Raw genomic sequence first — 144,179 nt, 5'->3', positions numbered from 1 at the left:
GGGGAGGTTCGTTAGCAGCCAGTACTGTGTGACTGAGCATAATAGACAAGAGTGACTGACACTGTCTGACACAGATATAATATCAAGCAGAACTACTGGGTTTGGCATCTTAAATGAACTATTTGGCAAAATTGGCACTTTTGCAATAGGGATTGTCACTTAGGAGGAGATTGTCCACTTACCGCTCAAATCAATCAGGAATGGATGGCGTGGAATATGGATGTGCGTCATGCCTGCCTGGGCCTGGCTAACTCAGCTGGCTGGGACTGGTCCTGGACCAGGGACCTCCTGACCTGACCGGGTTAGTCCCTGAGTGTGTAGTGCAGGAAAATAGCAGTGGCACGTAGATAACAGGCCTGGTGGTAAAAAAAAATGACAGGTCAACAGTGGGCCCCCAAAATAAATGGGGCCTGAGCAGATGCCCACTTTGCCCATTTATTAAAGTGGCCCTGGTTATGTGTATTGTGTTATAGAGCCTGGCCTGGAATTATTTGCTCTCACAGTGGGGTCACATGCCAAGGAATGCTGGCTGGCTACACTTAACATTACATTTAGAAACGTTCTAAATACAATTAAATATTCTGTAGTGTTTCTGAAATAATCAAGTTTATCTTCACTATTCCTCTCTCAGCATCTGTTTCTCTTCATTCTCTCTTCATGCAGCAGTTGGGTGTCAGATATTCACTGACAGTTAGATCCAATATATCTTATACGGGGGCTCCTTTTGCCTAGAAGATGTATTAGAGGTCACTCTATTAAACTCACCAGACATCATGTCTCTCTACATGCAGAATTTGTGCAAAAAGGCAGTTATTTTGTTACATTTTGTTTGTACTGGAATCAGTTATTTGAGTGACCTCTAATACATCTGCTAGGAAAGGAGCCCCCCTATAAGATATATTGGATGTAACTGTCAGTGAATATCTGACACCCAACTGCTGCATGAAGACAGAATGAAGAGAAACAGATGCTGAGAGAGGAATAGTGAAGATAAACTTGATTATTTCAGAAACAATGCAGAATATTTAATTGATTGTATTTACAAAGTTTCTCATTTCAGTATGATGCAGATTATATTGAATTTTCATTTTCGCAATAGTTCCCCTTTAAAGTCATTAACTGAATCGGCATCACAACATCACCCGGCAGTGCATTCCCCAACCTCACTGTCCTGACTGTGATGAACCCCCGACTGTTCCTTTAAATGAAACTTCTTTTCCTCTAGTCTGAAGGGGAGGCCTCTGGTACGTGATTCTCTTTATGGGTAAAAAGGTCCCCTGCTATTTGTCTATAATGTCCTCTAATGTACTTGTAAAGTCTAATCATGTCCCCTCACAAGCGCCTTTTTTCCCCCAGAGAAAACAACCCCAACCTTGTCAGTCTCCCCTCATAATTTAACTCTTCCCTCCCTCTAACCAGTTTAGTTGCACTTAGTCTCTGCACTCTCTCCAGCTCATTTATATCCCTCTTAAGGTGGTTGTTCCCCTTTTAATTAACTGTTAGTATGATGTACAGAGGGATATTCTGAGACAATTTGCAATTGGTTTTCATTTTTTTATTATTTAAGGTTTTTGAGTTATTTAGCTTTTTATTCAGCAGCTCTCCAGTTTGTGAGAGAAGGTTTGAAAAGGTACCCTTAATTGTTTGAATTATATTCCCTTAGCTATAACCAATGTCTGACAAAGTCAGTATGAAATGCTTGAATAGGAGTTTTCTATAGAAAGAAGAAAGTACCCCGCATAAGCTAATTACTAAACCGTTGGTCACATCCAAACTTAAGTCTAGGTTTCCTCTCACCTACTAAATTTTCCAAATTAGTGCGATTAGCGATCAACGAATTGACAAAGCACTTATGCGAAACGCACGTCAGCGGTTTCATTGCTTTTAACCTTGATATTTAATTAGCATTTTTTATAAAATGAATTGTTAGGATTTGGTCCTAGAGCGTTGGTGTTTCTACAACCCATTGCGTACTTCATATTCATATATATCTCTAGTCTTTTGCTATAACCAATCTATGGGGCCGACGATTTGTGTTTTAGGGATGCACCGAATCCACTATTTTGAATTCGGCCGAACCCCCGAATCCATTGTAAAAGATTCGGCCGAATACTGAACCAAATCCTAATTTGCATATGCAACTTAGTGGTGGGAAGAGGGAAAAATGTTTTACTTGCTTGTTTTGTGACAAAAAGTCACACAATTTTACTCCCCACCCCTAATTTGTATATGCAAATTAAGATTCGGTTCAGATGGGCAGAAGGATTCGGCTGAATCCAAATCCAGCTGAAAAAGGACGAATCCTGGCCGAATCCCGAACCGAATTTTTGATTCGGTGCATCCCTAGTTTTTTTTAGATTAAGTCTCTTCTACAGAGAAAGAATTTGCTAAAAAACGAGACCACATTCCCAGTTACCCTGACTGCATTTACTTTGTGGTGTCCCAACTTTATTTAATGAATTTGTGAATCAAGGAATAGGGAATTAATTGACTCCCTTTTAGGTTTTGAGGAATTAACTTAATTTGAAAGTGATTTAATTAGTATAAACGCACTGCACTTTAGCTTAACAGCTGGAATATGACTGAATTTATATGAAAGTTGCGTAGTAAACATTCGATCTAAATTTATGTAAGCGCAGCACTTTGCTTTATGAACTTGGAGTTAATTGGTGATTATATAAGGTAATAATTGTTGCCATTAAATGAATTATTAAATCAATTGATTAGAAGCTGAGTAATAAAATTGCTAATTTAATTTTAATCCATGTATTTAATTATGGTTTACCTGTAGTAAAAAAAATAGATTTGTTACCCAAGTTGAGTTTTAATTATTCATCACTAATTGCACTAATTTTCTTATGCGGGGTATATATATATATATATATATATCTTTTTTCTAAGGAAAACTCCTGTTGCAGCTCTCCAGTTTGTAGTTTCAGCCGTCTGGTTGCTAGGGTCCAAATTCCCCTAGCAACCATGCACTGATGTGAATAAGAGACTGGAATATGAATAGGAGAGGCCTAAATAGAAAGATGAGGAATAAAAAGTAACAATAACAATAAATGTGTAGCCTTACAGAGCATTTGTTTTTAGTTGGGGTCAGTGACCCCCATTTGAAAGCTGGAAAGAGTCAGAAGAAAAAGGCAAATAAGAAATAAAGACCAATTGGAAGGTTGTTTAGAATTGGCCATTTTATAACCTACTAAAAGTGAATGTAAAGAAGAAAAAGAATCGATTTAAGGAGTGGAGGAAGTTACACTGGATAATGTGTGAGATCTAATTCCATGTGATTATTTAGTGTGAGAGAAATTCAGGCCTAGGAACAATCAGGATCATTATCTCCCTCATGATTGACAGCTCTAGACATGTGGGCGGGTTCTACAGAGAGGCCCCTCCCCCTGGGCACTAGTAACTGTTATCAGTTTGTATAAAGGTCTGTGTGTCGCACAAACATGTCCGTTACATCCGGTCCCACTGCTGGGGCTCCTCCTCCCTTCACTTGAGTACTGGAGAGGCGGAGCTTGTGGAGACATGAGCCCTTGCGGCTGCCGTAGTTTCACTCGCCCCAGTGTAACAGTGAGCTGAGGGTTTATACAGGGCAAGTAGCAGCCAGAGGAGCAGTATAATCAGCTGGTCACAATGTGTAACGGCCTCTCCTGCAGCTCCTCCCCCACGTGACTGCACTTGTCCCAATATACCGTGAGGGGTCATTATTTAATTATGTCCCAATATACAGTGAGGGGTCATTAATGAATTATGTCATAATATACCGTGAGGGGTCATTAATTAATTAATTATGTCCCAATATACCGTGAGGCTACAACTGAGCGATAGACAATATCACTACTGGAATATAAAGTTAAGGGGAGGTGAATGGAAGGAGCGGTGCAGCAGCCCCCCCTATCCTGAGTGACAGTGGTACGTCCCGGGCGCTGGTTAAACAAGGGCCAGGCAGAGAGTGGGTAAGTTCCATTGATGAGCAGAGGGGTCTGTGACAAAAGACCAGAGGAGGCGGTAAGTACCATTCCCTGGATGTGCGGGGGTCGCTCTTATCCTTTTCCTCACTGACTGGACAAACATAACGGTCCGCACAGAAGGCCCTGCCCCGCCCAGCAACAACAACAGCTAATGAATAACTAATGAGCTGTCACAGCTATCTGTCACTCTTGCTCCGCCCCTCTGTCATTCTCCCGGAGACCCCGCCCCATTACATGAATAATTCTCCGTGTGGGCGGGGCTCCGCTCTCCAGCTCCTACTGAGATGTGAGGACTAGCCCCGCCCCCTGCTAATGAATAATGTAACAGGGCTCCGGAGGCGGAAGCGACCAGTGAGTCAGTCAGTGCCGGGGGATGAGGTGAGGGAGAGGCACCGAGAGTACGACCGACTGTACCGCCCGCAGCCGCCGCTCATACGGCTCCGACCCCCTGACATCCAGCGACCCCACCGCTCCCAATACACTCGCAGCCATGATGGAGGAGATAGACCGATTCCAGGTGCCCACAGTCCGCTCTGAGATGCAGCCCCTGGTGAGCCCCGGCCCTGCTCCTCTGTGTCACTCACACTGGGGGAGGGGCCATTGTCTGTGGGGCCGGGCACCTGCATTTATACTGTTACATGACATCATTATATGACATCATTATGTTACATCCTTATATTAGATCATTATATGACATCATTATGTTATATCCTTATATTAGATCATTATATGACATCATGTGTCAATACATCACTATATGACATCACTGTGCGTGGGGGAGGGGCCCTTCCTGGCTGTTACGTCATTGTATTATTATTATTGGGGCCACTGGGACTTTATCATAAAATTGTGGTCGAGTCTTAATGTGTCAATTCCCCCCAATCTGTTGCCCCTTATATTATCTGATACTGATGGGACTGTGGCTGTTCTTATGTCTAAATGACACTGTTGAAGATGGTGCCCAGGCCGGACTGGCAATCTGTGGGTTGTGGCAAATGCCAGAGGGGCTGCTATAAGGTCCCATAGAAAGTCACTATTTAGTGGGCTGGTGGGGGCTGTTTGGGCCTCTGTGTAGCTGAAATGCCAGGGCCTGTTTAATTCTCAGTCCAGACCTGATGGTGCCCGTGAGCTCTGATGCTGAATCTGCACCGAGGGGTAAATAAAGAGTCTGGGGCATTTGCCCAGGCTAACACTTAGGCTACGGGGAGGGGGGACTATGTAGGGTAGAGGGTTTTTAACTTTAGGGTTGGATTCTCCTTTAAAGGTGAAGGAATAATAGTTCAGAACTGGGAAATTTAAAAGTAGCTATTATTCTGTTTCTGGTAAAGTTGGCCATACATGGGCTTAGTGCCTCCAAACTGTGTCATCATCTTATTGATGCATATGTGATAGGGACGTTAGATTGTAAGCTCACTGGGACAGGGACTGATGAGAATGTGATATGGACCTTAGATTGTAAGCTCACTGGGACAGGGACTGATGAGAATGTGATATGGACCTTAGATTGTAAACTCACTGGGGCAGGGACAGATGAGAATGTGATATGGACCTTAGATTGTAAGTTCACTGTATATAAATATATAAGAGCAGTAACTTCTAATATCCTTATCATTTACAGTAGGGGGTACATTATCCCTTATAATACATGAGTGATACTCAGAGTTCCCTGTATAACTCAGCCTGCAGCCTTGTGCCTTTATATGGTCACAGAACAACCCCTCAGTGACTTCTAATATCCTTATCATTTACAGTAGGGGGTACATTATCCCTTATAATACATGAGTGATACTCAGAGTTCCCTGTATAACTCAGCCTGCAGCCTTGTGCCTTTACACTTGAGGTTTCAGTGGTGTAATTTAACAGAGCCCCTAACAAGAATTACTGTATGATAGTTATACCATTCTGTGTCACTACTTAGATTGTAAGCTCTTATGAACAAGGCTTCTTTCTCTCCTTTACCTCATTTGTATGTAATCAGTGTTTGATGTAAATGCCTTTTAATGTACAGCACTGCAGAATATACTGGCACTTTTTTAAATGCATGTGAATCATTTTAATTTCATTGCCTTTTACCTTTATATGGTCACATAACCCCTCAGTGACTTCTAATATCCTTATCATTTACAGTAGGGGGTACATTATCCTTTATAATACATGAGTGATACTCAGAGTTCCCTGTATAACTCAGCCTGCAGCCTTGTGCCTTTATATGGTCACAGAACAACCCCTCAGTGACTTCTAATATCCTTATCATTTACAGTAGGGGGTACATTATCCCTTATAATACATGAGTGATACTCAGAGTTCCCTGTATAACTCAGCCTGCAGCCTTGTGCCTTTATATGGTCACAGAACAACCCCTCAGTGACTTCTAATATCCTTATCATTTACAGTAGGGGGTACATTATCCCTTATAATACATGAGTGATACTCAGAGTTCCCTGTATAACTCAGCCTGCAGCCTTGTGTCTTTATATGGTCACAGAACAACCCCTCAGTGACTTCTAATATTCTTATCATTTACAGTAGGGGGTACATTATCCCTTATAATACATGAGTGATACTCAGAGTTCCCTGTATAACTCAGCCTGCAGCCTTGTGTCTTTATATGGTCACAGAACAACCCCTCAGTGACTTCTAATATCCTTATCATTTACAGTAGGGGGTACATTATCCCTTATAATACATGAGTGATACTCAGACTTCCCTGTATAACTCAGCCTGCAGCCTTGTGCCTTTATATGGTCACAGAACAACCCCTCAGTGACTTCTAATATCCTTATCATTTACAGTAGGGGGTACATTATCCCTTATAATACATGAGTGATACCTACAGCCCAGTGATTGGAGATGTAGGTAGAGTAAAGGTAGAACCCCCAGTGCAGCACTGACAGGATAAGTAGGTGTGTGGATACATGGGGCAGTGTGAGACAAAGAGATGACAATTAAAGGGGCGCTGGGGGGAGGGGTGTAGTCACAGTTGGGATTCAGGAGAGTTCTGGGCAGAAGAGCTGACTATTACTGTCAGTATGTTAGTGGGCAGCATTATATTATATATTTATAAGTGGAACGTAATTAAAAGGAAAGATGTTTTTGGGTGGGAGTGTGAGTGTGAGTAGGGGGTGAGGAGGAGGATGAGGGTATGGGTTATGGGGGGTCAGACGTGAGTGTGAGTGGAGCAGCATCCTATGGACTAGTCCCTATTTATATAAAGACATGCGGGGCCAGTACGTGGGCCAGACAAGCTGTATATAGGACTGGACATACAGCACTTGCTACAGTTGCCATTTACTAACGTGTCTGTGACTCTCACACAAACCAAGGACACACACACCTGCTAGCTACAGCAGCCAATCAGTGCACAGGGGCTTTGCTGATTGCAGTGGTGGGGGAGGAGCCAGTAGAACCGTGATCCCCAAGCAGTGGCTTATGGGTAACATGTTACCCCCCCCCAATCCTCCCAGTGGCCCCAAATCAGCATCTTATTTATGAATCCCAGACTTGGGGCAAGTTTTGGTGCATAAATACCAGTTGTACTGCCAAACACATAGTCCTGTAGCTGCCAGTCCTTATTGGGCCACCAGTAGCCAATCACAGCTCTTGTTTTGTACCCCCAGCAACTGTGTTGCTCCCCAACTCTTTACATCTGAATGTAGGGGCCCTGCCATAAAGGATCACAGAACAGCATTATTGTGTTGCCTTTGAAGAAGCCAACATACTGTTCTACTAGTTCAGCTCCTTATTCTTATTATTAGCGCCCCCCATTTTTTTAAACGCTACTCCTCCTACAGTTTTTGGGGTACAAGCGCCAAACTTTCCACACCTATTGGCCTTATAGCAAAGTGTGTTGCTTGTGCTTTAGTAAGCGATCCCACCCACTGCGCCCGTGCGGCGGACCACCGAAGACGCCTTTTTTCCTATTGACTTTGACAGGGAAAATGTTCAAATCGCTGCCGCTCGTACAGTTTTGAAGCGACACTCCCCAAACTCGGACCACATATTGTTGGTGCCACCCCGAATAAAAATATGTATTTTGGGGGGGCACCCCAAAGTGGGCGGAGCTACCAACAGCCAATAAAATTTTAGCAATTTTCTAAACGCTACTCCTCCCACAGTTTTAGGAGTACAATTATGAAACTTTGCACACTTGTTGGGCTCATACCCGAATAGGTTGCTTGTGCTCTGTTAAGCAATCCCACCCTCCGTGCCCCTGTGGTGGCCCCCCAAAGACCCCATTTTTTCCCATAGCATACCTCCCAACATTTTGGAAGTAAAAAGAGGGACAAAAAATTTTTTTCCGCATGTAGCGCAGCAATTTTTTTGACCACACCCCTTTCTGTGGATACACCCCTTAATTACCATGTTTGTTTTACAACATTTGGCAGGTTATGAAAGTGAAATAATTCTCCTTATCTAAACTGTTTTATTGTGTCTCAAAATTGTTACAAAGTATCTTATTTGCACCTGTTAGCTGTTCTGGGCTCTCTGCTAAAAGCCAATTAAGTGAGAAACTTTGTTTCTTTTTCTGGCTGTTCAGTGCAGAGAAAAGAGGGACTTTCCAGTACAAATGAGGGACTGCGGGTTGAGCTGTCAAAAGAGGGACTGTCCCTCTGAAAAAGGGACAGTTGGGAGGTATGCCATAGACTTTCATTGGAAAATGTGAAACTTTCACATTTTAGGGACTCCAAAAAGTGGGCGGAGCAACAAACAGCCAATCAGATTTTCCCTATTGACTTCAATGAGAAAATGTCAAACACTGTCATTCCCACAGTGTTAAAGCCAGAGACCCCAAAGTTGGCACCATGGGTCATAGGGGTTAAAATTTGGAAAAGTGGGCGGAGTCTACCACAGCCAATCAAATATTAGCCATTTGTTTCAATGGGAAAAGTTAAAACTGTCGCCGCTCTTAGATTGTTCATGGGAGGGGCCTCAAACTTGGCACAGTTGGTCACTGGAGGACCGGGATCAAAATCTGGAAAAATGGGTGGAGCCAAAAACAACCAATCAGATTTCTTTGATGATTTAAATGGGAAAAATTAAAATTGCTGCCATTTGCACGTTATTGATGTCATGGACCTCGAATATCACAAATGTGCTCACTGGGTGTTTGCACTTCAAAGTTAGGAAAAGTGGGTGGAGCCACCAACAACCAATCAAATGTCATTCATTGATTTTCAAGAGAAAAACATAAAATTGCTGCCATTTTTACATATTAAATGTCATGATTCCAAAACCTTAAAGTGTTAGTCACTTGGTGACTCTGGTTCAGAATTAGGAAAAAAAGGGGGCGGGGCAACAACAGCCAATCGGACTTCAGCCATTGACCTTAATGAAAAACGCCAAATTGCTGCTATTATTATGGCGTCCATGCCAAGTGTCCCAAACTCAGCACAATTACTCACTGGGTGACTGTGGTCAAAATTTAGGAAAAGTGGGCGGAGCCAATAACAGCCAATCAGATTTTACCTATTGACTTCAATGTAAAAGTTTCAAATACTGCCATTCTCACAGTTTTAAAGCCAGAGGCCCCAAACTTGGTACAGACCATGACTGGGGTTAAAATTCGGAAAACTGGGTGGAGCTTAAAACAGCCAATCAAATGTTACCTATTGCTGATCAATGTCAATATATAAGTTGCTGCCATTCTTTCACAGTTAATGGCAGGGACATCAAACTTGGCACAGTCGCTCACAGGGGGACTGGGATTCAAATTTTAAAAGTGGGTGGAGCCAAAAACAGCCAATCAGGTTTTTTGGATTGATTTTAATGGAACCATTTGATCTGCTTCAATTTTCACAGTTTTAAACCAGATTCTACCAACTTTGTGTACTCTCTATGCACCAGGGGCGACTGGCCCCAACACCTCTTGCGTTTCAAAGCCAACATCTTGTGGTTTCTTCAGAAACGACACCATCTAGTTGTTACTTATTGATTATTGTTACTTATTGATTATTGTTACTTATTGGTTATTGTTACTTATTGGTTATTGTTACTTATTGATTATTGTTACTTATTGGTTATTGTTACTTATTGGTTATTGTTACTTATTGATTATTGTTACGTATTGATTATTGTTACGTATTGATTATTGTTACGTATTGGTTATTGTTACTTATTGGTTATTGTTACTTATTGATTATTGTTACGTATTGATTATTGTTACGTATTGATTATTGTTACTTATTGATTATTGTTACGTATTGATTATTGTTACGTATTGATTATTGTTACGTATTGATTATTGAAACCTATTGATTATTGTTACTTATTGATTAATGTTACGTATTGATTATTGTTACATATTGATTATTGTTACGTATTGATTATTGTTACTTATTGGTTATTGTTACTTATTGATTATTGTTATGTATTGATTATTGAAACATATTGATTATCGTTACGTATTGATTATATGTAACAATTGATTATTGTTACATATGGATTATTGTTGTTAAATATAGGCCATGTTGTTGTTGGGGGGCATCAGTGAGATGTAACTGTGGCCCCGGCTGTTGGACTTGTTCTGTTCTAAGGGTCAGTGCTGTGTTGAATTGAATGAGTGGGGGCCACTGCTACAGTATGTGGGGGTCACACTAGGAGGGAACATGTTCCCAATATAACACAGTGGTCACTCTACCCCCCCCCCCAGGAGCCACAATGAGATGCCAATCAGCCTCTGCTATTGGTCAGTCAGAACTAGCTGTGTCCCCCTGGATCCAGTCCTGATTATTCAGCACCCAGTCACCTAATCAGGCAGCTTGGCCCTCAGTAGCATTAGTCTGAGCCGATCTGCTAATTAACCCTAATCCCCTGTCCAATAGTATCCTTGCCTGCCTGCTCCCCATTTTCTCACTCACCCACCCCTGGTGCTTTCTCCCCCTCCAGTTGCACCCAGGACACATGCCTCCTACCCCTAATTCTGCCCTCCTCATTGTTCTTACCCTTCAGTGATCTCCAGCAAACTCACTGGGAAGTTGCCCCTTAGCGGGGCGCCTCCTTCCCCCCATCTGTCCTTAGCTCTGATTTGCCCCAGACACAGGGATCATGGGGGTATCTGCACATATAGGGCCAGCGCTTGTACCATTAGGGCTCCTGGTATTGCCAATGTGGGGGCTCTCTCTTACCTCTCTGTGAATGGTTTGGGGGAGTCTGCTGCTTTTATTATAGGGGGAATGACTGTGGCACCAATGTGCAAGCAGGGATTTATTCTTATATTACCGTATATTGTCCCCCACAATGTCCCCCCTTAGGGTATCGCCCCCAGAAGGTTCTTTGCTGACCCCTGCCCCCCTGTTCCTACAGGACCCCGCGGCCGCTGCCATATCTGACCCCGACTGTGAAACCAGAGAGGGGGAGACCGTGGCCATGAACTACAAACCTTCTCCTCTCCAAGTCAAGTTGGGTAAGTCTTCCTGAGACTCTTATTGGCTCTTCCTTCTGAGGGTGGGGCTTCTCTTTCTGAGGGTGGGGCTTCTCCTTCTGGGCATGGGGCAGGGCCCAGGGTGAGTCTCTTCCTTCTGGGTATGGGGCTGGGTTTAAGATTAGGCTCCTCCTTCTGGGGATGGAGCTGGGCTCAGGGTGAGGCTCCTTCTTCTGGGGGTGGGGCTGGGCTCAGGGTGAGACTCCTCCTTCTGGGCTTGGGACTGGGTTTAGGATTAGGCTCCTCCTTCTGGGGATGGAGCTGGGCTCAGGTTGAGGCTCCTCAGACCCCGACTGTGAAACCAGAGAGGGGGAGACCGTGGCCATGAACTACAAACCTTATCCGCTCCAAGTCAAGTTGGGTAAGTCTTCATGAGACTCTGATTGGTTCTTCCTTCTGAGGGTGGGGCTTCTCCTTCTGGGCATGGGGCAGGGCCCAGGGTGAATCTCTTCCTTCATTACTTACCCCTCGGTGCAGATTCAGGGCATCAGAGTTCACGGGCGCCATCTTCTTCTCTTCAGTAATCTTCGGGTCTTCTTCTGGTGCTTCAGCAATTTCCATCACAGTTGTCACAAAACAGAAGATTTCTCTATGCTGCTCTATTCCCAGAGCTTACTGAAGAGAGGAAGATGGCGCCCGTGAACTCTGATGCCCTGAATCTGCACCAAGGGGTAAGTAAAGAGTAAGGGGCATTTAACAGGGGTACCACATAGGCTGGGGAGGAGCAGGGAGGGGGGGTCTATGTAGGGTGGGGGGAGGGGTTTTTATTAGCAAGGATTTGCTTCTCCTTAAAAGGGACAGTATCCCCTTTGTGCAATATGAGTGCAGTGAATAGGGCTGGGATTTAAAGGGGCAGCGGCGTTGATTTCCCTAATACATTGTTTTTATGTGAGCAGGGGTTGATTCTGATGGTCTCTGATGGTGTGGGGGAGAATTTGGTTCCTTTGAGGCAGGGGCAGGGTATTTCTTGGTGTACATGGTGGGGGAGTCCAGTGGTTGTGTGTATTACAGTAGTGCAGGTAGGTGGCTGTGGGTGAGTGACTTTCTTTGCTGTGTTGTTTGTGCAGAGAAGCAGCGGGACATCGCAAGGAAGGGATCCCTAAAGAATGGAAACGTGGGGAGCCCAGTGAACCAGCAGCCTAAAAAGAACAACGTCATGGCACGGACCAGGTATTGCTCATCTGTGGTGCACAAAGCATGCTGGGAGCTCAGGTAAAGGGGAGGAGCCACAGGTTTCTCATATGTCTCAAGCAAGAGGATGTGAGACGTTGCCCCTGCTGGCCTCGGATACCCACATTCTTCTGGCACATATTGGCATGATCCCTCCACTGGCACAGCAATAGCTTTAACCCTTCATCTGTTTGTGTTGAACACTTATCTGTGATTACTTTGTGTTTACCCAGGGGGTTCTTATGCCATTGTGCCATAGTGGGTTATTCCTGCTCCTATAAAGTTCCTATGTAGCTTGTTCTGCACAGATCTCTCACCCTCTCTGCCCAGCCAAAGTCTGCCGTGTTATTCACCCCCCCCCGTACAGGTCAGTGCACATTGCTCTTTGGAATATGTGCCCCCGTGTAGCAGAGACCCAATCAGAATCATTTGTTATGTGGGCACTGCCTGACTCGGGGCTTTTATAGGGGCAGTGCCCCCTGGTGCAGTAAAGTAGGAGGGGCATTGTGCACAAGATTGGCCGGCCCCCAGGTCTGGGGTGTGTTACTGGGGATGAACAATATGTTCCCTTCTTTCTCCGCAGACTGGTGGTCCCTAATAAAGGCTATTCCTCCCTCGATCAGAGTCCCGATGAGAAGCCGCTTGTTGCTTTGGACACAGACAGGTAAGTCATTTTCCTATAGCCACAGTTAGTAGTTAGCCTGTAGGGGCATCACATGTGCAAAGTTATCCTCTAACATTTCTCTAATATTTGTTTCTCCCCCTCCCCCAGTGACGATGACTTTGATATGTCCAGATATTCGTCCTCAGGTTACTCCTCCGCTGAGGTGAGTCACTGCCTTTTTCTAGGGTTTATGCCCCGCCTTCTCTTCCATGTTACTGTACAGCATGAGGTACAGCAGTGTTCTTGCCACACCCATTGCATGAGCCACAGACTCCCTGACCCTCCCCTGAAGTAGCCATCAGAGTGAGTAGAGCTGCTGTGGGTATCAGTACCCAATCCTGTGCCACATACTAGTGCAGATTAGAGTGTTCCTCCCGGCACTCGAGTGAGACTGAAATGTACCACTTAAGGCCAATTTCTTATTGCTGAAAGCCCTCCGGCCAATGAGGCTCGTGGTTCCCCGAAGCTCCTCCCACCCAGTGGTTAATTGTCATTATGGTTCCCAATTCACAGCAGATCAACCAGGACCTGAACATCCAGCTGCTGAAGGACGGCTATCGATTAGATGAGATTCCTGACGATGAAGATCTCGACCTGATCCCCCCAAAGTCTGTGAACCCCACATGCATGTGCTGCCAAGCCACCTCCTCCACTGCCTGCCAGATCCAGTAATGAGGGGCCCCTGATTCTGCTTCCCACCATAACTCTAATACCCAACAGCCATTGCTTCCTCCTATGGTAGGACATGCACCTGTTTGTTTCTCAGAGCCAGAGAAACCCAAAACCCATTTGCTGCGTCACTCACACATTGGGGCTGCTGGGATGGGACTACAGGCATCATCATGGGGTCATTTGGGGGTAAGTAAGACTGGGGGTACAGGGAGAGGATGGAATGCAGCTCCTGGGGGGTGGATCCTTGGGGGAGGGGCTTGTGTCCCACTGTCTGAGTGGCACATTTCTTCCCGAGGGGCATTAGCAGTAATAGACCATGGAGAAGGGGATCATGTCTGGAGCATATTCAGTAGCCTGGCTCCGCCTCCTTCCCTTAACCCTGCCCCTCCATTCATAGTGCAGTTTGCCAAGCAGTGTCCCACAGGCAGGCAGGCATAACTAGTTACCCAAGTGCCATGCTGTGTCCAGACATAACTAGTTAGTCATGTTTGGTGCTATGGCCAGACATAACTAGTTACCCAAGCACTGTGATATAGCAAACAGTACTAGTTATCTAAGCATGGTATGAGCAGATATTACTAGTTAGCAAAGTGTTGCGGTCAGACATAACTAGCTAGTCAAGCACAAAGCCCTAGCTATACTTAACAAGTACAGCCGGACTTAACTAGTAAGGCCAGACATATCACACTATCCTGCTGTCATTCGTATGTATATAAGTGAGGGGATCTGTAGAATTGGTAAGGACTCCCATTAGCCACTGGCATCCAGTCATGCGTGAAGAAGGCCAGTAACTTGTAGCCCATTATACTCATTTAGTTGCCTTGTAATCTGCTTTTCTGGCTAGAAACATCGGGGGGGGGGACAGCAGTGGCTTGTGGGTAGGAACTAATAAGGTGCTGTCCAACAAAGTGAATCAGGGGGACCTACCCCAGGTTCTGTTCCATTTCCTGGTGTCAAGTGGAGCCCCGTCCCCTTACTCCTTAGGCACAGACTCGGCCATGAGCCACAGAATTATCCACTGATCACAGGCTCCCAAGGGCCCCACGTGCTACAGAAATGGCTCCTTTAATAAACACTTCAATGACATCTCCAACATTGACTTCAATGAGATCCAATCAGCATAAACCATAATAACCCCAGCACATAGACTCCTCTGATACTCCCATTCATTCCCTGACACTCCCAGCATTCCCTGATACTCCCAGCACATAGACTCCTCTGATACTCCCATTCATTCCCTGACACTCCCAGCATTCCCTGATACTCCCAGCACATAGACTCCTCTGATACTCCCATTCATTCCCTGACACTCCCAGCATTCCCTGATACTCCCAGCACATAGACTCCCCTGATACTCCCAGCATTCCCTGAAACTTCCAGCATCCCCTGATACTCCCAGCATTCCCTGATACACCCATCTCATATACTCCCCAGATACTCATAGTATTCCCTGATTCTCCCAGTACACAGATTCCTCTGATACTCCCAGCATTCCCCGATACTCCTAGCATTCCCTGATACTCCCAGCACATAGACTCCCCCGATACTCCCAATACTCCCTGATATTATTCATTTCTGTCAAGAGTAACCCCTCAAAAGCCACATAGCCCCCTAACTCTCTCTCTCTCACACACAGATCAATGTCTCATTCTTTCTCACTTTATTCTTGTGATCCGAATCGTCTCTGACTCAGTGGTACCATCACATTCTGTTCCCATTCACCCCGTGTCCCTCATAACCAGAGCCAGGTTTTCCCATTACAGCTTCCATCTCTCATCTAGTCCTAACCCCTACACCCCAGAGAGAGAGAGGGGTACCATGTGCCAGGGCCTTAGGAGACCTGTCAGCACTTCCTGGTCAGGTGTCTCATAATCACCAATCAGGTGTCAGAAAGAGACCATTGCCCCAAAGGAATATTTATGTGTTGGGAGGAGGCTGATCTGGGACACTAGATGGGGACATGGGTCTATTAGGGGAGGGACAGTAACAAGAGTGATGTTGGTGCTGCCATACAGTAAAGTGAGCCTCACTGCTGGCATATTGGCACCAGGACTTTGTGCACAAATCTTGCCAATACACTGGCATCTTGCCCCATGAGATCCCTGATGTGCATCGTTACATACAGGTCTGGAGTGGGAGTTAAAATAGGCCTTGCCATTTCAAGTACATAGAGGCCAAAACAGCCCACTAAATAGTGACGTTCTATGGCATCTTACTGCAGCCCCTCTGGCATTTGTCAGAACCCACATATTGTCAGTCTGGGTCTGATTACATAGTTATATAGTTACATTGGGATGAAATAAGTCCATCAAGTCCAACCCCTCCAAATGAAAACCCAGCCCCATACACACACCCCTCCCTACTGTCACATAAATGATATATACCCATATCTATACTAACTATAGAGTTTAGTATCACAATAGCCTTTGTATTATGTCTGTCCAAGAAATCATCCAAGTCCCTCTTATAGTCATTAACTGAATCATCACCCGGCAGTGCATTCCCCAACCTCACTGTCCTCACTGTGATGAACCCCCTACTCTGTTCCTTTAAATTAAACTTCTTTTCCTCTAGTCTGAAGGGGAGGCCTCTGGTACGTGATTCTCTTTATGGGTAAAAAGGTCCCCTGCTATTTGTCTATAATGTCCTCTAATGTACTTGTAAAGTCTAATCATGTCCCCTCACAAGCGCCTTTTTTCCCCCAGAGAAAACAACCCCAACCTTGTCAGTCTCCCCTCATAATTTAACTCTTCCTTCCCTCTAACCAGTTTAGTTGCACTTAGTCTCTGCACTCTCTCCAGCTCATTTATATCCCTCTTAAGGACTGGAGTCCAAAACTGCCCCCATACTCCAGATGAGGCCTCACCAGGGACCTATAAAGAGACACAATTATGTTTCATCCCTTGAGTTAATGCCCTTTTTTATACAAGAACTTTATTTGCTTTAGTAGCCACAGAATGACACTGCCCAGAATTAGACAACGTTTTATCTACAAAGACCCCAATATCCTTCTCAGTTAAGGAAACTCCCAACACACTGCCATTTAGTGTATAACTTGCATTTATATTATTTTTGCCAAAGTGCATAACCTGCATTTATCAACGTTGAACCTCATTTTCCAGTTTGCTGCCCAGTTTTCCAGTTTAGACAAATCTCTGTGCAAAGTGTCAGCATCCTGCATGGAACCTATAGTTCTGCACAATTTAGTCTCATCTGCACAAATAGAAACAGTACTTTCAATGGCACCTCCAGGTCATTAATAAATTATTGCCTCTGCCCCAGTGACCCTGAAAGGGATTCCAGAAAATTCTATCCCTTGTTATTAACTCCCGATATCCAGATTCCACGCAGTTCCCAGTAATGGCTGCTGCCCAGGCCCAGACCGGCAATTTGTGGGTTGTGGCAAATGGCAAAGGGGCTGCTGTAAGATGCCATAGATACTGTTTATTGGGCTCGGGGGGCTGATTGGGTCTCTCTGAACTTGTAATGCCAGGGTTTAACCTTCAGTCTGTGCCCTCCCAACCCACACTTATCCCTGGCATTAACCTTCAGTCTGTGCCCTCCTAACACACACTTATCCCTGGCATTAACCTTCAGTCTGTGCCCTCCTAACACACACTTATCCCTGGCATTAACCTTCAGTCTGTGCCCTCCTAACACACACTTATCCCTGGCATTAACCTTCAGTCTGTGCCCTCCTAACACACACTTATCCCTGGCATTAACCTTCAGTCTGTGCCCTCCCAACCCACACTTATCCCTGGCATTAACCTTCAGTCTGTGCCCTCCCAACACACACTTATCCCTGGCATTAACCTTCAGTCTGTGCCCTCCTAACACACACTTATCCCTGGCATTAACCTTCAGTCTGTGCCCTCCTAACACACACTTATCCCTGGCATTAACCTTCAGTCTGTGCCCTCCCAACACACACTTATCCCTGGCATTAACCTTCAGTCTGTGCCCTCCTAACACACACTTATCCCTGGCATTAACCTTTAATCTGTGCCCTCCTAACACACACTTATCCCTGGCATTAACCTTCAGTCTGTGCCCTCCTAACACACACTTATCCCTGGCATTAACCTTTAATCTGTGCCCTCCTAACACACACTTATCCCTGGCATTAACCTTCAGTCTGTGCCCTCCCAACACACACTTATCCCTGGCATTAACCTTCAGTCTGTGCCCTCCTAACACACACTTATCCCTGGCATTAACCTTTAATCTGTGCCCTCCTAACACACACTTATCCCTGGCATTAACCTTCAGTCTGTGCCCTCCCAACACACACTTATCCCTGGCATTAACCTTCAGTCTGTGCCCTCCTAACACACACTTATCCCTGGCATTAACCTCTGACCAGTTTCTCTGTGGCACTGACCAATGATTTTGCCCACAATTCTGCCCCTTCAGCCCAGAGCAGGGCTATTACAAGAGAATCTGCTAAACTGGGCCATTCCCGGCTTCCATCAGTAGTGGCACTGCTGTGGCCCAGTGGTCCCGTGACTAATAATTTAGGATATAGATATTGTGCCAGTTTCCGCCATATTGTATTTATTTGCACACTTGTGCCAGGGGCCACATTACCTTTGCCCCATTGCACTTACAATAATGTAGGATTTTGCTCTGACCCCTCCAGAGAAAGATGCAGGTGGGTGGCACAGCCGGACCTTCTGCTCCTGGGGGGGTTCCCTTCTCTGCCAGTCTTGCCCGTAGGCATTAGAGACATGCGTGGCATGGAAGTGGGTACCCAACTTGTCTGTTACTTTATGTTTATTTATTTGAGATGAAGATGTGAAGTTTCCCTTTGGGACATGACACACGTATGATATTTTGTACCATTTCCATGCAGTATTTATCCATGTTCTTGGTGTGTAGTGGAACTATATTAAAGGCATAACCATCACACGCGTGTGCCCATTCTTTCTTCTGCAGGTACAATGGAGACTGGGGTGGAGCCCCATATTCCCAGGATTGGAGTTTAGAGTGATTGGTCTCTGCAGGGGCGGGACTTATGCTTCCTATACAAATAAGGACACCCACAATTAGGAGTGGGGTACAAGGCAGTGGCCAGTGTGATCTGGGTGCTCTGCCCCTTTTGCAAATTCTGCACCAGAAGGGCCCCCAGTGAGCAAATCTCTGCCCTGCTGCCCCCCAGCTGAATGGGAAACAATCCCAGAATGCAAGTGGTCTGAATGTTGACTACTTGCCCCTCCAGTCAGCAGTTTATTGTGTATGTCTATGGGCAGCTCTGACAATCCTGTTGGGCAATGACCGGTCCCTGTAGGGCCACTCAATGATCCAATGATTGGATCCCAGGATAACGATTGGATCAGCCCAATGTACAGATGCTCATATTGGCCAAAGATCTGAAGGTGTTTGGGCAGTGAAGGGTGAGATCTGGGTTGGGAGGTGCCTCCCCCATAGAAGCACATTCCCTGGTGCTCATTGGTCTGTACAGTGAGATCCATTTCCAGCACTGGGATCTCTGGGTAATGAGACTGTAGATGCCCATACTGAGGGGTGGCAAGACTGATGGGATGATGCCAAGGAACCGACTCAGAGTGAGATCTTCAATATGTCCATGTACTGCCCAATCACTGCCAATTGTGGGACTGCTGCAGTTTATAGAAAAAAATCCTAAAAGAAAAGAACCGCCAATTCGAGTTCTTAACGTCGCACCATCCAAGATTGTGAATGAAGAATAATATGTGGGGAAAGAGGAAAACCCTGCTGATAGTACTCAATCCATTACTGGGAAAAGCTCATTGGGATTTACTATAAATTTCATGTGATAAGAAAAAACAATGTTTCAGATTATTTGATCATTTGTGCAAACAAAACTTTAATTTAGTTGTACAAATTCATTACAGAATTAATCATTATAAAGAGCCAAAAAGTGTCAAATCTATAGTAGGGAGTTCTCAATGCACTGGTACCAAAATAATGGACTTAATTAAATCAGAACATTTAATAGCTCAATTAAAACGTAATTCATGAGGGGAAAATCAATTATATTAAAAACAATTAAAAATATTTGATGTGTATCGATCTGGTATAAAGTATTTGACAAAAGCCCTGGTGGCGAAACGGGCGTCAGGCGTTTAGCTCCGGTTAGACTGAAAAACTTGTGTAATACAAGTAGAGGGAAAGAAGGGGTGTAAGGGTGGTGGTTAACCCTCCGTGGTGAATTGGTGTGATGAAAATATTTGATGTGTATCGATCTGGTTTAGAGTATTAGGGATACTCCGTGTAAACAGCAGTAAGTACACTGGCCCCACCACGTTCTTACATCAGACCTATAAACCCTCTAGAATAAATTGTCATTGATAATAAGTTAGTGGGAAATTGTTGGTAAGATGTTGTTATACAGCCCTTGTGATTGTGTTTAATTGTGGAGTCAGATGTTCTATATTGTCACATAGTCTGTAACTGTAGCAAATGAGGCAAGATAAACCAAATTTGTGTTCCAATGTAAGTTTCCTATCGCTGTGTCCTCTCAGCGGCACCTATAGTAGTGTGGCCCCTGTCGCTAGTGAATTCAAGGTCACCTGACGCGTTTCGCTATGAGGGCTTTTGTCAAATACTTTATAACAGATTGATACACATCAAATATTTTCATCACATCAATTCACCATAGAAGGTTAACCACCACCCTTACACCCGTTCTTTTCCCATGTCACACAAGTTTTTTAGTCTAACCGGAGCTAAACGCCTGACGCGTGTTTCGCCACCAGGGCTTTTGTCAAATACTTTAGGGTAGGACGACATGGCCAACTTTGATGTAATCCAACACTGGGCGACAAAACGCACGCGTCAAGTCGGATGTGACAGGAACAAGGTAAGTAATATAAAGTCGAATAGTGTCTCAGCGGTAATCCGGCGCGACACAACTGTAGTATGCAAACGCTGCGTCTGTATCTGACAGTCGTGTTGCGATTTTTGTATTAATTACCTTGTTCCCTGTCGCATCCGACTTGACGCTTGCGTTTTGTCGCCCAGTGTCGGATTGCATTAAAGTCGGCCGTGTAGTCCTACCCTTATACCAGATCGATACACATCAAATATTTTTAATTGTTTTTAATATAATTGATTTTTCCCTCATGAATTACGTTTTAATTGAGCTATTAAATGTTCTGATTTAATTAAGTCCATACATTAATTTGGTACCAGTGCATTGAGAACTGCCTACTATAGATTTGGCTCTAAAGCCCTTTATAACGATTAATTCCCTAATGAATTTGTACAATTAATGAACTAACCGCCAATTAAAGTTTTGTTTGCACAAATAATCAAATAATCTGAAACATTGGTTTTTTCTTATCACATGAAATTTATAGTAAATCCCAATGAGCTTTTCCCAGTAATGGATTGAGTACTATCAGCAGGGTTTTCCTCTTTCCCCACATATTATTCTTCATTCACAAATCTTGGTGCGACGTTAAGAACTCGAATTGGCGGTTCTTTTCTTTTAGGATCTTTTTTTCTATTTGTATATTCACAGTTGTCAGCACATTCATTAGTGATTGGACTCAGTAATGACATTGGGGGTTGGGAGGAGGTGCGGATACCCACAAATAAATCCCAATTCTAATGTAGTTTAGCAACATCCTTAAAGGGGAACTGCACTCCATCACTGTTTGTTATAAAAGAAAAGGTCAATCTAAGCAACTTTCCAGTGTCCATTGATTATGTCTGTCTCCTGTCTGGTTCTGACTCCTGAATCAATTTAGCAGAGAGTAACCGACCTGAATAAAAATGGACTTTAGTTACATTATTCCAAGTCAGAACTAGGAAATCATATAGGTTTCCATACATGTTGCAGCAGTGACACTTGAATTTACCCCCCCCCCCTGGGGTTTTAGCCAATGGGCAAGTGACTCTGCACCAAAATATCAGATAAACCATTGTGATGTTTATTATCTCCCCTTTAAATTTAGTAGCCAACCCATTGCCTCTCCCTGTGCTGGGGGTTCTCTTGGGGCCAGTGTGGCCCTGGGGCTCGTAGCCAATTACTGCTGCTGAAAGTCACAATTTGATGCTCACAGACGGGCACAGGGGCTTTATGGTAGTGATCCGCACACTCTCACCAGCAGCCTCTGTCACAGTTACTTTGGGGCATTGGCAGAAAGTGAGGATGTAACTATAAATCACCGCAAGCCAATACATGTGAGGGGAACAAAACAATCTAAAGCCCCCCCCTCTCCACCAGCCTAAAAGTAAATGAGCACAGCAGGGGACACACTTGCCCCCCAAATGTAAAAGAGACAAAATAAACCAATTCAAGTCTTTTCTTATAACACAATTAAAGAGCAACAAACTTCCGGGTGCCACAATCACAGTCAATAGGCAAATCCTCCCCCATTGTCTTTACCAAAACTCTTAAATCTTTTGCCAAACTCCCTCCTGTAGCCTCTCCAATTAGTCTCATGTTTCTCTAACGAGCGACACATTCCTTCCATTAATCATCCACAAACATCCACATGTTGCACTAACACCATCTATACCATTAATTACCATCTATACAATTAATTACCAGTTATACCATTAATTACCATCTATACCATTAATTACCATCTATACCATTAATTACCAGTTATACCATTAATTACCATCTATACCATTAATTACCATCTATACCATTAATTACCAGTTATACCATTAATTACCAGTTATACCATTAATTACCATCTATACAATTAATTACCAGTTATACCATTAATTACCATCTATACAATTAATTACCAGTTATACCATTAATTACCAGTTATACCATTAATTACCATCTATACAATTAATTACCAGTTATACCATTAATTTCCAGTTATACCATTAATTACCATCTATTCCATTAATTAGAATGTATAAAATGAATTGGCATTTATACCAGTAATTACCAGTTATACCATTAATTACCATCTATACCATTAATTAGCATTTATACCATTAATTACCATCTATACCATTAATTTCCAGTTATACCATTAATTACAATGTATAAAATTAATTAGCATCTATACCGTTAATTACCAGTTATACCATTAATTAGCATCTATAGCAGTTATTAGCATTTATACCATTAATTCGTATTTATACCATTAATTAGTATTTATACCATTAATTAGCATCTCTACCATTAATTAGCATTTTTACCAACCATAATTAGCATTTATACCATAATTAGCATTTATACCATTATTTAGAAGCCTGAGGCTCCCACAAAAGTCCCCACAGCCTGTGTGAATGAATATTGATAGGGTAGTAGGTGGCCACCAGGTGGCAGCACAGTAACAATAATAACAAGTGTGTAACTGAGTGTGTAAGCGAGTGTGTAACTGAGACAAATCAAGTGCAGAAGTGACACAAGGTGACAGTCAGGAGTGAAAGTGGCAGTGAGTGCACAGGGGGTGCAAGGAAATCAGAATGTCTGGATCCTCCCTCCTCCTCCTCCAGCACCTGATTCCTCTGAGGCAAACGTGTCTGGGCAAGTGGGGCCACCAAGTTTATTCCCGACGTCCCACATCTCAGTGTCACCTGGAATGGATTGTTGTGAAACAAATAGAATCAGGTCAGAAGCATGAGATACAGCAGCCACAGGCCCACATGATCAGGCTGAAAGGTGAAAAGGTGAAGTTGAAAGGGTCAAGGTGAGAGGAGGAGGAGGAGGAGATGTAGGAAGAGGTTGAGGGGCACCATGAGCTCAGGGTACAAGAGGCAGAAGCAGCTGAAACACTTCAGTCCTGGAGAGAACAGAGACCCCGATCCTCAAGAGACCCCACTATTGCAGATCTCGGGCTCATTCAATTGGCCACTGAGGATGATGCTGAATCCTAAATCACCATGTTGGAAAGAGTTGCCCAAACCTGCCATCTGGCTCCGTATTTAACTGGCACAGAGTCGTTAGAATGGGAAAGAGCCCGGGGTCACTGATATGAGTGAAATGTTGGAATATTCACATGAGGATCCAGGGCCCAGCACAGACGTATTGGTAGCCACACGGGGAGCAGAGAATCCTGTGCCAAACAGAACCACAAGCCCAGAGTCCATCCTCATTGCCACAGAAATGGCACAAGTGTGGGGAACGTGGGCAGGTTGCCAAACTAAAGTCACTGACTAATGTTGTAACGGCAATGGGGTTACCTGGCTGAAGTACATGTGAATGGGCACAAAGTGCAAGCTCTTCTGGACAGTCCAAGTCCCAAGATCCCCCTTAAAGCTCCTTATCCATCACAACTGAAGTGTAACAACTCACCCTGGTGGTCCACTGGTGCGGCGGGGACGCCCGCCATGTGCTTCCTCTTCCTCCACCATTGCCGTTTCTTAGGGCGCGCGCCTGCGTCTCGTTTCTCTTATTGATGGGGACGCACTGGCGTGATGACGCCAACGCTCAAAGGGGCGCAATGGAGCGAAATATCTAGGGTATTTAAGGGGAGTTCAGTCTTGTGCAAACTGCCCAGGAAAGGTTTCCCCTGTGGTGTTTTTTGAGCCTTGTGCTACCTGTGTGTTCCTGATTGATTCTGGTTTTGACCCCTGCCTGGCTACTCGACTATCCTGACCTCTATATCTGACCCCTGCCTGGCTATTCGACTATCCTGACCTCTATATCTGACCCCTGCCTGGCTATTCGACTATCCTGACCTCTATATCTGACCCCTGCCTGGCTATACGACTATCCTGACCTCTATATCTGACCCCTGCCTGGCTATACGACTATCCTGACCTCTATATCTGACCCCTGCCTGGCTATACGACTATCCTGACCTCTATATCTGACCCCTGCCTGAATATCGATTACCTCTTCTGCTGAACCCTCCTGTGTGATTGACCTCTGCCTGCCTTGTTACGATTGACATCTGCCTTGACCCGGCCTGTTCTAACGACGATTCTGGTTCATGTTCTCTCGGCCTTAAGACTCTCGCTAACAGTCGTGCCCCCCTGTGTCTATCCAGAACCTCTAGTCTTGCACCTCTCGTTTAAGTCCTGGTGGCATCCAAGTAGCTGAGGCTCCTCCCGAGGCCAACGGTGGTCACACTACAGGCGAAGCACGAGCCCAGACCAGGGTGCTTGGCGTTTGTTCTGGTGTTGGGTGCCGACCGTGACATGAGGAAACTGGGGGGCACTTGGGGCAGGTAGCAATTGCCGGGGGTATCAATTAAAAAGGAATGTTAATTAAGTGGGATGTTAATTAAGATTTCGTGGGGAGGAGACAAATTGCCGGGACTGAACTGCGCCATTACATTTTCCATGGGGAGGGAAGTGTGGGAGTGCGACAGTTAAAGGATTGTGCCAGTTACACAGACCCAGTGCAGGAGGGGTTAAATCGATGCTGTTGATTTTTTTTACTATTTCTATAGAAAGTTCTTTGTGTTTAAAATATTTGATGATTTTGACATAAACAGGAACATGAGTGGCAGCAGCAAATAACATGTAACAATAATAGAATACACTCAAATGGGGTTTTTCAAAGAGCAATAACATTAAATGTAGAAACCGACATAAGAAGAAATAAATAAATGTTAAATAAACCAGTGGATTTAAAGGGAAAATAAAGTTCTTTGTTGCTTTGAGTTTTATTTCCCTAGTGGAATTTCCTTGAGGTTTATCCCTCACTGGCCACTAGGCGGCAGCACAAACTCACTCATTTGTATTTAGTGGGGTGTCTGTGTGTCCCCCAGACGTTGAGGAACTGAATCAGCGACTATTGTTGGACAATAGACTAATGGGGGTGCAGTGTATAGAGCGGCCTATAGAGTCCAGGATGGGGGAGGTGACATATAACAGTCCTGTGTCTCTCATACCCCAATGCTGTACTATAATACTAATTGTCTATTTGGGGGGTGCATATCATTTGCAGGGGGGAGGGGGTTCCTTTGTTCCCTGTACATTTGCCCCATGAAGTGCAGCTGAGTGACAGCTGGAAGTGACACTTTATGGACTGGGAATAGCAACTGCCACTTGTTTTCTATAAGGAGAATCATTAAGGGAAATGTTCCCCCGGGTGGGACAGGATGGAGATACTACTCAATGTACATGTGCAACTATTCTGCCCCCCCTGTGTCTTAATACCCCCCCCATGGGCAGCAAATCAGCTGGGGTATCACATGGACTGGCACGTAGTTTGGGGGTAGGTGGTAGTTTGGTTCTCACACGTTACACAGTAACAGCAATAAAGTCCTTCTGTTCTGCAGTATGGCAGCTCCCGCACAGTCACACAGATCCAGAAGCTCATACTGACCCTCCCTGGGGCCTGACATGAGTATTATATATTAGTGTATTTAATTATTAGTATATTTATTTATTAGTGTATTTACATATTAGTGTATTTAATTATTAGTATATTTATTTATTAGTGTATTTATATATTAGTGCATTTAATTATTAGTATATTTATTTATTAGTGTATTTACATATTAGTGTATTTAATTATTAGTATATTTATTTATTAGTGTATTTATATATTAGTGTATTTAATTATTAGTATATTTATTTATTAGTGTATTTATATATTAGTGTATTTAATTATTAGTATATTTATTTATTAGAGTATTTATATATTAGTGTATTTAATTATTAGTATATTTATTTATTAGAGTATTTCCATATTAGTGTATTTATTTATTTATTAGTATATTTCTAAATTTGCATATTTATTTATTGATATATTTATTCGTGTATTTATTAATTAGTATATTTATATATTAGTGTATTTATTAATTAGTATATTTATATATTAGTGTATTTATGAATTAGTGTATTTATTAATTAGTATATTTATATATTAGTGTATTTATGAATTAGTGTATTTATATGTCACTGAGCAGTTACAGGAATATCAGACAAGAGTATTGGGAATATTTCCAGCAGATTCACTACAGGTGCCGGGAGTCCTTAGTGATCATCAGACTCAGACTAATCTGAGGGAATTAAAGGGACAGCAGGCTGGGGGGGAGGGGGATTCGCAGCGTCAGCTCGGGGCAGATTAGGCAGATGGGGGGGGGGTCAGTGCCAGGAGAGGGGCCACAAGCTGACAACTGATACTGAGTCTGACACTGGGGCCCTGATCTGCGAAGATGCTCCGGCCTCTCCTGCTCCTCATCAGCCTCCCTGTGGCCCTAAGTGCCCTGGAGTTCCCAGTGTATCGTTTGCAGGAGTACAGCCTGAGGGGCCACACACACGGTGAGTACACACGGACATCCACCCTCAGCCTGTCATCCTCAACCCCCGGGACCCTGTACAGACCAGTGATCCTCAACCCCCGGGACCTTGTTGTACTGACCAGTGATCCTCAACCCCCGGGACCCTGTACTGACCAGTGATCCTCAACCCCCGGGACCCTGTATTGACCAGTGATCCTCAACCCCCGGGACCCTGCACTAGTCAGTGATCCTCAACCCTCAGGACCCTGTTCCGACAAATGATCCTTAACCTCCTGGGGGACAGTAACTGGATTGGTTGAATAAATTGGTCACATGATGTCTCACAGGCTGCAGGAATGCGTTGGTCCAGGCAGAGAGTCGGACGCTGGAGGCGGAGCTACTGAGCCGTCACTGCGTTATCATGAGATTGACAGATTTCTCCACAGACAAATGGCACCAAGTTCTCAGCCAACCAGCGGGTGCCCTGCTCATTCTGGTTCCAGAGAACATCTCAGGGGCCCCGCAGGACCCACAACAGGTAAGTAGTGACTGGTGAACCTCTAGCCCCCCGTCTATTGTGTCCCAACTCAGACGACTCATGGCGTCCATGTGTACAGATAGAAAATGAACTGATTGGCCACTGGGTGGGATTGTTTGGCTCCTGAGCCCCATATTCCTGCCAATCACTTGAGCACCACTGCCCCCTAGTGGGGAATATTCACTCCTATAGAAACAGTAGGACACAGGGGCCCTTGGGAGCAGAGTATCTTGGGGCCAAATCTATCAGAGCAATTTAAGCTGAGGTCGGTGACTTGGGGGTCAGTGACTTACTTGGGGGTCAGCGGCTTGGGGGTCAGTAACTTGGGGTTCAGTGACTTACTTGGGGGTCAGCGGCTTGGGGGTCAGTAACTTGGGGGTCAGTAACTTGGGGGTCAGTGACTTGGGGGTCAGTGGCTTGGGGGTCAGTAACTTGGGGGTCAGTTACTTGGGGGCAGTAACCCCTCCCCATGGCGCCCCACAGGCCAGTGAGTTGTTTGTGTTGTACAGGGGTTCCTGGAGGGAGAGAGTCAGATGCTGAGGAACGACACGTGGCTCCCCATTTACTTTGCGCTGGAACAGGAGGAGCTGCTGTGGCTCTATGAGGAGAGTAAATCCGTGTCACAGTCTCTAAGCTCCTCCTCCGCTCTGCAAGGTAATGATGTCATCACCCAACCCCACCCCTGCATTAGTCCAGCAGCCAATCAGAGCGTGTTTCTGTAATTAGCTCCTAATCATGTGAGTGTCAGCAACCCCTGCCCCCCTATTTCAATTTACTACTGGTACCCGACGTGTTTCTATTTACTACTGGTACCCGACGTGTTTCTATTTACTACTGGTACCCGACGTGTTTCTATTTACTACTGGTACCCGACGTGTTTCTATTTACTACTGGTACCTGAAGTGTTTCTATTTATTACTGGTACCCGGGGAGTTTCTATTTATTACTGGTACCCGGGGAGTTTCTATTTATTACTGGTACCCGACGTGTTTCTATTTACTACTGGTACCCGACGTGTTTCTATTTACTACTGGTATCCGACGTGTTTCTATTTACTACTGGTACCTGACGTGTTTCTATTTACTACTGGTACCCGACGTGTTTCTATTTACTACTGGTACCTGATGTGTTTCTATTTACTACTGGTATCCGACGTGTTTCTATTTACTACTGGTACCCGACGTGTTTCTATTTACTACTGGTACCCGACGTGTTTCTATTTACTACTGGTACCCGACGTGTTTCTATTTACTACTGGTACCTGATGTGTTTCTATTTACTACTGGTATCCGACGTGTTTCTATTTACTACTGGTACCCGACGTGTTTCTATTTACTACTGGTACCCGACGTGTTTCTATTTACTACTGGTACCCGACGTGTTTCTATTTACTACTGGTATCCGACGTGTTTCTATTTACTACTGGTACCCGACGTGTTTCTATTTACTACTGGTACCCGACGTGTTTCTATTTACTACTGGTACCCGACGTGTTTCTATTTACTACTGGTACCTGAAGTGTTTCTATTTATTACTGGTACCCGGGGAGTTTCTATTTATTACTGGTACCCGGGGAGTTTCTATTTCTTCCCAGTGTGGTGGGAATAACCCCAGTTACGGTGACCCCAGGAGTCAGTGTAATATCAGTTTGTTAATGTGCTGCGGTGGGGGTATTTGTGTAGGTCACTGAGGTGCCCCCCGCATACAGTAAAACTAACTCTAAATGCTTCCCCCAGTTATATTCGGACTGGTTATGGGCAATGGATTTCAGATGGTGACTGGTGAGACCCAAAGCCAACCAATGAGCAACGCAGCCATTGTCACCATAGAGGTAAGTGCCCTTCATTGTTACTCATTTTGCATTAGAGTAAAGCTGTATGGCAGCTCCTCTTTGCCCTGTACCCCAAACAGATGTACCCCAGGTAACATGAAAATACAAGAGACAGTCACACAAGTACCAGGAAATACACTCCCCCGTGCAAAGGAAGTAGAGACAGTCACATGAGTAACAGGAAATACACTCCCCCGTGCAAAGGAAGTAGAGACAGTCACACGAGTACCAGGAAATACACTCCCCCGTGCAAAGGAAGTAGAGACAGTCACACGAGTACCAGGAAATACACTCCTTGTGGAAAGGAAGTAGAGACAGTCACATGAGTAACAGGAAATACACTCCCTGTGCAAAGGAAGTAGAGACAGTCACATGAGTACCAGGAAATACACTCCCCGTGCAAAGGAAGTAGAGACAGTCACACGAGTACCAGGAAATACACTCCCCCGTGCAAAGGAAGTAGAGACAGTCACACGAGTACCAGGAAATACACTCCTTGTGGAAAGGAAGTAGAGACAGTCACATGAGTACCAGGAAATACACTCCCCGTGCAAAGGAAGTAGAGACAGTCACATGAGTACCAGGAAATACACTCCCCCGTGCAAAGGAAGTAGAGACAGTCACACGAGTACCAGGAAATACACTCCTTGTGGAAAGGAAGTAGAGACAGTCACATGAGTAACAGGAAATACACTCCCCGTGCAAAGGAAGTAGAGACAGTCACATGAGTACCAGGAAATACACTCCCCGTGCAAAGGAAGTAGAGACAGTCACACGAGTACCAGGAAATACACTCCCCCGTGCAAAGGACGTGAGTACTGTAGTACATAGTATTTAGTAACTGCCCTCACTGACATCACATTGTGTCCATACAGGGGCAACTGAGAGGCCGAGGGGATCCTGGAGAACTTCCCACTGTGGTTATTGTAGCCCATTATGACTCTGCAGGAGCCGCTCCAGTAAGTGACCCATTATCTGCCCTGGGTGACACTAGTGACCCTCAGAAGAGGCCGATCATTGTGTGAGGGAAATAAGACTGGGATATCCACCCTATTCCTGAACTGCAACTCCCTCATGCTGAGAATAGCATTGACTAGAGTTTTGTGATTTCTGGTGTAATTCTAGAGGTACATGTGGTGCTGGGGGCTCAAGCAACTCCTCATAAACACATTACATGTGACTCAGGTTGGGGTCTTGGGGAGTTAGTGGATGAAGGGTGTTGTAGAATTATAACTCTCTGGTTAATTAATGTACTTATAATGTACCCCCATTGTCAGGTCTGTTGTGCTTAATGGAGCATGAGATGCTGGCACTATAGAAACAGATGGTGATGATGATGATGACTGAATTGGGAAGGGAAACCCTGGGAAATTAGAGATATTTGTGAATAAAGTTATTATATTTGCCAATATTAATGCCATAAATGTGTGTGGTGCCCCCCAGTGGTTGGCGTTTGGGGCCGACTCGAATGGGAGTGGAGTGGCCGTACTTCTGGAAATCATGCGCCTCTTTCACCGGCTGTACAGTGACCCGCTGAGCCAGGCCAGGTGAGTACTATGGATTGCAAGCTCTTTGAGCAGGGTCCTCTACCCAATGTATCAGTTGTTTATTATATGGATTCTGTATGTTTAATGTATTCACCCATTTATTGTCCAGCACTCCGCTCTCTTGGTAGTGAATCCCATAACCTGACTGCCCTTACAGTAAAGAACCCCTTCCTATGCTGATGGTGAGATCTCCTTTCCTCCCCACCAATGAATCACTCATTCCCCTCTCTTGGTAGTGAATCCCATAACCTGACTGCCTTTACAGTAAAGAACCCCTTCCTATGCTGATGGTGAGATCTCCTTTCCTCCCCACCAATGAATCACTCATTCCCCTCTCTTGGTAGGGAATCCCATAACCTGACTGTCCTTACAGTAAAGAACCCCTTCCTATGCTGATGGTGAGATCTCCTTTCCTCCCCACCAATGAATCACTTATTCCCCCTCTCTTGGTAGGGAATCCCATAACCTGACTGTCCTTACAGTAAAGAACCCCTTCCTATGCTGATGGTGAGATCTCCTTTCCTCCCCACCAATGAATCACTTATTCCCCCTCTCTTGGTAGGGAATCCCATAACCTGACTGCCCTTACAGTAAAGAACCCCTTCCTATACTGATGGTGAGATCTCCTTTCCTCCCCACCAATGAATCACTCATTCCCCCTCTCTTGGTAGGGAATCCCATAACCGGACTGCCCTTACAGTAAAGAACCCCTTCCTATGCTGATGGTGATATCTCCTTTCCTCCCCACCAATGAATCACTCATTCCCCCTCTCTTGGTAGGGAATCCCATAACCTGACTGTCCTTACAGTAAAGAAGCCCTTCCTATGCTGATGGTGAGATCTCCTTTCCTCCCCACCAATGAATCACTTATTCCCCCTCTCTTGGTAGGGAATCCCATAACCTGACTGCGCTTACAGTAAAGAACCCCTTCCTATGCTGATGGTGAGATCTCCTTTCCTGCCTATAGAAGAAAAGTCCATTATATGCAGGTTTATACTGTTTATATACAGGTTTATAGTGATACATAGAGAAGTATGTATTTGTTCATGTTGATCACATACATGTAAAACAAGGTTTCTGGCAGGGTTCGTTGGTTCTATGAATCCCCCCAATAACCAGTGTCATGTCTGTTCCCTGTAGGTACAACCTGCTCTTCTCTCTCACCGGGGCTGGAAAGTTCAACTATTATGGGAGCAAGCGGTGGATAGAGGAGCATCTCGATCATTTAGGTAAGGAATTGCCCCTCATTACTAACTGCACCCCAGAACTCTAGAAGCACATTCAGTCTCTGGGCTCAGAATCTGTCCCAGGAGCTGCCATATTGCTGTGATGTTCAGGAATCAGACCTGTTAATTGCCAGTGTTGTTATTGCAGAAACCAGTCCATTGCATGAAAATGCGGCTTTTGTCCTTTGTCTGGACTCACTGGCCAATGGGAACGAGCTGCACATCCACGTTTCCAGGCCTCCCCAGGAGGGGACTGCACAGTGGCAGTTCATCAAGGACCTTGAGTCGGTAAATTGGCTGCTGTGGGTTTGGATGGTGCCGGGGTTCCTGGGGTCCATCAAGTTCAACTGTTCTGTGTGATACCCCAGCATCACTGACCCTATCTCTCTAAATACCAACCAATATATAATACTCACTCACACTCTCATACACTCACATTTCTTCTCTACTCAATTGTGCTCCGAGTTGCCATTACATAACACACTTTCTAATATTAAATATATGAGGTCAATAAAGCAGCAGAAAAGTTACAAGATGGGAAAAGGGAATTGCAGTTAGGAGTAAAAAAGCAAAATGATGTAAATAGTAACAAAATGAAGCAGGGGTGGAACTCTTAATATCAGAGGGGGATGGAATCAGTTGGCTCAGGGGAACAGGGAAAAAGCAGAGATTCTAAACTGCTACTTTTTTAGAACCAGCAACTTAAGGTTTGCTTTTTTAATACCCAATTCTAATAATATAAGTATTTATAGATGGGTCAATCAGGGGAAAATTCAAAAGAGACTAGAACATGTTAAGATAAACAAAGGTCAGGGCCGGATGGTATTCATCCCAGGGTACTGTGATTGCCAAACCTCTTTACTTAATTTCCCAGGGTTGAATGAGGTCTGGCATTGTGCCAAAAGATTGGCAAATTGCTAATGTGGTGTCACTATTCAAAAAAGGATCCCGTTCTCAGCCTCAAAACTAAAGGCCGGTTAGCCTGATGTCAGTTGTAGGAAAACTATTTGAAGGGTTAATAAAGTATAAGATACTGGACTTCATAGCAAATCATAATACTATGAGTGTGTGCCAGCATGGTTTTATGCCAGACTAACTTAATTTCTTTTTATGAGAAGGTAAGCAGGGACCTTGATTCTGGGATGGCAGAGGATGTGATTTATTTAGACTTTGCTAAAGCATTTGATACAGTGTCACACAAAAGGTTAATGGTTAAATGAAGGAATGTTGGCCTGGAGTTGGGTCCTGGAAAATGTTCTAATTGGACCAGTGTTGTTAGTGCAGTACATAAAAAAGGGCATTAACTCAAGGGATGAAACATAATTGTGTCTCTTTATAGGTCCCTGGTGAGGCCTCATCTGGAGTATGGGGGCAGTTTTGGACTCCAGTCCTTAAGAGGGATATAAATGAGCTGGAGAGAGTGCAGAGACTAAGTGCAACTAAACTGGTTAGAGGGAGGGAAGAGTTAAATTATGAGGGGAGACTGACAAGGTTGGGGTTGTTTTCTCTGGGGGAAAAAAGGCGCTTGTGAGGGGACATGATTAGACTTTACAAGTACATTAGAGGACATTATAGACAAATAGCAGGGGACCTTTTTACCCATAAAGAGAATCACGTATCAGAGCCCCCCCCCATACCTTTAGAACTGAACAGAATTTTCAGCTGAAGAAGTGTGGGGGGTTTTCACCAAGTCCAGTGAGGTTGGGGCTGTTCCACGACGTCTCATTCCCAACCCAAGGTGATCTGTGCAGTTGCCCCTCCCTTTGCTGCTATAACTGCCCCGGTGCTTCTGGGAAGGTTCCCACTAGATGATGGGACATTGTTGCTGGGAGTTGTTGCTGGGAGTTGCTTCCATTCAGACACAAGAGCATTAGTGAGGTTGGGCACTGGTGTTGGGGATCAGGCTCACAGTTGGGGTTCCAGTTCATCCCACAGGGGTTCAGTTGGGTTGAGGTCAGGTTATTCCCATCTCAGCAACCCCATTCTGTATGGCCCTGGTTCTGTGCATGGGGGGGGCATTATTGTGCTGAAACAGGGAAGTGCCCCCCAAACTGGAAGCACTGGATTGTCAGGAATGTCATTGTACCTGTAGCCTTAAGCTTTCACTGGAACCAGGAGCCCAAACCATGGAAACAGCCCCATTATTCCTCCTCTACCCAGGGCTGTAGTCTAGGGGCCCAGTGTGAGCATACCTCCTAACATTTTGGAAGTAAAAAGAGGGACAAATTTTTTTTCCACACATAGCACAGCAATTTTTTTGGCCACACCCCTTTCTGTGGCCACACCCCCTAATTACCATGTTTGTTTTACAAAATTTGGCAGGTTATGAAAGTTTGAAAATATTTCTCCTTATCTAAACTGTGTTTTTGTGTCTCAGAATTGTTACAAAGTATCTTATTTGCACCTGTTAGCTGTTCTGGGCTCTCTGCTAAAAGCCAATTAAGTGAGAAACTTTGTTTCTTTTTCTGGCTGTTCAGTGCAGAGAAAAGAGGGACTTTCCAGTACAAATGAGGGACTGCGGGTTGAGCTGTCAAAAGAGGGACTGTCCCTCCTGAAAAAGGGACAGTTGGGAGGTATGTGTGATCAGGGGCCAAGCCTAGGAGGGGGGCCTATGTATGTAGCGTAGGGGCCCCACTTCTCATTAATCCTCCACATACGTTGCTGTTGGAATTATGTATTCAGCCACTGCCCAAACCAGACTGAGACGCCATTTATAACTCCAGAGGGTTTTTAGCTGCTCCAGAAGCCAATAATGTTGGTGCCAGTTGTATCTCTTCAGCTGATACTTCATGCCCATGTGTAGGTACAATATGTCCTCTGATCCCACATAAGATTCCAAAACTCACTATTAGGGTTGCCCCTGACCACCAAACATGGAAAAAAGTTGGTTCCCTATTCCCTATGGATAATCCTTCTGATGTGGGAATGTTCCACCCGACTATGTGCCTTTGTTGTCAGAATCTGTAGTGTTTATATTATATACATTATATTTACTATATTTATTATATACATTATATTCATTATATACAGTATATTTATTATATACATTATATTTACTATATTTATTATATACATTATATTTATTATATACATTATATTTATTATATACAGTATATTTATTATATACATTATATTTACTATATTTATTATATACATTATATTTACTATATTTATTATATTTATCATATACAGTATATTTACTATATACATTATATTTATTATATACAGTATATTTACTATATACATTATATTTATTATATACATTATATTTACTATATTTATTATATACATTTTATTTATTATATACATTATATTTATTATATTTATTGTATACATTATATTTATTATATTTCTATATACAGGGGGTGCTGAATCTTCTGCTCAGGAATCCCAATAATAACACAAATATGTTTTTCTTGCCCCATCATGTCGCAGGTCATCAAGTTTCCCCACTTTCAAGGGGTTAATGTGTCAGTGATCCACAAGAAGATAAATTTGGGGGAAGACACGTTGTCATGGGAACATGAGCAGTTTAGCCTGCGGCGTATCCCAGCATTCACTGTGTCACATCTGAAGAGCCACCGGCACGGCCTGAGAAGCTCCATCTTGGACACCAGGTACTGGCACTGCCCCAGGGGCCACATAAAGTTGGGGGTCACAGTCTGGGCTCCAAATGGGTGTTGGACTGGGGAACAGCAATAGGTTCTACAACTAGAAATGATCTTTGGTTCCAGGGGATGTAGAAACAGAACAATTCATCAGCTACACCAGGTATAATGGGCCCAGATTTTACTCTTGCGTGTGGCTAATAAAGTGGCAAATGGCACAAATTTTATTGTCAGTTGAGTCTCTTTTTTTTTTGTTTATAAAATGAAATGTAACTTGTAGTAATGAGAAGTAAATGAGAAGTATTTATAACAAGGGGGAGGGTCCCAGAAGGGGTGAGAGAATTCTGATTGGCTGGTACCTGTGTCACTATGAGGAATGTTCCGCCCTTAGATCTCAGGTGGATACGGAGAAACTGAGGAGAAACACTCACGTCCTGTGTGAGGCGCTGCTGAGATTCCTGTATAGAGACTCCCTGAAGGTACGGCCTGACCTTATCTACATCCCAAACCCTATCTGCCCCCTAAACCCTATCTGCCCCCTAAAGCCTATCTGCCCCCTTCCCCTAACTGCCCCCTTCCCATATCTGCCCCCTAAACCCTATCTGCCCCCTTCTCCTAACTGCCCCCTTCCCATATCTGCCCCCTAAACCCTATCTGCCCCCTTCTCCTAACTGCCCCCTTCCCATATCTGCCCCCTAAACCCTATCTGCCCCCTTCCCCTAACTGCCCCCTTCCCATATCTGCCCCCTTCCCCTAACTGCCCCCTTCCCATATCCTACATACAGGAGCCATAGCAACAGTCCTGCCAGGGTCACTATCCATGGAAAGAGATTGGCCACATCCCTCTACTGCCCCTTCTGGCCATTTGCACCTCTACAAGCAGCTAATTGCTCATTATTTTACTCTTTTTAGGAAATTCCAAAGGATTTTCTGGTGTTTCAGGGGGAAATGGTGAGTTTTCCTTGTTTGGAAGAGTCGATTAATAGGGAAAGTTGTTAATTACTGAGTATTTATAAATATACCACTTCAATGTAGCAAGTTCTGTTTCTTGATTGAACCCAAATAATAAATACAATTAGTTCCACCGTGCCCATATTAGTGTCATATTAGTGCCCATATTAGTGTCATATTAGTGTCATATTAGTGACATATTGGTGACATATTAGTGACATATTAGTGTCATATTAGTGACATATTAGTGACATATTAGTGCCCATATTAGTGTCATATTAGTGACATATTGGTGACATAATAGTGACATATTAGTGTCATATTAGTGTCATATTAGTGACATATTAGTGACATATTAGTGCCCATATTAGTGTCATATTAGTGACATATTGGTGACATATTAGTGCCCATATTAGTGTCATATTAGTGACATATTGGTGACATATTAGTGACATATTAGTGTCATATTAGTGTCATATTAGTGACATATTGGTGACATATTAGTGACATATTAGTGTCATATTAGTGTCATATTAATGACGTATTAATGACATATTAGTGAAATATTAGTGACATAATAGTGACATATTAGTGCCCATATTAGTGACATATTAGTGACATAATAGTGACATATTAGTGACATATTAGTGACATATTAGTGACATATTAGTGACATATTAGTGACATATTAGTACCCATATTAGTGACATATTAGTGACATATTAGTGACATAATAGTGACATATTAGTGCCCATATTAATGACATATTAGTGACATAATAGTGACATATTAGTGACATATTAGTGACATAATAGTGACATATTAGTGCCCATATTAGTGACATATTAGTGACATATTAGTGACATATCAGTGCCCATATTAGTGACATATTAGTGACATACTAGTGACATATTAGTGACATATTAGTGCCCATATTAGTGACATATTAGTGACATACTAGTGACATATTAGTGACATATTAGTGCCCATATAAGTGACATATTAGTGACATATTATTGACATATTAGTGTCATATTAGTGCCCATATTAGTGACATATTAGTGACATATTAGTGACATATTAGTGCCCATATTAGTGCCCATATTAGTGACATATTAGTGCCCATATTAGTGACATGTTAGTGACATATTAGTGTCATATTAGTGCCCATATTAGTGACATATTAGTGCCCATATTAGTGACATATTAGTGACATATTAGTGCCCATATTAGTGCCCATATTAGTGACATATTAGTGCCCATATTAGTGACATATTAGTGCCCATATTAGTGACATATTAGTGACATATTAGTGCCCATATTAGTGCCCATATTAGTGACATATTAGTGCCCATATTAGTGACATATTAGTGCCCATATTAGTGACATATAAGTGACATATTAGTGACTTATTAGTGCCCATATTAGTGCCTATATTAGTGACATATTAGTGACATATTAGTGACATATTAGTGCCTATATTAGTGACATATTAGTGACATATTAGTGATATATTAGTGCCCATATTAGTGACATATTAGTGACATATTAGTGATATATTAGTGAAATATTAGTGCCCATGTGTTGCGCATGCTGCAGACTGTACTGGTTTCCATATAAAGGGACTGGGATTCAGCATGTGGCTTATATTTGCCCCATTTCCATATGGACTGGTCAGACTGGCCAACCAGATCCCTATTATCAATACCCCCCCTAAATAATCTTTATGAATCACTGGCTCTGTTGTTGTAGCAACAGCTCCAAAGGCATCAGGGCAAAGACATGGGGCAACATAAACACAAATGAATTAGCCACTTTGCACCAGTGGGAATAAATAACCAGTTGCCCCAACACTGGTTGTGCTGCATCTGTGCCCCCCTCCCCCCACAGTGTGAGTGGCAAGTGGTTGGTTCCCTGCACAGGACTGAGCCTGGGGCAACTATAATGGGGGGTATTTATGAGTTTCCCTTTGCAGGAGGTGGATGAGTCTCGACTAATGGCCACCCTGGATTGGTTGGTGTCCCAGCCTCGTGCCGCCCAACTAATAGGGGAGAAGCACCCACTGCTCAGCACCCTGGAGCATCAGTTCAGGAAACACCTGAGGGACACCAAGCGCCATGTGTTCCGTCCTGATGAAAGGTGAGTGGAACTCCCTGCAGCCCTCATACAGTACCTGCATTTCTGTGATGTATCTGGTTCCTCAGGGGCGGTCCTACAGGAAGCATTGCCCATCCCTAGAGATGATCCTATCACAAGCCTGGCACCTCCTTATTTATATCCATAGGCCAATTCTCTTCTCCTAATGAGTCAAAGATCCTTTAATCTCATATACAGGGTGTTGACTCCCCATATTACTGCTGCTATTAGTTCTTTACTGACTGGTAACCAGTGCGCCCCACATTCTCTCTTACAGTGACCCCGAGTTTGTTTTCTATGATCAGCTGAAACAGACTATGACGTCCCACAGGTAAGGAGATGGGCCAAGAGCTTGTTGTGTTCTACACACTGGCACCTTCCCCTGCTGCCAACTCTAATGCTCACGTCCTACTGGTACCACTGACCCAATGGGCAGAATAGTATGTCAGGGTGCAAGGACCCCAAAACTTGGTCAGGAAGGGTGTGACTGCTAAACACTGATTCACTAACAAACCAGATCCACCATTCAACAGTGTTTTCTGCCCACACTGGTGCCTCTCTAACTGTCACATCACATTCCCATCAGTCCTTGCACCAGTGAGCTTACAATCTAAGGTCCCTATCACATTCCCATCAGTCCCTGCCCCAGTGAGTTTACAATCTAAGGTCCCTATCACATTCCCATCAGTCCTTGCACCAGTGAGTTTACAATCTAAGGTCCCTATCACATTCCCATCAGTCCCTGCCCCAGTGAGCTTACAATCTAAGGTCCCTATCACATTCCCATCAGTCCCTACCCCCAGTGAGCTTACAATCTAAGGTCCCTATCACATTCCCATCAGTCCTTGCACCAGTGAGCTTACAATCTAAGGTCCCTAACACATTCCCATCAGTCCCTGCCCCAGTGAGCTTACAATCTAAGGTCCCTATCACATTCCCATCAGTCCTTGCACCAGTGAGCTTACAATCTAAGGTCCCTATCACATTCCCATCAGTCCCTGCCCCAGTGAGCTTACAATCTAAGGTCCCTATCACATTCCCATCAGTCCCTGCCCCAGTGAGCTTACAATCTAAGGTCCCTATCACATTCCCATCAGTCCCTGCCCCCAGTGAGCTTACAATCTAAGGTCCCTATCACATTCCCATCAGTCCTTGCACCAGTGAGCTTACAATCTAAGGTCCCTAACACATTCCCATCAGTCCCTGCCCCAGTGAGCTTACAATCTAAGGTCCCTATCACATTCCCATCAGTCCTTGCACCAGTGAGCTTACAATCTAAGGTCCCTATCACATTCCCAACAGTCCTTGCACCAGTGAGCTTACAGTCTAAGATCCCTATTACATTCCCATCAGTCCCTGTCCCAGTGAGCTTACAATCTAAGGTCCCTATCACATTCCCATCAGTCCCTGTCCCAGTGAGCTTACAATCTAAGGTCCCTATCACATTCGCATCAGTCCCTGCCCTAAAATGGGTGCATTACCCATTTATTTAGCTATTACTGACCCTCCCACATGAGTTTGAGTGTGTGCAGCTCCTGTATTACAATTAATTAATACAGATTTCCGGGGTGCAGCACCACCAAGTTAGTGTGAGGAGTGAAGACCCAATTGGTCAGACTGTTCTGCCCAATCACATTGGCAATATTATCAGGAGCCAATAAACCTGCCTGTATGTATTCGGGGTGTGGGAGAAAACTGGGGTACCCAGAGGAAACTGTTCCGAGGACCCCTGTGCCATTGTCCTTTCTATTTAACCCCCCCTTTGTTGCAGAGTGAAACCCGCGGTGTTTGACCTGTTCATGGCATTTCTCATTGCCGGGTACTTGGCACTGACCCACCTGGCCATTCAGGTAAGTGCAGAGACGATGCTCAACAAGGAACCAATGAATAAACCAGTCATTTTGTTTTTGTTTTCAAGATATTATCCCTTTTTGCACTGCTGATATAATGAATCTGAAACAACAGCGCCACCTGCATATTAGTTACTGCCGTATTGAGTTTGTGAGAGGAGGAAAGTCTGCTTAGGATATGACATTAGTGGGAGGAGTCATCAGACCTTTCCCTGGTCAGTTCTAAACAACATCACATGACTTACCTCTGCTCACAAATTTCACTCTCTGTTGATTGTAGAAGTGCACGGCAGGTGGTGCTGAAGTTAATAATGAGAATTGATGTAAAATCTCAAAACCCTTCCTACCCACTCTGTATCTTTATATAAAGTCAGAGCCCCCGTGGTAAGGCACAAAGTTAGAACCGGGGCTCCCGAGGGCCACTCCTTGTGCTTCTCAGATCCTGCTCAAAACCTTTCTTTTCTTCCAGAGCTTTGGTCCCCTGTACAGTAAATTTGCCCAGCTGGTTGGCAAACAGAAGAGACAGTGACCCCCATGGGGCAGAAGAGAAATTGTGCCCTTGGCTGCCATGTTGGAAGAGATGGACAAGCTCTGTACAACCCTAGGACTGGACTTGTTGGGCTACACATTAGCACTATGGCAGCACCACATACTCACTGCTGATAGGCCCCAGACTGGCACAGACCATTGGGCACACTGGCACCTGAGAGGAGGCGGAGTCTGGCCATTTTGTGTGGTTCTCACAGGCCACAACAGCAACTGAGAATTCTCCAGAATAAAATGGCCGACCTGTTACCCAGAATTCCTGCAGTGCCTGTGTACATGTCCTGATGCTCATTGGCTGTTCCTTTAGAACAAATCAGAACTGGGTCCAATGATAAGGGCAGTGCCGTGTGTCCCTTTCCCAATAGAGCAGCAGAACCTACCAGTTCCCATCTGATTTCTCTCCAGTCCTAATGGGGGCCCACCTTCTCCTGAACTGCCCCTTCATATAGGGGCCACACATTGGACCTGCCTCCCCTAATATAGAAAAATAGAATTTAATGGCAGAAAAAGACCAGGTGGTCTGTCTATCCTGTCCATTAAGTTCTCAGCACTCATATACTTATTGATCTTTTAGTAATCAATGTCTCCACCACCCCTGCTGAGAGTCTGTTCCCTGTATCTCCCCTTTCATTATGTTCCCTAATGTCAGTTGTCCTCCCTGCAGCACCGTGCTGGGCCCCTGGATATTGCTGGTTCCTTGATTGATGATGAAGATCAAGATGAACCTTTTAGATCTGGTTTCTTTGTATTTTTCATGATTACACATGTCCCTCTAAATATTGTGTGAATAAAGAATCTTTGCTTTCGACTTCCCCATCACATTTTAATAGACATTGTGCAATGCTAGACTTAGGGGCGGATTTATCAAAGGTCGAGGTGAATTTTAGAATTCAAAAAATTCGAAGTTCAAGCTATTTTTTTGTGTATTTCAACTAGGGTATAGTCCAAATTCTAATCGAATTTATAAAAATTTGAAAATTCTAATATCGAAATTTATCATGTACTGTCACTTAAAAATTAGACTTCACCATTGGAAATCTAAAACCTGCCGAAATGCTGTTTTAGCCTATGGGGGACCTCCTAGAACCTATTTGGAGTCAATTGGTGGACTTTGAAAAATCTAAGTTGTTTTTGGGAAAAACTTAGATTCTAATTCAATTGAATGCATTATTGCTTCGATTCATATGATTCAAATTCGGCCAAATACGTACCTATTCGAAAACTGACCTAATTTTTTTAGATAAATATGCTCCTAAATCTCCTGTATAAATCACAGGCTGCTTCTCACAATCAGATGAACATGTGCTACACAATCTGGAGTAAACTGTGAGAATGAACCAAATTGGATGATGATCCCAGCTAGTGTATTTAGGGATGGGCCTGTCTGCCAGGTAGACTAATATATCATTGGCATACATAAAGCCCCTCTCTTCTACCAGTCCCAAATTCCATCCCTATAAACTTGTCGAGAGTCTTATCAGGGTTGCAAGGGGCTCTATAACCAATGCAAATAGTAGTGCTGAGAGGGGGCATCCCTGTCTGGTGAAGGGATTTGATAGCACTCCATTAGCCCTAACCATTGATATTGGGGCTGAATACAACAATTGAACCCAGGCCCAAAAATATGACCAGGGAATCCAGGGAGACTCTGGGACCAGTGTTATCATGAATTGTTTGAATGTAAAGCAATGGTCTCCTCAGATTTACATCATTCATTTTGAACCAGACTGACGTGGATGGATAAGATCTGCTATGATTTGTATCAGTTGTGTGCCAGTTGCATTGAGCAGGAATATCATTTATCACAAGGACAAGTCAAAGAAGAGGTAGGGGAGCCTTTTGATAGGTCGGAAGTAAATGAAAAGAAATACAGTATAAATAATAGATAGAAATACATAATCATTTGAGTGTTGCTGGAAATACAGCAGAGCTGCAACTAGAACAGACACAGGCAAGTGCCCGGAGTCAAAACTAATGTGACAAGAATAATAGAAAGGGGCAATGAGACTGAGAATAATAAAAGCACAAGAGGAAGTACAGGTCAGAAACCCATTTTACAGACAGCTCCACATTACAGGACAGTTTTCTCCCATGCACTCTATTTTAATCTAATAATTCAAAATTTGAAAATGATTTCCTTTTTCTGTGTAATAATAAAACAGTCGCTTGTACTTGATCCCAACTAAGATATAATTAATCCTTATTGGAGGCAAAGCCTATTATCTGAAAAACCCCAGGTCCCGAGCATTCTGGATAACAGGTCCCATACCTGTAATAATAAAACAGTCGCTTGTACTTGATCCCAACTAAGATATAATTAATCCTTATTGGAAGAAAAACCAGCCTATTGGCTTTTATTTAGGGGCCGATTCATCAAGGGTCGAATATCGAGGGTTAATTAACCCTCGATATTCGACTAGGAACTAAAATCCTTCGACTTCGAATATCGAACGATTCAAAGGATTTAAATCCAACGATCGAAGGAATATCCTTCGATCAAAAAAACTTAGGCAAGCCTATGGGGACCTTCCCTATAGGCTAACATTGACTTCAGTAGCTTTTAGCTGCCGAACTAGGGGGTTGAAGTTTTTTTTAAAGAGGCAGTACTTCGACTATCGAATGGTCGAATAGTCGAACGATTTTTAGTTCGAATCCTTCGATTCGAAGTCGTAGTCGAAGGTCGAAGTAGCCCATTCGATGGTCGAAGTAGCCCAAAAAACACTTCGAAATTCGAAGTTTTTTTACTTCGAATCCTTCACTCGAGCTTGATGAATCGGCCCCTTAATGTTTACATGATTTTCTAGTATAGAGATCCAAACTACAGAAAGACCCCTTATCCAGAAAACCCCAGGTCCCAAGCAGTGTGGATAACAGGTCCCATAACTGCAGTAAAAAAGGAAGAAAAAGGAAAATGGGAAGAAGTAGTGACTATTTATCTAGTGTACAGATTGCCACTCTGGGCCGGCACCAGACTCTAAACTCAGGAGAGACGAGGCTTTAGGATTTATTTCAGCTTCACTGATTGGACCATTTGCCGCAGCTCATGTGACTAGTTATTAATAATGCAGGTTTGTCTAACTGAGACAACATAAGGGGACAATTCATGTGTCTCTTCTCACTGTTCCAGCCACTGCATAAATATCTCTTACTCCACATGTTAAAGGGGAACTCCACCCCAATATGTTTGGCCTAATGAAAGAAAATACAATTCTGAGTAAATTTCCAATAGCCAATCACTTGTCTTTCTCACTGGGTTTAAATACAAATTAGTACAGACACCAGTGTGTGCCCATTGCTTCTCTCTGCTCTGTCAGACTTCAGAAACAATGTACCAGCTCTCCCCCAGCCAAGACTTCAGTTCCCACAATGCTTTGCACACTCCTGTTATTTTCCTTCTTCTCAGGCACATGCAAAGCATTGTGGGAAATGGATAACCGAGTGAAAAAAGAGAGCAGGCACTTCCAAAATCCAATCTATAAGGTTGTATACTAGTGCACTGAAATACAATACCTTGTATTCGACAAGTCTAGGGTCGGATTGGGCCGGCCCAGACCCACTCCCCTGATCTGCCAGGCCCCATGCATGCTGGTTGCACCGGTGTTTGATCTGGCGTTGGTGCATGTGCCCCTCAGAGTTTGGAACCACAATTGTGGAGTCGGACCCTGGACAAGTCTGTCTGGAGGATGGGTCTTTGGAAGTGCCTGGTCTCTTTTTCTACTCAGTGATCTGCTCCATCAGCTGAAGCTTCAGGGCGGTGCACTTGGACCTCTTCTCCAAATTGGTGAGTTTTTCCTTTGAGATCTAAGAACTTCATTGTAAACGGTTACCAACCAGTGTTTTTATTCAATTGTGGGAAATGGAGTCTTGGCCAGAGAAGAGCAGGTTTCTGTAGTCAATAGCAAAGGAGAAAATGGCTTTCAATAATAATTTCAGTGACATATAAAGCTATGAAGGAGCTGTGAGTCCAGCTAGAGTTACTATTGGGCCTATTAATGAAGGGAACACTGTTTTATAAGAGAACCCCAACTTTCACAGGTGTGCCCCAACTTCTTGAAGTTTTTTGGGACCCTAAATAAATCAGCACATAGGCCCGGTACCAGAGCTGCCATAAGAAATCATTGGGCCCCCTTACAACTTAATTCTCAGGGCCCCACACCTATTGGTTTTGTCCTTTGCTCTCATTACTCCAGCCTGTTGGGCACTGGATGTACTAAGACATATTTATAATCCAACCAGTGGAGCTATCATTGTATCTACTTATTTCTTTTGTTTTATTCACTTTGATGGCAGGGAGCAGATCCATGTCTGTCAGACTGCAGAAATTGTCAGGTGGAGGCCTCAGCCTGTGGGCCCATAGTCTTATTTACTGTTGAATAATTTGGAGGAGATGTGTCCGTTTCTCCACTTCCAGGCAAATGTGCAACAACTCCAGTGTATTATTATCACATGTATTTGTACAGATAAAGGGAATATTCCTGATCATCACTCAGTGAATTCCTGTAACAATATAATAAATATTTCTTTATATAGTGAATAAAGTACCCCATTTTGTAAATGATAAGGATATTAGAAGTCACTGAGGAGTTCCATGACTGTATAAAAGCACGAGGCTGAAGGTCATGGAACTCCGAGGTAACTTCTAATATCCTCATATTTTCCAACAAGGTTTCCTTTAATTGTTATAATACACAAGTTTCAGTGAGTCACGTAGCAGAAATTACATCACTAGTCACTGTTTATTACTGATGACATCACTAGTCACTGATTATTACTGATGACATCACTAGTCACTGTTTATAACTGATGACATCACAATTCACCGTTTATAACTGATGACATCACTAGTCACTGTTTATAACTGATGACATCACAACTCACCGTTTATAACTGATGACATCACTAGTCACTGTTTATTACTGATGACATCACTAGTCACTGTTTAGAAGGATCTAATGTACAGGATCTTCATGGCTCTGGTGTATTATAATGACATGATTGTATTATTATTCAGTGGAGTTGTTACAAGTGGGGTTTATAGGAATGATAACGGGACAATCAGTAGGAAAGTGTAAGACTAGGGGGACATTTCATGGGATAAGTCAGGTTGTTACAGTGACAAGTGATCAGGGTTCTCAGGTCTAATTTTCAAAACCAGCCAAAGTCGCTACAAAACCAGCCCAGAGGCAGTTCAACAGTAGCCCAGAAATAGCCCAAGATGTGCAGTGAAAAAAAAGTCTAAAAAATAAATAAATATAAGTGAAAATGTCACAGTTTTGTAAATATTTCCATGAGGCAAAATGGGGCAGATTCACTGGTCACCAGGGGGGTAAGTACAGGGGGTAAGTACAGGGGGTAAGTACAGGGGGGTAAGTACAGGGGGGTAAGTACAGGGGGTAAGTACAGGGAGGTAAGTACAGGGGGGGCAGGAGGTATTGGGGTCACATAAACATACCTCCCAACTGTCCCTTTTTCGGAGGGACAGTCCCTCTTTTGACAGCTCAACCCGCAGTCCCTCATTTGTACTGGAAAGTCCCTCTTTTCTCTGCACTGAACAGCCAGAAAAAGAAACAAAGTTTCTCACTTAATTGGCTTTTAGCAGAGAGCCCAGAACAGCTAACAGGTGCAAATAAGATACTTTGTAACAATTTTGAGACACAAAAACACAGTTTAGATAAGGAGAAATATTTTCAAACTTTCATAACCTGCCAAATTTTGTAAAATGAACATGGTAATTAGGGGGTGTGGCCACAGAAAGGGGTGTGGTCAAAAAATTGCTGCGCTACGTGCGGAAAAAAAATTTTTGTCCCTCTTTTTACCTCCAAAATGTTGGGAGTTATGCATAAGGCCTAATATAAATACAATTTCATTAAATATTGGTAAAACCTCTAGTCATTTTAGTGACCAGCAGATTTTTGCCCCATAATTGTCTGAAATTGAAGAAAGTGAAGGGAAAATGTGAGAATGTTATTGGTCCAAAATCTTGACTTGTACATGTCCCAGTGCATTCTGGGTATTGTAGTCTTACTCTCTACTTGCCAAAAACAACATTACCCAACATGCACCGGGAGACTTGGCACAAAGCAGCCAAAGGCCAATCAGTGGCCCAAATCCGCAGCTTGGCTACTTAGTACTCAGGGCAGTGAGTGAGTAATTAGTCGTGCAGCTGTAAGTGATAATAATAAAGCGAGTGCGGGTGCAGAGGAGTCTCAGACTCAGTGACACTTTATCCAGTCAGGGAATCCCATTTGTACCAGTGTCACCGGCTCCCGGGCTGAGGCTGAAGGGAACACACGGTGGGAGGATTAACAAATAAACACTGGGCCCCTCCTCACTGTGTCTCCCTGAACTTTCAGCCGAACCACCAATCAACGTGCGGAACTATAACCAGCGCCCAGTTACAGACGAGACAGTAATCTTGCTGTACCGTCACCATAGCAACACCTGACAACTTCCGGCCTGGCTGCACGCTGTATCCTTAGGAACGCCAGCACGCTTCCGGTTCTACTGCCTCACTGTAACTATAGCAACGCTATGAAAACTTCCGCTCCTCAATAACTACAGGGGCTGACTGACCGGCACCGGCATCTTCTGTGCGGAACCGAATCTCTGAGTCTGAGTGGGACAGTGGGAGCGGGTGGGTAAGTGAGACACAGTGGCAGATAAAGGGGTGGGAGGGGAAGAGAAGTAGATGAGCATTTGGGGGGCTGGGGGACAGGAAGACAGTTACTGTGAGTGAGTAACATGGGGGTAACAGATAATAAATACATCCAGACTGAGGGGCAGCAGCTCAAGGTAAGTCTGTTACACTCAGGGACCTCAGTCATGTGACTCCTGACTGTACAACTGATCTGTAGTTACTGTCTCCTGATCACATGACACTTACACTGTGTGACATCACTATTCCAGCACCAGAGTGAGACCAGTCCGACCCTGAGAGAGAGAAGCCTGAGAGAGACATGCCGACTAAACAGCGACAGGTAACACTGTCTGTCTATAGAGATCAGACCCACACACTGCCCCCAGCTCTGCTCCCCTTATCCCTTCCATTCCCTTTATTAACTTAGTCTCTATTCTCTATTTCATTACTGTCCCTTATATATTTATATATAGTGATCATATCCCCTTATATATTTATATATAGTGATCATATCCCCCTTATATATTTATATATAGTGATCATATCCCCTTATATATTTATATATAGTGATCATATCCCTCTTATATATTTATATATAGTGATCATATCCCCTTATATATTTATATATAGTGATCATATCCCCCTTATATATTTATCTATAGTGATCATATCCCTCATATATTTATATATAGTGATCATATCCCCCTTATATATTTATATATAGTGATCATATCCCCCTTATATATTTATATATAGTGATCATATCCCTTATATATTTATATATAGTGATCATATCCCCTTATATATTTATATATAGTGATCATACCCCCTTATATATTTATATATAGGGATCATATTCCCTTATATATTTATATATAGTGATCATATCCCCCTTATATATTTATATATAGTGATCATATCCCCTTATATATTTATATATAGTGATCATATCCCTTATATATTTATATATAGTGATCATATCCCTTATATATTTATATATAGTGATCATATCCCCTTATATATTTATATATAGGGATCATATCTCCTTATATATTTATATATAGTGATCATATCCCCCTTAACTGTCTCTTCTCCAGTGTAACCAATCCTAACTTGACCAGCCTTGTTGATCTTCCTTTTCTTTCCTTCCAGAATGTGGCAGCTGTGGGTCAGATCCAAAAGCCAAATATGCCAAAACCTTCAAAGGCTGCATCCAAAAAGAAGGTGAGTGAGGCAGAAGAATATGCTGTGGGGGTCGGATGACTCTGCCAGTACAAAAGCTAACCTCCTACCTTGGTATCCCCATTGCATTATAGTAGTAGTAGTGCAATATCTCCCCAAGTGCCACTGTCCTGTCCATCTGAGATCTGAGGGGTCACTTACAAAGCACAGGATTCATAGTGTAAAAAACAAAAAAAAAGGTGCATTTTTGCTCCTCTTAGGGGTTAATGTAATAAATATAGAACCCTTGCGACTAGCACTCAACGGATCAGTCGGTGACAGTGAAGTTTAAGTTTTTGGGGCCGATTCACAAAGGGTCGAATATCGAGGGTTAATTAACCCTTGATATTCGACTGGGAATTAAAATCCTTCGAATATCGAAGTCGAAGGATTTAGCGCAGATAGTATAATCGAACGATCGCAGGATTATTCCGTCGATCGAACGATTTAATCCTTCGAATTGTTCGATTCAAAGGATTTTAATCCAACGATCGAAGGAATATCTTTCGATCAAAAAAACTTAGGGAAGCCTATGGGGACCTTCCCCATAGGCTAACATTGAGTTCGGTAGCTTTTAGATGGCGAACTAGGGGGTCGAAGTTTTTTTTAAAGAGGCAGTACTTTGATTATCGAATGGTCGAATAGCCGAACGATTTTTAGTTCAAATCCTTCGATTCGAAGTCGTAGTCGAAGGTCGAAGTAGCCCATTCGATGGTCGAAGTAGCCCAAAAAACACTTCGAAATTCGAAGTTTTTTTACTTCGAATCCTTCACTCGAAGTTAGGGAATCGGCCCCATAGTGACGCCTTTTCGTGTGATTCCACACGTACTCATAGGAGTCCTATGAGTACGTGTGGAATCACACAAAAACGCATCAGGAAGAGGATTGTCCGGTAAATAAAATTGCTTTTAAACTTCACCATCACCGACTGAGTGCACGTCGCAAGGGTTCTATATTGGCTACGAAAGTCTCCCAAAGCTGCGGGTTCGGGGCGTTGCACCTGGGCCAGAGATCCGGAGTGGTGAGTGACCTGGTTCCTTTTGATGCATATTGACCTTGGGGAACAAAGTGAAAGGTCGGGGCTGTTGCACTTGAACCCACCCAGGAGAAGGATGAGCATTGCAGGGAATAAACTAGTCTTTAATTCCAAAATAAATTTTGCAAAGGCGTTAGGATTTGAACGCACCAGTATACAGTGTGAATTCCGGTAATAAAGTTTACAAAGAGAACAAACTTGCAAATAAAAATTTGCATGTTTCAATGTAATATTCTTCATTAGGCTTTTATTGCTTTGCACATCTTAATTGCACATGGCGAATCTTGAACTGCTTGAAGGTGGTGTAAATTTTTGGAGCAAATGTAACAACTTATTCATTAAGGAGTTTTATTACGTACACAGTGCAAATGATAAAATTTGGAAGCAATATCCTACTGTCGTGTGAGGGGCAAAGTGGCACTTTGGAAACCTTTATTCGCATTGCAAGTGAATTGCACACCCCCCTTTGTGCACTTGCACTTACATTCAGAGTCATAGTAAATCACCCCTCTAATATTTGTGTTTAAATGAAGGTCATATTTAGGTTTTTTTTCTAAAAATATTTAAATATCTCATCAGTGCTCTCAGTAGGAGTAGTGCAGTGGGGTTTATGGGCCCATCTTGTACAACTGTAAGCAATTAAATTAACAATAATTAAAAAGCAGTTGAATCCTATCTGGACCTGCAGCTGTTAACTGTCACATTCACTTATTAGAGATGTGTGAGATGCCACTTGAGAAGCCTCCAAAACATTCTCCCTCTGGTCACTTTTCGGGTTAGTCATGACTGGCTGCTGGAGGGATATCTCTGAATTGGTACCAGAGGGCAATCACTGATCAGTCCACTTCTCACCTTGATTTCTGTACAGAGAATTTAGTTTCCCAGTGTCATGCACTATACTGGTCTGTGGGTTGACCCAAAACATGTGGGGACCCGTGGGTTTACCTCCAGTTGGGTGACTTTGCATTGAAATTTGGGTGAGCATTGCAGGTTAGGGTTGGATGTGGGTCAAATAGGGGACATCCACTCCTACACTGCAGCTAAATATTCCCTGTCTTGGAACCAGAGGTGCACACAAGTGACATACAGAGCAAGAAGAAATTAATATGTTGCACAACTGCAACATTTTGCGTTAGGATCAGATGTAGGTGAAGGTTTTGCATCTTAAGGTCAGTGCAGGTAAAGTTTTTCTTGACCTGAACATCAGTAGGGCACAGGCAGGTTCTCAGTTAGAATACAGCAGATAATTTATTTACCACACAGTTAGAGTAACAGGTCAGTAAGCACATGCTCTTGGCACTTCCGAACAGGTCATTAAGACATGCTCTGGGCACTTCTGAACAGATGGGGTAACAGGTCATTAAGGGCATGTTCTGGGCACTTCTGTAACAGGTCAGTAAGTGCATGCTCCAGGCTCTGGGCACTTCTGTAGCAGGTTGTGTAACAGGTCAGTAAGGGCATGCTCTGGGCTCTAGGCTCTTCTAACAGGTGGGGTAACAGGTCAGTAAGGGCATGCTGTGGGCACTTCTGAAGAGGTGGGGTAACAGGTCAGTAAGGGCATGCTCTGGGCATTTCTATAACAGGTCAGTAAGGGCATGCTCTGGGCTCTAGGCTCTTCTAACAGGTGGGGTAACAGGTCAGTAAGGGCATGCTGTGGGCACTTCTGAACAGGTGGGGTAACAGGTCAGTAAGGGCATGTTCTGGGCATTTCTATAACAGGTCAGTAAGGGCATGTTCTGGGTATTTCTATAACAGGTCAGTAAGGGCATGCTCTGGGATCTGCGCACTTCTGTAACAGGTCAGTAAGGGCATGCTCTGGGCTCTAGGCTCTTCTAACAGGTGGGATAACAAGTCAGTAAGGGCATGCTCTGGGCACTTCTGTAACAGGTCAGTAAGGGCATGCTCTGGGCTCTGAGCATTTTCTGAAAGAGAATTCATCTGTGATGATGTTTCTTTAGGAAGAAGATGACTCCACAGATATTGGGGATGGAGTTGAAGAATGGACACAGGCCAAGACTTTGATTAAGCCTCGAGACCAGCTGGAACTGACAGAAGCAGTAAGTGCCCTATTGGATCAGTATATATTGCTGCTGTGAGATATGGAAATAGAGGTGCCTTATTGCATAAGTGACTCTTCCTGCCTGGGACTCTGATGAATGTGCTTTGTTTTTGTTCTTCCTGCCCATCACTCACTTTGGGGCTTATTTATGAACCAGTGCAGTTAAATTCTTATTGGGTCTGTGAGTTATTACTGCGCTTGTGAGAAGTTGCCCATTGAATTCTGTCACTCACTGGATCACTGATGCCCATGACCTTGTTTTCCCAGGAACTGAATGAAGAGTTCACACGAATTCTGACAGCTAATAATCCTCACGCTCCACAGAACATCGTCAGATACAGCTTTAAAGTAAGTACCAGTCGACTTTCCCTAGTGCAGTCAGTGTAATTGGTGCTGCATTAGGTGCCCCCAACTTTCTGACATGCAGGGTTTCAATTCTGTATCGTACAATCATCCCTTGACCTGATCCATCAGCCTGAAACACAGAGTGGCTGCAGTATCTTATATAAAGAAATATCCCTCTGAGTCTTTATACAGAAGAACACAAGACTAGACTGCTGCCCCCTTCATTATAGTTGCTTGTGTGACCAGTAGAACAAATGTCAATGAACAGTATCACCAAAAACTGAAAGTTTATCTAAGTAATTAAAATATATGTTCTGTTGCTCTACTACTAAAACTGTTTGTTTGCTTCAGAAATACCAATATATTTTATATAAACAAGCTGCTGTGTAACCATGGGGGCAGCCATTCAAGCACAGGATACACAGTAGATAACAGATAAGTACTACTATAGTTTATATAAACAAGCTGCTGTGTAGCCATGGGGGCAGTCATTCAAGCACAGGATACACAGTAGATAACAGATAAGTACTACTATAGTTTATATAAACAAGCTGCTGTGTAGCCATGGGGGCAGCCATTCAAGCACAGGATACACAGTAGATAACAGATAAGTACTACTATAGTTTATATAAACAAGCTGCTGTGTAGCCATGGGGGCAGCCATTCAAGCACAGGATACACAGTAGATAACAGATAAGTACTACTATAGTTTATATAAACAAGCTGCTGTGTAGCCACGGGGGCAGCCATTCAAGCACAGGATACACAGTAGATAACATATAAGTACTACTATAGTTTATATAAACAAGCTGCTGTGTAGCCATGGGGGCAGCCATTCAAGCACAGGATACACAGTAGATAACAGATAAGTACTACTATAGTTTATATAAACAAGCTGCTGTGTAGCCATGGGGGCAGCCATTCAAGCACAGGATACACAGTAGATAACAGATAAGTACTACTATAGTTTATATAAACAAGCTGCTGTGTAGCCATGGGGGCAGCCATTCAAGCACAGGATACACAGTAGATAACAGATAAGTACTACTATAGTTTATATAAACAAGCTGCTGTGTAGCCATGGGGGCAGCCATTCAAGCACAGGATACACAGTAGATAACCGATAAGTACTACTATAGCTAATATAAACATGCTAACAGATAAGCCCTGTCCAATATTGTTTTATCTGTTATCAACGGTATATCCTGTGCCTTTCTCCAGCTTGAATGGCTGCCCCCATGGCTATCTGTTAACTACTGTAATTAGAAAAACTTTACTGTTCCTTTACAAAGGGGTGTGGCTCCAAATTGTTGCTGTTTTCCCCTAACTAATAAAGGGATGTCCGTGCTGTCTATGCCCTGTGCGCCAGTGAATTGGTTCTACTTGTCTCTGGGGAGGGTGCTGGTCCCTGAGTACTGGGCTCTTCAATTGTTGGGAAGGAAAGGGAGTGCTGTTTTTTTATCTTTCTGTGAGACCCAAAGATACAAGCGGGGTGTAAGGATTGGGAATGACTAATGTGGAACTCGAGATTGGCTGGAAGTCCAGTCAGGGCCCACCTTGGTTTATTCTGAATGAGGAAAACACCTTTATGTCTGTCTACTTATCTCAACTATGTGCCTGGTTTAAAAGTGGTTGTTCACCTTTAAGATGACTTATTATAGACTGACCCTCTCCTTAGGGACTTTTCATTTGGTCTTTATTCTTTATATTTGTATAGTTTCTGTAGTTTTTTGTAATTTCAACTCTTGCTCTATGAGGCTACAATATTCTCTCTATAGTTACGTTTTATTGCTGATCTTTCTATTCGGCCTGTCCTGTTTATCTCCCATTCTCTCATTCACATCCCTGCCTGGTTGCTAGAGGACTGAGTGGCTCCCGCCTTCAGATGGGTGTTCTTGCCTTCCTCTGGATCAACTGGCAGACAGGCAGGTTAAATAAAGTAAAAAGGTTGAACTTGATGGACATGTGTCTTTTTTTCAACCTAACTTACTATGAAACTTTAAATTATGAGTTGAATGCACAGATAGCATATAGTTCATTCATTCATTCATTAAGGGCAAACTGTCCCCATAATTCTTTGTTCTCCAGAATTCCAGCATTTCTGCAAACTCAGCAATAATCTGTATTCACCACTGGGAACAAGCTTTGTAGCAATGTGTGTGCAAATATAAAGCCCGCTACCACGTTTCCTTGTGGATATGAAACCTTGTACCCTAAAGCACATCTTAAGTGTAGTAATGCTGCTTTTCTACTGTACCCAATATTACTTATTCACACTATAATCTCCACAGCAACACAAATAGCCCCCACTGTTCACTGTGTGCTCCCTGCTTTATGGCAGCTGAGATTCTAGCTATCTGTATAACAGAACATTCTGTCCCAGTGGCTGCACAGATCCTATCTGATCCCCATTGTAAGCAGCAGTCCTGTCCTGCTTTATGGCAGCTGAGATTCTAGCTATCTGTATAACAGAACATTCTGTCCCAGTGGCTGCACAGATCCTATCTGATCCCCATTGTAAGCAGCAGTCCTGTCCTGCTTTATGGCAGCTGAGATTCTAGCTATCTGTATAACAGAACATTCTGTCCCAGTGGCTGCACCGATCCTATCTGATCCCCATTGTAAGCAGCAGTCCTGTCCTGCTTTATGGCAGCTGAGATTCTAGCTATCTGATTAACAGAACATTCTGTCCCAGTGGCTGCACAGATCCTATCTGATCCCCACTGTAAGCAACAGTCCTGTCCTGCTTTATGGCAGCTGAGATTCTAGCTATCTGTATAACAGAACATTCTGTCCCAGTGGCTGCACAGATCCTATCTGATCCCCACTGTAAGCAACAGTCCTGTCCTGCTTTATGGCAGCTGAGATTCTAGCTATCTGTATAACAGAACATTCTGTCCCAGTGGCTGCACAGATCCTATCTGATCCCCATTGTAAGCAGCAGTCCTGTCCTGCTTTATGGCAGCTGAGATTCTAGCTATCTGTATAACAGAACATTCTGTCCCAGTGGCTGCACAGATCCTATCTGATCCCCATTGTAAGCAGCAGTCCTGTCCTGCTTTATGGCAGCTGAGATTCTAGCTATCTGTATAACAGAACATTCTGTCCAGTGGCTGCACAGATCCCTATCTGATCCCCATTGTAGCAGCAGTCCTGCCCCTGCTTTATGGCAGCTGAGATTCTAGCTATCTGTATAACAGAACATTCTGTCCCAGTGGCTGCACAGATCCTATCTGATCCCCATTGTAAGCAGCAGTCCTGTCCTGCTTTATTCCTTTCTATTCCTGACAGCAGTGCATTCTCCCTGTTCTAGGAACGAGCCTACAAACCAGTGAGTATTGTGGAGCAGTTGGCTATACACTTCTCCCTGGATGGGAACATGCTGCACAAAGATTCGGACGAGGCCCGACGGCAGAAGCTGCGCATGGGGGTGCTGGAAGGTGAGTCTTTTTATTCTAAGAGCAGAATGTTGTTACTGAGGGATTCTGTGCACTTTCAGCAAACCCTCCTTGTATCCCTGGTGTGTCCAAGTCAGCAAGAAATCAAAAAAAAAAAAAGATTTGCCATGTAAATATCACGTTGGAGACACTGTTGGGGGGTGCAAAAGTGTGGGGAGTCTATGGTTATATTCCTAACAATGTTTGTGTCTTCCCCAGGTTCCACTCAAACTGACACCACTGCACCAGAACCAGGAGACAATATGGAGGCAGAAGAGCACCCAGAAACTCCTGTACTGTATCTGGGTTTTCTTTACAAAGAGTACAGTGCAGTTCTCATGCTATGCCTCAGTGTGATTATAAGAGACAGGCAACAGCCTAAATACAGCTGGAACCTACCCTCTTGGTTGCCTTACTGTGTGGCCCAATGGGGTGTGGGTATAGCTGGTATTTATACACATGGGAGGGGGGGTTGTATGGTACAAGCGGGATACAGACAGAGTACAACAGTGTGTGGCTCAATACAGAAGGGCCCAACAGACACTCCAGAGCCAGAACTAGGGCAAGAGGCACGTGCCTACCTACGGCTCAACTGTTTTGGTGTGAGACTCACCTCTCCTCTATCTCTGTCATTTCTAATAGTGAGTGTAGATGGGATGTGAGTGAGTTGTGAGTGGTAGGGAGGATCAGCAGTGACAGAAGAGGGGGTTGAGGAGGAGGGAGAGAGGAGTTGCCAAGCAGGGCATGGGGCGGTATTAGGTCTGGGGCTTACCTTGGGTGCTTTCTTTTTATTCTTGGCTTGCCTCCGACACAAACCATGGGGTTGAGAGAGTAATTAGCCTGAGATAAAATGAGATTGGGATGGTAATTAGTCTGAGGTGTCAGCTGATATTAAGCAGCTCATTTCCTTTCTTCTTGCAGGTGGCAGGGGAGGAAGGAGCAGATAGAGAAGATTCCACCAAATCCCGAAAGGAACGAAAACTGACCAACCAGTTCAACTATAGTGAGAGAGCCTCCCAGTCTTTGAACAACCCTCTGAGAGTAAGCCCACCCTCTGCTACAATGTGTTGGGGGCAGCTGTGGTGAAGGGGGGTCATTAAATACTTAATCATTTGTTGCAGGAATGCATTTGTCAGACAGAACCAGGGTACAAATAAACACTCACCCCAAATCTCCCCCTAACTGACCTTCAGACTACTGACCTTCAGACTGGGCCCCCTTAGCTCATAAAAAGGTTACAGATATATAGAAACATTGGGGTGTCACCTTGCTATAGTTCCAGGAGTACTCAGGGTACAAATAAACACTCACCCCAAATATCCCCCTAACTGACCTTCGGACTGGGCCCCCTTAGCTTATAACAAGGTTACAGATATATAGAAACATTGGGGTGTCACCCTGCTATAGTTACAGGGGTACCCAGGGTACAAATAAGCACTCACCCCAAATCTCCCCCTAACTGACCTTCATACTGGGCCCCCTTAGCTCATAACAAGGTTACAGATATATAGAAACATTGGGGTGTCACCCTGCTATAGTTCCAGGGGTACCCAGGGTACAAATAAGCACTCACCCCAAATCTCCCCCTAACTGACCTCCAGACTGGGCCCCCTTAGCTCATAACAAGGTTACAGATATATAGAAACATTGGGGTGTCACCCTGCTATAGTTCCAGGGGTACCCAGGGTACAAATAAGCACTCACCCCAAATCTCCCCCTAACTGACCTTCAGACTGGGCCCCCTTAGCTCATAACAAGGTTACAGATATATAGAAACATTGGGTGTCACCCTGCTATAGTTCCAGGGGTACCCAGGGTACAAATAAGCACTCACCCCAAATCTCCCCCTAACTGACCTCCAGACTGGGCCCCCTTAGCTCATAACAAGGTTACAGATATATAGAAACATTGGGGTGTCATCCTGCTATAGTTCCAGGGGTACCCAGGGTACAAATAAGCACTCACCCCAAATCTCCCCCTAACTGACCTTCAGACTGGGCCCCCTTAGCTCATAACAAGGTTACAGATATATAGAAACATTGGGGTGTCATCCTGCTACAGTTCCAGGGGTACTTAGGGAATAAATATGTTATCATGTGTTGCAGGAACGAGCGTGTCAGACAGAACCACCTCCGAGGGAAGTCTTTTCTGCCACTGCAAATCAGGTAAGCAGCAAAAAGCCAATGACACAATTAGGATGTTCCTTAATCAGCATCATTTATTTATAGAGACCAGGAATCAAGAACAATTTGCCCACAAGCCACCCAGACTCAGGGCTAACTGTAAATTGAGGCTTAGAAAGTTTTTTTTCTTTATGTTTGGGGAGAGCTGGTTACTACTGGCATTTGAGTGAGGTACACAAGAGCACACACATTTTATTTAGGCAATAACATTAATGAACAACACAACTAAATAGTAGAACATGTCACAAATATACAGAATTTGGGGGAGACATTAGCATTGCACTGGCAATAATATTATGCCTTTGCAAGACGTGTCAGTCCCTATCTCTGGTGCCCTGGCCAACAGACATGAGTGTTTGTGAGACACAAAGAAGAATTGGAATTACACAGCAGATCTATGAGGAGTCCATAATGTCAGATTGATGCATGGTAACTGAGCTTTGGTTAGAAATGGTTGCTGACAGAATGATTCACCTGCCTTCCTTGTCTGTTACCAGGAAATCAAGTAAACATTAAATAAGCCCAATAGTCTGGTTTTGCTTCCAATAAGGAGAGAAAAAGGAAATCATTTTTAAAAAATTGTATTATTTGGATAAAATGGAGTCTATGCGAAACATCCTTCCCATAATTCACAGCTTTCTGGATAATAAATCCCATACCTGTACCAGAAGTTCAAGGTGAGGTCCACTGTCATTCTAAGCAACCAGGAGTAATCAACCTACATACTGCTTTACCCCTGCATTCCTTTTCACCCCTGCTTGGTAGAAACACTCACCCCAAATCTCCTCCTAACTGGCCTTCAGACTGGGCCCCATTAGCTCATAACAAGGTTAAAGATATATAGAAACATTGGGGTGTCACTCTGCTATAGTTCCAGGGGTACCCAGGGTACAAATAAGCACTCACCCCAAATCTCCCCCTAACTGGCCTTCAGACTGGGCCCCCTTAGCTCATAACAAGGTTACAGATATATAGAAACATCGGGGTGTCACCCTGCTATAGTTCCAGGGGTACCCAGGGTACAAATAAACACTCACCCCAAATCTCCCCCTAACTGGCCTTCAGACTGGGCCCCCTTAGCTCATAACAAGGTTACAGATATATAGAAACATTGGGGTAACAGTCACCCTGCTATAGTTCCAGGGGTACCCAGGGTACAAATAATCACTCATCCCAAATCTCCCCCTAACTGACCTTCAGACTGGGCCCCTTAGCTCATAACAAGGTTACAGATATATAGAAACATTGGGGTTACCTGCTATAGTTCCAGGGGTACCCAGGGTACAAATAATCACTCATCCCAAATCTCCCCCTAACTGACCTTCAGACTGGGCCCCCTTAGCTCATAACAAGGTTACAGATATATAGAAACATTGGGGTGTCACCCTGCTATAGTTCCAGGGGTACCCAGGGTACAAATAAACACTCACCCCAAATCTCCCCCTAACTGACCTTCAGACTGGGCCCCCTTAGCTCATAACAAGGTTACAGATATATAGAAACATTGGGGTGTCACCCTGCTATAGTTCCAGGGGTACCCAGGGCACAGATTGTCACTAAATGAATGTAATTAATAGTGTTGAGGGGTTTGGGTTCTGTTCTGCTTGAGGGCCCTATCTTGTGCACCTCTGCCCCCCCCCTTCCCCTGGGGCCTGACCCTGATGTTACAGGAGTAGAATGAGACTGACTGGAGGCTTTTCTGGGTGCAGTGGGAGATCTATGATGCTTACGTAGAGGAGCTGAAGAAGCAGCAGAAGCTGAAAGAGAAGCAGAAGGCTCCGGCCTCTAAGAAGGAGGAAGAGGCATGTTCCCGGCGCAGACTGGGTGCTACTGAATCTCAGGTGAGTTACACAAATGACTGCACCAGGAATGTGTGGGTGGCACAAGCAATGTGAGGTGTATCCCTGTTATATTCCCTACTCTTCCACTATTTGCTCTATGTTTGTGTTCTCTTTTGGATTTATTTTACACAGAGTGATGACCTCAGCAAACTGGTGAAATCGTGCAAGATAATGGAGAGAATGGTGAATCAGAACTCTTTTGATGATGTCACTCAGGGTACGTGAATGGTTTGGTATTTGCTATTCTGCTCTTATTTGGCACTGCATGAATATATTTCTATGGCACAGTTAGGTAGAGGCTCAGAATACAATGTTATGTACTGAGTGCACTAGTGCAGGGGCATCTTGTTCTTGTTGCTAAATAACTGCCTGTAAGCTCCACCTTCCTGCTGCTAAGCTCCACCTTCCTGCTGCTATGCTCCACCTTCCTGCTGCTATGCTCCACCTTCCTGCTGCTATGCTCCACCTTCCTGCTACTATGCTCCACCTTCCTACAGGAGAATAATGGAAGCTCCTACCATTGAGTGTCTACTTGTACTTGGAGGTATCTCCATTTTTGACCCAAAGAACTGCCTCTGGGTTTGGGATCGGCAGATGCTTCCTGCAGCCCTTACCACTGCTCCTAAAGCCACTCCCTGCATCTCTCTCCCCATACTCCTGTGGCAAAATACATGTCTCCTAGAGGCTGTCTCTTACACGGCTGAAGGGGATTCTGAGAGTTGTAGTTCTGTCAGTGCTCAGTGACAAAAGAACTGATATGAGGGAGTAATTAAAGCAACTACAGTATCTACTACTACTGGATATAGGATTTAAAGGAACAGTACAGACAAATGATGCAAACAATTTAACCAAATTCACATTCAATCGTGGTTGTGATTGCCAGTGAGTTTGTGACCAGCTCTGGTGCTGGCAATCACAAATATTGGGCACGTGGCAGTGCCACCCTAATCACAAACAAGGGCATTATTAGAGTCTATTCATTGTTTTTCTTCTGTTGAAGACTTCAAATATTTTGAGGATCCTGCGGATGAATTCAGAGGCCAAGAGGGAACATTAATGCCTCTGTGGAAGTTCCAGAATGACAAAGCCAAGGGGTTGTCAGTGACTGCCCTCTGCTGGTAGGTACAAGCATGACAGTAAGTCTGACATACACGGGGTCTCGTATATGATGCTTGAGTATTTATCTCTGTCATGTGATGCTAATAAAAGGCACAGCATGGTGTAAATGTGCACATACAACATGCTGGAAGGACACTACATATACATAGTCTGCAGATTAGGGGGGATTCTGTACCCATGAAGCTGACAATCAGAAATCAATAGTTATTAAGGGAGTAGCTGTATCTCCTCCCCACATGTCAGTACTCCTCATGTCTCTGTTTTGTTATAGGAACCCAAATTACAAGGATTTCTTTGCAGTCGGCCAAGGCTCTTGTAAGTACCTGACTCCTTCTCCATATGAATACAGTGTGGGTTACTATTGCCATGTAATGTGAATAAATACATACTCCTATCCCATAATAACTTACCATGTTGGCTTAAGAAGTGGTTATTGGGCAGGTGGAAAGTGGGTTTGAGGCAGGGCAAGGCTATCAGAGGAAAGTCAGTGGCACAATAAATGACTGGCCCCTTGCACCTGTTCACCACCTCCTTCCAGCACCCAATGTTTGGTACAGGGCCCAATCCTGTGGCTTCTGCTGCTGCTTCACACTGGCTACCAGCTTAGGAAGAACTCGGGTATATGGCAGTTCAATTAATCCTCATACATCCAGTGACAATAGTGGCTCTGTGTTCTGCAGGGGAGGGGTCTGTACCTTTGGTTAATCCACCCCTTCCCTATGGGCTGTACCACTCTGTGCTCTAGGGGTGTGACTGTGTTCTGCAGGGGAGGGGTCTGTACCTTTGGTTAATCCATCCCTTGCCTATGGGCTGTACCACTTTGTGTCTGTGTGTGGCCCTGTGTTCTGAAAGGGCAGGGCTAGTGCCTTCTCCTTTGGGCTAATCTTTGTGATGGTAAGTGTGTGTTCTGTTCTATATGTCACTATGTCAGGCACATAAACACATTGTGTACCATATAATGATCTCTGTGTATAACTGTGTGTATAACTGTGTGTATAACTGTGTGTGTGTAATGACTGGGAGCTGACACATGAGGGCGCTGTTGGAGAGAGCTGGAGGAGTAACTAAATGAGATTTTTGCATGTGAAGTGAAATATGTGATAGAATTGTATGTGAGGAGCATGTGCTTTTATTAAGGATTCCTATGAGTCAGGCACAACGTATGGGCTGCCATGCTGATTTGTGTCAATTACATGCCCCCCTTTAGTATAGGGAATTGCACCCCATCATGTGATAAAACATAGCACTGGGGGGGGGCTGCTACTCTCCAGGGTTCAACACTGGGAACTGACAGAATTGGGAATAGATATACGTATTTAACCGTTGATATACATATTTAACCGTTGAGCTGCTGGATCGCTGGGGGGTATTATTTATAAAGAGTGAAGTTCCACCACTAGAGTGAAATTCCGCAGCTCTCAATTCATTTCTATGGGATTTTGAAAGGCATATTTATCAATGGGTGAAGTGAAAGTTCACCCTTTGATAAATACACATATAAAAATCCCATAGAAATGAATGGATAGTTGCGTAATTTCACTCTAGTGGCGGAACTTCACTATTAACTTCACTCTTTGATAAATATACCCCTGGGGGTTACAGAGTTTTTGGGGGGCTCATGTATATTTATAGTATTGCCATTTAATGTGACTACTTGTACCCCACAGATGACTTTGTGAAACAGAACCGAGGGATGGTGCAGTTCTACTCGCTGAAGAACCCCTCATTCCCAGAATATGTATTCAGCACAGATACAGGAGTCATGTGCCTGGACATACACAGGGAGCACCCCTATCTGCTGGCCGTGGGGCTGTATGATGGAAATGTGGCCGTTTATAATCTCAAAGCCAACACACAACTGCCAGCCTTCATCAGTTCCGCAAAATCTGGCAAACACACCGACCCTGTGTGGCAGGTCAGTACGTAACAATGACTTACTGGGGGCAGAGAATTTGTACTTCAGTCTGTTCAGCAGAGGAGACACAGGGGGGCACTAAATCCCCTCTCATTAACCTGCACTCACACTCACATTATACTCACACTCACATTATACTTACATAATACTCACACTCACATTATACTCTCACTCCATTATACTCACACTCACATTATACTCACACTCACATTATACTCACACTCACATTATACTCACACTCACATTATACTCACATTATACTCACACTCATATTATATTCACATTATTCTTACACTCACATTATACTTACACTCACATTATACTCACACTCATATTATACTCACATTATACTCAAAATCACATTATACTCACATTATACTCACACTCACATTATATTCACATTTCACATATACTTACTCACATTATACTCACACTCATATTATACTCACATTATACTCAAAATCACATTATACTCACATTATACTCACACTCACATTATATTCACATTATTCTTACACTCACATTATACTTACACTCACATTATACTCACACTCACATTATACTCACACTCATATTATACTCACATTATACTCAAACTCACATTATACTCACATTATACTCACACTCACATTATACTCACATTATACTCAATCTCACATTATACTTACACTCACATTATACTCACACTCACATTATACTCACATTATACTCACACTCACATTATACTCACACTCACATGATACTTACACTCACATTATACTCACATTATACTTAAACTCACATTATACTCACACTCACATTATACTTACACTCACATTATACTCACACACACATTATACTCAAACTCACATTATACTCACACTCACATTATACTCACATTATACTCACACTCACATTATACTCACACTCACACTCACATGATACTTACACTCACATTATACTCACATTATACTTAAACTCACATTATACTCACACTCACATTATACTCACACTCACATTATTCTCACACTCACATTATACTCACATTATACTTAAACTCACATTATACTCACACTCACATTATACTCACACTCACATTATACTCACACTCACATTATACTCACACTCACATTATTCTCACACTCACATTATACTCACATTATACTCACACTCACATTATACTCACACTCACATTATTCTCACACTCACATTATACTCACACTCACATTATATCCACTATTTATTTTTGTTGTTTTTTTGTCATGTTTAGGTGAAATGGCAGAAAGACGACATGGACAATAATCCAAACTTTTTCTCTATCTCGTCTGACGGGAGGGTGGTGTCCTGGACATTAGTAAAGGTACTTTATCACTGGGACTGCCCTTTCATACTGTGCAAGTGATTTGCTGTGGGTGAGGATGAGGAGGATGAGGGTGAAGTAGCACAAGGGAAGGCAAGTCAACTTGAAGCTGAAATATCTGTCCCTGAGAAGCTGTATAGCAGCTCTGTCCTCTCATACAAAGCAAATGAAACTGGTTTTAGTTACCCTTTAGTGCCAGTATAGTATGTGCCCCCAGCATTCATATGCCACTCACTGTACCCATGTCATTGTGTGACACTGATTGTTGTGTACATGAGACATGTGCCACTAATTCTTCTTCTTCTCCCCCCCCCTCACGCCAGGACGAGTTGCTTCACTCAGACGTCATCAAGTTGTCACTCAATGGAACAACAGCAAGTGGACCTGAGGGACTCAAACTACAAATACACGGTACTGGCGCTCCTCCTGCCCCTTATACATATACATAGTGCTACATATACACAGTACTGGTGCTCCCCCTGCCCCTTATACGTATACATAGTGCTACATATACACAGTACTGGCGCTCCTCCTGCCCCTTATACATATACATAGTGCTACATATACACAGTACTGGCGCTCCTCCTGCCCCTTATACGTATACATAGTGCTACATATACACAGTACTGGCGCTCCTCCTGTCCCTTGTACGTATACATAGTGCTACAAATACACAGTACTGGCGCTCCTCCTGCCCCTTATACGTATACATAGTGCTACATATACACAGTACTGGCGCTCCTCCTGCCCCTTATACGTATACATAGTGCTACATATACACAGTACTGGCGCTCCCCCTGCCCCTTATACGTATACATAGTGCTACAAATACACAGTACTGGCGCTCCTCCTGCCCCTTATACATATACATAGTGCTACATATACACAGTACTGGCGCTCCCCCTGCCCCTTATACGTATACATAGTGCTACAAATACACAGTACTGGCGCTCCTCCTGCCCCTTATACATATACATAGTGCTACATATACACAGTACTGGCGCTCCCCCTGCCCCTTATACGTATACATAGTGCTACAAATACACAGTACTGGCGCTCCTCCTGCCCCTTATACATATACATAGTGCTACATATACACAGTACTGGTGCTCCCCCTGCCCCTTATACGTATACATAGTGCTACATATACACAGTACTGGCGCTCCTCCTGCCCCTTATACATATACATAGTGCTACATATACACAGTACTGGCGCTCCCCCTGCCCCTTATACGTATACATAGTGCTACATATACACAGTACTGGCGCTCCCCCTGCCCCTTATACGTATACATAGTGCTACAAATACACAGTACTGGTGCTCCTCCTGCCCCTTATACATATACATAGTGCTACATATACACAGTACTGGTGCTCCCCCTGCCCCTTATACGTATACATAGTGCTACATATACACAGTACTGGCGCTCCTCCTGCCCCTTATACATATACATAGTGCTACATATACACAGTACTGGCGCTCCTCCTGCCCTTATACATATACATAGTGCTACATATACACAGTACTGGTGCTCCCCCTGCCCCTTATACGTATACATAGTGCTACATATACACAGTACTGGCGCTCCTCCTGCCCCTTATACATATACATAGTGCTACATATACACAGTACTGGTGCTCCCCCTGCCCCTTATACGTATACATAGTGCTACATATACACAGTACTGGCGCTCCCCCTGCCCCTTATACGTATACATAGTGCTACAAATACACAGTACTGGCGCTCCTCCTGTCCCTTATACATATACATAGTGCTAGATATACACAGTACTGGCTCTCCTCCTGCCCCTTATACATATACATAGTGCTACATATACACAGTACTGGCGCTCCTCCTGCCCTCCATTACATACACTTAGTGCTACATATACACAGTACTGGCGCTCCTCCTGCCCCTTATACATGGTGCTACATATACACAGTACTGGAACTCCCCCTGCCCTCCATTACATACACATAGTGCTACATATACACAGTACTGGCGCTCCCCCTGCCCCTTATACATATACATAGTGCTACATATACACAGTACTGGCGCTCCTCCTGCCCTCCATTACATACACTTAGTGCTACATATACACAGTACTGGCGCTCCTCCTGCCCCTTATACATGGTGCTACATATACACAGTACTGGAACTCCCCCTGCCCTCCATTACATATACATAGTGCTATATATACACAGTACTGGCGCTCCCCCTGCCCTCCATTACATACACATAGTGCTACATATACACAGTACTGGCGCTACCCTCCATTACATACTCATAGTGCTACATATACACAGGCTACATATACACAGTACTGGTGCTACCCTCCATTACACACACATAGTGCTACATAGTAGGGGCGCTCCCCCTGCACTCTGTATATATAAACATGGTACTAGATATACAGGAAGTATTTCTTGCAAGCAATATAAAGCATAATTGAGATGGTGGTTGCAAAGAATAATTAGAGATAATAAGTAAAGGACTTTGGGGTGAGAGGAACATGGGGTCAGTGACCCTGCAGGAAGTAATTGTGTTGCACATAAGCTTTACCCTCTTTAACCTCCTGTTGCCTCCAGGTAGCGGAACAGCCTTTGATTTCCATTGGCAGATTGATTACCTGTACCTTGTTGGAACTGAAGAGGGGAAGATCCATAAGGTAATATGGGCTCAGGATGGGGGGCATCTGTTCTATAGGGAATAATGCACAGGCCGTGGTGCCCTCCAGCAGGGGAAGTCAGTTCCCTTACCAGTTAGATTAGGGTTGCAGTGAGTTCCTTGCATTGTGTCTGACTGCTGCCCCTCAGATCTCTGAGAATGGTACAGACCTGTCTATGGATCTTCCCTTTATATACACCCCCTAGGACTCAGCTTGGCTAATCCTGTGATTATTCTGCCCTTGTGTAGCCCACTGTACCCACTGTAATGTGTCACACAGGAGAGTAACTAGTCACACACATTATGTGCAGCTCATGGAACTGCTTCTGTATGGATGGCACTCAGGGCAAATATACATTGTAGGAACAGGACACACCGGCACAACATGGGTAATTTCAGCAGGTAAAACCTTGCTCGTTTATTGCGGATGCAACGTTTCGGGGCGTGACCCCTTTCTCAAGCATGCTTGAGAAAGGGGTCACGCCCCGAAACATTGCATCCGCAATAAACGAGCAAGGTTTTACCTGCTGAAATTACCCATGTTGTGCCGGTGTGTCCTGTTCCTACGTTGTTTCTGAGGTTGCCCATTCCCTCTAGCATCGAGCACCTGGGAGTCGCTGAAGTCTGGACGGCCAGGGTGTGCGAGTGTAAGTCTTTCTTTCTGCAAATATACATTGTGCCAGGGACACGGGTCGTACAGAAGGGGCCAGCAGAGAACATTAGGTGCTGAGAGAGCAAGACTGCCCCCCCCCCGTCAGTATAAAAGAGCTGGAATGGACCCAGATCATGTCACTGAGCCGCTGGTATTTGTACAGTGGAACTGCCCAGATGCTCAAGGGTTTCCATGCCAAGCTCAGAGCTGCTCTAGGTCTCATCTACGTCTTGGGCTCTTCCCTTATGCCCTGGGCTGCCCACAAGCACCCACTCTGCTGATTGAGCCGTATGCTTGTACTCACACACGTTTATTTCCAGTAGTATAATTATATGTCAGCCAGCTAACTGCCCCCATGTGCTTGAGCATGTTCCCTAACAGCCTGCCATTCCCTCCTCTGTGCCTGAAATCCATGCACTCTTTTATACATCATTGTATGATCCAATTCCCTCAAAACTTCTCCGCAATACCAATCCTTGTCTAATCAAAGCCTTAACTCACCTATTTAATCTTTCCCTCTCAACTGGACTGTTTCCTTCTCAACTAAAACATGCTCTTGTCACCCCCATTCTGAAAAAACCCTCTCTTGATCCCTCCAATCTTGACAACCTCCGACCTATCTCTCTGCTACCTTTCATCTCTAAACTACTTGAGCGCCTAGTCTACAACCGACTTACCTCATTCCTCTCTGACAATAACCTGCTGGACCCCCTACAATCTGGTTTTAAGCCACAACACTCCACGGAAACTGCCCTGACTCGACTGACTAATGACCTTTTAACCGCTAAAGCCAACAATCACTTCTCACTACTAATACTGCTTGACCTCTCAGCCGCATTTGACACTGTAGATCACCCTCTCCTCCTCCAGTCCCTCCAGTCACTTGGCCTTCGTGACACAGCCCTGTCTTGGTTCTCTTCTTACATCACCAATCGTTCCTTCAGTGTCTCCTACAATGGAGTAGCATCTTCTCCCCTACCTCTTTCTGTTGGAGTTCCCCAAGGCTCTGTCCTGGGACCATTACTATTCTCCCTCTATACTTCCTCCCTTGGCAAATTAATAAATTCTTATGGTTTCCACTACCACCTCTATGCTGACGATACTCAGATCTATCTCTCATCTCCTGATCTCAACCCAGAACTCCTAACTCGCGTCTCCTCCTGCCTGTCCGCTATCTCTACCTGGATGTCACAACGCTACCTTAAATTAAACCTCTCTAAAACTGAAATGGTTCTCTTTCCTCCAACTAACACCAGTAGCATCCCCCAAGTATCCATCATAGTTAACAATTCCACTATCACCCCTCTCCCCAGGCCCGGTGCCTTGGGGTTATCCTAGATTCTGCCCTGTCATTCACTCCTCATATCCAGTCACTTATTAAATCTTGTCACTTCCACCTAAGGAACATATCCAAAATACGATCATTTATCACCCAAGACGCTGCCAAAATTCTTATTCACTCTCTCATCATATCGCGTCTAGACTACTGTAACTCTCTTTTAATTGGCCTCCCCCTCCAGAGACTGTCACCTCTCCAGTCCATAATGAACACTGCTGCGAGGCTCATACACCTCAGCAACCGCTCCTCCTCTGCCTCGCCATTCTGTCAATCCCTGCACTGGCTTCCGTTACCTTTCAGAATCAAATTCAAATTAATGACACTGACTTTCAAAGCACTTCATAACTCTGCCCCACCCTACATCTCTAAACTCATCTCTATATACTCACCCACTCGCTTACTACGCTCCTCTACTGACCTGCTACTCAACTCTTCTCTCATTACCTCCTCACATGCTCGCATTCAAGACTTTGCAAGGGCTGCACCCCTCCTCTGGAACGCTCTCCCACGGTCTGTCCGACTTTCTCCCAACCTTTCTACTTTCAAGAAATCTCTGAAAACGCACTTCTTTCGAGAAGCCTACCCTCACTCTGCTTAACTACCAAACGCAATACCACACTTCTCACCCACTTAATTCGATCTTGCCCACTCCCACACCTTGTGTATTACTCCCTTCCCTTTAGACTGTATGCCTATGCATAGGGCCTTCCTCACCTTTTTGTACCTGTATTGATTGTGATGCTTGTTACTCCATATATTCTATGTATGTAATTCATGTGATGTAGTTGTATAATCACATTTACTTTACAGTGCTACGCAATATGTTGGCGCTATATAAATACATGTTAATAATAATAATAAATACTCACACACGTTTATTTCCAGTAGTATAATTATATGTCAGCCAGCTAACTGCCCCCATGTGCTTGAGCATGTTCCCTAACAGCCTGCCATTCCCTCCTCTGTGCCTGAAATCCATGCACTCTTTTATACATCATTATTGTTATTCTTACTAAAATATTATACCTGTGTATTAGGCCCAACTGTGTATTAGAGCCATTAGATATTTAGAATGTGTTGCTCACACTGAGTATTACAACTGTGTATTAGAGCCATTAGATCCCCATTGTAAGCAACAGTCCTGCCCTGCTTTATGGCAGCTGAGATTCTAGCTACCTGTTAAATAGATTTGGTGAATATTTAGGATGTGTTGCTCACACTGATTGTTACTTGTTAATGTGCAGTGCTCTAAGGCTTACTCCAGCAAGTTTCTGGACACGTATGATGCACACAACATGGCAGTGGATACCGTGCGTTGGAATCCGTTCCATCCTAAGGTCTTCATCTCCTGCAGTTCTGATTGGACCGTCAAGATCTGGCAACATGATGTAAAGTAAGCGTGTTTCCATGGAAATGTACCTGTCTGATATTCACTATTATCTCCATATTATATATTCTTGCTGAGTTTTATTCTATCGTGGTGTATAGGAGTAATCCATGGATGTTTGTTCCTTCCTAGGACCCCAATGTTTGTTTTTGATTTGAACGCCCCAGTGGCAGATGTAGCCTGGGCCCCATTCTCCTCCACAGTGTTTGCTGCGGTCACCATTGATGGGAAGGTAAGGACTCCAAACTCAGGTGGGGGTGGGACGTGGCTGGAAATGATCACATGACTCTCCTGTTCATTTCAGGTCAAGCAGGTAAATTCAGGGAGGAATTCTGCCATTGAAATCTGTGCATACAAAGTGACACCTAGTATTGCTGCTTATAGGGGGCATTCTGTGCTGGTGTGGGGAGTATTTATTCTCCATTATTTTAACATGGCTTTAAGGAGGGGGTGCACTTGTTACTGTGATAAGTCCAAAATATGGTTTGTGCTGCAAGAAAGAGATGAGGACGCAGCAGACTGCACGGGAGGTGCGGGGAGTCTGTGTATGTTCTGTGTGTTATTCCCTGGGCCTCGGGCCCTGTCACTCCTCATAAGGATCATGAGATTGTTCAGCCAATTGGACAGAGCTCTCTGCACCTTATGTTCCTTCTAATTCCCCTGCAGCTAAATGGCACAAATAGACTGCAAACGACCTTCTTATTCAGCAGGGAGGTGCAGGGAGTTGTTAGTATATCAGTGCAGGTAACTCACTGCTGACACAGTTAAAGGGGAACTATCGCAAAAATGAAATTTTAATGCAAGCTTCATCATACCGAAATAAGAAGCTTTCAAAATACAATCAATTAAATATTCTGCATTATTTCTTAGATAGCGGGGGCTCCTTTTGCCTAGATGTATTAGAGGTCACTCTATTAAACTCACCAGACATCATGTCTCTCTACATGCAGGATTTGTGCAAAAGGCAGTTATTTTGTTAGATTTTGTTTTTACTGGAATCAGTTATTTGAGTGAGCTCTAATACATCTGCTAGGAAAGGAGCCCCCCTATAAGATATATGTCCGTGAATATCTGACCGTGAATATCTGTCCGTGAATATCTGACACCCAACTGCTGCATGAAGACAGAATGAAGAGAAACAGATGCTGAGAGAGGGATAGTGAAGAGAAACTTGATTATTTCAGAAACAGTACAGAATGTTTAATTGATTCTATGTACTTCAGTATGAGGAAACGTATATTCAATTTTAATTTTTGTGATCGTTTCCCTTTAAACTTGCCCATGCCAGGCCTTTTATTGGCTGGGGGCCCAGTTGGCAGCTTATTGGCCTGTGTATGGAGCTTGTCTGGCTGTGTATATATATATATATATATATTATATAGAGAAAGGGATCAGAGGGCAGGAGGGTTGGTTTAGGAGGTGAGTGAATCACCCAGTAGATCTGCAAGAGCCTTTCCTTCATCCTTTCCAATGATACGATCATCTGGGTGTGTGTATGGGACCCACTGATCCCAAGTAATATCCATGTACTGGGAATATTGCTTTATTCTTAGATCAGACCTGGATGAGAGAGAGACATAGAGAAAAGACCTGGTTGAGAGAAAGACAAAGTGAACTTAGAGCATAGAATTCTATTTACCTGTTCACACATTGTTACCTGACGAGATCTGTAATTCTTGTGTATTTTGGTGTTTCCTGCTGTATTTACTTAAAATAAAAGTGATTTATTTTTACTGTTCTGCTGCCATTGCACATGGATAGGAAACTGGCTACAGGATCGGGTACAGAGGGTGGTTGTTAATGGGACATTCTCTACTTGGAGTAAGGTTCTTAGTGGGGTCCCTCAGGGCTCGGTATTGGGTCACTGGGAAGAGCTGGGAAGTGAATCAGTGGTACAGGCTGATACATTAGATAGGTACAAGGAAGGGTCGGATGCTTTATTCACCAGTAGCTCCTCCCAGCAGACAGGAGGGAGCCAATGAGATTAGAGGAGGGAAAGGGGTGTTACAGGGAGAGCTGGGAAGTGAATCAGGGGTACAGGCTGATACATTAGATAGGTACAAGGAAGGGTCGGATGCTTTATTCACCAGTAGCTCCTCCCAGCAGACAGGAGGGAGCCAATGAGATTAGAGGAGGGAAAGGGGTGTTACAGGGAGAGCTGGGAAGTGAATCAGTGGTACAGGCTGATACATTAGATAGGTACAAGGAAGGGTCGGATGCTTTATTCACCAGTAGCTCCTCCCAGCAGACAGGAGGGAGCCAATGAGATTAGAGGAGGGAAAGGGGTGTTACAGGGAGAGCTGGGAAGTGAATCAGGGGTACAGGCTGATACATTAGATAGGTACAAGGAAGGGTCGGATGCTTTATTCACCAGTAGCTCCTCCCAGCAGACAGGAGGGAGCCAATGAGATTAGAGGAGGGAAAGGGGTGTTACAGGGAGAGCTGGGAAGGGAAGTAGATAGGTACAAGGAAGGGTCGGATGCTTTATTCACCAGTAGCTCCTCCCAGCAGACAGGAGGGAGCCAATGAGATTAGAGGAGGGAAAGGGGTGTTACAGGGAGAGCTGGGAAGTGAATCAGGGGTACAGGCTGATACATTAGATAGGTACAAGGAAGGGTCGGATGCTTTATTCACCAGTAGCTCCTCCCAGCAGACAGGAGGGAGCCAATGAGATTAGAGGAGGGAAAGGGGTGTTACAGGGAGAGCTGGGAAGTGAATCAGTGGTACAGGCTGATACATTAGATAGGTACAAGGAAGGGTCGGATGCTTTATTCACCAGTAGCTCCTCCCAGCAGACAGGAGGGAGCCAATGAGATTAGAGGAGGGAAAGGGGTGTTACAGGGAGAGCTGGGAAGTGAATCAGGGGTACAGGCTGATACATTAGATAGGTACAAGGAAGGGTCGGATGCTTTATTCACCAGTAGCTCCTCCCAGCAGACAGGAGGGAGCCAATGAGATTAGAGGAGGGAAAGGGGTGTTACAGGGAGAGCTGGGAAGGGAAGTAGATAGGTACAAGGAAGGGTCGGATGCTTTATTCACCAGTAGCTCCTCCCAGCAGACAGGAGGGAGCCAATGAGATTAGAGGAGGGAAAGGGGTGTTACAGGGAGAGCTGGGAAGTGAATCAGGGGTACAGGCTGATACATTAGATAGGTACAAGGAAGAGTCGGATGCTTTATTCACCAGTAGCTCCTCCCAGCAGACAGGAGGGAGCCAATGAGATTAGAGGAGGGAAAGGGGTGTTACAGGGAGAGCTGGGAAGTGAATCAGGGGTACAGGCTGATACATTAGATAGGTACAAGGAAGGGTCGGATGATTTATTCACCAGTAGCTCCTCCCAGCAGACAGGAGGGAGCCAATAAGATTAGAGGAAGGAAAGGGGTGTTACAGGGAGAGCTGGGCAGTAAATCAGGGGTACAGGCTGATACATTAGATAGGTACAAGGAAGGGTCGGATGCTTTATTCACTAGTAGCTCCTCCCAGCAGACAGGAGGGAGCCAATGAGATTAGAGGAGAGAAAGGGGTGTTACAGGGAGAGCTGGGAAGTGAATCAGGGGTACAGGCTGATAAATTAGATAGGTACAAGGAAGGGTCGGATGCTTTATTCACCAGTAGCTCCTCCCAGCAGACAGGAGGGAGCCAATGAGATTAGAGGAGGGAAAGGGGTGTTACAGGGAGAACTGGGAAGTGAATCAGTGGTACAGACTGATACATTAGATAGGTACAAGGAAGGGTCGGATGCTTTATTCACCAGTAGCTCCTCCCAGCAGACAGGAGGGAGCCAATGAGATTAGAGGAGGGAAAGGGGTGTTACAGGGAGAGCTGGGAAGTGAATCAGGGGTACAGGCTGATACATTAGACAGGTACAAGGAAGGGTCGGATGCTTTATTGACCAGTAGCTCCTCCCAGCAGACAGGAGGGAGCCAATGAGATTAGAGGAGGGAAAGGGGTGTTACAGGGAGAGCTGGGAAGTGAATCAGGGGTACAGGCTGATACATTAGATAGGTATAAGAAGGGGTTGGATGGTGTTTAGCAAGTAAGGGAATACAGGGATATGGGAGATAGCTCATAGTACAAGTTGATCCAGGGACTGGTCCCATTGCATCTTGGAGTCTGGAATGAAGTTTTTCCCCTCTGAGGCAAATTGGAGAGACTTCAAATGTTTTTTTTGCCTTCCTCTGGATCAACTGACAGTTAGGCAGGTTATATATAGACTTAAAGGAACAGTTCAGTGTGAAAATAAAAACTGGGTAAATAGATAGTCTGTGCAAAATAAATAATGTATCTAATATAGAATGTATAAAGGCTGGAGTGAGTGGATGTGTAACATAATAGCCAGAACACTACTTCCTGCTTTTCAGCTCTCTAACTCTGAGTTAGTCAGTGACTATAAGGGGGGCCACATGGGACATTTCTGTTCAGTGAGTTTGTAATTGATCCTCAGCATTCAGCTCAGATTCAACAGCAACAGTTATGTCCCATGTGGCCTGAGACTGAGACTGTGGGTCAGTGGGTGAGTATGACGGGCGCATGTGGCTAGTGGGTGAGCGGAGACTTAGTGCAGCCGTGAGGGGACTACTAACTGATCACTTCTCATTGCTGCTGTTTGTCTTACTGGAGCTGGAGGGCCCCTGCCTCTTATGTGTTGGGCTTCACTGGGTGACGACAATAAGGGGAGTCAGTTAATTGTTTGTGCCCAGTTTATTCCTTAGTGATGTACAGACAGTGGCCCCCTAGGGCCACACAAGGGTTTCAGGAATAATTGTTTGGGCAGCACCCATTAAAGGAACTGTAACACCAAAAATCAAAAGTATCGTTAAGTAATGTATTTATAATGTACTGTTGTACTGCACTGGTAAAACTGGTGTGTTTGCTCCAGAAATACTGTGTATCATGCGCTTGAATGGCTGCCCCCATGGCTACCCAGCAGCTTGTTTATATAAACTATAGTAGTACTTATCTGTTATCTACTGTGTATCCTGTGCTTGAATGGCTGCCCCCATGGCTACCCAGCAGCTTGTTTATATAAACTATAGTAGTACTTATCTGTTATCTACTGTGTATCCTGTGCTTGAATGGCTGCCCCCATGGCTACCCAGCAGCTTGTTTATATAAACTATAGTAGTACTTATCTGTTATCTACTGTGTATCCTGTGCTTGAATGGCTGCCCCATGGCTACACAGCAGCTTGTTTATATAAACTATAGTAGTACTTATCTGTTATCTACTGTGTATCCTGTGCTTGAATGGCTGCCCCATGGCTACACAGCAGCTTGTTTATATAAACTATAGTAGTACTTATCTGTTATCTACTGTGTATCCTGTGCTTGAATGGCTGCCCCCATGGCTACACAGCAGCTTGTTTATATAAACTATAGTAGTACTTATCTGTTATCTACTGTGTATCCTGTGCTTGAATGGCTGCCCCCATGGCTACACAGCAGCTTGTTTATATAAACTATAGTAGTACTTATCTGTTATCTACTGTGTATCCTGTGCTTGAATGGCTGCCCCATGGCTACACAGCAGCTTGTTTATATAAACTATAGTAGTACTTATCTGTTATCTACTGTGTATCCTGTGCTTGAATGGCTGCCCCCATGGCTACATAGCAGCTTGTTTATATAAACTATATTAGTGTTTCTGAAGCAAACACAGCAGTTTTACCAGTGCAGGGCTCTAGTACATTATATTCTCTTTCCTTTAAAACACTGTAATTTTTTGATGTTACTGTTCCTTTAAGTATTGCAAGAGAATGGATCAGCTATTGGCTGCTGGGATGGACCCCTGAGATGAGATGACCCTAATAAAAAATAGGGTTAAAATGAGTTTAGTGGTGATATTAACCCTCTGGTGAAGCACCATGGTGAGTCGTGTGACCAGTATGGCAGCGCTGTGTCCAAATGTAAAATTGAAGTTCATTAACTCTCCCATAAAACAGCCGTATATCAACGAATCTGTTCATTTTCTTCTCAGGTGCATGTGTTTGATCTGTCTGTAAACAAATACGAGGCTCTGTGCCAACAAGCAGTGGTGGCCAAGAAGAAGACCAAGTTAACTCACGTGGAGTTTAACCCTGTCTATCCTGTACTCATCGTGGGGGACGATCGGGGATACGTCACCAGCCTCAAACTGTCGCCTAATCTACGCAAAATACCCAAGGTACATGTCTCTTGTACTTCAATCTCTCCCTGCTGCACTACAACTCCCACAATGCTCAGATACTCACACTTACATACAAGGAGGGGCTCATGGGTACAACATCACATGATCACTGCAGACTTCTGTATTTGGCCCTTTAACACTTAGTGTCTCCTGCACAGGGATTTGCTAGACTGTCAGCTCTTTAGAACAGGTGCTCATGGTACCAGGGCTGAATAGAATGGATGACAAATCCATGGTTGTGTTGATCCGAGGAAATTGTGGGATACTGATTGTTGGATTTAGTAGTGATTATCACTTTACATCTTGTCCTCCTGTCCTGCAGGGGCGCTACTGTATATATATATATATATATATATATATATATATATATATATATATATATATATATATATATATATATATATATATATATATATATATATATATATATATATATAAAATACAAAAAGCCATGAATATCTTGTAAATTATATCCTTATAAGCGGTGAGTTCTGATGTCATCAGTTATAAACGGTGAGTTCTGATGTCATTTCTGTCACATGACGCACTGAAACTTGTGTATTATAATAAATAAAGTACCCCCAGTTGCAAAATATGAGGATATTAGAAGTTACCTCGGAGTTCCATGACCTGTATAACTCAGCCTTCGGCCTCGTACTTTTATATGGTCATGAAACTCCTCGGTAACTTATAATATCCTCATATTTTCAAAAGAGGGGGTACTTTATTCACTATATATATATATATATATATATATATATATATATATATATATATGGCTTTATTCACTCTGTACCTTTATCTCTGTATCATGTCAGGCAGAATCATCATATAAATCAGCCTGGAGCCTGCCCCTTTATCCCACTCAGATATCTCCTCTTTGCTCTCCTTCCTCTGTATAAGGACTCAATATGTTCCCTACACAAGCAATGGAATGGCTCCTCGTAGCCCCCCAGTGTGCAAGAACTGTGTGTGGGGGCTCAGTACATATGGGTGCCTCTGCTGGACAATATGGCACTTAGAGGGTTAAGCTGACACAGACACACACAGACACACACACACAGACACACAGACACACACACACACAAACACACACAAACACACACATACACACACACACCCCCACCTGAGGGTTTGTTTCTATTAGTGTGCAGTAGATATCAGCATTGATAGGGTTAATCTCAAGTACTTGCACTCAGCTGCCCCTTTAAGGAAATCTTGTAGAGACAGAAAACAGTAGGTGCTGCCATGGAGCTGTCACTGAGAGCCCATTGGTACAACGGGGGCATTCTCTTGTCATTGCTCTACAATGATTCATGTGAATGTTCCCCCGGGGGGTCACAGACATCAGTATAAAAGATCTCAGAGCAACAAGAGGGGTGAATGGGGGAATATAAAGGATGTTTCATTCCCACCCCTCCCCTCCAACAGGAATAAAAGGAGAAGTAAAACAGGCCTTTGTTGTGTGGGAATAATAGGGAGGCCCTGGCAGGCCCATGCCAACTTGCCCAGTCCCACACTGTAATGTTACATTGTAGCCCATACCATAACACACTCACTATTCATACAGTTTGGCTCCTTCATTCATTCATTTTAATTGCCAGTCTGAACCTGAAGCACAAGCCCTGCCCCAGTTTCCTGCAGTCACCCCTGTATTGGGAGCTAGAGCTTCTCTCAAGGGTTAACAATCTGGCCCCCAGAGCCTGACCCATAAATAATAGGGATTTCCCTGATTCTTCCACTTGTTACTGGTGTTTTATAATAAGCCCCAAGCCTGGCACAGTTGTAGCAGTGCCCATCCCTTGTATAAATATATATATATATGTGTGTGTATATAAACAGCCGACACTCTGTGTCCCCTCTGCTTCACCAGCAGTCAGTGAGCTCTATAGTAACGGCCACATGTCCTGCTGCCTCAATCTCTCCTGAAGTGTGGCCCCTTCAGGGGTGTAAGATGTGCTCCATCCCTACAGCTGGCACATATAATAACCACAAGTAGCATGGCAACTCCTACTTCTATCATTGTGCTCTATTGTATTGGGAATGGTGTCCCTTACACGCATACCTTTGTTATTAGATATACAGTATATATATATATATATATGTGTATATATTCATTAGATATACAGTATATAGATATATATTTATATTCATTAGATATACAGTATATAGATATATATTCATTAGATATACAGTATATAGATATATATATATTCATTAGATATACAGTATATAGATATATATATATTCATTAGATATACAGTATATAGATATATATATATTCATTAGATATACAGTATATATATAGATATATATTCATTAGATATACAGTATATAGATATATATATATATTCATTAGATATACAGTATATAGATATATATATATTCATTAGATATACAGTATATAGATAGATATATATATATATTCATTAGATATACAGTATATATATATAGATATATATTCATTAGATATACAGTATATAGCTGATACGTCTGTTGTATAATAAAAGCTCCAGCGCAGGGAATGCGGCCGCAGTTATCGTTGTGCTGCAGGCGCTGGAGGAAACAAACGCATTGAACTCTCCATTGTGTTGCGCAGCAGCAATTCAGCTACTTTTATCTGCTGATCTTTTGTATTGAGTCTCATCTCAGCGCTTTCTGCTCATTACTGAAGCCTCGAGGCTAATCCACTCTCTGTGACCCCCCCAACTTACCCACTCCTATATCACTAGCCACAACTTACCCACTCCTATATCACTAGCCACAACTTACCCACTCCTATACCACTAGCCACAACTTACCCACTCCTATATCACTAGCCACAACTTACCCACTCCTATATCACTAGCCACAACTTACCCACTCCTATATCACTAGCCACAACTTACCCACTCCTATATCACTAGCCACAACTTACCCACTCCTATATCACTAGCCACAACTTACCCACTCCTATATCACTAGCCACAACTTACCCACTCCTATATCACTAGCCACAACTTACCCACTCCTATATCACTAGCCACAACTTACCCACTCCTATACCACTAGCCACAACATAACCACTCCTATGTCACTAGCCACAACTTACCCACTCCTATATCACTAGCCACAACTTACCCACTCCTATATCACTAGCCACAACTTACCCACTCCTATATCACTAGCCACAACTTACCCACTCCTATATCACTAGCCACAACTTACCCACTCCTATATCACTAGCCACAACTTACCCACTCCTATATCACTAGCCACAACTTACCCACTCCTATATCACTAGCCACAACTTACCCACTCCTATATCACTAGCCACAACTTACCCACTCCTATATCACTAGCCACAACTTACCCACTCCTATATCACTAGCCACAACTTACCCACTCCTATATCACTAGCCACAACTTACCCACTCCTATACCACTAGCCACAACATAACCACTCCTATGTCACTAGCCACAACTTACCCACTCCTATATCACTAGCCACAACTTACCCACTCCTATATCACTAGCCACAACTTACCCACTCCTATATCACTAGCCACAACTTACCCACTCCTATATCACTAGCCACAACGTACCTACTCCTATATCACTAGCCACAACTTACCCACTCCTATACCACTAGCCACAACTTACCCACTCCTATATCACTAGCCACAACGTACCTACTCCTATATCACTAGCCACAACTTACCCACTCCTATACCACTAGCCACAACTTACCCACTCCTATATCACTAGCCACAACTTACCCACTCCTATACCACTAGCCACAACTTACCCACTCCTATATCACTAGCCACAACTTACCCACTCCTATATCACTAGCCACAACTTACCCACTCCTATATCACTAGCCACAACGTACCTACTCCTATATCACTAGCCACAACTTACCCACTCCTATACCACTAGCCACAACGTACCCACTCCTATATCACTAGCCACAACTTACCCACTCCTATATCACTAGCCACAACTTACCCACTCCTATATCACTAGCCACAACTTACCCACTCCTATACCACTAGCCACAACATAACCACTCCTATGTCACTAGCCACAACTTACCCACTCCTATATCACTAGCCACAACGTACCTACTCCTATATCACTAGTCACTCCACCCCTGAGCTGGCCCAGACAGGCCCACGGGCACGAGACTGGCACACACTCCTTGTTCTGTCCCTGTAACCCCCCCAGCAAGTGATTTATATTGAGCTCATGTGTAAATGATCAAGTATAATGTCTAATCGCAGAAAGCAGGACAAATCCAGTGACTGCAAAGTGATTTTATTGGGGAAAACTGCACCACAACATGTTTCGGGCTGGGCCATTTATGACCATGTATTTTTGGGGTGTGGACACAGGACACCCCTACAGCAGATTCCACCTACATCTGTGAATGGTGAACTACATTATACTTTCATTTGTGCAATTGCTCCTCTGTAAATGTAATTGGGGGCTAATTCATATCTTCACCACAATATGTGATACACCTGCCTCTTCATTTCACTAATAATAACATTCCTCTAATTGGGGGAATATGTTCCTGTAATTGGGGGATACATTCCTCTAATGGGCGATATGTGCCTCTAATTAGCTGGGGAATACGTTCCTGCTATAGGGGGGATACATGCTTCTAATTCGGGGATACATGTCTCTAATCGTTGGGATTCCTGCCTCTAATCAGGGGATACATTCCTCTAATCGGGGGATACATGCCTCTAATTCGGGGGTACGTGCCTCTTATCGGGGGATACGTGCCTCTAATCATTGGTATATGTGCCTCTAATCTAGGGGGATATGTGTCTTTTATTGCTGGGATACATGTCTCTAATTGGGGGGGATTCCTGTCTCTAATCGGGGGATACATGTCTCTAATTGGGGGATACATGCCTCTTATTCGGGGACACGTGCCTCTAATCGGTGGATTTGTGCCTCTAATCATTGGGATACATGCCTCTTATCGGGGGGATATGTGTCTTTTATTGCTGGGATACATGTCTCTAATTGGGGGATACGTGCCTCTAATTGGGGGGGATTCCTGCCTCTAATCGGGGGATACATGTCTGTAATCGGGGGGTACACGTCTCTAATCGGGGGGTTCCTGCCTCTAATCAGGGGATACATGTCTCTAATCGGGGGATACATGTCTCTAATCTGGGATACATGCCTTTAATCGGGGGGATTCCTGCCTCTAATCGGGGGATATGTGCCTTTTATTGCTGGGATACATGTCTCTAATTGGGGGGATACATGCCTCTATTCGGGGGATACATGTCTCTAATCAGGGGGATACGTGCCTTTAATTGCTGGGATACATGTCTCTAATCGGGGGGATACATGCCTCTATTCGGGGGATACATGTCTCTAATCAGGGGGATACGTGCCTTTAATTGCTGGGATACATGTCTTTAATTGGGGGATACGTGCCTCTAATCAGGGGATACATGTCTCTAATCGGGGGATACATGCATCTAATCAGGGGGATACGTGCCTTTAATTGCTGGGATACATGTCTCTATTTGGGGGATACATGCCTCTAATTGGGGGGATATGTGCCTCTAATCAGGGGATACATGCCTCTAATAAGGGGATACGTGCCTCTATTCAGGGGGATACGTGCCTTTAATTGCTGGGATACATGTCTCTATTTGGGGGATACATGCCTCTAATTGGGGGGATATGTGCCTCTAATCGGGGGATACATGCCTCTAATCGGGGGGATGCATGCCTTTAATGGGGGAGTGGGGGGAGAGATGTGCCTCCAGTCAGTGTGGGGGGGAATTTTCCTCTGCAGATCAGTGGATTTATTTCTGTAGATGACGCTCCTCATTAGGGGTCTCCAGGGACCCTCAGACGGGAAGCTTGATACGCACTTGCAGCTGTTCGCACTGCGCCGGATTCCCTGCATCTTATCAGCATTTAGCAGCGCCGCAGTCACATCCCTCGTTCTGCATCTGTGCAACTTGTCTGGCCACATCCCCTGACAATTAAAGGGCAACTACACTGCCATTATCTGATGCTATACACCAGGGCTGCCCAAACATTTTGCAACGAGGGCCAGATATGGTGAGGTGAAAATGTGTGGGGGCCGACCATTCAGCCCGACATTCTTTCATCCATTAACATTAAATTACAAGAATCAAGTAATCGTAGCAGTAATATTTGGGCACATTAGTGATCTGCCACTTGGTCTATACTGTGTCTGTGTGTCTGTATTGTGTCTGTGTGCTGAAGTGTTAGTAATAGACACTTACTGACACATAGTGACGTCATACTTCTTTACTTTACTGTACTGACACATAGTGACGTCTCACATACTTCTTTACTTTACTGTACTGACACATAGTGACGTCATCCTTCATTACTTTACTGTACTGACACATAGTGACGTCATACTTCTTTACTTTACTGTACTGACACATAGTGACGTCTCACATACTTCTTTACTTTACTGTACTGACACATAGTGACGTCATCCTTCATTACTTTACTGTACTGACACATAGTGACGTCATACTTCTTTACTTTACTGTACTGACACATAGTGACGTCTCACATACTTCTTTACTTTACTGTACTGACACATAGTGACGTCTCACATACTTCTTTACTTTACTGTACTGACACATAGTGACACTCACTTACTTCTTTACTTTACTGTACTGACACATAGTGACGTCTCACATACTTCTTTACTTTACTGTACTGACACATAGTGACGTCATCCTTCATTACTTTACTGTACTGACACATAGTGACGTCTCACATACTTCTTTACTTTACTGTACTGACACATAGTGACGTCTCACATACTTCTTTACTTTACTGTACTGACACATAGTGACACTCACATACTTCTTTACTTTACTGTACTGACACATAGTGATGTCTCACATACTTCTTTACTTTACTGTACTGACACATAGTGACGTCTCACATACTTCTTTACTTTACTGTACTGACACATAGTGACACTCACATACTTCTTTACTTTACTGTACTGACACATAGTGACGTCATCCTTCTTTACTTTACTGTACTGACACATAGTGACGTCATCCTTCATTACTTTACTGTACTGACACATAGTGACGTCTCACATACTTCTTTACTTTACTGTACTGACACATAGTGACGTCTCACATACTTCTTTACTTTACTGTACTGACACATAGTGACACTCTCACATACTTCTTTACTTTACTGTACTGACACATAGTGACACTCTCAAGTATGTGATAGTGTCACTATGTGTCAGTACAGTAAAGTAAAGAAGTATGACGTCACTATGTGTCAGTACAGTAAAGTAAAGAAGGATGACGTCACTATGTGTCAGTACAGTAAAGTAAAGAAGGATGACGTCACTATGTGTCAGTACAGTAAAGTAAAGAAGGATGACGTCACTATGTGTCAGTACAGTAAAGTAAAGAAGTATGTGAGTGTCACTATGTGTCAGTACAGTAAAGTAAAGAAGTATGTGAGACGTCACTATGTGTCAGTACAGTAAAGTAAAGAAGTATGTGAGACGTCACTATGTGTCAGTACAGTAAAGTAAAGAAGTAAGTGAGTGTCACTATGTGTCAGTACAGTAAAGTAAAGAAGTAAGTGAGACGTCACTATGTGTCAGTACAGTAAAGTAAAGATGTATGTGAGAGTGTCACTATGTGTCAGTACAGTAAAGTAAAGAAGTGTGTGAGACGTCACTATGTGTCAGTACAGTAAAGTAAAGAAGTATGTGAGATGTCACTATGTGTCAGTACAGTAAAGTAAAGAAGTAAGTGAGACGTCACTATGTGTCAGTACAGTAAAGTAAAGAAGTAAGTGAGACGTCACTATGTGTCAGTACAGTAAAGTAAAGAAGGATGACGTCACTATGTGTCAGTACAGTAAAGTAAAGAAGTATGACGTCACTATGTGTCAGTAAGTGTCTATTACTAACACTTCAGCACACAGACACAATACAGACACACAGACACAGTATAGACCAAGTGGCAGATCACTAATGTGCCCAAATATTACTGCTATGGGATTCCTGATCTCACTGTGCTGGGGGGCCTCATTATTATTCATTTCATGATGGAGGCTGAGGGCCGTTGTCAATTTGAAAACAGGCTGCAATTGGCCCCCGGGCCGCACCTTGGACATGCCTGGTATATACAGTATATATATATATAGGGTACGGCATGATTATGTCCCAGTTACACATTAGGCTTGGGGGTGAGATGTTCCATGTTCAGTCTCCGTGTTACACATCATTGTATGTAAGGCGTGTGTCACATGTGCTGCACCTCAGCTTCTCTCTGCGTCTCCTGTGCCCCCCCCGCTCTGTCTCTGCACTCACACGTATGGGGGGCTCACACTCACGGATATGGGCAAGAATTGTGTCTTTTCTCATAGCCACCTCCTGTCATAGCCTCTCACTGTGGGACCATGGCCTGTGTAACTGGGAGATATATATATATATAGTGGCCCCGTCAGACACCTCCCTGCACTCACATCTTTACATGGAAATAACAGCTCTGGCTCTTTAACACTTATTTTTGGAAAATAAAAGTATTTTTAATATTATTTTGGCATCAGTCTCTCCTTATTGGCCCCTGTTACACGCAGGGTTAAATCATTCTCTCAGAAAATAAGAGCAACTGCAGGACTGTGCCCCCCCCCCCACTTTATTGGACTCGAGATCGTTATATGGGAAGAACTTTTGTTCCTCATCATCAGAGCAATTCATTGCCTCCCTCTCATTAGTGACAGCATTTATATAGACTGGGGGCACAAATACCTTACCTGCTCCATTTCCAGCAACGTCAGCTCCGCCTCTCCCTAATTACTCCCATCACCCTAATTACTCCCATCACCCTTGCACCAGCTCAGCACATTCACACTGCACCAGTCATTGTATTTCCCCTACCCACCAGCAGCCCCATACCAACCCCCGGGTAATTACCCATAATGCAATTATACACTGAATCATGTACCCCCTACTGTAAATGATAAGGATATTAGAAGTCACTGAGGGGTTGTTCTGTGACCATATAAAGGCACAAGGCTGCAGGCTGAGTTATACAGGGAACTCTGAGTATCACTCATGTATTATAAGGGATAATGTACCCCCTACTGTAAATGATAAGGATATTAGAAGTCACTGAGGGGTTGTTCTGTGACCATATAAAGACACAAGGCTGCAGGCTGAGTTATACAGGGAACTCTGAGTATCACTCATGTATTATAAGGGATAATGTACCCCCTACTGTAAATGATAAGGATATTAGAAGTCACTGAGGGGTTGTTCTGTGACCATATAAAGGCACAAGGCTGCAGGCTGAGTTATACAGGGAACTCTGAGTATCACTCATGTATTATAAGGGATAATGTACCCCCTACTGTAAATGATAAGGATATTAGAAGTCACTGAGGGGTTGTTCTGTGACCATATAAAGGCACAAGGCTGCAGGCTGAGTTATACAGGGAACTCTGAGTATCACTCATGTATTATAAGGGATAATGTACCCCCTACTGTAAATGATAAGGATATTAGAAGTCACTGAGGGGTTGTTCTGTGACCATATAAAGACACAAGGCTACAGGCTGAGTTATACAGGGAACTCTGAGTATCACTCATGTATTATAAGGGATAATGTACCCCCTACTGTAAAATGATAAGGATATTAGAAGTCACTGAGGGGTTGTTCTGTGACTATATAAAACTATAAGACAAAACTGCCTGTATAGCAGGTTCCTGGGAGTTACACTGATAAAATTGTCTGTATAGGAGGTTCCTGCGAGTTACACTGATAAAACTGTTTGTATAGGAGGTTCCTGGGAGTTGTGTAAGGTTCTTCAATGAAGGGTCACTTAGGGATACATGTTAGGGGTTCCTCAGGGGCATATGTTGGTAGTTCGTCACATATGGGTCTCCTCAGGGACACATGTTGGAGGTTCCTCAGGGACACATGGAGGTTCCTCAGGGTACACAGTGGTTCGTCAGGTTGGAGTCACCTCAGGAATATATGTTGGAGGTACCTCAAGTTGGGGTCATCACAGGGATACATGCTGGAGGTTCCTCAGGGATACATGCTGGAGGTTCCTCAGGGATACATGCTGGAGGTTCCTTAGAGCTACATGCTGGAGGTTGCTCAGAGATACATGCTGGAGGTTCCTCGGAGAGAGGTTTCTCAGGGATACATACTGGAGGTTCCTCAGAGATACATGATGGAGGTACCTTAGAGATACATGCTGCAAGAACCTTCGAGATACATGCTGCAAGTACCTTAGAGATAAATGCTGGAGGTTCCTTAGAGATACATGCTAGAGTTTCCTCAGAGATACATGCTAGAGGTTCTTCAGAGATGCATGCTGGAGGTTCCTCAGGGACAGGTTGTTCAGTCATGATCAAGGAGATATTGGGCCAAACAGATGAGAGGTGGAAAAAGACCCATAAATTATTGCCCTCACCACCCCTTTATTGAACTTGTTACTTTGCTTTCTCTTCAAGGAAAAGAAAGGCCAGGAGACCCAGAAGGGACCAGAGGTGGAGGTGGCCAAACTGGACAAATTGCTTTCCCTTGTAAGAGAACCAGATACCAAACAAGGGAAACCCGAGTCACAGACACACAGAGCAGAATTTTAGGACTCCAGCTCCGATGTGGATAAATCCTCAGGATGGACACCTGTCATTGATTTGCACCACATTAGCCAGAAGCTTTTCTTTTCCAACTCTAGCCCTGCTTATGGGCAACCGTTGTATAATGTTATATTTCTGTGTCATACATTCCTTTCTTTCATATAAATATGTTTGGTTTAGTTGCCCTTGAATAATTACAAGTTGTGAATACAATTAGCAGTAATAGGATAAAATTATCTGAGCTTTGTTGTGCCCGTCCCATGGGAAGTGCCTCTGGGGAACAACGAAGGAAACTAGACATTCCCTATGGATACTGGCCACATTCCTGCCTGACTCCACCCATATTTATGTCAGGCCCTGGATCCTGCTCCTGTAGTGAGCCCAGTAACCTGTAACCCCCATCTATTACCCCTGAAATATCTGTACTGTGACTGATGTATCACTAGGACACCTTGGCATATTGTCACCATCTTGTCCTACTCTCTCGCTCTTACCCTATTTTCACTCTTTTGTCCTACTGTCTCCATCTAGTCCTATTGTCTCCCTCTTGCTATACTCAGGGGTGCTTCGCCAATGAGGCAAGATGAGGCTGTCGCCTCAGGCTGCATCGCCCCACTAGTTACCAGGGGCAAAAATGCTTCCAGGGAAATTTCCAGGGGAGGGGGGGGGCAGCAGCAACTGCTGCTGCCTCAGGCGGCAGAGGGGCCAGGATTGCCTATGGCTATACTGTCTCCATCTTGTCCTACTGTCTCTCTCTTGTCCTACTGTCTCCCTCTTGCTATACTGTCTCCATCTTGTCCTACTGTTCCATCTTGCCCTACTGTCTCCATCTTGTGCTTCCGTCTCCATCTTGTCCTACTGTCTCCATCTTACCTTACTGTCTCCATCTTTTCCTACTTTCTCCATCTCATCCTACTGTCTCCATCTTGTCCAACTGTCTCCCTCTTTTCCTAATGTGTTCATCTCATCCTTGTGTCTTCATCTTGTCGTAATTGTCTCCATCTTGTCCTACTGTCTCCATCTTGTCCTAATGTCTCTATCTTGTCCTACTGTCTCAATCTTGTCCTACTGTCTCCATCTTGCTTTTCTGTCTCCATCTTGTTCTACTGTCTCCATCTTGTCCTACTGTCCCCATCTTGTCCTACTGCCTCTTGGTGCTAAGGTGTAGGGAGTTCTTGCTCTCTTTTGTTCTACTGTCTCCATCTTGTCCTACTGTTCCATCTTGTCCTACTGTCTCCCTCTTGTCCTACTGTTCCATCTTGTCCTACTGTCTCCCTCTTGTCCTACTGTCTCCATCTTGTCCTACTGTCCCCATCTTGCCCTACTGTCTCCATCTTGCCCTACTGTCTCCATATTGTCCTACTGTCTCCATCTTGTCCTACTGTCTCCATCTTGCCCTTCTGTCTCCATCTTGTTCTATTGTCTCCATCTTGTCCTACTGTCCCCATCTTGTCCTACTGCCTCTTGGTGCTAAGGTGTAGGGAGTTCTTGCTCTCTTTTGTTCTACTGTCTCCATCTTGTCCTACTGTTCCATCTTGTCCTACTGTCTCCCTCTTGCTATACTGTCTCCATCTTGTCCTACTGTCTCCCTCTTGTCCTACTGTTCCATCTTGTCCTACTGTCTCCCTCTTGTCCTACTGTCTCCCTCTTGTCCTACTGTCTCCATCTTGTCTTACTGTCTCCATCTTGTCCTACTGTCTCCCTCTTGTCCTACTGTCTCCCTCTTGCCCTACTCTCTCCCTCTTGTCCTACTTTCTCCATCTTGTTCTATTGTCTCCATCTTGTCCTACTGACCCCATCTTGTCCTACTGTCTCTTGGTGCTAAGGTGCAGGGAGTTCTTGCATGTTGGGCTGTTGTGACCCTTCTGGGCTTATTTATTAAGACAAGCAGAAATGGAGTTGTGCCCTGAGTAGTGTGTAATAGTGCCGGTTGGTGCCAGGAATTAGTGGCACGGGGTAAATCCCATTGGGTGTCACACACTTGGTGCACAGTCCTACTGTTCCATCTTGCCCTACTGTCTCCATCTTGTGCTTCCGTCTCCATCTTGTCCTACTGTCTCCATCTTACCTTACTGTCTCCATCTTTTCCTACTTTCTCCATCTCATCCTACTGTCTCCATCTTGTCCAACTGTCTCCCTCTTGTCCTAATGTGTTCATCTCATCCTTGTGTCTTCATCTTGTCGTAATTGTCTCAATCTTGTCCTACTGTCTCCATCTTGTCCTAATGTCTCCATCTTGTCCTACTGTCTCAATCTTGTCCTACTGTCTCCATCTTGCTTTTCTGTCTCCATCTTGTTCTACTGTCTCCATCTTGTCCTACTGTCCCCATCTTGTCCTACTGCCTCTTGGTGCTAAGGTGTAGGGAGTTCTTGCTCTCTTTTGTTCTACTGTCTCCATCTTGTCCTACTGTTCCATCTTGTCCTACTGTCTCCCTCTTGTCCTACTGTTCCATCTTGTCCTACTGTCTCCCTCTTGTCCTACTGTCTCCATCTTGTCCTACTGTCTCCATCTTGCCCTACTGTCTCCATATTGTCCTACTGTCTCCATCTTGTCCTACTGTCTCCATCTTGCCCTTCTGTCTCCATCTTGTTCTATTGTCTCCATCTTGTCCTACTGTCCCCATCTTGTCCTACTGCTTCTTGGTGCTAAGGTGTAGGGAGTTCTTGCTCTCTTTTGTTCTACTGTCTCCATCTTGTCCTACTGTTCCATCTTGTCCTACTGTCTCCCTCTTGCTATACTGTCTCCATCTTGTCCTACTGTCTCCCTCTTGTCCTACTGTTCCATCTTGTCCTACTGTCTCCCTCTTGTCCTACTGTCTCCCTCTTGTCCTACTGTCTCCCTCTTGTCTTACTGTCTCCATCTTGTCCTACTGTCTCCATCTTGTCCTACTGTCTCCCTCTTGTCCTACTGTCTCCCTCTTGCCCTACTGTCTCCCTCTTGTCCTACTTTCTCCATCTTGTTCTATTGTCTCCATCTTGTCCTACTGACCCCATCTTGTCCTACTGTCTCTTGGTGCTAAGGTGCAGGGAGTTCTTGCATGTTGGGCTGTTGTGACCCTTCTGGGCTTATTTATTAAGACAAGCAGAAATGGAGTTGTGCCCTGAGTAGTGTGTAATAGTGCCGGTTGGTGCCAGGAATTAGTGGCATGGGGTAAATCCCATTGGGTGTCACACACTTGGCGCACAGTAATGAGTCAGTGATGCACGGCACAAGATGATTGGCTGATGTTTTGGTGCATTGTACCCAATGGTGATAGGCATAACACCAATGATCCTGATATTGTGAGGAAAATATTGCAAATTGTGTCCAAAAATGCCCCCTGCACTAGTGATTGGCTGGTGATCTGGTGATGGACAGAGGGGGCGCCATACAGACTCATGGGGTACTTGTGGGTGTCCCACATACTGGTCACTTCTGGGTACATAGGTGGGTACATGGGGTACACGGGTGGGTCGGACAGCTCGATGGCCCATGTTACACCCAGGAGTCTCCTGTAGATGAATGAGGGGTAAATTCCCAGTCCTGTGGGGCAACTGCATGTGACAGATGTTTCTCGGGGTTCAGACAGACTCACAGACATGGGGTACAATTAACACTTTATTGCAGAGTGATCACATGGTGCAACGTGAGCAGGTTATTGGGGTCCAGGTTGTGCCCCCACTTTGCACAAATCTCAGCCCTTATAGGATGTGGATTCAACCCGCAAGGTCACGTGACTTTAAGGCTTTGGATAAGTGATAATGACAAATTTATATTCACGGCTGAAATCTGAATATGCAAATGAGGGGGTGGAGTCAGTGTTGTGCAGAAGTGGAGGGTTTGGTGCATGTGTGGGGTCTGCTGGTGAGATTAGTGAATAAAGTGAGTGAGTTGTGTCTATTGGATACAGAACTATGAGTGAGAGCCCCACCTGGGCACATACTGGGCACACGCAGCTGAACTAAAAGTTTATTGCTTTACTGTACTGGGGCATTTCCCTACTTACCCCCGGCACTGCTACAACTACAGCTCTCACTCATTGTACAGCATTGGATCCCTACATGGGCCCCAGGGCCACACAAAAAATAAGCCACATCCACATGTGTTTGTCGTAACTACACTATTGTTTTTACCCCACCCCCTCAGTGCTACTGTGTCTCTGGCTTACAGATAAGGGGGTGATGATTATACGGGGACATAACTGGGAGGAAGAATCTGCCTAAATACCTTCCCTAATTGTGCCGAGAAGAGAATTAAGTGTAAAATGAAAGTGCTCTCGGCCTCACTGTTCTGCACAGTTTTCAGCTGAGGCTTCTACTCAATCGAATACAAGAAGAAGAGCAGCGGGAGGCAGTGCAACAGTGAGGGCCCCGGGCCCCGGATCTCTGCAGCGGGTCCTGTACTTGCAGGTTGGTTTGACTGACTGGGATCCCATTGTCTCTGCAGGGTGTAAGGTGCATGAGGCCTTGATATTGGGGTGCAGACATGTATGTATGTGTAATGAGCACTCCTGGGTGAATACCCCACTCCTGTGCAACTGCCGCACTGTATTCATGGCCGCGTGGCACAAGTGCCAGTACTGAGTGTCAGTGATTGGTTACTACTAGCAACTGCTCCGGTGCACATTAGCACTAATCCAACACTAAATAAATGTGATTCTGTGACACCTCCACCTCACTCTGGCCTGGGCCCTTCTATTAAGTGAAGAATGGGGCCCCTACTGGCCTGGCCCTCCTGCTGCTGCACCCCCCCCAAAGGGAAAACCTGACACATTTACCCCTTGTAGTGTTCTTTAGTGTATGAGCCGGGGCTCACCCCTCCCTGTATCCAAGGGCCCAAACTTCATACTCAGTGGCCTTTACTGGTACCAGAACCATCTCATTCTCATCAATGCTGGGGGGGGGGGGTTGGTAAAGCTCACACCAATGCCTTTACCCCCCGGGCTCTTCCTCTGCTCTCATTGGCCGATGTAACATCAACTGATCACCCCCGGGATGTGGGGAGGGTGGAGCCATGATAGTGGGCGTGGCTAGTAAGTGAATCTGGTGTTGGGGTGACTGGGGCGCAGTGAAAAGATTCAGTGCAAATATGGGGGTTCCTGCCCCTATGGCTGTAGGAGGTATCGCTCCTCATTCCTGTGATCCGACTCTGAGCAGGGCATGGAGGGGGGGCACGAGGGGGTCTGACAGGCCTTGCACAGGATCAGGAACAGAATCACTATCAGTACAGCAATTACACAGTTAAATGAAATGGCCACAACCGCCCCAGTCGACAGCCCAGAACCCATTGCCCCTCAAGGATCCAACAGAACACGGCACTGAGTTACCCACCCATGGGTGTCATAGGTCACTCCTGATGCTCGGCCACTACAACTGGGCCCATAGTCTCAGCACATGGGGTGTCAGTAGTCTCAGCACATGGGGTGTCCGTATCCTCGGGCAGATGGGGTATCAGTATCCTTGTGCTGAGAGTAGAAGGTAAGTGCACGTGGGGGAGCAGGTACCTTTGGGTCAGTCAGTAGAACCTCTCTGTTATTTCCCTCCAGATGGGACAGAGCAGCCACAGCCCAAAAGGAGCCATAGTGAGACCCGACTCTGTTACTGACCCGTGTGACACCAGAACCTCCGATACCTGCAGGAAATAGTGACATTGTTACCTGCCAGAACAGAACCAGGACTAATGGGCCAATTCTAACACACAGAAATGAACATTCCCTGACCCACTATAGTGACCCACAAACATGTCACTGCCATTAGTATACTTTGGGCCTAGGAGGACTACTACTCACTGACGCTCACTGATGGTCACTATTACTCACTGATGGTCACTATTACTCACTGATGGTCACAACTACTCACTGACGCTCACTATTACTCACTGATGGTGACTATTACTCACTGACGGTCACTATTACTGATGGTCACTACTACTCACTGATGGTCACTATTACTCACTAACGGTAGCTTTTACCCACTGACAGTCACTACTACTCACAGACGGTCACTATTACTCACTGATGGTCACTACTACTCACTGATGGTCACTACTACTCACTGACGGTCACTATTACTCACTGATGGTTACTTTTACTCACTGACAGTCACTACTACTCACTGATGGTCACTATTACTCACTGACTGTCACTACTACTCACCGACAGTCACTTTTACTCACTGACGGTCACTACTACTCACTGATGGTCACTATTACTTATTGGCGGTCACAACTACTTACTGATGGTCACTACTACTTATAGACGGTCACTACTACTCACTGACGGTCACTATTACTAACTGATGGTTACTTTTACTCACTGTTGGGCACTATTAGTCACTTTTGGCACTACTACTCATTGTTGGGCACTATTAGTCACTAACGGTTACTATTACTCACTAATGTCACTATTACTCAGCAGCATACAACTCCCAGTGTTACACTATCAGTCCCTCTACAAACAGTAGAATTCATTTATTTACACTATCAGTCCCTCTATGTACAGTATAATTCAGTTATTTACACTATCAGTCCCTCTATGTACAGTAGAATTCATTTATTTACACTATCAGTCCCTCTATGTACAGTAGAATTCAGCTATTTACACTATCAATCCCTCTATGTACAGTAGAATTCAGTTATTTACACTATCAGTCCCTCTATGTACAGTAGAATTCAGTTATTTACACTATCAGTCCCTCTATGTACAGTAGAATTCAGTTATTTACACTATCAGTCCCTCTATGTACAGTAGAATTGATTTATTTACACTATCAGTCCCTCTATGTACAGTAGAATTCAGCTATTTACACTATCAATCCCTCTATGTACAGTAGAATTCAGTAAATGAGAAGAATAGGGACCGCACACGCTCACCGTTTTTCCTCCGGTTCAGGTGCTCAGTCCCACAGTGTCCCCACTGTGAATACAGCAAAAATTCAAGAAAGCAGACGGCACTTCTGAAACTGGGGTTTATTGGAGTACCTGCTGGTAACACCTGACGCGTTACCAGCAGGTACTCCAATAAACCCCAGTTTCAGAAGTGCCGTCTGCTTTCTTGAATTTTTACAGTAGAATTCAGCTATTTACACTATCAGTCCCTCTATGTACAGTAGAATTCAGTTATTTACACTATCAGTCCCTCTATGTACAGTATAATTCAGTTATTTACACTATCAGTCCCTCTATGTCCAATAGAATTCGGTTACTTACACTATCAGTCCCTCTATGTACAGTAGAATTCAGTTATTTACACTATCAGTCCCTCTATGTACAGTAGAATTCAGTTATTTACACTATCAGTCCCTCTATGTACAGTAGAATTCAGTTATTTACACTATCAGTCCCTCTATGTACAGTAGAATTCAGTTATTTACACTATCAGTCCCTCTATGTACAGTAGAATTCAGTTATTTACACTATCAGTCCCTCTATGTACAGTAGAATTCAGTTATTTACACTATCAGTCCCTCTATGTACAGTAGAATTCAGTTATTTACACTATCAGTCCCTCTATGTACAGTATAATTCAGTTATTTACACTATCAGTCCCTCTATGTACAGTAGAATTCAGTTATTTACACTATCAGTCCCTCTATGTCCAGTAGAATTCGGTTACTTACACTATCAGTCCCTCTATGTAGAGTAGAATTCAGTTATTTACACTATCAGTCCCTCTATGTACAGTAGAATTCAGTTATTTACACTATCAGTCCCTCTATGTACAGTATAATTCAGTTATTTACACTATCAGTCCCTCTATGTCCAATAGAATTCGGTTACTTACACTATCAGTCCCTCTATGTAGAGTAGAATTCAGTTATTTACACTATCAGTCCCTCTATGTACAGTAGAATTCAGTTATTTACACTATCAGTCCCTCTATGTACAGTAGAATTCAGTTATTTACACTATCAGTCCCTCTATGTACAGTAGAATTCAGTTATTTACACTATCAGTCCCTCTATGTACAGTAGAATTCAGTTATTTACACTATCAGTCCCTCTATGTCCAGTAGAATTCGGTTACTTACACTATCAGTCCCTCTATGTAGAGTAGAATTCAGTTATTTACACTATCAGTCCCTCTATGTAGAGTAGAATTCAGTTATTTACACTATCAGTCCCTCTATGTAGAGTAGAATTCAGTTATTTACACTATGAGTCCCTCTATGTAGAGTAGAATTCAGTTATTTACACTATCAGTCCCTCTATGTACAGTAGAATTCAGTTATTTACACTATCAGTCCCTCTATGTACAGTAGAATTCAGTTATTTACACTATCAGTCCCTCTATGTAGAGTAGAATTCAGTTATTTACACTATCAGTCCCTCTATGTACAGTATAATTCAGTTATTTACACTATCAGTCTCTCTATGTACAGTAGAATTCAGTTATTTACACTATCAGTCCCTCTATGTAGAGTAGAATTCAGTTATTTACACTATCAGTCCCTCTATGTACAGTATAATTCAGTTATTTACACTATCAGTCCCTCTATGTACAGTAGAATTCAGTTATTTACACTATCAGTCCCTCTATGTACAGTAGAATTCAGTTATTTACACTATCAGTCCCTCTATGTACAGTAGAATTCAGTTATTTACACTATCAGTCCCTCTATGTACAGTAGAATTCAGTTATTTACACTATCAGTCCCTCTATGTACAGTAGAATTCAGTTATTTACACTATCAGTCCCTCTATGTACAGTTGAATTCAGTTATTTACACTATCAGTCCCTCTATGTAGAGTAGAATTCAGTTATTTACACTATGAGTCCCTCTATGTACAGTAGAATTCAGTTATTTACACTATCAGTCCCTCTATGTACAGTAGAATTCAGTTATTTACACTATCAGTCCCTCTATGTACAGTAGAATTCAGTTACTTACACTATCAGTCCCTCTATGTACAGTAGAATTCAGTTATTTACACTATCAGTCCCTCTATGTAGAGTAGAATTCAGTTATTTACACTATCAGTCCCTCTATGTACAGTAGAATTCAGTTATTTACACTATCAGTCTCTCTATGTACAGTAGAATTCAGTTATTTACACTATCAGTCCCTCTATGTAGAGTAGAATTCAGTTATTTACACTATCAGTCCCTCTATGTAGAGTAGAATTCAGTTATTTACACTATGAGTCCCTCTATGTAGAGTAGAATTCAGTTATTTACACTATCAGTCTCTCTATGTACAGTAGAATTCAGTTATTTACACTATCAGTCCCTCTATGTAGAGTAGAATTCAGTTATTTACACTATCAGTCCCTCTATGTACAGTATAATTCAGTTATTTACACTATCAGTCTCTCTATGTACAGTAGAATTCAGTTATTTACACTATCAGTCCCTCTATGTAGAGTAGAATTCAGTTATTTACACTATCAGTCCCTCTATGTAGAGTAGAATTCAGTTATTTACACTATGAGTCCCTCTATGTAGAGTAGAATTCAGTTATTTACACTATCAGTCCCTCTATGTACAGTATAATTCAGTTATTTACACTATCAGTCCCTCTATGTACAGTAGAATTCAGTTATTTACACTATCAGTCCCTCTATGTACAGTAGAATTCAGTTATTTACACTATCAGTCCCTCTATGTACAGTAGAATTCAGTTATTTACACTATCAGTCTCTCTATGTACAGTAGAATTCAGTTATTTACACTATCAGTCCCTCTATGTAGAGTATAATTCAGTTATTTACACTATCAGTCCCTCTATGTACAGTATAATTCAGTTATTTACACTATCAGTCCCTCTATGTAGAGTATAATTCAGTTATTTACACTATCAGTCCCTCTATGTACAGTAGAATTCAGTTATTTACACTATCAGTCCCTCTATGTAGAGTATAATTCAGTTATTTACACTATCAGTCCCTCTATGTAGAGTATAATTCAGTTATTTACACTATCAGTCCCTCTATGTACAGTAGAATTCAGTTATTTACACTATCAGTCCCTCTATGTACAGTAGAATTCAGTTATTTACACTATCAGTCCCTCTATGTACAGTTGAATTCAGTTATTTACACTATCAGTCCCTCTATGTACAGTAGAATTCAGTTATTTACACTATGAGTCCCTCTATGTAGAGTAGAATTCAGTTATTTACACTATGAGTCCCTCTATGTAGAGTAGAATTCAGTTATTTACACTATCAGTCCCTCTATGTAGAGTAGAATTCAGTTATTTACACTATCAGTCCCTCTATGTACAGTAGAATTCAGTTATTTACACTATCAGTCCCTCTATGTAGAGTAGAATTCAGTTATTTACACTATCAGTCCCTCTATGTACAGTATAATTCAGTTATTTACACTATCAGTCTCTCTATGTACAGTAGAATTCAGTTATTTACACTATCAGTCCCTCTATGTACAGTAGAATTCAGTTATTTACACTATCAGTCCCTCTATGTACAGTATAATTCAGTTATTTACACTATCAGTCTCTCTATGTACAGTAGAATTCAGTTATTTACACTATCAGTCCCTCTATGTAGAGTAGAATTCAGTTATTTACACTATCAGTCCCTCTATGTAGAGTAGAATTCAGTTATTTACACTATGAGTCCCTCTATGTACAGTAGAATTCAGTTATTTACACTATCAGTCCCTCTATGTACAGTAGAATTCAGTTATTTACACTATCAGTCCCTCTATGTACAGTAGAATTCAGTTATTTACACTATCAGTCCCTCTATGTACAGTAGAATTCAGTTATTTACACTATCAGTCCCTCTATGTACAGTAGAATTCAGTTATTTACACTATCAGTCCCTCTATGTACAGTAGAATTCAGTTATTTACACTATCAGTCCCTCTATGTACAGTAGAATCAGTCCCAGTCCCTCTATGTAGAGTAGAATTCAGTTATTTACACTATCAGTCCCTCTATGTAGAGTAGAATTCAGTTATTTACACTATCAGTCCCTCTATGTACAGTATAATTCAGTTATTTACACTATCAGTCCCTCTATGTACAGTAGAATTCAGTTATTTACACTATCAGTCCCTCTATGTACAGTAGAATTCAGTTATTTACACTATCAGTCCCTCTATGTACAGTAGAATTCAGTTATTTACACTATCAGTCCCTCTATGTACAGTAGAATTCAGTTATTTACACTATTAGTTTCATTACTCAGACTATTACTATCTCTACTCACTTTCTCACAGTATTAGTGGCTCTACAGCACATTACTCACTATTACTGACTCTTCTTACACTTTTTCACACTTGATAAAGGGCTTGTCCCGAAACATGTTGTACACTTCCCAATAAATGGATTTTTTGCAGTTTGACTGCCGCCTTGGATCTGTTCCACATCTACACTACAGTTCTACATATTGATTTGGGTAATCGGACACAGGATACCCGTGGACGGGTCTGATCTAAGTATGTGGTGAGCTCCTTTCATACTAAATTGTACACTTTTTCACAGACAGGAACATTCTGGAAGAACTTGTGGGGACATTGGGGTGAGTGTGTCGGAGTAAGGAGACCAATGGGAAACCTGGTTCAGCAAGACCCCAAACCTGCCCCTATGAGTCTTTATACAGGGTGACTCAGCCCCCCTGCCAGATTCTTGACATTACCTTAAACTTGACTTACCTTTATAAGTAGCAGCAGCGTACAACTCCCAGCAGAATACAACTCCCAGCAGAATACAACTCCCAGCAGAATTCAACTCCCAGCAGCGTGCAACTCCCAGCAGAATACAACTCCCAGCAGAATACAACTCCCAGCAGAATACAACTCCCAGCAGCAGTAGCCGAAGTCCAGGCAGAATTAGGATTTGAAAGTGTCAGGAGGCGGCGCCAGTATCAACTACTCCTGTGAGGGTCTGTGAGTCCCAAGTGAGTGAGTATTGGGGGTCAGTCCCAGTTACAGACACAAAGGGGATGAAGAACACAAGTGGGGGGGGTAAGTACAGGGGGTGCCAGGCTGATATAATGGGGGGGGCTGAGCTGTGAGTAAGTTTGTCAGTGGTGGGGCCCCTGATGCAGTTGGTCTCTGTGCTGCTGTCAGTGAGTCTCCTGTGGGGGCCGCTGGGGGTGTCTCTGAGCTGAGAGTGTCCGGGTGCCACGGGCTGATGTGACTCCCAATGTCCCTGAGTCTGAGCCGCACCCCCTCATTAACCTTGTGTGCCCCCCCCACGTGTGATTGGTCCGTCTGCGTCTGACTCACAATAGAGACGACTGCCCCCCCCAGTGGTCACTTCTGGGAATGACACAAAGTCCATTGAGTCAATGAGAACGAGACGAGGACTTTACTCTGGGGGGGGGCAAAGTAGAGACAAATGTGTCAGTGAGTTCCATGGAGCCCCCCTCCCCCGTATACTCAGGATTATGAGTGAGACAATAAATAGAACAAATAATCCCCATGTCTGAGTCTCACTGATCTTATTATACAGGGGGGGGGGGCATGAAATTCCCTCATGAGCCAAATAATCCCCCCCCCATTATACTAAGGATTCTGCACAGCCGGGGGGGGGGGCAGGTGAGAGAAGCTGAGCGACCCCCCGAGACTAAAGGGCCCCAACTCCTAATTACATTGGGGAAATAATGAGCCAGAGACTTTTTAACCCTTTGTGTCCCGGACTGGCAATCTGTGGGTTGTGACAAATGCTGGAGGGGCTCCTATAAGGTCCCATAGAAAGTCACTATTTAGTGGGCGGGGGGGGGTGATTGGGCCTCTGTGTAACTGAAATGTCTATTTTACTTCTCAGTCCCGACCCACAATCCTGTGTTTTCTCTTTCCCAAGGTCACTGGGGCCCAAATAATACAAATAAAGGGCCCCCCCATATGAAATAAAGTCACTAAATCTCTTGTCTGTGACTGACACAACTGGGGGCTCCAGCAGCACAAGGGTTAAACCCCCTCCCCACTGAGCAGAGAATTCTGGGAAAGAGCCGGGAGCTTCTAATATTAATTATTTAGGGGGGAGGAAACGCTGAGCCAACGAATTTGCCCCCAAATGCTCTGACTATTGATTTTTTACTGGATTTCTCTCAACAGTGCGATGGGGGGGGGGAATTGTTTTTGCCCCTCTGTGTCCCTGTGTATATGGGGGGCCCCTCAGTGTCTCAGTGTATATGGGGGGCCCCTCAGTGTATATGTGAGTGGGGGAGACTTTAGAAAGAGCCGAGAGACTCGGGGAATGAGCAGGAATTGGACTGTGGGTGTCGCCGGGGGGCCGAGCTCTGGTGCAGCTGAAGTAAATGTGCAGTGACATGAGATGTTGTTTATTGGAGCACAAACCCCCGGCTCATTCTCTCTATAAACTCCCGACTGATGCTGCATCTCACTGGGAACGATCAGTTGTGTACTGAGTGTTGTAGTTCAACCTCCACAGGACTGATTCAGGCTGGACATTTCCTACTTAAACTGTAAGAATACGGGGTCACAATGGGCCACAGGCACCAGGAGCACAGATACTAGCCACTGGGCCACTAACAGCTGCACCTCCTCATGGGACAATGGGGGAGAGTAAGGCCAAACAGTTGGGGGAGAAAAGGAAAGGGGATGATAGACAGATATAGAAGGGGAACAGTAAAGGAGAGAAATAGCAGGAGCAGAGGACGGGATATAAAGGAGAGAAGCAGAGACTAGTGGACAACATTGGGCTGATTTACTAACAAACCAGCAAATTTGCTGCTGGGCAATAACCCATAGCGACCAATCAGTGATCAGCTTTATTCAGGCAGCTGCAGGTACAACAATAAATGCAACAAACTGATTGGTTGCTGTGCGTTACTACCCACAGCCAAATCTGCCCAGTGTTGATATATAACCCCAGTAGTGTTTATAGGGTATGGGGGGGTTGCTTAGAGGGAAAGGGGGGAATATGGAACCCCAAAAAGTTGGACATGGGGAGGGGGTGTTGTCTTGTGTTTCCCACTGCTCTTGTCTGACACATCCATCTGTTCATGTGACGCTGGTGGGGCCCCGGCTGTTCCCTATTAGTTCCACTCCCCCCCCCGTATCTGCTGTGCCAGAATCCTGTATAACTCAGGCTGGGGGTGAGAAGCCCAACGTGGGAACAGACTGGAGAGACTCACTGATACCCCCCCCACTGATCCCCCCTCAGTACCTGATCCAACACCTGCACCTCTGGTACTTCCCAGCTCTCCCTGTAACACCCCTTTCCCTCCTCTAATCTCATTGGCTCCCTCCTGTCTGCTGGGAGGAGCTACTGGTGAATAAAGCATCCGACCCTTCCTTGTACCTATCTAATGTATCAGCCTGTACCCCTGATTCACTTCCCAGCTCTCCCTGTAACACCCCTTTCCCTCCTCTAATCTCATTGGCTCCCTCCTGTCTGCTGGGAGGAGCTACTGGTGAATAAAGCATCCGACCCTTCCTTGTACCTATCTAATGTATCAGCCTGTACCACTGATTCACTTCCCAGCTCTCCCTGTAACACTACTTTCCCTCCTCTAATCTCATTGGCTCCATCCTGTCTGCTGGGAGGAGCTACTGGTGAATAAAGCATCCGACCCTTCCTTGTACCTATCTAATGTATCAGCCTGTACCACTGATTCACTTCCCAGCTCTCCCTGTAACACCCCTTTCCCTCCTCTAATCTCATTGGCTCCCTCCTGTCTGCTGGGAGGAGCTACTGGTGAATAAAGCATCCGACCCTTCCTTGTACCTATCTAATGTATCAGCCTGTACCACTGATTCACTTCCCAGCTCTCCCTGTAACACCCCTTTCCCTCCTCTAATCTCATTGGCTCCCTCCTGTCTGCTGGGAGGAGCTACTGGTGAATAAAGCATCCGACCCTTCCTTGTACCTATCTAATGTATCAGTCTGTACCCCTGATTCACTTCCCAGCTCTCCCTGTAACACCCCTTTCCCTCCTCTAATCTCATTGGCTCCCTCCTGTCTGCTGGGAGGAGCTACTGGTGAATAAAGCATCCGACCCTTCCTTGTACCTATCTAATGTATCAGCCTGTACCACTGATTCACTTCCCAGCTCTCCCTGTAACATGTGAATTTCTTCAAGTTTGAGCCCCCCCCCATTGAAACTAATGCTGTGACTTTGGCAGAAGCTGCTAATGGGCGACTGGCAGAAATGTGGGTGCAACAAATTTCCATCAGCAACGGAGAATTTCCCATTTAATTAGACATTAATAATAAGAAAAGGGGGGGGCAATGCTAATAATGAACAGAGAGCAATAAACACACAGAACTGAGGAGCAGTCGGGTAGTGGGGTACAGAATGATCCCCCATGGGGAGAAAATAAACTCACTGTTACAGGGGCAGAATCTGGGGCCAAACTGATTCCCGACCCATAACACTGGGGCCCATATTAGTTATTATTAGTTATTATTATTATTAATAATCCTGAACTAATTGACTGGCAAAGTGGTTTCCAATATAGAAGACTGGGGGTGCTCCTGATGAAAGACTTTGGGGTACGTGGGTAGAAAGTGGTTCCTCTGGAGTTTGTGGGTCACGTTGGTACAAGGGGCTGTCGATACAGGGGATTTGTGGGTTCAGTGTGTGGGGGCCAAATGTGAGAGACACCCTGACTAGTTTCTCTGAAGATGGGACTCTATGGGGGCTGCTTCTAGAATTGGGGCCCCTCTTTTCTTGCACTTTTCCAGGGCCCCTGCCTGTTCCATGATGTAGAACTAGAACTGGGAGTCTCTAGGGTGCGACTGGGTGTCTATAGGGTGCTGGGAGTCTGAAGGGTGCTAGGAGTCTATAGGGTGCGACTGGGTGGCTGTTGGGTGTGCCTGGGAGTCTCTAGGGTGCCGGGAGTCTCTAGGGTGCGACTGGATGTCTAAAGGGTGCCGGGAGTCTATAGGGTGTGACTGGGTGTCTATAGGGTGCTGGGAGTCTAAGGGTGCTGGCTGTGAATGGGTTAATGGGATAGAAGGAAAGGCCCATGGAATGAATGAGGAGCTGCACATAATCCCGTGGCCCCGTGGCCCTAAGTAGAAGGAGGGAGAGAGGAAAGAACAAAAGCTGCATTGTCCCCCCCCCCACAATCCCCCTGTGTCTGACCCAAAGCTGCAGCTGGAGGGGGGGGGGCTCATATCCAGCTTCTTGTGGGGCCCAAATGGCAGAGAGACGTGCCAGCCCCCCCCCCCACTCTTTCACAGACGTAGGGAAAACATTAAAGGGCAAGTAAACCTGAACAAGTGGATCCGTTACCCTGGGACTCGTCAGTAGGAACCAGAGCCAAACTCAATGGAAGTGCCTATGTGGCCCCTGTAGCCCCCGCAGGAGTAGGATTGGGGGCCAGAGATTTGTACCTATTTCTATTCACCCTCGGGGGCAGCACATTCTAATTACACACGGGGCCAGTCTGTGTCTGATCAATCAGTGAGGGGCCCAGTCAGGAGGAGGAGGAGCACAGAGAACATCTCCTCGGGGGCGGGGCTTGTAATAATGATAAAGCGATTGTATTGGCTGAGTTACAGGATAATGATGGGTTGTCATGTGGGGGTTCCACTCTCAGGAATTGGAGCTCCCCCCAAGTCTCAATTAAAGGGGTGTGGGGGGGGGGATGATTCAAACACACAATAGGCTTGTACCCCCCAAACTAATGGGAACACGGGACATCAGGATGGGGAGAACAATTAAAGGGGTTCTGCAGAGGAATCGGGTTTAATCCCCTTTGGACACCCCCAGAAACACAAGCAGTGCCCCCCCACAACATACAAATATCCCCCCCCTACACACACTGAGCCCCCGGTGCTGGCGGGTCACGAACCAGTGTCTCATGTTCTGGTACAAAACTGGGGGGAGACACTGATACAATGCAGAGCCCCCCACAACACAGAGGGGGCCACACACACAATGAGACCAGTTATGTCTTTCTGTGCCCCCTGGACTGTTTCCTCCCCTCCCCCCCTAGTCCTGGTGGTGCCCGGGGGCCAGCGCTTGTGCCGGGGGGAGTCGTAGGTGCTGGGGGGGGGGGCTGCTAGTGGGTGGGGTGTGAGCTGAGCAGGACACAGGTAGTGGGACACTTCACTTCACAGTCAGGGGGTCGAGTCCAACATCAGACACATTGGGCCCCCACATCTCCTGGTGACCTGGAGCTTCACACAAGATGGTCTTGCCCAGAGCTTTGCCCCACCCACTGAACAACATCTGCCTCACGCCCCCCCCATCTTCCCAATGGTAAAGCCCAACAGCTGGAGCATCTCAGTTACTGTATGTCCTGAGGGAGCCCCGGGATTGGCTCAGCCAACGGCAACTCCTCCCCTCGCACCTTCTTGTAGTTCTGCATCCGCTGTCCCACCTGCAACACAGGCTGTAAGTACTGACCCCCCCACATGTAATGACCCCCCCCATGTACTGATCCCCCCCACATCTACTGACCCCCCCAATCTACTGACCCCCCCCATGTAGTGACCCCCCCCACATCAACTGACCCCCCCCATGCGCCAGACACTTATAGTGACACCGGATTGGGCAGCAGCTCAGTGACAATTTCCAGCTGAAAGTCCCACCTTATTTATTGACATTTTCCTTTCCTGGAGTGTCACATGTCAGTGGCACCAGTGAGTTACGTCCCCATTATGTTACACCCCATTATGTTACCTCATTAACAAACACTCCCCAACCAATCAGAGACCCCGTGTAGCTGCAGAATCATTAATAGAAGCTTTTTGTATTGACTAAATAAAGACACAAACACAACGTGGCAGTTGTACAATACAAAGACCCCGTAGGACTGACTCACAACTGACACTTGTAGCTACACAGGCTCTGCCTCAAGGACATTTATTTACTTACAGTTTTGGGAGGTGAGACAGATCACGTCTTCTAACAGTAATTCCCTATATTTATCCCTATATTTATCCCTATATTTATCCCTATATTTATCCCTATATTTATCCCTATATTTATCCCTATAATGTATAAAATGTACCGATATAGCAACTTCTCAATGGTCTCTATTGCCTCTAAGTACCGCAGTAGTATCTTACGGACGACTTTCAGTTACCGCAGGAAAATGGACGTCTGAAATGAATGTTGTTCAGCTGTTTCTATTATATCAGTGAGTATCAACGCCCTCAATTTAAATTTACCCCAATATCTCCTCATACCATTGTACCGTATGTAATTGTGTAGTTTTATTCACGTTACTGCAATGAAACAGATCTGCTACACGGATGTCTATACTGTATAATAATCCAATAGACGCTCTGAGCAGTGTCGTCTAGTGATCTCTAGTAAACTCCCCATACTCACACTTATGTGTGCCGACGTTATAGCTGCTTAATTGCAAATACGTGGAATTGATGACACTAACCCGCTACTACCAGTTTCTGGTAAATACAATATAATGCAGGATAGTATAGGAATTGATGGGTTACAATCCTTCAGACAACTATAAACTAAACTATAAACTATAAACTATAAACTATAAACTATAAACTATAAACTATAAACTATAAACTATAAACTAAACTATAAACTAAACTATAAACTAAACTATAAACTAAACTATAAACTAAACTAAACTAAACTAAACTACTACTACTACTACTACACTACTACTACTACACTACTACTACTACTACTACTACTACTACTACTACTACTACTACACTACTACTACTACTACACTTCTACTACTACTATACTACTACTACTACTATACTACTACTACACTACTACTACTACTACTACTACTACTACTACTACTACTACTACACTACTACTACTACACTACTATACTACTACTACTACTACTATACTACTACTATACTACTACTATACTACTACTATACTACTACTACACTACTACTACTACTACTATACTACTGCTACTACACTACTACTATACTACACTACTACTACTACACTACTACTATACTACACTACTACTACTATACTACTACACTACTACTACTCTACTACACTACTACTACTCTACTACTCTACTACACTACTACTACACTACAACTACTACTATAACTATACTATAACTATACTACTATACTACTACTACTATACTACTACAACTATACTACTACTACTATACTACTACTACTATACTACTACAACTATACTACTACTACTATACTACTACTACTATACTACTACTACTTCTTCTACTATACTACTACTACTACTATACTACTGCTACTACTGTACTACTGCTACTACACTATTACTGCTACTATACTACTACTACTATACTACTATTACTACTACTATTACTACTACTACTACTATTATAATGAAACAAGAAGCTGCATCATGTGAGTAATTAATGACTGTAGGATTAATAGGATAATTGCAACACCTATACACTCAGAATTCCAATGGTTTCCTGCACATATCAGAATTAGTACTCGGCCAGGTCCTCATATAATGATGATGAACTGTGATGCTGTATAAAATAATACTGTGTGGTGGACAAGGTAACAATAGTAGCGACTATGAACACGTAAGATGCTGAGAAGCCATAAAACAGGAGCTATAAACTACACTCCATTATTAATATGCTCTTACCTAAAACATATGTAAAAGTGCAGTGATGAGCACTCTATTGAATTTACTTTGAAGCAATAGTTGTAACTATAATAAGCCTAAAGTTAACGTACAATTGGGAAACTGTATCATGGGAATAAGACACCACAATATCCAGCCAGTATCAATATATTTAGGAATTACCAGATACCATCATAGAGTCGCACCAGTAGGTGAAACAGTAATTGTTGACATGCTGAGCTATTGAACCTACTTAGCATGACCTACAGAGTTAAGCTATAGGACATAGCAACATGTTACTCACGAGCTACTGGTTGGGGATCACTGGGATAGAGGAATGGTGAGGCCCCAACAACAGGGATGTGTCCCATATGTTACAATATAGAGGCTTGATGAGCTTCAGTAATCAATTGCATGTCATGATAATTACTGGAGTAAACTAGTAGCTGAAGTTACACGGAGGACAAACTAAGATGTAGAAGGGAATACAATGAAGAGCCGTGTTAATATGGTGCATGAACCATAACATGGAGAATATTATCATGAAAGTAATTGAGAAGCTGAATAATCATCGACTGCCGGGAGGTAATTCGTTTAGATTTTCAACATGACTATATGGAAATAGTATAGTTACCGGAGTTGTTATATAGTAACGTGTTAAACTATCAGGGTCTCCTTTGTGTCCATGAGCTGGAAGCTAAATACAGATAGTGCTAGTGACTAATGATTACAATATGGTAGTATAGTCAATTGTAAGAGAACACAGACACCCTGAATGGCCATACACGGATAGCTTTAGTAGTTACACAAGTAGTAATAGAGTAAAAAGAACTGCATTTAATATCCATATACTGAATGGCTATACAATGAAAGCTTTAGTAGTTACACAAGTAGTAATATAATAAAAAGAACTGCATTTAATATCCATATACTGAATGGCTATACAATGAAAGCTTTAGTAGTTACACAAGTAGTAATATAATAAAAAGAACTGCATTTAATATCCATATACTGAATGGCTATACACTGATAGCTTTAGTAGTTACACAAGTAGTAATATAATAAAAAGAACTGCATTTAATATCCATATACTGAATGGCTATACACTGATAGCTTTAGTAGTTACACAAGTAGTAATAGAGTAAAAAGAACTGCATTTAATATCCATATACTGAATGGCTATACACTGATAGCTTTAGTAGTTACACAAGTAGTAATATAATAAAAAGAACTGCATTTAATATCCATATACTGAATGGCTATACACTGATAGCTTTAGTAGTTACACAAGTAGTAATAGAGTAAAAAGAACTGCATTTAATATCCATATACTGAATGGCTATACACTGATAGCTTTAGTAGTTACACAAGTAGTAATAGAGTAAAAAGAACTGCATTTAATATCCATATACTGAATGGCTATACACTGATAGCTTTAGTAGTTACACAAGTAGTAATAGAGTAAAAAGAACTGCATTTAATATCCATATACTGAATGGCTATACACTGATAGCTTTAGTAGTTACACAAGTAGTAATAGAGTAAAAAGAACTGCATTTAATATCCATATACTGAATGGCTATACACTGATAGCTTTAGTAGTTACACAAGTAGTAATAGAGTAAAAAGAACTGCATTTAATATCCATATACTGAATGGCTATACACTGATAGCTTTAGTAGTTACACAAGTAGTAATAGAGTAAAAAGAACTGCATTTAATATCCATATACTGAATGGCTATATCATGATGGGGCTGGATAAATGCAGATGTTGTAGTGGGGTAACAAAGGTGAAGTGGAGGGGTGCCCAGGGGTGCAACTACAGAAGAAGCAGACCCCATAGCTGCAGGGGGGCCCAGTGGGCACAGGGGCCCAACCCACGTACAATCCCAATACATATAGGCAAAACAGGTCGACCCCTAAACACCCCGGAGGCCCGAAAAAACAACCCGCCATGGGGTCCAGACACATGTAGCCATGTCACTGAGGGTGCCCTTAGTATAATAAGCTGCTAGTACTGGTTGGAAGCCATAGTATAGAGGGCTATAGGTGAGCACTTAGTACAACACACTGAGTTGTTACACACAGATAGCTTTAATCATTAATAAAGTTGCATAGTAATTATGAACTGCAGAGGTGCATTTAAGCATTACTTCTGCTCAATGGCTAGTATCATGGCTAGTATCATGGCTAGTATCATGGCTAGTATCATGGCTAGTATCATGGCAGAACTGTTTAATGAACATGTTGCAGTACAATAGCCTGGTGGACTACAAGGTAGTGATTAGTACAACACGCTGAATGGCCATGATAGTACTGAAGTCTGCAGACCTATAGTAATAATGAACTGGGGAGATGCACTTAAGTTCTGCTTGGTAAATTCTGCACATGTTACAGTATATCAGCATTGTCAGACATATAGGAATAGTGAACTTGCCAAAGTGCAATAAGAATCAATTTGCTGAATGGACATTCCCACTAGTACTGGCTAAATGCACACATTGCAATATAGTAGTATAAAACTGCAGGTGAACTGAGTGTCGATATAGATAAACTATATAGTTATAGCTTTGATAGCAATAAAGAAATAATCACCTGCAGAATTGCACTTAATATATACGTATGTCTACTTTATGGTAGCGCTGGTGAGGTAGTAAATAAGATGTGCAGACATGTACTTAGTAGAATATATATATATATATATAAGTAGAGTATATAATGGCTCAGGAGAGAACGGTTTAATGCAGGAATTGCACTATTGTGGCCTGGTAAGTGCAACGGTGTGATTAGAACAACACACAGGATCTGCAGACATATAGTTATAGTACGACATAGTGTAATAGTAAGACATATAGTAATAGTAAGACATATAGTAATAGTAAGACATATAGTAATAGTAAGACATATAGTAATAGTAAGACATATAGTAATAGTAAGACATATAGTTATAGTACGACATAGTGTAATAGTAAGACATATAGTAATAGTAAGACATATAGTAATAGTAAGACATATAGTAATAGTAAGACATATAGTAATAGTAAGACATAGTGTAATAGTAAGACATAGGGGCAAATTCATCAAGGGTTGAATTTCGAGGGGTTAAATCCCTCGAAATTCAACTGGGGAATAGAATCGAATAGGCAATTCGGGCGAATTTACGCACTGGCGAATAGTCAAATTGGCGAATATTCGTCAGGCGAATAGGCGCTCGATCAAATATGCGCTCGAAGGATTTTCATTCAATCGAATGCCTCTTTATCCGATCAAAAACTTGGAAAACAAGCCTATGGGACTTTCCCATAGGCTTTTTAAGCAATTCGGTAGGTTTTAGGTGGTGAAGTAGGCAGTCGAAGTATTTTTAAAAGAGACAGTACTTCGACTATCGAATGGACGAATAGTCGCAGCGTTTTTGCGCTCGATCCAGTACTTCGACTATCGAATGGGCGAATAGTCGCATAGTTTTTGCGCTCAATCTATTCGAATCATTCTACTCAGGCAAATTTACGCCAATATGAGAGTCGAGGAGCACAAAAAAAAACTACTCGAAATTCGAGCTTTTTTCCCCTCTATTCATTCACCCGAGCTAGGTGAATGGGCCCCATAGTGTAATAGTAAGACAGAGTAATAGTAAGACAGAGTAATAGTAAGACAGTGTAATAGTAAGACATAGTGTAATAGTAAGACATAGTGTAATAGTAAGACATAGTAATAATAAGACATAGTAAGACATAGTGTAATAGTAAGACATAGTGTAATAGTAAGACAGTGTAATAGTAAGACATAGAGTAATAGTAAGACATAGTGTAATATTAAGACATAGTGTAATAGTAAGACATAGTAATAATAAGACATAGTAAGACATAGAGTAATAGTAAGACATAGTGTAATAGTAAGACATAGTAATAATAAGACATAGTAAGACATAGTAATAATAAGACATAGTGTAATAGTAAGACATAGTGTAATAGTAAGACATAGAGTAATAGTAAGACAGAGTAATAGTAAGACATAGTGTAATAGTAAGACATAGAGTAATAGTAAGACATATAGTAATAATAAGACATATAGTAATAATTAGACATATAGTAATAATAAGACATATAGTAATAATAAGGAGTTTCTTGTGATCATTTACCCACAGCTTGATACTACCCATCTCCAGCTAATGACTTCAATAGATCCTTAGTAAGGTGAAACATAGTGTTTAGGAAGCAATGTTACTGGGTGTGTCCCTGGGATTTTGTTTAATAAACATTAGCGCCATTGGATGAAACAATTCTCGTTGTATGTAAGATCCCTCACTAGTATCTCTGGACAATTTGCTACTTGTTGCTCATACACCTGTAGTAACATTTCCATGCCGGAGGCAATTAGTGTAAATCATTCTCTCTTTGCATTAGGAGCCTTTGCCTTAAGGGACGGGCAGTTTCGGGGGGGGTTCAATTTCCGATGTCGCCCGAAGTTTCCTTGAGAGGCAACTTGGAAATTGAATTGCTGCGAGTGCATTGGCCGCTAGTGTTTTGTCATTATACCTGGCGGCAGGTACGGGGGAAGACAATTTGGGGAGATTGTCGCCCCTCAGAAGAGCCGATTGCCAGGCGACTAAATCTCCCCGAATCTGCCCGTGTGCTAATTCCCTATAGGGGCAGCGCAGGTAAAACAGCTCATCTGTTCCATCAAGCTGGTAACTATAGCACAGGGGCGGGTAACCAAATCACTCACTGGCACTTACTAAAGCTGCACCATCCTCTGTTAACATTGAAAACTTTCACTTATGTGATATAAAGAAATATATAGTCATACGCCTTACCATTCCGATTAGAAGAAAAGAGGTTCCAGCTAAATATTGGGAAGGGGTTTGTTACAGTGAGAGCTGTGAAGATGTGGAATTGTCTCCCTGAATCAGTTGTACAGGCTGATACATTAGATAGGTACAAGGAAGGGTCGGATGCTTTATTCACCAGTAGCTCCTCCCAGCAGACAGGAGGGAGCCAATGAGATTAGAGGAGGGAAAGGGGTGTTACAGGGAGAGCTGGGAAGTGAATCAGGGGTACAGGCTGATACATTAGATAGGTACAAGGAAGGGTCGGATGCTTTATTCACCAGTAGCTCCTCCCAGCAGACAGGAGGGAGCCAATGAGATTAGAGGAGGGAAAGGGGTGTTACAGGGAGAGCTGGGAAGTGAATCAGGGGTACAGGCTGATACATTAGATAGGTACAAGGAAGGGATGGATGCTTTATTCACGAGTAGCTCCTCCCAGCAGACAGGAGGGAACCAATGAGATTAGAGGAGGGAAAGGGGTGTTACAGGGAGAGCTGGGAAGTGAATCAGTGGTACAGGCTGATACATTAGATAGGTACAAGGAAGGGTCGGATGCTTTATTCACCAGTAGCTCCTCCCAGCAGACAGGAGGGAGCCAATGAGATTAGAGGAGGGAAAGGGGTGTTACAGGGAGAGCTGGGAAGTGAATCAGGGGTACAGGCTGATACATTAGATAGGTACAAGGAAGAGTCGGATGCTTTATTCACCAGTAGCTCCTCCCAGCAGACAGGAGGGAGCCAATGAGATTAGAGGAAGGAAAGGGGTGTTACAGGGAGAGCTGGGAAGTGAATCAGGGGTACAGGCTGATACATTAGATAGGTACAAGGAAGAGTCGGATGCTTTATTCACCAGTAGCTCCTCCCAGCAGACAGGAGGGAGCCAATGAGATTAGAGGAGGGAAAGGGGTGTTACAGGGAGAGCTGGGAAGTGAATCAGGGGTACAGGCTGATACATTAGATAGGTATAAGAAGGGGTTGGATGGTGTTTAGCAAGTGAGGGAATACAGGGATATGGGAGAGAGCTCATAGTACAAGTTGATCCAGGGACTGGTCCCATTTTGGAGTCAGGAAGGAATTTTTCCCCCTCTGAGGCAAATTGAAGAGACTTCAAACAGCGAGATTTGCCTTCAACTTTACATGCGCTAAAATTATCTGTGACTGATGTGCCCCCTCTACTGATGACTTTTGCCATTACACACACATACATATATACATATATATAGTGGATAATGTACCCCCTACTGTAATTTATAAAGATATTATGTTACCGAGGAGTTATGTGACCATATAAATGGACGAGGCCGAAGGCCGAGTGCTTTTATACAGGTCACATAACTCCGAGGTGACTTCTAATATCTTTATAAATTATAGCAGGGGGTACAATATGTATTATAATCTACATTTTCTAGGTGCAGTGTCTTGATTCCTAAAGATGTCTGGCTTTGCTTTATGTACTACAAAATGAGTCTGTTTTGCTTCTGTTCGACAGCACATGTAGTTGAATTCCTAGTTTTTTCTCCCCTTGCCTTCTTGCCTGCCATGGGTAACATCTTAGGAGAAAGGCCAGGGAAGGAGGGAGATTGAAGGTGGGAGAGAGAGAGGTTATGCAAAAACTGGGAGGGTCGGTGGAAAGAAGGGGGGGCAAGAACAGAGAGAGACCATGTGAGGGGAGGGAGATTGGAGAGGGTTCCAGAGTGAAAAATGGAGAGGTGGGTAGTGAAACTTGAGACAGGGGGGTGTGAGAGAGATAATATGAAGAGGAAAGGGAGAGCAGTAAGGCATCATAGGATGAGGGAACAGACGTGGATGTGCAGGGGGGAGCGAGAAATGAGACCAAAGCAATAAGAGGCAGTATCCGAGGAGTGAGAAAGTTTCCATTCTTAGGGGATAGAGGGCTGAGTTTTGTTCGCTTCTGTGAGACCCCCTCAATCCCAGCCTATCCCTCCTGTGCCCAGGAATAACCTCAGCGCTGATCATTCCCACGCTTACTTGTCTTTTAGAACACAAGCCTTTCTGCTGCTGTTTCCCTTCCCTGCCTGCGTTGCCATTTGTTTCTTATTAGATTTATTTGGCTGAATGCAAAGTCCATTGGCTGCTGATATATATATACAGTACATCCCCCTCCATGCATTAGAAACAGCAACAACAGCAGCAGGGCTACTTGGCAGCCCGAGCACTGTGTTAGGCTGCAGCAGTCACTCGGCACTAAACAAGCAGCGCTGCTCCTAACAGGAGGGGGAGGGTGATTAACGCCATATTAGGTCAAAACCGCACCTCCTTAGATGTCTCCGACTGAAGGTGGCCATACACGGATAGATCCGCTCGTTTGGCGATGTCGCCAAACGAGCGGATCTCCCTCCGATATGCCCACCTTGAGGTGGGCAATATAGGGCTAATCCGATCGTGGGCCCTAGGGCCCAACGATCGGATCCTAGCGTTCGCCAAACGGGCGGTCGGATCGCGGGACCGCATCAACGAACAGATGCGGCCGCGATCCGACGGGATTTTTAATCCCATCCGATCGAGATCTGGCCGACTTTCGGCCAGATCTCGATCGGGGAAGCCCGTCGGGGGCCCCCATACACGGGCCAATAAGCTGCCGACACGGTCTGTCGGCAGCTTTTATCGGCCCGTGTATGGCCACCTTGACAGTGCTGCTCCCCTGGCTGGGCTTAGAGGTTTGGCTCTCGTGAAAGGAGGAGCGCTCCGTGCTGCGTGTGCTGCGTAAGTAACATTTAATCCTGGCAGTCACATGGGAGGGGGGAAAGAGCAGAGGGAGAGCTGCAGGGAGACGGAAGTGCTGACTCAAAGAAACGGCACGTTCTGACGTCAGAACGCGCCGTTTATAAGGATATAATTTACAGTCTGGTCCCATAGGGAAAGGACCAGACTGTAGATTATATATATATATATATATATATATATATATATATATATATATATATATTTATACTGAAATAACCCCTATTGTTTCATTCACTTCAACCCCTTCTGAACCCCAACGCTTCCTCGTGGGACCCTTAATCATAACAAGGTTACAGATATATAGAAACATTGGGGTGTCACCCTGCTATAGTTCCAGGGGTACCCAGGGTACAAATAAACACTCACCCCAAATCTCCCCCTAACTGACCTTCAGACTGGGCCCCCTTAGCTCATAACAAGGTTACAGATATATAGAAACATTGGGGTGTCACCCTGCTATAGTTCCAGGGGTACCCAGGGTACAAATAAACACTCACCCCAAATCTCCCCCTAACTGACCTTCAGACTGGGCCCCCTTAGCTCATAACAAGGTTACAGATATATAGAAACATTGGGGTGTCACCCTGCTATAGTTCCAGGGGTACCCAGGGTACAAATAAGCACTCACCCCAAATCTCCCCCTAACTGACCTTCAGACTGGGCCCCCTTAGCTCATAACAAGGTTACAGATATATAGAAACATTGGGGTGTCACCCTGCTATAGTTCCAGGGGTACCCAGGGTACAAATAAACACTCACCCCAAATCTCCCCCTAACTGACCTTCAGACTGGGCCCCCTTAGCTCATAACAAGGTTACAGATATATAGAAACATTGGGGTGTCACCCTGCTATAGTTCCAGGGGTACCCAGGGTACAAATAAACACTCACCCCAAATCTCCCCCTAACTGACCTTCAGACTGGGCCCCCTTAGCTCATAACAAGGTTACAGATATATAGAAACATTGGGGTGTCACCCTGCTATAGTTCCAGGGGTACCCAGGGTACAAATAAGCACTCACCCCAAATCTCCCCCTAACTGACCTTCAGACTGGGCCCCCTTAGCTCATAACAAGGTTACAGATATATAGAAACATTGGGGTAACAGTCACCCTGCTATAGTTCCAGGGGTACCCAGGGTACAAATAAACACTCACCCCAAATCTCCCCCTAACTGGTGCTGTACATGACCACAATGAATGTTAAATGAAACAAGTCAGATGCAGTTGAACTGCAGACTTTCAGCTTTAATTCAGGGGATTGAACAAAAAGATGCATAAAAATGTGAGGCTCTTACAGACGAGTGTTTCAAGCTGCGCTCCACCGCGTTCCGTTTTTCTGCGTTCAGCCGCAGGGGAGCACAGGAGTAGACACATTCAGTTTTTGTCAATGGGGCTGTACTCACACAGGCGCATGTAGGTGCATACGCAGGATAAATGCAGCATGTTGAGTCTCAACCTGCGTTCGGCGTGCAGGAGAATGGCCCAGTGAGCTTGCAATCTATATAACACTGTAACAATCCCCAATATGTAAATAATGTGCAAGAGTGAGCTTGTAGTGAGCCCCAAAGGATTGAGTCGGGGCACTGTAGTTACATGGAGTTTATTGAGCATATCCATATGAATGACTTACAGGGGGTTTATAATATCAATAAATAAAGCAGGGGGGTTCAGGGTGTGGCCTCTGATATGATATTCATTTCCCAGACTTCCCTGCTGGACTAAAAGGAGGCTAGGGGCCCTGGCACACAGCACTGGAATTCTATGCAGACTGGGTCAGTACTAGTAATGTGACCCCCAAGCTTTACATACAGCACCCCATCTACTGATCCCACCCTGTAAAACTGGGGGCCCCTTGTAATCAGAGAGACCACTGTCGGATGTGGACTCTCTGTATCCCCGGGGGCGGGGCCATGTGCAGGGGGAGGTGCCACAGGACAGTCTATAGGTTATAGTGCAGCAGTAGCAGATATAACCAGCAGGGCGGCGCTCATTCAGGAAGGTTGTTGGGTTGCTTGGCAGCTTCCAGCTGGGACAGAGTCTCATCCCACAGTACAAACTGCTTGGAGAGGAGAACAGTCTGGGTCAGAAGGTTAAGGTCCAGCACAGAAATGTTAGAACCCCTCTATTCTCACCGACTCAAACTCTGATTAACCCTTGCCCCATGTCTGGGCTCAGTGCTGGGCCACTATCTGCCAGCAGGTACCCCAGCAAGAATACTGGGAGTTATAGTTTGATCACAGCTGGGGACCTCCACTCACTATATAGAGGCAAATATCACAGGAACCAGCACCCTACTCCCACATGTCTTTCTCCCTCAGCCAAAAGGTGGGCGCACGGGCAGGTAGGGTGGGCAGGTGTGTGAGGATAAGTTGGAGGCATCACACGTTTATAAGATTGAGTTTCATTGTTTGATGTTAATAGAATGACAACATACAGGCTTAGGAATTATTAACTTATAATACACAAAAGTCAGGAATATTTTGTCAGTTATATTCTTATAAACAGTGACTAGTGATGTCATCAGTTATAAACGGTGAGTAGTGATGTCATTTCTGTCACAAGACGCACTTAAACTTGTGTATTATAATAAATAAAGTCCCCCTTGTTGGAAAATGAGGATATTAGAAGTCACCTCAGAGTTTTATGACCTGTATAAAAGCACCCAGCCTTCAGCCTTGTACATTTATATGGTTATGGAACTCCTCGGTAACTTCTAATGTCCTTATATTTTACAATAAGGGTTACTTTATTCACTATATAAACGCTGCTTAATGATGTCATCAGTTGTAATCTGAGTTTAGTGATATCATTTCTGTCACATGACTCACAGATACTTATGTATTATAATTAACTACCCCATTATTTCTGTTTTGGCCGCCCCTAAGCCAGAGGGTGTAATGTGCAGGTAGGTAGGTAAGTAGACAGGTGGGTGTATATGGAAAGGATACCATCTTGTTATAATCCTCTAGCAGCCGTTTTGTTTCACTTGTGATCTCCTCGCTCTGATCCTGGGGAGAGACAGGAAGACAGGAGGGGTAACAGGGGGTTAATGGGAGGGCAAAAGCCAGTGGGTGAGTGGGAGTGTGGGTGAGTGGGAGTGTGAGTGAGTTTATGATGGGAAAACCACTGACCTGCTGCTTGATGTGGATCTGGGAGAGAGTCTGGAGCCGAGAGGCCTGGCCTGGAACTGCTGCAGAGACAAGAGCAAACGTTTATATTCACCACTCATACCCCGTCGCCTTCTACTCCCCGTCGCCTTCTACTCCCCGTCGCCTTCTACTCCCCGTCGCCTTCTACTCCCCGCACCCTCTGTCATTGGATCAGTGTTACTGGATCAGTACATTGTATCAGAATCAATACCTGCAGTGTATAGATATATAGATCATGGGCCTGTAGGGCTGCACTTACCATACAGGCTGCAAAGGACCCATGTTCAGCTTTATGGTTCCCCTATAAATAATATCCCCCCTCACCCCCGAGCGCTCAATAGGGGGGAATTCATAAAAGTGGAGAGAGACTATTGTTGGAGTAAAAGTGGTGGTAAACTGGTGTAAAATACTTTCTCCATATTCACAAACAGAAATCCACCTAATTCTGACTCAATCGCCACTTTTCTTATTTTAGTAAAGGAAAGAAAGTTTTACTGACACTTTTATGTATTTGTCTTTCAAACGACATAAAAATGGTGCAAAAACATTTTCTCCCAACATTTTAAAAATAGAGTAAAGTTCATGTGTCAGATCAATTGTAAAATAATCTTCTTTGGTTCAGCAAATCTTCATTTCACACCTGGTGTAGGTGCCCCATTGGGGAATTATTATCATATTAATAGGGATTAATAACAGGATTAATAGAGATCAGCATTTTATAGTCAGGGCACAAGTTTGTGTCTAACCCTTTAGGTGTAAAATCCTCATTAACAAAACAAGTAAAAAACTGATTAAACAAAATAAGTGTATTTTATACAATTTTATATGTAAAAGGTTTTTAACTCACACTTGTGTTATTTTACTAGTTTAATCTTAATGAATGAGACAATATTAGCAATTTGAGTTAATATATTATCTAAAGGAAAAGTAAAGCCTCGCAGCCATTTTTTAGTTTTAGCAGCAATTAGACACTTGCCCTGAGATAATAAAACATATTTCTGATACAAATCCCAATATTATACAAAATAGCATTTCTTGTATTTAGACCCTTATATCTCGTTACACAAGTGGAATTACACAAACATGTAGCGGATTTAGAAAGTCCGGGTTATCCTGAAACAATTGATGTATAATTTTCCTAAGTAAAACCCCTTCCCTGAAATTACAATTTGATGTATGACTGACAGGTGTAGTAAGAGCTGAAGAAAAATTCAGAAAAAAATTCTATAAAATGTTGTGCAAAAGACAAAATCTGAAAAGTGGAGATAGAGGTTTGTGAATTTGGTAGGAAATCCCACATTTTTATCTGCACTTTTATTTTGTCTCAATATAAGGACTTTTGTGAATTCCCCCAGTGAGTCTTTGCTGCACATGAGTGGAGAAGGGCAGAGGTGAGTGCCCAAGGTGCTACTGCCATGCTGTGTGCCCGTGTCCTTATAGCAGAGACCCTTGGGCAGAGGCAGTTCCTATTTGAGAGTGGGGTGATTACAGCACTGCTGCCCGGGGGTGTCTCTGGTAGTTGTATGAGGTGTGACTGGTAAAGTGCCAGTAAATAACAGGAGGTGAGTGTGGAAGTGAGTAATTGTATAGGAGAAGAAATACGAGACCTGTGGGGACATTACCTGTGATGTGGTCACTGTCCAGATAAGAGGTGAGACTGTGCAGTTGCTCCAGCAGCTCCGCCTGTGTCATGATGTACTGCTCCTCTGCACAAGGGAAACACTGGCGTTACATGGAGCATTACATTGGGCATTACACAGGCACTACATGGGCATTACACGGGCATTACACAGGAACTATATTGGCATTACACAGCCATTACATTAGGCATTACATTAGGCATTACATTAGGCATTACATTAGGCATTACATTAGGCATTACACGGGAACGACATTGGCATTACATAGGTCATTACATTGGGCATTCCATTAGCATTCCCAGCATTACATAGGTCATTACATGGGCACTACATATGTCATCACATTGGCATTACGCGGGAACTACACAGCCATTACATAGGTCATTACACGGACATCAAATTGGCATTACACGGGAACTACATGGGCATTAGACAGTATGGCAGCACAGCTCCGTGCCCACTATGTAATAAGCCACACACAGTGCACTTCCCATTGGATGCCAAAGTGGGGGCTTTATAGGCCTGGATCCCCCAATGAATGTATTGCCACTCACTTCCCTGGCACCTCCTGCCCCCACACTGCTTTTATTCTGCCACCAATTGGCAGTGGCTGCCGGCAGGTGTCGGGAGTTGTAACTAGCCGGAGCCGAAGGGTCACAGACTGAGCCGCACTACATGTTACCCCTTATGGGAACCCCAAAATTGTGTTTAGCAATGAGGTACCTGCCAAGATGAACTCCAGCTTCATGGCATCGGGGAGGGCGATTCTGTCAATGTACTGGGGCTCCAGGTACTTCATCAGGTCTTCAACTAATAGAGAGAAGAGTCACATGAGCCTGGCACCCGCCCAATCAGCACTGAGACGGGACCCCCAAAACCCTGGAAATCCGCACAACTGGAAAGGGTCTGAGTTACACAATTGTATCTTCTCTATAACAAGGGAACCAATGAAATCCAGAGGGAAAATCAGCCAATAGGAGCAGCACTTACTTTTCTTATACAGAGTCTTGACTCGCTCACGCTTGCCTGCGATATTCCCAAGTGTCATCTGAGCCTTCAGCAGCCCATCTGTCACCTGCACATCAAATACACACACACACAGACAGATATATATATAGATATATATATATATATATATATATATATATATACATATACATATACATATATAATACACAAAAGCCATGAATATCTTGTAAATTATATCCTTATAAACGGTGAGTAGTGATGTCATCATTTATAAACGGTGAGTAGTGATGTCATTTCTGTCACATGACTCACTAAAATTTGTGTATTATAATAAATAAAGTACCCCCATTTGTAAAATATGAGGATATTAGAAGTTACCTCGGAGTTCCATGACCTGTATAAAAACACTCGGCCTTCGGCCTCGTGTTTTTATATTGTCATGAAACTCCTCGGTAACTTATAATATCCTCATATTTTACAAGAGGGGGTACTTTATTCACTATATAATACACAAAAGCCATGAATATCTTGTAAATGATATCCTTATAAACGGTGAGTTCTGATGTCATCAGTTATAAACGGTGAGTTCTGATGTCATTTCTGTCACATGACTCACTGAAACGTGTATTATAATAAATAAAGTACCCCCAGTTGTAAAATATAAGGATATTAGAAGTTACTAATTTTTTTACCGACAATTTTTCAGACACATTAGACTCTCCAAAATGAAAATGTCGGTCAAATTGTCTTTTGAAAAGTCTTGGTAAATGTCGTTTGTACAATGCAAAGTTATACGAGATTTTAGAAAATTGTTGGACTTACGAGACATTCAGAGACGGTAACATCTGCCTTTGTGAATTTGCCGTTCGTACAACATTTTACAAATTTGTCAACCGTCACTTCTGGGGTTACTTATTATACCGACACTTTTGTAAATTCCCCCCATGCAGTCTGTACATATTTGGTGACTCCAACTCCCGCTCCCCAAAATTGCTCCTGACTCCAATGGCTAATTCTAAGCAACTTTTCAGTTGGCCATCATTTTTTTATTTTTTATTATTATAGTTTTAATTATTTGCCTTTTTCTTCTTCACTGACCCTATCTAAAAAACAAATGCTAAACAAAGGCTACAAATATATTGTTATTGGTACTTTTTATTACTCATCTTTCTATTCAGACCTCTCATATTCCAGTCTCTTGTTTAAATCAGTGCATGGTTGCTAGGGGAATTAGGATCCTAGCAACCAGATGGCTGAAATTACAAACTGGAGAGCTGCTGAATAAAAAGCTAAATTAGGAAAAAAAACACAAATAATAAAAAAATGAAAACCAATTGCAAATTGTCTCAGAATATCTCTCTCTACATCCTACTGACAGTTAATTTAAAGGGGAAAAGGGGGTGCTGGGAGTTCCACTAGAGGCTGAGAATGATGGGAGTAGTAGTAGTAGATACAGAGGACAGGAGGGAATGCTGGGAGTAGTAGTAGATACAGAGGGCAGGAGGGAATGCTGGGAGTAGTACTAGATACAGAGGACAGGAGGGGATGCTGGGAGTAGTAGTAGATACAGAGGACAGGAGGGGATGCTGGGAGTAGTAGTAGCACAGGGGCCAGAGGGAATGCTGGGAGTAGCAGTAGATACAGAGGACAGGAGAGAATGCTGGGAGTAGTAGTAGCACAGGGGCCAGAGGGAATGCTGGGAGTAGCAGTAGATACAGAGGACAGGAGGGAATGCCGGGAGTAGTACTAGATACAGAGGGCAGGAGGGAATGCTGGGAGTAGTAGTAGTAGATAGAGGACAGGAGGGAATGCTGGGAGTAGTAGTAGGTACAGAGGACAGAAGGGAATGCTGGGAGTAGTAGTAGGTACAGAGGACAGGAGGGAATGCTGGGAGTAGTAGTAGATAGAGGACAGGAGGGGAATGCTGGGAGTAGTACTAGATACAGAGGGCAGGAGGGAATGCTGGGAGTAGTAGTAGTAGATAGAGGACAGGAGGGAATGCTGGGAGTAGTAGTAGGTACAGAGGACAGGAGGGAATGCTGGGAGTAGTAGTAGGTACAGAGGACAGGAGGGAATGCTGGGAGTAGTAGTAGATAGAGGACAGGAGGGGATGCTGGGAGTAGTAGTAGATACAGAGGACAGGAGGGAATGCTGGGAGTAGTAGTAGATACAGAGGGCAGGAGGGAATGCTGGGAGTAGTAGTAGTAGATAGAGGACAGGAGGGAATGCTGGGAGTAGTAGTAGGTACAGAGGACAGGAGGGGATGCTGGAAGTAGTAGTAGTAGATAGAGGACAGGAGGGAATGCTGGGAGTAGTAGTAGGTACAGAGGACAGGAGGGGATGCTGGGAGTAGTAGTAGATACAGAGGACAGGAGGGGATGCTGGGAGTAGTAGTAGATACAGAGGACAGGAGGGAAAGCTGGGAGTAGTAGTAGATACAGAGGACAGGAGGGAATGCTGGGAGTAGTAGTAGATACAGAGGACAGGAGGGAATGCCGGGAGTAGTACTAGATACAGAGGGCAGGAGGGAATGCTGGGAGTAGTAGTAGTAGATAGAGGACAGGAGGGAATGCTGGGAGTAGTAGTAGGTACAGAGGACAGAAGGGAATGCTGGGAGTAGTAGTAGGTACAGAGGACAGGAGGGAATGCTGGGAGTAGTAGTAGATAGAGGACAGGAGGGGAATGCTGGGAGTAGTACTAGATACAGAGGGCAGGAGGGAATGCTGGGAGTAGTAGTAGATACAGAGGACAGGAGGGAATGCTGGGAGTAGTAGTAGTTGATAGAGGACAGGAGGGAATGCTGGGAGTAGTAGTAGGTACAGAGGACAGGAGGGAATGCTGGGAGTAGTAGTAGATACAGAGGACAGGAGGGAATGCTGGGAGTAGTAGTAGATACAGAGGACAGGAGGGGATGCTGGGAGTAGTACTAGATACAGAGGACAGGAGGGGATGCTGGGAGTAGTAGTAGATACAGAGGACAGGAGGGGATGCTGGGAGTAGTAGTAGCACAGGGGCCAGAGGGAATGCTGGGAGTAGTAGTAGATACAGAGGACAGGAGGGAATGCTGGGAGTAGCAGTAGATACAGAGGACAGGAGAGAATGCTGGGAGTAGCAGTAGATACAGAGGACAGGAGGGGATGCTGGGAGTAGTAGTAGTTGATAGAGGACAGGAGGGAATGCTGGGAGTAGTAGTAGGTACAGAGGACAGGAGGGAATGCTGGGAGTAGTAGTAGATACAGAGGACAGGAGGGAATGCTGGGAGTAGTAGTAGATACAGAGGACAGGAGGGGATGCTGGGAGTAGTACTAGATACAGAGGACAGGAGGGGATGCTGGGAGTAGTAGTAGATACAGAGGACAGGAGGGGATGCTGGGAGTAGTAGTAGTAGATACAGAGGACAGGAGGGGATGCTGGGAGTAGTAGTAGATACAGAGGACAGGAGGGGATGCTGGGAGTAGTAGTAGATACAGAGGACAGGAGGGAATGCTGGGAGTAGTAGTAGATACAGAGGACAGGAGGGGATGCTGGGAGTAGTAGTAGATACAGAGGACAGGAGGGAATGCTGGGAGTAGTAGTAGATACAGAGGACAGGAGGGGATGCTGGGAGTAGTAGTAGATACAGAGGACAGGAGGGAATGCTGGGAGTAGTAGTAGTTGATAGAGGACAGGAGGGAATGCTGGGAGTAGTAGTAGGTACAGAGGACAGGAGGGAATGCTGGGAGTAGTAGTAGATACAGAGGACAGGAGGGGATGCTGGGAGTAGTAGTAGATACAGAGGGCAGGAGGGGATGCTGGGAGTAGTAGTAGATACAGAGGACAGGAGGGAATGCTGGGAGTAGTAGTAGTTGATAGAGGACAGGAGGGAATGCTGGGAGTAGTAGTAGGTACAGAGGACAGGAGGGAATGCTGGGAGTAGTAGTAGATACAGAGGACAGGAGGGAATGCTGGGAGTAGTAGTAGATACAGAGGACAGGAGGGGATGCTGGGAGTAGTAGTAGATACAGAGGACAGGAGGGAATGCTGGGAGTAGTAGTAGTTGATAGAGGACAGGAGGGAATGCTGGGAGTAGTAGTAGGTACAGAGGACAGGAGGGAATGCTGGGAGTAGTACTAGATACAGAGGACAGGAGGGGATGCTGGGAGTAGTAGTAGTAGTAGATACAGAGGACAGGAGGGAATGCTGGGAGTAGTAGTAGATACAGAGGACAGGAGGGGATGCTGGGAGTAGTAGTAGATACAGAGGACAGGAGGGAATGCCGGGAGTAGTAGTAGATACAGAGGACAGGAGGGAATGCTGGGAGTTGTTGGTACTAAATGCTGGGAGTTACCTTCCTGGCCTCGACCCCGTTCCGCCCGTACAGACGCCTTTCCACCTCCTGCACCCGGTTCAGCATCTCCCGCAGTTCCGCCATCCTCACACCCTGACAGACACTAGCACTTCCGGCAGCAACAGGAAATACATCTCGTGAATGAGCAGGAGGCGTGGAACGCAGCGGATATAGAATGCGCGCCAATAATAGTTACGTCACGTGTTACTTCACCTCGGACTCGCTGACTGCCGGTTTGACGCTAAAAAGAGCAGGCAGTGCGCGTTATTTCAACTTATTTATTATAATTCATGGTAACAAGGTGCGTCACTGGCGGTTTCTCTTTGTTCTTGGCGAGTTGATCAGTGATGGTGTCTGTGGCAGATCTGACGGCCGCCGCTAGGGGCAGCAAAGTAGCGCAGGATAAATGGGACCCTCGTTGTTTATCTCTGGCGCCCCCTGGTGACTGAACCTGAAATTACATGGAAAGGATCCAGCAGCAGCAGCAGCACATGGTTGGACCTGCACAAGTTACACAGTTATATAGTTACACAGTTACAAAGTTAGTTATAGTTAAATTGGGTTGAAAAAAGACAAAGTCCATCAAGTTCAACCCCTCCAAATGAAAACCCAGCCCCATACACACACCCCTCCCTACTGTCACATAAATGATATATCCCCATATCTATACTAACTATAGAGTTTAGTATCACAATAGCCTTTGTATTATGTCTGTCCAAGAAATCATCCAAGTCCCTCTTATAGTCATTAATTGAATCATCACCCGGCAGTGCATTCCACAACCTCACTGTCCTCACTGTGATGAACCCCCTACTCTGTTCCTTTAAATGAAACTTCTTTTCCTCTAGTCTGAAGGGGAGGCCTCTGGTACGTGATTCTCTTTATGGGTAAAAAGGTCCCCTGCTATTTGTCTATAATGTCCTCTAATGTACTTGTAAAGTCTAATCATGTCCCCTCACAAGTGCCTTTTATTTGTGCTGAAATGCAGAGTTTATTTAGCCCATAGCTGACACAAAGGCAACGATTCAAATCCGCTTGATAAATGGCCTGGTGGGCTCCAATCGTTGCCTTTGTGTCGGCTATGGGCTAAATAAACTAAATAAACTCTGCACTTCAGCACTTGTGCAGCTCCATCAGTTTGTTGTTGCTGCTGTTGGTGATTTCTTTACTGTGCTCATGTGACCCTGGGACAGGACTGAGTCTTCCAGTTCAGCACGTGACACAACACCAGTGTTTTACTGTAGGAGGTGAGCGCTACATATTTGTGACTGTGTAACAACCTGCAAGTACAGCTCATTCTCATTTCTTGAAACACGCCTCCACTCTGCCGGGGGAGTGGTCAATGGGCGTGGCTTCTGTAGAACTGGGCGTGTCTGTAAGTGGGGCGTGGCTCACTCAGCTCAAAGTACAAGCGGGTTGGTGTCTCACTACTGGAGCTTTTGTTGCCCCTGAAACCTCCTCCTCCTGTGATTTGACTTGAAATTTCCCTTTTCTATAAGAATATTGTGCGGATCCTCCCAGTCTCCTCCTCCTGCTCCTCCTCCTGCCTTTTATCTGTTACCCTTTTATCTGTTACCCTTTTATCTGTTACCCTTTTATCTGTTACCCTTTTATCTGTTACCCTTTTATCTGTTACCCTTTTATCTGTTACCCTTTTATCTGTTATCTTTTTATCCTGCCCTAGTGACTGGTCAGTACAGAAAGGGTTAATGATTGACAAGTGGGGAGGGAAGGGGTTAATGAGAAGAAGGAGATAATGGGCCAATGGGGAGTTCTGTCAGGCTGATAATTATTAATTATTATTAATTATTAGTAATTATTATTATTGTTTATTACTATTAATCATTATTATTCATTATTATTTGTTATTATTAGTATTTATTATTATAATCATTATTATTAATTGTTTATTATTATTTTATTATTTATTATTATTATTTGTTGTTATTATTATTTATTATGATTATTAAAAAAAAAAGTCACTCACAGACTCAGATTAACCTCAGGAAACTGAAGCAGAGTTTGGACTGAGGTTCTGAAGTTCTGACATAAAATGATACCCCCCCGGAACTTGTGGAACTTTCCAGAATCCTCAGATTGTCAGTCTGGGCCCAGAACTCGGGACTTTCACACACTGAGGAGCAGATTCGTTACAATGTGAGTTCAGAGGTGAATAAATAAAAACTCACCCACGTTCTATTCATTTCTAGGTGATATTTAGAGACATATTTATCAGATTCTCTACAATTCTCTCATTGATAAATACAATCAGGGTCGGATGGGGTTGCTGTCCAGGGCCCCCCTCCAGCCCCCACTAATGCAACACTGTTACCCCCATCTTTTGGAGGGGCTGTGCTGTGGTCACTGATGGATCACAAAACTCTATTATACATTGAACCTGCTAAACTCTTAAGTCGTAGACAGATGAGCTTTATTCCATATGTGTCCAGCTTAAAGTTCAGGGTAATTCTCCTTCGAATGTGCCTCCTGGTAAATTGTTTGTTCCTGAAAACGATGCAGTTTTATTAGAGACTGATGAGTGTAAGGTAGATGGACATCCAGGTCGCAGCAAAATCTTCTCTTCTGTCTCGCTGGTTGTGGTGACCAACTTGTATGTGAGTAGATGTTGATTCATGTCCAGCTTGTCAATGTTTCAAACCATCCAGATCTTTCCCTCAAGGGCTTCTACAGTCACTTATTCCTGAAAAGCCATGGACTCACTTATCCATAGATTTCATTGTGGAATTACCTCCCTCTAGAGGGAATACAGTTCTTTGGTTGGTAGTGGAACGTTTTAGTAAAATGTCTTACTTTATTCTCATTCCCACCCTCCTCTCTGCCAAGTCCATTGCCGAATTCTTCTTATCCAATATTTAAATTTCATGATCTTCTGCGGTGGCTGCTCAAAAAAGAGCCTCTAAAAGACTTCGTAAGAAGGTACCTGAGTATTAGATTGGGGATAAGGTTTGGTTATCATCCAGAAATATTCCATTGAAGGTCCCTTCTGCTTAATTAGGAGCCTAAATTCATTGGTCCTTTTTCTGTGTCAGAAATCATCAATCTTGAGACTGTCAGGTTGAATTTGCCTCCTGAACTTTTCCATGTGTCTTTGTTAAATCCTACTAGAGAGGTAACACTGGTTTCTCCTCCTCCGATTTCTGTGGAGGCTCAGCCTGACGTGAGAGGTTGGTACATTCTCACCTCTCCAGAGATAAGGTACAGTATCTTGTACATTGGAAGGGTTATGGTTCTGAGGAGAGGACTTGGGTTCCTGCCTCTGATGTTCCAGCTGACCATCTCAAGCGGCAGTTTCATACTAGGTTTCCTGATAGACCTAGGGGTCCAGTGGCCCCCTCTAGAGGGGGGGGGGGTAATGTGAGAACTCACCCTGGTAGTCTAGTGGGGGAGCGTTGGGGACACCTGATACATCTTTCCTGATGTGTGCTAATGTGCATAATGAAGGGCTTACTACACTGCTCGCTCCCTGGTTTGAGTGAGCCGTGTGGGCGACATCATTGCCCCTGCGAGCGAAATTCAAATATTTAAAGGCACAGGCGCCTTTCATGCATTGCCCAACGTAGGTCTAATTTATTAATTCCTGTGTGCTATTTCTGTATATATCTGTGTATTCCTAGTTGTTCTTGACCCTGCCTGTCCCCTGACCTCCTCTAGTTCACTGCCTGCCCTGACCTTAGCCTGTGTATTGACTATTCTTCAGATCCTGCTTTTCTACTGCGTTTTGGTGTATTTGAACTCGGCCTGTGACCTTGACTCTCCTCTCGATTCTGTTCTGCTGTCCTGTTGTTCTTGACCCGGCCTGTGACTCTGACTACGCTTCTTGTTCTCCACCTGCGGTTCCCTTGCCTGCCCAGAACTATCTCCATGATCCTCTACGGCTAAGACCTGGCGGCACCCAAATAGCGGAGGGCTCCCCCCGAAGTGAAAGGTGTCTGTTATAGGCAGAAGACTAAGTCGCAACTGGATCCTTGGGGATTGTTCTGGGATACCAATCGTAACAACTACTGTACCTAGAGTGGGTCATGAAGCCGTGCCATGGTGCCTCCATATTAGATGTTCTCAGTTACTTGGCCAATTTGTGTAACTTTGTGGCAGCGGCGGGCGGGGGTTGGCAGTTGGGTGAGCGCTGGCTCTGCAGGTATCTGTACATTATTATCATGTATCGACTGTGGATAAAGCAGAGATGATGTCCTTGTCTGTCTCCCCCACTTCACAGGCACAATAGTGACCCTGGATTCCCATTGGGCCGGATTATGCAGGGGGCAAGTGGCTGATTTATGGGCAAGGACTGCGGGCGGGGGGCATTGATTGGCCCTGGCGCAGTCTCTCAGATGTCGCTCTCTTTACAGTGCAAATAACCATTGATTTTTGGACTCGGCTTTCTCTTTCTTTGGGTTTTTCTTTACAAGAGGGACTCAATGGCTCATCATTAACAGTCCCTATGCAAATGAGTCCCGGGCCAGTCAATACGCTAATTAATCCTGCAGGAAATGGGCCGAGTCGTCAGCAGAAGTTTCTCCGCAGTTGGACACTTGGTGCAGTCGGGTCGATAGTGTCGTTATCTCTTATTGTAATGTCTTCCCTGGGTGAAAAGGGCACCGTTAGTTTGGGCCGAATGCTTATTATACAGGCAGAACCTCTGCCCACTCCATGCTCCTGAGTCCAATTTGGGATCCAGTTTGCCCATTATCTGAGGCTGAACTGCATCGGTACATACAGTAAATACTAAACTGCAGAGACCTGCCCGGGCTGGACTCAAACCTACAGCTCAGTTGGATTTGGGTTGATTTTGGGCAAGTGGCTGGAGGGCTCTCCCCTACCCTCTCTGATGCAATTATTTAACCTCTGCTTACCCTGGCCCCACCCCCTGGGCGATGTCAGGGAGGGGCGAGGCAAATGTTGGGGTTGGCAGAGGGTGGGTTAGGGTCAGTGGGGTTCAAGTAATGCATCACTATTGTATGGGTCTAATTGGGGGACCCAACCCCACATATTACCTGTAACCCAATCCACTACCCCACAAGGAAGTGAAGTTCTCTGAGGGGTGGGCGGATGGAAGGGACATGATGGTCAACGATCCAATTCCACCGATCCACTGCCCATTTAATGCCCATATTACACTGGGGGTACCGACTGAATTGCACCAATGTACTTACTCCATGGGAATCAGACGTTTGGCAGATGTGGGAGACTACCTGGTGCCTGTGCCCTTATTTACATGAGACTGATGCCTCCGTTATCTGCCCCTCGGACTCCTGGGGGTTCGTTGCTCTGGACAAACATGTTTTGGTCTTTAGCAAGTGCAGAATTTGGGTTTTTCTGACAGGTAGTTGTGCCACATCAGAGGATCCCCCATTGTACATGAACTCATGAATAATATCAGGGCTTTGCCCCCTTCTCCCTATGTCTCAGGTGAGAGGATCAGAGGTGCCTTTGTGTGGCCCATCCTTCTGCCCAATATCATTTATCCCACCGGCACCACTAATTACTCCCCCCACTAATTACTCCCCCCACTAATTACTCCCCCCACTAATTACTCCCCCCACTAATTACTCCCCTTGCCAATGCTCGATGGTATTTCTGATTGGAAACAATTGGTTACAAAGGACTAAATCCAATAGTGAAGAATAAATGTGCGACCAGAGAGGAAACCATTTGTCTCCTACTCCTCCCGCTCACTGAGAGCCGCCACTTTGTCTCACTGTCAGCTCGGAAACTCTCCTGCCATCTTGTCTCCTACAATAAACTCACATACAATCACACATACAATCACACATACAATCACACATACAATCACACACAGAATAACTTTTTGGAGCAGGCACTCAATAAAGGGAAACTTCCGCCAAACAAATAGTTCAAAGTGAAGAGAGTTTATTCTGTCCATAGCCTTACTCATTTCATGTCATAAACACGTAATCATAGGCACATACAATCACACACATACAATCACACACATACAATCACACAAACACATACAATCACACATACAATCAAACACATACAATCACACACACAAATACAATCACACACACACAAATACAATCAAACACATACAATCACACACACACATATACAATCACACACATACAATCACACACATACATACAATCACACACATACAATCACACACATACATACAATCACACACACAATCACACACATACAATCACACACATACAATCACACACATACAATCACACACACCCATACAATCACACACACCCATACAATCACACACACATACAATCACACACATACAATCACACACATACATATTTCCTTAGTCTGTGAATGAGTAGATAGAAGACTCCTGAAACAAAGCAACAAGTGTGCAAGTATATTGGGCCCCATGGAAACGAGGGGTTCAGTCCCTGAAACTTGAGCCCATTGGAAGTCATTGGAGTCGTCTCTCAGCTCCGCACGTTGGGCAGCCATTGTTGCGTGAGGGAACGGAGTCTTATTGTGTCTTTGTGAGTCGCCAGTTGTAAAGGAGACGTCACATAAGTCTTGTGGTTCTTTTTGCTAAATATTTCGTTACATTCAGACAAATGGAGGTGGGGGGGGAGGCATTTAGAGCAGAATTCTGCTGACCCATAAATCCCATTCAAAGGTTTAATTACCAGCGACGCTGAAACAAAAGGTGATTTAGGAAATTCTTGGCAGGCGTTGGAGCCTAACGTAGAACTAATTGATTTCGCCTCCGTATTGAGAGGAAGGAAACTCATTTTTTCTCTGATTTATCAATTCACTTAAAGCTCCACAGAATCTCCCCCCTCGAGGGACAGAACCGCAGAATGGGCCCGGGGTGAGTTTAATGGGATAAGTCCAAGTGATTCATTTCTTGTCAACCAGAGACAAATGAGAGACAATCACAGTTTGTACCTGTAGAGTTTTTATTCCAGCAGTATCTCCTCTTATGTTTGCTACTGTATCGCTTGGACAGACATTTTGGGGTGCTGGGAGCCACCTTTGCCCCCAGTTTGTCTTGAGTCCTGTAGAAGAGCAACTGTACATGAAGGGGATACTATATACTGCCATTAGGGGATACGGATAGTGCCAGGGAGCTATCGCCTGTATTCTACTCCTGCTGCACTAAGTCACCCCTGCTGCTGTCATTCAACTCTGCTGCAAGTCTGTCACTCCTGCAGCTGTCCAATACCCCTGCTGCAAGTTAGTCACCCCTGCTTCTGTCAGTCACCCCTTTTGCAAGTCAGTCACCATTGCTGCAAGCCCATCATTCCTGCTGCTGTCAGTCACCTCTGCTGCGGTGTGTCACTCCTGCAACAAGTCATGGACCCCCTGCTGCAAGTCAGTCACTCCTGCTTCTATGAGTCACCTCTGCTGCAAGTCAGCCATGCTTGCTGCTGTGAGTCACCTCTGCTGCAAGTCAGTCTTTCCTGCTGCTGTGAGTCACCCCTTCATTCAGTCACTCCTGCTGCAATTATGAGACCCCTGCTGCAAGTCAGCCACTCCTGCTGCTTTGAGTCACCCCTGCCTTACTCAGTCAACCCACTGCAATCCATCACTCCTGCTGCCAGTTAATCTCTTAAACTGTCAATCACCCCTGCTGCAAGTCAGTCACTCCTGCTGCAAGTTAGTTACTACTATTACTACTACTACTATGGGAAATGCAGAATTGCATTCATGAATCCATGCATGGCAAAATAATCAGCTCATCACTAATGGCTCCCCCTATGGTCAGTTACTGGAACTCTCCCCTTAGTCAATGCATAGAGTAGTAGTGCCCCAATATGTCTGCCCTGACACTTGGAAATACAAGTGTAGCGCTATAGTAAATTGAGTGCACCTTTCTCTATCTATGAGCTCCACTACCAATATTGTGCTCCGGATGAGACCTGTAACTTTAGGGAGTAAGCCCTCACATATGGTGTGGAGGCAGGGTGTAGTTTAACTGTAACTAGATGAAGGGTACAAGAATTGGGCTCCAGTTGTTCTTATAACTTAACCAATGAACATATTTATTGAACAATTACAATGCTCGGTGGAGTGTACATAATAGCAAAACAGGATCATACAGAACAGTGGATAGGAATATACTCACAGCACCATCGGTCAGTATTAGTCCCCACAGGGAAGAGAACATACACAGCAGCCTTTTCCCTAAGTGGAGCCCGGGGGAATTCTACATCCCTAAGTCTACACACTTAGTCCCTACTTCTGGGCAATAAGTACCCGGGATCTTAATCTCCTCGTCAGAGACTTGAGCCGCTCAGCCTGTCTATCTGTCACTCCTAGAATGACCTCTTAATGTGAGTAGCCAATCCTTACTAGACCTGACCTGTCTAGGTTCCACTCGAGCTCTGCCTGTCTGCTCAGACTAGAGCCAGCACAAGATGGACCCTGAGCGCATGGCTTCAAAGGGTTTTATACTTTAGCACAGTGCCATCTACTGGTCACTATTGTGAACACCAGGACATAGCATAAGGCAGAGCATTAACACAAGTCCCCATTAGGACCCATTTAGGTGTCTAGAATATTGGGAAATTGCCTGCCAATTTTAACTAGGGGTGGCGATTTTACACATCCCTACACACGTCACATGTCAGCTGTGGGCACAGAGTGTCTCTTGTTATCAGAACATGTATCTGTGCCCGCAGGTCTCTAGCATTGCCCCCTTGGGATGTTCACACCCAGCACAGCCCCTCTGATGGGCAATTGTTTTGTTTCAAGTCACAGGGGAATATGGTGACGAAGGAGACAAATATCACTTCTGCCTCCAGTAATTGTCACCCCCTGGGCACCACTTCCACTGCTGCCCAGCTGAGAGCCTGCAAGTCTGACACGTGGTCCTCTATACACACCTTTATTATCACTTTACTCTAATCTGCCCCCAATGCTTCCTATACATCACACATGAGGGCAATTGCTATAGATAGTGACCCGCAGCAAAGGCAGCTACCTAATGTGAGGTGGGGGAGGGGGCAGTGTGATGCAATTGGGAGGCAGGTATAAAGATTCTGTGATGCAGTTTGGGGTGCATTTATATATCTGTATATTCAAACTGGGGTCTCACAGTCACAAGCTTAGCTTTAGAGTATTCACCACAAAACCAATTAGGACCGTTCCAAACTCACCACCACTTGGCTGTTCCCCTATAATGCCGGGTGCTCATTCCGCAGCGTCCCCACTGCCAACATATGATACACGAACACTTCGTCACTCCTTACGCGTTTCGGGAACACATTCCCTTAATCATAGGATATGAATGAGTTCCCGAAACACGTAAGGCATATGTATTTCTGCAGTACTTAGCAATAAAAAAACCTGCTTTTTTCCCGGAGTGCCGTCCTCCTGTTTGTGTATCATAGTTTTAGAGCAGGAGTCCCCAACCTTTTTTACCCGTGAGCCACATTCAAATGTAAAAAGAGTTGGGGAGCAACACAAGCATGAAAAAGTCCCTTGGGGTGCCAAATAAGGGCTGTGATTGGTTATTTGGTAGCACCTATGTGGACTGGCAGCCTACAGAAAGCTCTACTTGGCACTATACTTAGTTTTTATGCAGTCAAAACTTGCTTCCAAGCCTGGAATGCAAAAATAAGCACCTGCTTATTGGCCCACTGGGAGCAACTTACAAGGGGTTGGAGAGCAACATGTAACTCACAAGCTACTGGTTGGGGATCACTGCTGTAGAGTATGGCCTGTGTGTTGGGTACCATTGTATCTGCCCCTGTACCCTCCTCTGCCCTATAACCAGGGGGCTTCCTCCTTTGCTTCCAGTTCTCTGTCTCACTCATTGCCCACATGGGTCAGTTGTAGGGCCCAGGGGTCCCAGACACAGGGAGGAGACTAGGGGGTGCCAAGCTGATTAGTGATGTGCGGAGCGGCCCAATACCCACGGGACTGCGGGTCAGGCAGGTTCAGACCAACATCAGCACAACATTTGTGGGTTGTGGGCGGGTTCATGACCTTACACTTCCGACTTCCTGTTTTATAGGTGCCCCTCCCCTTGTGACATCATTAGCAGGGGGTGCAGGTCTATAAATAGAGGGGAGGAGGCAGTTGTGTCGGGTGCGGGCACGTCACTAATGCCGATACCCTGATTTACCCAATTCAGGTCTGGGTGAAGCCATTCAGAACTCTTGCTGGATTTGTATCAGTTAGTGCTGCTGAATCTGCCCCCTGTAATTACTCAATATCCCAATATCACCCACTATCATAGGTAGGTACAAACCTCACAACTGTCACCTCCCCCACTTCCCAGGCAGTTACAAGTTTTAGGTGCTTTCCCCTAGGCCCCCCGCTATGTTAATCTGTTCCCCAGCTTCCCAGTTCCTCTGAAAAAAATGCTGGCCACATTTTTGGGGCACCAAACTTTGTGTCCACCTCCCCCCAAATATCTTCATACTGAAGTTGAAAGCTCTGGTGCCCCTCTACAATTATTCTATAGAAAGTTCCATTCACTGAGGGTGGCAGTTGTGATTGGTTACACTGGAGAAGAGACAGTTAAGGGGGATATGATCACTATATATAAATATATAAGGGGATATGATCACTATATATAAATATATAAGGGGATATGATCACTATATATAAATATATAAGGGGATATGATCACTATATATAAATATATAAGGGGATATGATCACTATATATAAATATATAAGGGGATATGATCACTATATATAAATATATAAAGGGGATATGATCACTATATATAAATATATAAGGGGATATGATCACTATATATAAATATATAAGGGGGATATGAATCACTATATATAAATATATAAGGGGGATATGATCACTATATATAAATATATAAGGGGATATGATCACTATATATAAATATATAAGGGGATATGATCACTATATATAAATATATAAGGGGGATATGATCACTATATATAAAATATATAAGGGATATATACTATATAATATATAAGGGGATATGATCCACTATATATAAATATATAAGGGGATATGATCACTATATATAAATATATAAGGGGGATATGATCACTAATATATATAAATATATAAGGGGATATGATCACTATATATAAATATATAAGGGGATATGATCACTATATATAAATATATAAGGGGATATGATCACTATATATAAATATATAAGGGGATATGATCACTATATATAAATATATAAGGGGATATGATCACTATATATAAATATATAAGGGGATATGATCACTATATATAAATATATAAGGGGATATGATCACTATATATAAATATATAAAGGGGATATGATCACTATATATAAATATATAAGGGGATATGATCACTATATATAAATATATAAGGGGATATGATCACTATATATAAATATATAAGGGGGATATGATCACTATATATAAATATATAAGGGGATATGATCACTATATATAAATATATAAGGGGATATGATCACTATATATAAATATATAAGGGGGATATGATCACTATATATAAATATATAAGGGGATATATCACTATATATAATATATAAGGGGATATGATCACTATATATAAATATATTAAGGGGATATGATCACTATATATAAATATATAAGGGGGATATGATCACTATATATAAATATATAAGGGGGATATGATCACTATATATAAATATATAAGGGGATATGATCACTATATATAATATATAAGGGGATATGATCACTATATATAAATATATAAGGGATATGATCACTATATATAAATATATAAGGGGATATGATCACTATATATAAATATATAAGGGGATATGATCACTATATATAAATATATAAGGGGATATGATCACTATATATAAATATATAAGGGGATATGATCACTATATATAAATATATAAGGGGGATATGATCACTATATATATAAAATATATAAGGGGGATATGATCACTATATATAAATATATAAGGGGATATGATCACTATATATAAATATATAAGGGGATATGATCACTATATATAAATATATAAGGGGATATGATCACTATATATAAATATATAAGGGGATATGATCACTATATATAAATATATAAGGGGATATGATCACTATATATAAATATATAAGGGGATATGATCACTATATATAAATATATAAGGGGATATGATCACTATATATAAATATATAAGGGGATATGATCACTATATATAATATATAAGGGGATATGATCACTATATATAAATATATAAGGGGATATGATCACTATATATAAATATATAAGGGGATATGATCACTATATATAAATATATAAGGGGATATGATCACTATATATAAATATATAAGGGGATTATGATCACTATATATAAATATATAAGGGGATATGATCACTATATATAAATATATAAGGGGGATATGATCACTATATATAAATATATAAGGGGATATGATCACTATATAAATATATAAGGGGATATGATCACTATATATAAATATATAAGGGGATATGATCACTATAATAAATATATAAGGGATATGATCACTATATATAAATATATAAGGGGATATGATCACTATATATAAATATATAAGGGGATATGATCACTATATATAAATATATAAGGGGATATGATCACTATATATATAATATATAAGGGGATATGATCACTATATATAAATATATAAGGGGATATGATCACTATATATAAATATATAAGGGGATATGATCACTATATATAAATATATAAGGGGATATGATCACTATATATAAATATATAAGGGGATATGATCACTATATATAAATATATAAGGGGATATGATCACTATATATAAATATATAAGGGGATATGATCACTATATATAAATATATAAGGGGATATGATCACTATATATAAATATATAAGGGGATATGATCACTTATATATAAATATATAAGGGGATATGATCACTATATATAAATATATAAGGGGATATGATCACTATATATAAATATATAAGGGATATGATCACTATATATAAATATATAAGGGGGATATGATCACTATATATATAATATATAAGGGGATATGATCACTATATATAAATATATAAGGGGATATGATCACTATATATAAATATATAAGGGGGATATGATCACTATATATAAATATATAAGGGGATATGATCACTATATATAAATATATAAGGGGATATGATCACTATATATAAATATATAAGGGGATATGATCACTATATATAAATATATAAGGGGATATGATCACTATATATAAATATATAAGGGGGATATGATCACTATATATAAATATATAAGGGGGATATGATCACTATATATAAATATATAAGGGGATATGATCACTATATATAAATATAAAAGGGGGATATGATCACTATATATAAATATATAAGGGGGATATGATCACTATATATAAATATATAAGGGGATATGATCACTATATATAAATATATAAGGGATATGATCACTATATATAAATATATAAGGGGGATATGATCACTATATATAAATATATAAGGGGATATGATCACTATAATAAATATATAAGGGGATATGATCACTATATATAAATATATAAGGGGATATGATCACTATATTTATAAATAATATTAAGGGGGATATGATCACTATATATAATAAAGGGATATGATCACTATATATAAATATATCAAGGGGATATGATCACTTATATAAATATATAAGGGGGATATGATCACTATATATAAATATAAAGGGGATATGATCTCATAATAATATATAAGGGGAATATGATCACTATATATAAATATATAAGGGATATGATCACTATATATAATATTAAGGGGGATATGATCACTATAATAATATAATAAGGGGTATGATCACTATATAGAAATATAGGGGGATATGATCACTATATATAAATATATGAGGGGATATGATCACTATATATAAAATATATAAGGGATATGATCACTATATATAAATATATAAGGGGAATATGATCACTATATATAAATATATAAGGGGATATGATCACTATATATAAATATATAAGGGGGATATGATCACTATATATAAATATATAAGGGGGATATGATCACTATATATAAATATATAAGGGGGATATGATCACTATATATAAATATATAAGGGGAATATGATCACTATATATAAATATATAAGGGGATATGATCACTATATATAAATATATAAGGGGGATATGATCACTATATATAAATATATAAGGGGGATATGATCACTATATATAAATATATAAGGGATATGATCACTATATATAAATATATAAGGGGAGATATGATCACTATATATAAATATATAAGGGGATATGATCACTATATATAAATATATAAGGGGATATGATCACTATATATAAATATATAAGGGGATATGATGATCACTATATATAAATATATAAGGGGGATATGATCACTATATATAAGGGAATATGATCACTATATATAAATATACAAGGGGATATGATCACTATATATAAATATATAAGGGGGATATGATCACTATATATAAATATATAAGGGGGATATGATCACTATATATAAATATATAAGGGGGATATGATCACTATATATAAATATATAAGGGAATATGATCACTATATATAAATATATAAGGGGATATGATCACTATATATCAATATATAAGGGGGATATGATCACTATACATAAATATATAAGGGGATATGATCACTATATATAAATATATAAGGGGATATGATCACTATATATAAATATATGAGAGGGATATGATCACTATATATAAATATATAAGGGGATATGATCACTATATATAAATATATAAGGGAATATGATCACTATATATAAATATATAAGGGGGATATGATCACTATATATAAATATATAAGGGGGATATGATCACTATATATAAATATATAAGGGGGATATGATCACTATATATATAAATATATAAGGGGGATATGATCACTAACTATATATATATATATACAAGTCTCATGGGTGTCCGCACTCTTTCCTCTTGGTTTGCTGAGGTGCACGTTCAAATGTTGTATTATATATATGATAAAGGATCAGCACACTCATTTGTAGATCAATCAAATGTGTTTTTATTCAACACAGCATTGTGTCCAACGTTTCGGTCCCACTTGGGGACCTTTATCATCCTTGATAAAGGTCCCCAAGTGGGACCGAAACGTTGGACACAATGCTGTGTTGAATAAAAACACATTTGATTGATCTACAAATGAGTGTGCTGATCCTTTATCATATATATATATATATATATATATATATATATATATATATATATATATATACATATATATATATATATATATGAGAGATATGATCACTATATATAAATATATAAGGGGATATGATCACTATATATAAATATATAAGGGGGATATGATCACTATATATAAATATATAAGGGGATATGATCACTATATATAAATATATAAGGGGGATATGATCACTATATATAAATATATAAGGGGATATGATCACTATATATAAATATATAAGGGGATATGATCACTATATATAAATATATAAGGGGATATGATCACTATATATAAATATATAAGGGGATATGATCACTATATATAAATATATAAGGGGATATGATCACTATATATAAGGGGATATGATCAATATATATAAACATATAAGGGGATATGATCACTATATATAAACATATAAGGGGATATGATCACTATATATAAATATATAAGGGGGATATGATCACTATATATAAATATATAAGGGGGATATGATCACTATATATAAATGGAAATAAAGAGTAAATAGGAGAAATAGCAGGAAATGACATTTAGTAGTACAATGTTATTAAATGTTAAATGCCCTGAGTGTCAGCTCTTCAGTGCAATAATACTGGGTGCAGCACTGAGATAGACCAGCAGGGGGCAGTAGCTTCTCATTGTTGGCACAGCACTTGACACTCATATATAAAGTTACACAAAGTGTGGGAAATTGACAGCAGGGAGTGAGGGGGGCAGGGTAAATAAATAGCGTGAGTGAGTGTGAGTGTAAATGAGGGGCCCGAGCAGCCGCACCAGTCTCACAATTTGTGTGTCGGACCCTGGTCTAGATTATACAGTGGATTCCCTGGTACCTGGTACTGCAGATTGGGCTCAGAGCTGTGTGTGATGTGATTGGTGCAATCAGATTGTCTGAAGTTTCACTCATCACAGTCCATGGGGGTTAAGAACCGTCTGATTTAATGATCCTACAGTAATTGCCCCTGAGATGGAGATAGTGAGGGTAAGTGCCCCCCTCACCAGAGTCTCAGGAGAAGTAGAACTATTGACCCCAATATTATATTATATTTAGGGCCCATATAGATTCATTGAGGAGGTGCAGCACTTGCGGATTACCTGCTCCAGTGACACCCAATGGCAGCTCCGCCTGACTGACTGTCAGTTAAAGGAAATGGGATTTACTGTTTGTTGACTTTCTGTTTATTTTCATTCAAAACTTGTACATTTTGTGCTGCCCGTGTGGCCCCCAGTGACAGACACACAAGTCATCCGGAACTTCTCACACACGCAAGACAAACGACTCCGATCTGCTTCTGTGATTGGTGCAATGGGGCCCCGCCCAGAGCCAGCAACACGGAACTCAAACAATGCACTGCACTCTATACTCTTATATCCCCCAACTACATCTCATAAGGATAGAAACCTGTGCCAAGGGTCATACGGCCTCTCATGCGTTACTGCCTGCTCTCATTTCCCTACAGAAATAGGGATTGGTAGCACTAGATAGGTACCTAATATATAGAGACAAGAGGAAAGTGTTGGAAGGGTTACTGTCTGCTCTCTCTCATTTCCCTACAGAAATAGGGATTGGTAACACTAGATAGGTACCTAATATATAGAGACAAGAGGAAAGTGTTGGAAGGGTTACTGTCTGCTCTCTCTCATTTCCCTACAGAAATAGCGATTGGTAACACTAGATAGGTACCCAATATATAGAGTTTTTATTATATAAAAAATACACTTACATTAATTCAAACGTAACATAATATCAGCTAATCAAAAAAAAAAACAAACAACAAACCCACCCATACACCCTCCTGTCCATCCCTCTGTCCATAGGCAACAGTCCAACCCACCAATTCACAAGGCCAAACTTGCAAAGTCTTGTTTTTGTCCATATGGCCTTTATACCACCCAACACAAAAACAATATCCAAACTGTCCCACCCTTTTCCAGAATTGAATGAGTAACAAAAGAAATAATTTGCAGGACATTTCTCTCCTCATACTCTGTGCTGTGCAATATCTCTGCCATCACCCTGAGGATACAAGGAGAGCAGTATGAGAGTGTGTGAGACACACATACAGTGTATAACAAGATGGCAAGTTTATGAATGAGGAAGGTGCACCTATTGCTTCCCATTAGCCACAGACCTTCTTATCTCATTAAACTCAACCTTGTCATCCTCCCACTACGATGACACAAGTAAAAAAAAAAAGTCAACCCTCTCAATCTCACCTAAAGATACACTTTGATGACTCCTCCGCCAGGATACTGGTGCTAAGCCTCCACAGCCCTCTCCCCCTACTCGGGATGGAAGAAGCCCCCACAGGAAAGAAACTGCAAAGTGGTCAGAGTATTCCACAGGCTGCTCATGCACATCAGTCAATGACTCCCCCTTCTTACATAGGCCATATCAAGGCGACTGGACCTCCCTGCACAAAGGTAAGTGTTCCTGCCAACACGACCATTGCACATAACAACATACACTAGGTCTGCCTGCTGGATGATACGGTTAAGGAAGCCTTCAGAGTTATTTACTCTAGTTCCCGTCCTATCTTGTGGCCTTAATACCTGGTTGAAATCTCCAGCCAGAAACACTGGAAGGGAAATGTGGAGATACTGTCTCATCTCAGACAGCAGTGCACTTCTGTAAGGGAAACAACTCACCGACGCCATTCCTCGATCCAAGATGGCGGCACCCTGTCCTCCCACATGGTTCTTCCTGGTTGCAGTACTGTGACGCCAGCTCCTTCTTGCCAGCCGATTGGACGCCGGCATTTGAACACCAGCGTAACCACATCCAATTTTGGCGCAAAAGAGGCCTATTTAAAGGAGCCTGAAGACTGCAACATTGCCCAAATATAGGTTTCACTTTGTGCATTCCTGGGTGAGACTCTAGCCTTGATATATTGATTCTTGTGTACCGACTTCTGCCTGTTAAACCGTATTGACCCTATTCTGCCTGGATTGACCCCTTTGCCTGGACTTTGACCATTCTATTGTTGAACCCTTTTGTACCATGAACTTTGGTGTTACGAACTGCTTCCTCCTTGGTCTGCACTACTAACTGAGCCTTCGAGTCCTTACAGTATATTTGGGCCATGGACCCTTCTGAGCAAGCCCAACCGGATTTCGGCAGAGCCATACAACTCTGAGTATTGGCAATGTTCGTCCTCTTACTTCTGCCGTAATTTCTAAATCCTCGGTAGAGTTACCCTTCAAAGTGGGCGCTTTACACATAGAGAGACTATCTTTCCTCCTCATCGACTGCCCTTCTACTCCAGTGGTGTTGGGATTACCATGGCTCCGGTTACACAATCCTGTCATCGATTGGTCAACTGTTCAAATTTCCCGCTGGAGTTCCTTCTGCCGACAGAATTGTCTTCCTGCTGAACTACTCCTGAAGTTGTCTTCTGTCATCTTGAACCTCCCCTCTCTTCATTCTGTTTACCAATCCTTTTCTGATGTCTTCAACAAGAAGTCTACAGGAGACCCTTCCTCCTCACCGGTCGTATGACTGCCCCGTCGAACTTCTTCCTGGCACTATACTCCTCGAGGTCGTACTTATCCGCTTCTGAAAGTAAAGCAATGAAAGAGTACATCCAGGAGAATCTTCAAAGAGGTTTCATCCACCTGTCTTCTTCTCCTGCTGGAGCGGGGTTCTTCTTTGTCGAGAAAAAAAGACGGCAGTCTACGTCCTTGCATCGACTACCGGGGCTTAAACAAGATCACCGTGAAAAACCGCTACCCTCTTCCCCTAATCTCCGAGTTATTCGATCAACTCAAGGGTTCCTGTCTTTTCACCAAGCTGGACCTCTGAGGGGCCTATAATCTCATTCGGATCAGAGAGGGTGATGAATGAAAAACCGCATTTAACACTCGTGATGGGCACTACGAGTATCTTGTGATGCCTTTTGGACTTTGTAAGGCTCCTGCGGTTTTTCAAGAATTCGTTAACGATATCTTCCGGAACTTGTTAGGCTAGTGTTGTTGTCTACTTGGATGGTATTCTAATTTTCTCTAAAAACTTGGAAGAACATCGGCTCCAAGTACGTGAGGTCCTCTCCAGGTTGAGGAAGAATGCTCTGTTTGCCAAACTCGAAAAGTACACCTTTGAAGTTTCCTCAATTCCCTTTCTGGGGTATATTATTTCCGAGCAAGGCTTCAAGATGGACCCAGCAAAAGTTTTGGCGATACAAGACTGGCCTCTTCCCACCAGTACCAAAGCTATCCAGAGGTTTATTGGCTTTGCCAATTATTACAGACAATTTATTAAAGGTTTTTCATCTAAGATTTCTCCGATCCTGTCCCTTATTCGGAAAGGGGGAAAACCTCTGTGCTGGCCTCCACAAGCTTTGGAAGTGTTCAAGACACTCAAAGAATCTTTTTCATCTGCTTTGATCCACAGACACCCGATCCTCTTCTGCCTTTCTTCATTGAGGTTGATGCTTCAGATGTTGGGGCTGGAGCCGTCTTGTCACAAAGACTACCGTGTGATGGAAAGTTCCATCCATGTGCTTTCTTTTCTAAAAAATTCTCATCTCCGGAACAGAACTATGATGTGGGAAATCATGAGTTATTAGCCATCAAATTGGCTCTACA

General features: G+C 43.4%; 4 protein-coding genes and 1 long non-coding RNA gene across 8 annotated transcripts; 3 read left to right on the top strand and 2 right to left on the bottom strand.

Annotated features, from left to right (window-relative positions):
* The first annotated feature begins 4,314 nt into the window (after positions 1 to 4,314).
* Positions 4,315 to 15,229, top strand: LOC108719231 (protein FAM219A). Of its 2 annotated transcripts, none has more exons than XM_018267962.2 (6): positions 4,315 to 4,527; positions 11,280 to 11,379; positions 12,465 to 12,567; positions 13,151 to 13,231; positions 13,340 to 13,394; positions 13,745 to 15,229. In XM_018267962.2, exons 1-6 carry the CDS (start codon positions 4,468 to 4,470, stop codon positions 13,901 to 13,903), a joined length of 558 nt encoding a protein of 185 aa, XP_018123451.1. In that variant the 5' UTR covers positions 4,315 to 4,467; the 3' UTR covers positions 13,904 to 15,229. The 2 variants fall into 2 exon arrangements, with proteins under 2 accessions (XP_018123451.1, XP_018123460.1); XM_018267971.2 differs by having other exon boundaries at positions 4,316 to 4,494.
* Positions 15,230 to 26,905: 11,676 nt separating this feature from the next.
* On the top strand, positions 26,906 to 42,084 carry LOC108719224 (nicalin-1). Its single transcript, XM_018267951.2, has 15 exons — positions 26,906 to 27,082; positions 27,390 to 27,580; positions 28,090 to 28,234; positions 29,317 to 29,411; positions 30,287 to 30,370; positions 30,855 to 30,958; positions 32,100 to 32,188; positions 32,334 to 32,473; positions 35,621 to 35,802; positions 36,185 to 36,272; positions 36,706 to 36,744; positions 38,720 to 38,883; positions 39,158 to 39,211; positions 40,652 to 40,730; positions 41,200 to 42,084. Exons 1-15 carry the CDS (start codon positions 26,977 to 26,979, stop codon positions 41,257 to 41,259), a joined length of 1,620 nt encoding a protein of 539 aa, XP_018123440.2. The 5' UTR covers positions 26,906 to 26,976; the 3' UTR covers positions 41,260 to 42,084.
* Positions 42,085 to 47,453: 5,369 nt separating this feature from the next.
* On the top strand, positions 47,454 to 87,435 carry dnai1.L (dynein, axonemal, intermediate chain 1 L homeolog). 3 transcript variants are annotated; one of them, XM_018245356.2, is made up of 21 exons: positions 47,454 to 47,910; positions 48,183 to 48,253; positions 49,066 to 49,137; positions 52,129 to 52,227; positions 52,497 to 52,577; positions 55,888 to 56,014; positions 56,231 to 56,304; positions 56,933 to 57,052; positions 58,117 to 58,176; positions 59,904 to 60,035; positions 60,168 to 60,252; positions 61,036 to 61,153; positions 61,426 to 61,469; positions 62,822 to 63,069; positions 64,319 to 64,408; positions 64,732 to 64,819; positions 66,998 to 67,077; positions 70,312 to 70,460; positions 70,587 to 70,686; positions 76,429 to 76,614; positions 87,128 to 87,435. In XM_018245356.2, the coding sequence occupies exons 2-21, from the start codon at positions 48,233 to 48,235 to the stop codon at positions 87,260 to 87,262; spliced, it is 2,109 nt and encodes a 702-aa protein (XP_018100845.1). In that variant the 5' UTR covers positions 47,454 to 47,910; positions 48,183 to 48,232; the 3' UTR covers positions 87,263 to 87,435.
* Positions 87,436 to 92,773: 5,338 nt separating this feature from the next.
* Positions 92,774 to 100,192, bottom strand: LOC121396200. The gene is made up of 2 exons (XR_005962878.1): positions 98,855 to 100,192; positions 92,774 to 92,867 (listed from the first exon to the last, which is right to left on the bottom strand). It is a non-coding gene; the product is annotated as an uncharacterized LOC121396200 (long non-coding RNA).
* Positions 100,193 to 115,862: 15,670 nt separating this feature from the next.
* On the bottom strand, positions 115,863 to 124,471 carry dctn3.L (dynactin subunit 3 L homeolog; the record flags this gene model as incomplete). The annotated part of the gene is given in 7 exon segments (NM_001091177.1): positions 115,863 to 116,355; positions 117,227 to 117,286; positions 117,410 to 117,468; positions 119,050 to 119,133; positions 119,791 to 119,877; positions 120,058 to 120,142; positions 124,364 to 124,471. Coding segments are annotated over 7 exon segments (549 nt in total). The 3' UTR covers positions 115,863 to 116,265.
* Positions 124,472 to 144,179: the final 19,708 nt, after the last annotated feature.

This window comes from Xenopus laevis, chromosome 1L (assembly GCF_017654675.1).
Source record: "Xenopus laevis strain J_2021 chromosome 1L, Xenopus_laevis_v10.1, whole genome shotgun sequence".
Classification (NCBI taxonomy): domain Eukaryota; kingdom Metazoa; phylum Chordata; class Amphibia; order Anura; family Pipidae; genus Xenopus; species Xenopus laevis.
Note: the sequence above shows the minus strand (reverse complement) of the source record. Positions and strands in the feature narration are given on the sequence as shown.

Coding starts and splice junctions, on each gene's coding strand:
- LOC108719224 (XM_018267951.2), top strand. CDS start 26,977: ATGCTCCGGCCTCTCCTGCTCCTCATCAGCCTCCCTGTGGCCCTAAGT. Junction 30,959..32,099: donor GACCCGCTGAGCCAGGCCAG/GTGAGTACTATG, acceptor TGTTCCCTGTAG/GTACAACCTGCTCTTCTCTC. Junction 32,474..35,620: donor TCATCAAGGACCTTGAGTCG/GTAAATTGGCTG, acceptor ATCATGTCGCAG/GTCATCAAGTTTCCCCACTT.
- LOC108719231 (XM_018267962.2), top strand. CDS start 4,468: ATGATGGAGGAGATAGACCGATTCCAGGTGCCCACAGTCCGCTCTGAG. Junction 13,232..13,339: donor GTTGCTTTGGACACAGACAG/GTAAGTCATTTT, acceptor CCCCTCCCCCAG/TGACGATGACTTTGATATGT. Junction 13,395..13,744: donor CAGGTTACTCCTCCGCTGAG/GTGAGTCACTGC, acceptor CCCAATTCACAG/CAGATCAACCAGGACCTGAA.
- dnai1.L (XM_018245356.2), top strand. CDS start 48,233: ATGCCGACTAAACAGCGACAG. Junction 58,177..59,903: donor TTTCTGCCACTGCAAATCAG/GTAAGCAGCAAA, acceptor TTCTGGGTGCAG/TGGGAGATCTATGATGCTTA. Junction 70,687..76,428: donor CGGTCACCATTGATGGGAAG/GTAAGGACTCCA, acceptor TTTTCTTCTCAG/GTGCATGTGTTTGATCTGTC.